The sequence below is a fragment of the Phyllostomus discolor genome, chromosome 5, assembly GCF_004126475.2.
Source record: "Phyllostomus discolor isolate MPI-MPIP mPhyDis1 chromosome 5, mPhyDis1.pri.v3, whole genome shotgun sequence".
Classification (NCBI taxonomy): Eukaryota; Metazoa; Chordata; class Mammalia; order Chiroptera; family Phyllostomidae; genus Phyllostomus; species Phyllostomus discolor.
The window spans coordinates 5,021,049-5,158,828 of NC_040907.2; the positions used below are offsets into that span (position 1 = coordinate 5,021,049).

The window sequence follows — 137,780 nt, forward strand, 5'->3', positions numbered from 1 at the left end:
CAAGGAGCTTCCCTGAGCCGCTTTGCCAGCTTCCCCCACTGGAAGCTGGACTCCCCCGGGAGAGTCTCTCCCCGGGAGGAGCTATGTGTCCCGGCCCCCGAAGACTTGCTTCGAGACGAGGGGACCCACTTGCTGAAGCCAAAAGCCCAGGCAGCACCCTTGACTCCTCCCCCTCCCTCCTCCTCCAGCCCATCAGCAAACCCGTCAGTTTGCTCCCCCAGCCGCTCTGCACGGAACACAGGCGCCTCCTGTGAATTAACCACGTGTTTCTGAGGCTTCGACATCTGGAGCCCCCCTGGTGGTGGAGGCAGCGCCCCTCTCCCGGAGGCCAGTTCCTAGAGATGGTAAAGGGTTCACCCTGGAGTGTGCATTCCCCATTCAAACCCACCCATCCAGGGCTTGCCCGTCCAACCTCCTCCACTAGGGGGCCTCACACTCAGGCCACCAGCCCCTGATCACCCAGCGTAGGTACTGGACAGCTCAGGGCAGCCCCTGCTCCCTAGAACCACAGAAAGTATTCAAACCAGCCAGTCCTGAGCCTGCTCACCCTGTCTTCCCTTTCCTTCACCTGGAAACCACAATAAAGGGTCTTGCCCACGTCCCCCCACCTTCCTCTGCCTTCTAACCAACACTGGCGATTCCCTGTGTGGCCGTGTGGATGGCGTGGCCTGCTCCTTCCTCTTGGGGGCTGTCACAGGCTATCTTTCCCGTGGAGGCCATCTCCTGATCCGTTGGCCTTGCCATGCCTGAAAAATGACACTTACATTTTCAGTCGCCCTGGAGTTGTGCCTCTTGCCAGCCCGGACCCTCTGGTGACCCTTACCCACTTAGGGCGCTTGTTCTTGAGGCCCAAGACTCCAGAGCCTTTCCAAAATGAAAATTGATTATGTACTCTCCCCCAGAGCCTCCCACTACACGTTAAAATAAAACCACATTCCTCGCAGGGCCTCCGAGGCCTGCGTGTCCAGCTCCTACCTCTTGCTCAATATCCCAGCCACGCTGGCTCCCTTTCAGCTCCCCAGAGGTGCCAAGTGCTGTCCTGCCTCAGGGCCTTTGCACGTGCCATCCTCTCTGCCCAGGACACCCTTCCCCCAGCTTTGCAAGACCAGCCTCTCACCCTCCAGTCTCAGTCAAATGTCACCTCTCGGAAAGGGCTTCCTTAGCTGGACAGTCATTTTCATATTCCGTTTCATTTTCCTGTTTTATTTTCTTCATCACACTTGTCACTCTGTCACCTTTCCTTGTTTATCCATCTCCCCACTCCCACCCCCACCTGGAGTCGAACATAAAAGCTCCTTGAGCACAGGGGCCTAGTTCACAGCTGTGTCTCCCCAGGTCTGCACAGCCTGGCACGTAGCACTGGAGGAACAAATGAATGAAAGGGACCTTACCTGTCTGGCCAGGACTGCAGAGGGGAGCAGTGGCAGGGGCCGCTGCGTGCAGAGCCGTCCCCTGCTGTGCACAGCCCTGCAGCCCCCTGGGAGCGGCTGGCTCACTAGAGGCTCCCGAACTCCTGGCCCCTGACCGGGCTACTGCAGTGCGGGGCTGGGAGAGGCAGATGGCACCTGCTTCCCGGACAAGCCGACGGGAAGCAGCCTCTGTCTTGTGAGGTCCTGCCGACCATCCCATTCCCCCTGCAAGGCTGCCCCGTCCTTCCCCAGACCCCAAGCTTGCCCGCCGCCTGCTCCCCAAGCTGGGCTGTCCCCGGGCTGCGTCTCCCCTTGGCCCGAAGGATGCGATGCGGCGTTTGCTGGTGCAGGGATGTCTGGGGAGGCTGCCAGCACTTTTATCTTCACATTTCATCTGCCAGCCAAGAGCTTTTCCCTGCTTTTGCCTCTTGGAGCTTAAAGCCAGAAACGTTGACCTTGAGTCCAGGTGCTTCTTGTTTTGCTACACAGGGTCCCCTGTCCTGGTTCACATCCAGGCCAGCTGCTCCTCAATCTTCTCTTTTTTTCCCTTGACCCCTTTATCCTACACCTCCCCCCTGCCCCCAGGCAGCCTTGGAACAATATGTGGGATTTTCCTTCTGAGCTCTGGCTCAGGCAGTAGTATAGTAGCCTTGCTAGTTCCCCCCCTTTCCCCAAGGGCATGATGCACCTTCTCAGGCTGTGGTCACATGACCACCTGCAGAAAACATCCTCAGAGTCCCAGCCGCGTGCAGAGCAAAGGGGACTCCGGCACCTGAACGTGGTGGCTGTGGCTCCTCACCCTGTATCAGATCCGCTGGACCAGCATTGTCTGAGGGTGTGTTACAGGCCAGACATCGGTCAGCCAGGGTCTGCCTCACTGCACCAGGTAGGGACTGTGGGCGCGTCCGAGTTGCACTGTTATCCAAGCCAATGCTTTGGGGACTTGTTACGTGGCAGTTCGACGAAGCGTCCTGGGACCACTGAATGTCCATGTGCAAGAGTGGACCCGCCACCTCTCACTTCGTCCACAAAAATTAACTAAAACTAAAGTGGAAGTCTAGCGCTGACCTGTGGGGCTCAGTTGTTTGGGTATCATCCTGCCAAGCTAACGGTTCCCAGTTCGATTCCCAGTCAGGGCACATGGCCAGGTTGTGAATTCGATCCCTGGTTGGGGTGCACATAAGAGGCAATTGATGGATGTTTCTCTCTCACATCAATGTTTCTCTTCCTCTCTTTCTTCTCCCCTTCCCCCTCTCTAAAAAAATATTTTAAAAATTAACTCTAAAAATAAGAACTAAAACTATTGAACTCTCAGAAGAAAATGCAAGCATACATTTTCTTGACATTGGTTTGACCTCCTTAGATACAGCACCAAAAGCACAAGCAACAAAAGAAAAAAATAGGCAAGTTGCACATCAACAGAATTAAAACTCTTGTGTCTCAAAGGACACCATCAGGACAGTAAAAAGCCAGCCCACAGCGTGGGAGAAAAATCTTTGCACGTCACACATCTGGGAAGGGGCTTGCATGCAGAATACACAGGAATTCTAACAACTCAGTAATGAAAAGACGACCCAGCTGAGAAATGGACAAAGAATCTGACCTGATTTCCCCAGAGAATATATACAAGGGCCAATGGGCACAGGAAAAGATGCTCAGCATCCCACGGCATCAGGAAAATGCCGATCAAAACCACAATTAGATGCCACTTCCCACCCACGAGGATGGTTTGAATCAAAAAGTCAGATCATAGCAAGTGCTGGCGACGGTGTGGAGAGGCAGAGCCCCTCGTGGGTTGCTGGTGGGGACGCAGAGTGGCGCGGCCACTGTGGAACAGTCTGGTGGTTTTTCAGAGAACTAATCACAGAGCGATCACAGGACCCAGCCACGCCAGTCCTCGGGAGGAAGACACGTGCCCGCACCTGTCCTTAGCCCCGGTACCCAGGACGGCTAGACAGTGGGGAAGTCCCGGAACTGGTGAGTGGACAAGTGAATGGATAAACGGAACGTGGCGTATCCATACAACCAAATATCATTTAGCAACAACAAGGAGTGGCGCGCTGGTACATGCTACAACACGGATGACCCTTGAAGACATTATGTAGATACACATGTGCATGTGGTTATAGAACATATATGTAGACAAAAGGCCACCTATTGTATGATCCCACTTACATGAAAAGCCCTGAATAGGCAAATCCACAGACAGCAAGCAGACCAGTGGCCTCGGGGGGAGGGGTGACCGCTGAGGGGGACGGCCGTATCGCTGGGGTGATGACAACGCACGGACTTGACCGTGCCGACCGCCACACAGCCCTGTGAGTACCATTCCAGAAGCCAGGGACTTGACCACTTTAAATGGGTGAATGGCGTAGTCTGCGAATTACATCTCAGTAAAGCTGTTACACACACACACACACACACACACACACAATCACGTGACAAGGGTCCCGGATCGCCCAGAGGGCTTGAGAATCTGCACACGTGCAATGTGTGGCGGGCAGAGTGACCACTCTGTGAGGCCGGCCAGTCTTCCACGGCTGGAACCATCTGTCCCCTCAGCAGGCAGACGGCACTGGGCTGATGTGACCAGAGGCGGAGACCCTGACCTGGGCAGATTATCCTCGATGATACAAGTGTGCCCATTGATCACCCGAGTCCTTAGAAAGCAGAGGCCCTTTCCCGGCTGGGCCTGAGACGTGGACCTGACGAAGAAGGAGAGCGTCCAAGCCCTTGACCTTCTGCGGCTGGCTTTGCAGACGGAGGCTGGAGCCCCACCCCCAGGGAATGTGGTGACTCCTGGAAGCTGGGAAACAGGGATCTCAGTCTCCAACCGTGAGGAGTGGAATTCTGCCGACCCCCGACAGAGCAGGAGGAGGGTTCTCCTGGGAAGGAAGGTGGTCCTGCGGCCCCTTGGGTCGAGCCTGAGACCCGTGTGGGGCTCCTGACCGACAGGCCTGTGAGATAACAGATTTGTGTTCTTTTTTTTTTTTAATTCACTTTTAGAGAGGGAAGGGAGGGGGAGAGAGAGAGAAAGAGGGAGAGAGAGAAACATCAATGTGCGGTTGCTGGGGGTTATGGCCTGCAACCCAGGAATGTACCCTGGCTGGGAATCGAACCTGCGACACTTTGGTTCGCAGCCCGTGCTCAATCCACTGAGCTACGCCAGCCAGGGCATATTTGTGTTCTTTAAATCACTCAATGGCGGCCCGTTGTTCTGGCAGCCAGAGAAAGCCAGCACACGGCGACTTCGTGGAGACTCTACGAATCCCATCTTCGAAAAAAAAGAAAAGAGCGCTGAGCTTTCTCACGTCTACGACACCTGTTCCCCCCTCCCCACCCCTGGGAAAAGCAAAGCGTGAGCAGGCAGAGCGGACTTAGTGAACGCTGCCTGAAAATGGAAGCTCCACAGACGTCTCCTGTGAGTCGTTCATCAGTCCGAGGCTCAGCTTTCCACATCTGCGAGGCGGGTGCGTACCCGGACCACTGCCCGCCCCGAGATCCGGGAAGGCACAGCAAACCTGCTCCCGGATGGCTGGCTGCAGGGCACTCCGGGGCAGGCCCAGCCCAGGTCCCGGGCCCCGGAGGGAGCTCACTCCTTCCTCTGGCTTCCTTCTGAGCGTCTGGGGCACAGCTGGCCCCCGGTGACGCGGCCTGGAGCGTCCGCTGTTGGCTCAGAACCGAGAAAAGCTTCAGGTCAGCTACGGGGCGGAAGCCAATGACCAGGCCCCGGATGGATGAGGATTCAGGACTTTTGGTTTTGGGGGCAGCACTCTCACTCCGGAACGCAGGCTGACTGCGTGATGGAGAGAAAGCGAAGCAATGGTCCGGGTTGGGGGAGAAGGCGCCGCATGGGGAGGAGACTGGGAGACCAGAGAAATAGAGACACCCTGGTGACACATGGGGGAACGGGTGTGACACCCTAGGCTCATTTCCACCCCTCCTCAGACCCCGCCCACCAACGGGTACACGAGCACACACGATTTTTTAATGAGCTGGCTACAGTGGACTGGCTTGGGGATATTTTCTTTTTTTTTTTTTAAGATTTTATTTATTTTATTTTTAGAGAGGGAAGGCAGGGAGAAAGAGAGAGAGAGATAGAGAAACATCAATGTGCGGTTGCTGGGGGCCATGGCCTACAACCCAGGCATGTGCCCTGACTGGGAATCAAACCTGCAATGCTTTGGTTCACAGCCTGTGCTCAATCCATTGAGCTACGCCAGCCAGGGCGGGATATTTTCAAAGACACCTTCAAGGTGCCCGAGCATCACCCTCGTGACGGCTGTGCGGACATCTGGGAAAGGGCCCCTCCGCTCGCCTCGGCCTCTGGGCACCTGCCTGCTCCCTGCTGTGCCTCCCTTGGCCTGGGTCCACATAGTTGTGTGGGTGCCTGGTGCGCCCAGGGTTACAGAGCATGGCAAGGCCTCTGGACCGAGAGTCCTGATGTTGCCCAGGCTGGTCTGGCTGGCCTGCACCCAGGCCTTCCTGCCACTTCCAGGTGTGGAGGCAGCCGGTGGGTAGGGGTTCCTCCATCCTCTGAATGCGCCCCACTCAGGATGGCTGAAACCCTTCCCCAGGTGCACAGCCCACTGCAGGCCCCCAGACAGCCGTGGCCTTGGTGGCAGGGGCGCCCAGCCCCCCTTGGTTCCCCAGCCTTCCCGGAACCTTCTTGCCCAACATCCTGTGTGGTCATCAAGCCTGTAGCCCTGATTAGTCCTGCTGGCCACTGCCCAGTCCCCTCTGCTGGTTCCTGACCCTCTGCCTCTGCAGGAACCGTCCGGAAATAAAACCTGCTACACGTTTCCGGGCTCTGGCCAGAACCCATCTTGGGGGCCCGGCATTCTTGGGCAGAGCTGGGCATGCATCCTCCTGTGTCTGGGCTGGGGAGAGGGTGAGTCTGGAGAAGGCACAGGGTGGGAACGGGGGATCTATGTCCAGGAGGTGGTCTGGCTGGCCAGGGTAGCGCTGCCCCCTGCCTTAATTAACCCAGGGTCACTGAGGCTCTGCTGAGAAACAGGAAGGAGCAGCTGCCTCCGTAACTGCTGGGGCCCCACTGTGTGCACTCCCAGCACAGTAGGGCTGGGAGAAAAGTGGGCACAGGGCTGCTGCCCAGGGGAGGGGGTGGGGGGGCGCTGGGGAGGCAGGTGCAGCGAGAGAATGGCCAGGGGTGGGGTGGAGGACCGGCACGCCACCCACTGGGTGCACTTATCCACCTCACCGTCACCCTGAAGAGAGGGCCCTCTTTCCCTTTGCTGTTCTGCTAATGAGACCACAGGAGTGCAGGCTCCCGCTTACTGAGCACTTATGCCAGGCCCGGTAACCCGCGGGGCGGGCACCCGCTCACTGCCCTCTGGTCCGGGCGAAGAAACTGAGCCTCAGGTCACCGGGTAAAAGCAGGGACTTAGAGCTGCCTGGCGAAGTCGTGGCAGTGGCGTGCTCTCCGACCCCTAGGTCAGTACTCCGGGTATTGCAAACAGGGTGAACCAAGCTGCTCCATCAGACCAGCCACCCAGACCGAGGAAAGCAAGGCCTGGGGAGGGCAGGTGACCTGCTCCCACAGATCATGCTGGATTCTGGGGAGAAGCCAGCAACCAGGCTCCCTGGCCTCCTCCTCGACACGACCACTTCCCTCGGCCACTCGTGTGTCTCACAAGGCAGCCCCTACGATGCACAGCAGCGCCCCGGGCGGGAGACCGGCTGCGGTTGGGAGGGAGGACCGGCCACTAGCCCGCCCCTGTTGCTCCAGAATGCAGCGGATCTGAAGGAACTAGGAACTCGTTCGGAGGCCCCGTCTGCTCCTCCGGGGACTGCCCGGAGCCAGGGGGCGTGGTCTCGTCTGCGTCTCCGCCTCCGCCTTGAGCTCCCGGCTCTGTCCCGCTGCTGTGCGCGCGCGTGCACCTTGCCTGGGGCCTCCCGCGCGCGCGCGCCCCGGACCAGGGGACCCCTGTGCGCGCGCGCGCGCGCGCAGAAGCCGCCTCGGTGTGAGGCCCTGGGAGCCGCGCTTCCGGGCAGGGGAAGGGCGGTGGGGCTGAACTTGGCCTCACGCCCCCCCCACCCCCCACCCCGCTCTCTGTGCCCGGTTCCGCTGGTGAAACCCGATCGCGCATCAGGCGCGGGGCCGCGTGACGCGCACCTGTCGGGTCAGCCCAGGCCCGCGGAAGACGATGCGCGGGGCCCCGGCCTGAGCCCGGGCAGCAGCGCCCCGCTCAACGCGCCGCCCCGACGTTCCGCGGAGCAGCGGCCGGCTCTGACGGCTAAGACGAAGTAAGCTGCCTCTCCCGCTTTCTCTCCGGCTCCTTTGGCCACATGGGTTCCTTCTGGCCGGATGGCGGCTGCGCGCGCGCGCGGGGCCGAACCAGAGGTCGGTGGGTCGGGCCGCGGGCCCGGGAGGCCGGCCACGCGCGGCTGTTAAACCCTTGGGCATTTTGTCGGGAAGAGTCACCTTCGCCACCACCCGCCAGCCTGCAGCCGCTGGGAACCAGGCCGGGCCAGAGCCTGCCCGAAACCTCCTCCCACCCTCTTTCTGCAAAATAAATTAATTGTTCACGTCCACCTCGGTCAGATCCCTGGGCACAGGTTCTGTGTGTCGGTGGTTCGGCGGCAGGCAGGCCCCTGTGAGGCGAGTCCAGAGGGACCAGTGGGGTGCCTTCCTAGGCTTTCTGGAATTCAGTTCACCGCGAGTAGGGACTCATTGCTTTTTCATGGGATCTGCTTCATCTTTGGCATTAACCCTCAGGTTTCAGTCGGAGATCCCAATACACCCGACGAGTGGTTTTCCAGAAGCAAACAGGCCCAGAGCTCTGAAAATCAGCTCACTCAAATTGGAAAGTTTTGCCAGAAATAAGAACTGGAAAAATCATAAGCCCAAATTCCTTGCCCCCCACAACCCTGTGCGGCTCCCACCCCACCCCCGCTAGGCCAGTGGCTCACCAAATGTAGCGGATGAGGGAAAACGGGTGTACAGCGGGCACATTCTAAATTGTTTTCTGCATTGTTTGCAGAGAGGGATGGCTGAAAGAATTTCTGAGCTTATAGGGCTAACCTTTTTTAAAAAAGATTTTATTTATTTATTTTTAGAGAGGGAAGGGAGGGAGAAAGAAAGAGAGAGAGAAACATCAATGTGCAGTTGCTGGGGGTCATGGCCTGCAACCCAGGCATGTGCCCTGACTGGGAATCGAACCTGCGACACTTTGGTTTGCAGCCCGCGCTCAATCCACTGAGCTACGCCAGCCAGGGCAGGGCTAATCTTTTGGTAAGTTTTAGGAGCACCTGAGAGAGAAAAATGCTCCGTGTTTGGCGTAAACAGAGTTGGCTTTTCCGAGAGCGTTTTGTGCAACTGTTTCTCTGACGTACATGACCGCTCAACAAATAACCACTTTAGGCAAACATTCAAGTCAGTTGTATCCCGCGTCCGGGGTTACTAAGTTACTCTTCCAGTCAGATGGGGTTGGGCCGGTTAGAAGGGAAATAAGTTACATCTGTGGGCAAGAGAAGGGAAACCAAGAGGCACTTTGGTCCTCTGTGGCCCGGCCACTTCTCACTTTATTGATGGCATTCAAGCAAGACAAATGTCATCGCAGGTTGGCAGACTTCCCCTGGAGTCTGTCAGGCCTTCCCCGGGGCACAGCAGGATGTCTGGTGCTGCTTTTTCCGCTGCCCAGCGTTGGGAGCCGGGTGGCCCTTTGTCTGGGAGAGCTCTCACCTCCGTTGCCTCCCAGAGTATTTCTGCAGCCGTGATCTGGGTGGTGTTTTTTTTTTCCAGCCAGGGGTTTCCAGGAGGTGATGACCCCTGTTTTACAGCTGGAGAAAAGGCTCTCAGTGGTGAAGCAAGAGAGAGCCTAGGGCTACAGCGTGAGAGGTTCGCCCTCGGGCTGTGTTCTTTGGGCCAGGTCATCCACCCCTCCAGGGCTGGCTGGGGACTTAACCGCCTCAGCATCACGTCCTGTGCGTTTTTCGTGGGTGTGGCTGGAAGGTCAGGAAGCCGTCGGTGAGCCGGCTGTTCCCTGGCACGTCCTGTCTTGTGAGGCGGCTGGTTGGCCTCGCAGCTGTTCCAAGAAGCCAGCGAGAGACGCCCCTTTGCTCACGATGCTACTGGTTTCATGATAGTCGGAGCTAATGTTTCTCGGGTGCCTGCGCCATGCCACGCGTCGTGCCAAGTGCTTTATGCGGAGCATCTCGTTTTGTTTTCATCGACTTGTTTTCCCGCTCTGTGGCTGAGGGAGGGACAGAGAGGTTAAATAGCCTGCGTAAGGTCCCACAGCTTGGCTCTCCCACGGCAGCTGTTCCCCAGAAACCCAGCGGCCCTTCCAGTTTTCACAAAGCAACTCAGGCTTGAACACGATGTTTTTGTGACGTCAAAAGGGAGAAGGGGAGTGAGTCACTGTTAGCCGTTTACAGCAGTCGGTGTTCCGGACACCTTGACCTCAGGGCGCCGAGCTGCCTCCCAGCTCCCGGAGCTTATGCAAGAGAAGGAGCCTGTTTGTTTAAACCACTGACGTTCCCGTGTGTTAGGGGAGCAGAAGGCGGGGCCGCACTGCTACAATGTTATGCATGTTGCCATAGGGGGGTGCAGTCAGGCATGGGCCGGTCGAGGGGCGGTTCGTGCTGGAGCCAGTCTGCCCATCTGTCTGTCCTCATCCTGTCGCCTGTCCCGCTGCAGTAAGTGATTCTGCCTCCTGCACCTTCGTTTCTCTGCTCCTTCTAAAAACAGGGACAGAAGTAATGCCTCCCTCACAGGTGGTCACGTGATTCATGTCGAGCTCTTAGACTAGCATTTCATGTGCAATGTAACACTGTAAGTTTCTCTTTTATGATTAATAGTATTGTTACAGGCAGCAAGCTGCTGCTCATATGTACAATGTCACGTATTTGTCTCCACCCGAGGTTCGTTCCTTTGCGCCGTGGTTCACGTGCAGAGAGCTCAGACACAGGCGACAGAGGTCTTGGGCAAATCGGTGTATTCGTTCGTTCAGCAGGTGTTTGGGTGCACGCACCATGTGCCGGGCCCCTGTTCTGTGTGCCGGAGAGATGTGCAGTGGACAAAGCACAAACACTTCTGTCCTCAGTGGCACTTACGCTCTGGAGGGGCCGGGTGGCAGACAATGAACAAAATCAACGTCCTTTTCTCACCCAGTGTGTTGGAACTACGGGGACAAATAAAGCAGGGGGTGGCGTGGGGGTGGGAGGGTTACAGTTTTACATAGTCGGCCAAGAAAGCCTCACTGAGAAGGTGACATTACAGCCGGGACTTGAAGCAGTGAGGGGCGGCCCGTGTGGACATGTGCGGGGAAAAGTGGGTCAGGCAGCGGGAGCAGCAAGTACGAAGGCCCTGAGGCAGGAGGGTGGGTGGCTGGAGCCTAGAGGGGGGTGGAGAAGCAGGAAAAAGACAGAGGTAGCAGGGGGAGGCCAGCCTGTGTAGGCCCTGCAGGCCACTGAGCAGAAGAAAGATGTGGGCTGACCCAGGCAGGGACCGCTGGGTTCAGGGAGGGAGAGAAATGGGAGGCCAGTGGGGTGGTTTCAACCGCAGGGCAGGCGGAGGTGATGGTGGCGGCCAGGACCTGAGTGCAGCGGGGGAAGGTGGAGAGAAGCGGGTGTTTTCCCCATCAGTTTCGAAGATAGAAGCTGTAGGGTTTGTGAGGGGCTGGGGACCCCAAGGTTTCTGGCCCGAGTGCTGGAAGGAGAGCTCTTCCTTGTACTGAGAATGGGGGAATCTGTGCTCGGAGCAGGTTGGAAAGCTGCAAACGTGCAACTAGTGGTGTCACAGTAGCAGTTGGTGGTCTGAGCGTGGAGCTGAGGGGGAGCAAGTCCAGACGGGAAGCGTGGACTTGGCAGACGGGCCAGTTGTGCTGGTAAATGTGTAACAACCCACTCTGCAGGGGGCGGGAGGTGGGGAGGGCTGGATTGGAGCATTTGCCAATGACTGCTGGTAAACACGGCTAGCCGGCCAACTTCAAGCACATGTTACAGAATATCTTCTTCTTACAGGTACAATAGATGAAAATAATGTCAAGAGCCTGGATCCTAGTGACATGTAGCAAAATAATTAGGAAGTCATGCGTTTGGAGTATTTATGACCTGTGCTGCAAATACAATGGGTGTAGTTATAAGTGTGTGTACTTCGGTTGTTAATACTGGCTGTGCTTAACAACTGGCTGGAAAATTTCCTGAAAATTTAGCAGCTGAATCTTGCAGACAGGTACAAGGCGGCTACAGCACACCTTCTGAGTCTTTGGGACCCAAGGTGGGGACTAAACAGGGGATGGGAATGAGGACCCTCTCTCGGGTTAGGAAGAAGGGCCCTAGAGCGCGATCTCACAGTGGTCCCTAGTCCAGCTCTGGGCGGTCGTTGATGAAGGTCTGTCCGGCTTGCATGTGCGGGGGGGAGGGGACGAGAGGGGGTGGCACAGAGGGGCCCCAACAGACAGGAAAGAGAGCAGGAGAAAGGAGAGAGCAAGAGAGCCAGCGAGTAGAGAAGAGACCCGGCCCAGTCCCTGGTCCTTTAGTTGAAAAGGACCTTCAGCTTCCTTTGTTTGACTCCTACACATTCTTTTAAAAATCCCAAACTCCTGGGCTGTGGTTTAAAGAAAACCTCCCTCCTCCCCACCTGGCAAACAGAAAGCAGAAGTCAAGGGAGCAGCGTGGCCACAGCCACTGACCTTTGCCTCCCAGCCCCTCTCCCGCCCCGTGGCTTCTGGGAACAGAGGCCCAGACCCTGGGCCGCGCCGGAAACCGCTGGCCCCGGCACAAGCTGGGTCTGCGCCGGGCCTGGGCAGGCACGGCTCTGCGGGTGCCCCCCCCCCATAGCTGCCCCTTTTGCCTGGGCAGAGACAAAGAGGGGAACCCTGATTCTGACCCAAATCCCCTGGCCGGGCAGTGCCCACAGCTTTGTGGGTGTTATCAGAGCCGAGCTGCAGAGGTGAGTCCCCGGGGTGCTGGGCAGGGCGCCCTCGGTCTGCAGGTGGGGGCAGCGGCGGGTGCCTGGACGGTGGGCATGTGCGCTGTCAGTCCCGAAGCCAAGAGCAACCCCGTCAGGGGGACGACCGCCACACCCCCGAGGATGCCCCCACGGCCCGCACTTTGCAGTGAGGTGTGTTTCTGGAAGTAAGTGTCTTTTTTTTTTTAAACATTTTTGTTTTGTTTTATTTTATTTTATTATTATTTATTTTTAGAGAGGGAAGGGAGGGAGAAAGAGAGAGAGAGAGAGAAACAGCAATGTGCGGTTGCTGGGTGTCATGGCCTGCAACCCAGGCATGTGCCCTGACTGGGAATCGAACCTGTGACACTTTGGTTCGCAGCCTGCGCTCAATCCACTGAGCTATGCCAGCCAGGGCCCCAAGAAGTAAGTGTCTTGAACCATCACTGCTGTGTGTGAATGAAACGGCATTCTCCCGAGCATGAGCCCGGAAGGTGCGGCTCCAAAGAGCTTTGTCTTCACTTCCGAAGGACTCGGTTACCACCAGCTCATTGCCTCCTGTGTGTCAGCCCTGCATTCCCCTGGCCCGCTGCCTTGGCCTGGGGCTGCAAGCGCTTAACTGCCCTTCCAGAAAGGGGGTGGGCGTCTCTCGGATAACAGTGATCTCCTTTCCTTGGGAAACACAGGGCTTAAGGGCAGGAGATGCTGGCAGCGGCCCTGTGGCTCAGCCTCTCCCAGGCGGCGGATGAGGCCTCAGGCGCGCAGCGGGGGTAAAAGACACAGTGTTTCAGGAGATGAGGTGGTTCCTCGGCAGGACCAGTGAGAACCACCTTGCATTCCGACTCACAGCCCAATGTGCTGCCTACCCTGTCCAGTAGCTTCTCAGACTTTCCACTAAGGGCCTCCTGTCTGTTTATGAAAACGAGAAGAGGTGTGTGTGTTTCAGGGTCAGCAGGGACAGCGCCCCTGCCGTGCCTTTGGCCGACTGCAAGTTGGTCACACTAGCAGACCCCCCCACCCCACAGCCCCATCCTTCTCGGGACCGGCCAGGAGGCGGGAGGGAGGGCTTCAGGAAACCCTTCCAAAGTGGAGCCTCGCAGGGGACGCGCTGCGGCCACCTGGCGTCCCCTTTTTTAGACGAGGAGACGTGGACCCAGCCCGACTAGGTGACTGAATTAGGTCATAGAGCTCGGAGGTGGCTTTGAGCCCAGGTCCTCCGCGCCAAATGCCACGCTGCATGGGCACGGGGACTCGGGCTTCGTGACTCAACAGTCGGCCTCGCCTGTGGTGTTCTCGTCTGTGTGCGACGGGCGTCCGTCCCCGCAGAGCCTCCTTCCCAGGGGCGGGGGGGGGGGGTCCGAGGAACGAGGGAGACCGCGTGTTTGCGTCCTCTGCACACGCTGCCTGCTGAACCGACCGTTAGGGATGGCCGTCGGGCTCTCCGTAGTTAGGGGCCAGTCTGCAGGGGACGGGCTGGTCGAAACCACGGCAGGCGGTTTCGAAAGATCCCCTGCTTGCCCCCGCCCGAGCCCGAAGCCCTTTGCCTCGGCGAAGGCAGCGGGAGGCAGGTGCGGGGTGATTCCCGCAAGAGCTGCCACTCTGGACTCCGTGCACAGCGCTCCTGCCTCTCGCTGTCCAAAGTGCAAGTGTGTTCTTCAGACGAGCTGCCAGCCTCTCAGGCCCCTCCCCGAACTCTCTGCGTCGGAATCTGTATTTCAAAACGATCCCCAAGAGATTCAGATACACATTAAAGTTTGAGAAACACTGTTAAGGTTAAAAACCTGGCAGTAAACCAAACACACGCGCACACACACCACCCACACGGGGTCAGGAAAGAGACGTGGTCCCTGGAGTTGAGCAACCGCAGAGAGTAAGCAACGTTGTTGCAATACCTGGCGGCTCTGATGTGCTTGTTCGAGGGAGTTCTGGGGACATGCGCAGGAGAAGACGAGGGGGGCTAGCCCGGGAGCCCGCAGCAAGACCTCCGCGTCAGAAGGGCATTACACAGAGGGCTTTCCGCTGTCTTTTGGCACGGGGGGGCTAGAGGTTCTGGTCCTTGGGGCTCTCTCCCCTGCCCGCCCAGGCCCCCCTGAAGCGCTTGAGCTCCTTCTGCTGCTTGTACCAGGCACGTCCAGAACCCTGCCTGCCACTCGCCAGCCAGGAGCCCCGAGGTGCAGCCTGCCAGCTGGCGGCGGCTCCCTCCCCAGGCTCTTCCCTGGGCCTCGCCGTTCTCGCTGCCTGTCTCCCGCACTGACCTTGCAGCTTTTCCTTCCCTCCAGACTGGGGTGGGTGCCAGTTAGGAATGACATGCTTGGAGGGACAGGGACAGGGCTTGGAAAGCAGGAGAAGAAAGCGGAAGGGTCCAGTGGTCGCTCCGGATAGGGGGGTGGGCGCAGAGAAAGGGAGAGGGCAGGAGGAGCGAGGGGTCCCTTGGTCCGCCAGGGAAAAGCTCCGTAAGGAGTGTGTTTGGTGTCTCGTGGAGCCCGGCGCCAACGCCATTGTTGGACTCTCCTCTTGGTTTGGCTACTGACTGGTGCCGTCTGGTGGGGGGGAGGGCGGGGGGTAGGTCTCAAGGGAGATGAGGACGAAGCGCAGGGAAAAGGGGTCAGAGTCAGGAGGCCGACCTGGGGCCTTGATGCAGGGGGTGAGGGAGGCCTGCAGCGCCCTTGTCAGTTCCTGTGATTTCTTTCTTCTTCTTCTTTTTTTAATAGAATATCTACTTTATTCTTTTTTTTAAAGATTTTATTTATTTTTAGAGTGGGGAGGGAGGGGGGGAGAGAGAGAGAAAGAGAGAGAAACATCATTGTGCGGTTGCAGGGGACCCGGCCCACAACCCAGGCATGTGCCCTGACTGGGAATCGAACCTGGGACACTTTGGTTCCCAGCCCACGCTCAATCCACTGAGCTACGCCAGCCAGGGCTCTTTCTTCTTTTTTATAAAATATTTTATTTTATTTTTTTATTTTTAGAGAGAGGGGAAGGGTGGGAGAAAGAGAGGGAAACATTCGTGTGTGGTTCCCTCTCATGCACCCCCCTACCGGGCACCTGGCCCGAAACCCAGGCCTGTGCCCCGACTGGGAGTTGAACCTGCAACCTTTCGGTTCTCAGACCCACACTTAGCCCACTGAGCCACAGCAGCCAGGGCGGTTTCTGTGATGCCTTTAAACCTGGATTCCGCTGTCTGTGTAACCCGATGATGGCCCCATTGTGGAGGGTGCTGTTCGTCCCTCCTGTGGGTGAACGCCTGTCAGGGACATAAACAGGCGCTAACCGGCCATCTCAGTCCTTCCTCGTGAGCCCCACCCCCCGGGCTGGGCCCCGCTCCCCCGTCCGTTCCTGAGACCCAGTTGCTGACCGTGGCTCCTTCCTTCCTCACTGGGTCTGCCCTCCCCTGGAAGCCCTGGCCCCGGTGGGCAGCTGGAGGAAGGGAGAACCGCGTTGTCCAATGGATCCCATTAAGCTTTACAGCCTCGGCCAGACCGGAAGGCCGCAGAGAGCAGATCCTCCGGTGCCTGTGGCAGGCCCAAGGCCTCTCGCCTTTCACCCCCATCGGCCGCTTCAGATTAGGCTGAAAACCAGCAGAGGTGCCAGGCCCCCCCGTGGGGAGGCCGAGGCGCACGGTCACTGTGTGGTCAGCTCAGGAGCCGGGGAGGCTGGTGCCCGGCCGGCTCCCCCACCTTCTCACCTGGGACCTTTGCCTGCCTGAGCCTCAGCTGTTCTACCCGCAGAAGGGCCACGAGGGTGGTGCCCACTCCACTGGGTCTTCTCAGGGCCCACGTTCGGTGAGACCTGACGCACGCACGCACCGAGTTTGCCGCTCTTGTTGCCATCCCGAAATAATCGCTGCCGCTCACGTGGGACTGAATGGGCGGTCGGCACTGTCCTAAGCACATTATAACAATGAACTCCTCGTAGCCTTATAACGGCCCTCTGATGTGGGGGCCTCTGTTACTCCCACTTCCGTCGAGGAAACTGAGGTACAGAGAGATTGTGTAACTGGGATTCAGGCTCAGCCATTCGGTTCCAGGGTCCGTGTTTCTAGTTCCCACACTGTAGCAACGGTCCGCAAGCAAGTTGTCTGAGAGCCCCGTGGCCGTGGGAGGAGCAAAGCGGTGTGAGGGGAGGTGGCCGGCGTCATCTGAGGGCCTGGCGCGTCCCTGAGCTGCCCTGGTGGCCCAGGCAGCCTGTGCGCAGGGCGACAGCCTGGCCCTGGTCACGAGCTGCGTGGCTCCAATCCCACGGCAGCCCCGTGGGCCTCCCCCGTGGCCGGTGCCGCCTTCCCGTGCTCCTGTAGAAAAATGTCCCACCTCTCGCGGTGGCCTGCCGCCTTCCAGGGCACAGTCCCTGTTTACATTGCAGGCTCTCTACCCACTGGCTTCCTGGCACAGAAGCAAGCTGCCGGGGAGGGAGGGGGAAGCCGTGAGCCTCTTAACGTTTTCCCAAGAAACACGAGGCTGTGTCTTGCCAGGCAGGAAGTGTTCAGTAGCCCAGGAGTGTGTTTGCCCCATGTCGCAGCCACCGGGGCCGTGTCTGACCCTTCCTTGTTCCTTGTGTGTCTTCCCAGGCACCCCGGGCACCCAGGCTTTCGGAAGATGCTCCCAGTGGCCGTGTGGGTGGCCCTGCTGGGCTGCCTGCAGGCCCAGGAGCTCCAGGGACACGTCTCCATAATCCTGCTGGGAGCAACTGGGGACCTGGCCAAGAAGTACCTGTGGCAGGGCCTGTTCCAGCTGTACCTGGACGAGGCAGGGAAGGGCCATCATTTTAGCTTCCACGGGGCTGCTCTGACAGCCCCCGAGCAGGGCCAAGGGGTCCTGGCCAAGGTCCTGGAGTCCCTCTCCTGCCCCAAGGATGTGGCGCCTGATCGCTGTGCTGAACTCAAGGGCCAGTTCCAGCGACTGAGCCAGTACCGCCAGCTGAAGACCCCTGAGGACTACCTGGCCCTGAGCAAGGACATTGAGGCGCTGGTCCAGCGGGAGGGCCTCCGGGAGGCCGGCCGGATTTTCTACTTCTCGGTGCCCCCCTTCGCCTACGCGGACATCGCCCGGAGCATCAACAGCAGCTGCCGGCCGGGCCCCGACGCCTGGCTGCGGGTCGTGCTGGAGAAACCCTTCGGCCATGACTACCTCTCAGCCCAGCAGCTGGCCGAGGAGCTCGGGAGCTTCTTCCAGGAGGAGGAGATGTACCGGGTGGACCATTACCTGGGCAAGCAGGTGAGCTTCAGCTCAGAGCCTGCCGGGGTCGGAGCAGGCTGGGCTAACCCCGTGGGTGGGGCCGCACCACTCACTGTGGAATGAGGCCCAGAGGCACGTGAAATCTGAGCTCCAGGGTCCTGGTGAAGGTCAGAGGACTAAGGAAAAGCGGTGAGCAGGTCTGGGCGGCCCTTGTGCACACGTGCCCCGCCCACTGCTGCCCAGCAGGGGCTGGGCCCTGCTCTCTGAGCGGTGCCCTGCGTCCCCCCGGGGGGGGGCCCCCAGTCCCCCTGGGAGCTGGAGCTGGCTTCCAGCAGGGGGTGCTGTGGGAATGACAGCGAGCCACCTCTTCCACACCTATCTGCCTGTGTTTCAGTATCGCTTTCTTCCCGAGTTCCGTTCCAGGCCAGAAGGCTGGTAACAAGGTGTTAACACTGAATAGGGACCCAAGGTCCAGGCTCCTCGGGCAGGCCCCTGTGGCAGAGCACAGGGGGCGGGGGGGGGGGGGGGGCCTGACCTGGGCGAGAGTACGTGTCAGCTGGCCAGGCCACTCTGAACGTGCCCTCGGAGCCCCTGTAGGACATCTGTCCCCCGATATGCGGGCAGGGAGTGTGCGCTGAGGAGGCTGGGAGCCCCGAGCCCCAGGGGGAACCCGCCTCCGGCCCCCTTTGGGGCCGCAGTGTGCCCAGAGTGGGCCACAGACCAGCACCTGTCCTGGTGCGATTTTCACTTGTTTATGGGGAAATGAAAAAAAAAATCACATGCTGAATGTTTTCAATGTGAAGCTTTTCTTACTCCAGTTTTAGTGTGACGATAGCTCTCTGGTGTTCAAGGTCAATGGTGACAGATACTAGATAACCTTGAATATTTTCTTTCCCGGCAAACTAGAAATCTGGGCACCCCGTGGAGGTCCCTTAAAAGTGCTTGAGCCCTCGCTGGCTGGGCCGGGAAGCCCTGGAGTCCAGGGACGCCACTCTGAGCGCCCTCCCGGGGCGGGGACCAGCGGGTGTGGGCCCCCCCCCCCCCCCCCGGGAGTCAGGACCGCGACTTCGTGCCGGGAGGAGCATGCCGCACAACCAGTGTCCTTCCCCGCCAGGCCGTGGCTCAGATCCTGCCCTTCCGGGACCAGAACCGCAAGGCCCTGGACGGCCTCTGGAATCGGCACCACGTGGAGCGGGTGGAGGTCGTGCTGAAAGAGACGCTGGACGCCGAAGGTGTGTGCGTGGGCCTCCTCGCCCTCCCTGTGCCCTGCGTTGGCGGACACGCTGCGCCAGCCGGCGCCTCTGCCACCGCTTGCTGGTGTGCGCGGACCTCGCTGAGCCCCGGGGCACCCACAGGCAGACCGGAGAGGGGTCCTGGCTGCCCTCGGGGAGCAGGGTCTGGTGAAGGACGCGTGGCCCCAGAGCTGCTGGCCGACAGGGAGTGCTGGCGGCTCACCCCGGTTCTCCGTGGTGGAGGCCCTCAGGCGGCAGGGAGCTTCCTGGCCCGGGTGACCAGCACACCCCCTCGCCCTCTGGTCCCTCCCGTTCTTAACCCTCCTCGCAGCTGTCACTTCCTCTAGGGGGCCTCTGAGGGGCGGCTAGGCAGGGTCCACTCCCGAGTGGCACTCCGCATGCTGTGCGCCTCCCTTCGCTGCCCCTCCCGCTCTTCTCCTCGTTGTCCCTGTCCAGGGCGTCTGTCCCAGCAGGCCGCAGGGCCCGGGCCAGCCCCGCTCGGGCACCGGGCTCACCCCTGCAGTGTCAGGCCCGGCTCTGCCTTCACCCGGGGGCCTGGGCATGTCACCTCCTCCTCCGTGAGATGAGCCGGGGAAGTTGTGTGGGTGGCCGCAGCTCAGGCCCCCGGGAGCTCTGGCGCTCTGGGGCGTCCTCAGATGTTCTGAGCATGGACTGTCCACACTCAAGGCAATCATGAAAACAAATTCCTCTTTTGTCCTAATCCCCCCCCAGTAGCCAAACGAGGTGGGTGTATTATTAGCCTCCACGGACAGATGAGGTTTGGTGACGTGCCCAAGGTCACCTGGTAGGAAGCGGTGGGGCCAGGTCCCAGGCCCGCGTTCTGGCTCCAGCCCCGGGCTCTGCATCCAACATGCAGCTCCCTGCAGACGCATCTGCAGCCTGGAAGGAGGGTCCCGGCCCACCGGCCCGCCCGTACCACGCAGTGTGCGCCTGGGTGGGGTGGGGCCCCAGACATCCCGAGGGCCTGGGTGCGGGGCTAGGAGGTCTGCCTCTTTCTCTGTGCCTTTTCCTCTTTTTTATTGTTTAAATTAAATAATTTAATGTAAATTATTCCTTTCTCTTGGTGTCTCTCCAGCTTTCTCTCCCTTCCTCTTTGGATGTATATTCAGAGCCACTTGCTCTCCAGAGATACAGAGAGCAGGGGGACCCCACTTCTGTGCCCCGATGCCTCACCAATTCGCTGGGGGGAGAATGTATGGGGACAAACTCCGTGGGGGCAGGGAAGGGGGGCAGGGTGGGCTGGGGCCGTCAGGCAGGACTCGGGGAGCCAGCCCGGAGGGCACTGCTGCCCTTGAGTGGAGCTGGGCTTCTCTAGTCTGGAACCCTTATCGAAAAAGAGGTCCCCACTGCAGTGAGCCTTTGGGGGTCTCGGGATGCCCCAGCCCTTCCAGATTTGTGCTGCTGTCCTCAGCAAGGGTTCAGGCCGTTGGTGGGTTCCCTCCTTGTGCCTATATATGTCTGATGTCCTGGCAGGAGTGAGTGCTGGGCCTTGACCTTGCTTTATCTGCAGGGAGATGAGCTGCAGACCCAGCGCTGAGAGAGCGTGAGGCGGAATGGGAGGAGCCCAGCCACACCCGCTGTGGGAGCCAGCACCTGGCTCTGCTTGGAACTTGAACTTGGCCTGGTTACTGGCAGGGCTAGGCCGCCAGGACCCCCCCCACCCCGCTATTTTTGGCAGCTCCTTCCCGTGCCTACTGCGGGTTGGAGAAGATCCATGATATCTGGAAATACCAGTAGGCACCGTTAGCTCTTATTGCTTCTTGGATCAGCTGCTGTTTGTAGGTCTCTTTGCAGGATCCCTGTGGAGCCAGGGGCTAGGGGACGTGTAGAAGTGGTACTTTTGGGTTTTGGAGAGAGGAAAACAGAAAGCAAGAAAGACAGGAGGACAGGCAGGGGCCTGGGCAAGTCTGGCTGTCAGGGCCAGCCTGGGGCAGGGAGAATCTCCTGGTGTATGTCAGCACCATGGGGGAGGGTGCTGTGGAGACCTTTGAGGCTCTGGCCAGGGCTCAGGCCCGGCTGCCTCACTGCGGTGCCCACGGTGCTCATGGTGCCTTCAGCCCAGCGGCCAAGAGACCCGGAGCAGGGCAGGCACAGGGGGGTCCCAGCAGCCCCCAGGGACTTGCAGCCAGTGAGGGTGCGGTTGAGGGGCTGGTTCTGCCCCTGCCCTTGTCAGAGGTGGCCAGGGGGACTGCAGCCGTCCTGGAGGCCGAGTCGCCCCAGCTGGCCTGTTGACCTGCCAGCTGCGTATTCAGGCCCAGAACGGTATGTAATGGGGGTGACTTCCCACTACCGTGCTCGGCGGGGCCTGGGACACCAGTTCTTTGGCGACAGAGTGAGTTCTCTGTCTGCCTGTCTGTCTGTCTGTCTTTCTGTCTCCGCCCCCCCCGCTTCTCTTCCTCCACCCCCTCGCCGCCACTGGGACCCGGAAGGACAGGCATTCTTCACATCCCGAGCAGGTGGCCTGGTGCAGCTCTGGTGCCCCAAGCGTTGGTCCTGGCTGCTCCCTCTGGGTCCTGCTTTGGAGCCTGGGCCGTGGCCAGTAGGCCCCGCGCGCAGCACATCGGGGCCTCAGCTTGCCTTCTCCCGGGGTTGGGGACCGGAAGCGGGCAGGAGGGAGGACTGGCCTCCTGCTGGAGGTCCTGGTGCCTGCTGCAGTAGGACTGGGCGTGGCCAGCAGGCAGGCTCTAGGCCCACATTCTGACCCACTAGCCAAAGGGCAAAGTGTGGCTGGTCTTCCCTCTGCAGCCATCACCCCCCCACCCCCACCCTGACCCTGGCAGCCAGCTCTGGCTTTCCCTTCCCTCCCGGTGGCCGTTGTGCAGCCCCCACTGGGTCCTGTGCGGGGAGGCACTGACCTGGTCCCGCTGGCAGCCTGGCTGGCCCCTGGAGCACTGGGAGGGGGTGGGGCTGTGAGCAAGGCCTGGAAGAGGAGCTCTTCCAGTCAGAGCTGCTGCCTCGAGCCCTGGGAAAGGGGCCTGCGAGTTGCGAGGTCCTTTGGGTGTCCCCACCCCCACGCACTCACATCCACGGGGTGGAGGCGGCCGCCCCGGCTCCCTCCCTCATGGCTGGGTGAGTGGTTTTTCCCCCCTTTCTGCCACAGCCTCTGGCCCAGGGGAGCGTGCTGCCGTGGCAGGTCTGCTGCACGGACAGACTGGCCCAGGGAGAGAGGGGGGAGGTGGACAGACAGACAGACGTGGGAGGGTGGGGAGGAAAGGAAAAAGGACTCTTCCTGCCAGTCCCCCAGTACGCAGCTCCCTCTGTCGCATCTGGGGCGCCCTCCTGGCCCGTCCCCGCACCCGGTGAGCCCCAGAGAGTCACAGACACCCCGGCACCCGGGTCTCCTGAAGCAGCACTAGGGAGTGACCTTGGCCAGGACACTTGGCTTCTGTGTGCAGATGGCCCCTGCTGGCCCCTGTCACAGCCCCTGGGAAAGGCTCTGCCGAGAGCAGGCTGGGTCCCCAACAGACCGAGGCTGGCTTGGGAGGGTCCCTGTCCTGACACTGCGGAAGGGGCGCGATGCACGTTCCCTTCTGAGGGCTGGCGTGACCGCTCCGTGCCTCTCGCTGAGGGACGAGGCCGCCAGGACCCTCCCAGGTGCACGCCAGCTGTCCTGCCTTCCAGCCTGGTGTCCGGAAGGGCTGGGGCGCACGCCCCAGGGCAGCCCCCTGCCGGCTGCGGGCTGTTGTGGGAGGAGCTCCGGGCGGCTGCCAGGCTTCCCCGCCAGCCCACAGCTCTCTGCTCAGCCCAGCTCCCTTCTTTTTATTTTTAGTGACCCCAGAAGATACCGGTGGGGATTGCAGCTAGTTTTCAGTTTATTGTGTTTTCAAATTACTGGGTTTTTTAAAGATTTTATTTATTTATTTTTTTTAGAGAGGGAAGGGAGGGAGGGAGGGAGAGAGAGAGAGAGAGAGAGAGAGAGAGGGAGAGAAACATCAATGTGCAGTTGCTGGGGGCCGTGGCCTGCAACCCAGGCACGTGCCCTGACTGGGAATTGAACCTGCGATGCTTTGGTTCGCAGCCTGTGCTCAATCCACTGAGCTGCGCCAGCCAGGGCTTAAATCCCTGTTTTTACTGGGAATTTTTGGATCTCTCGTAACTCGGAGGCAATAGCACAGGGTTTCTGGTCCCAGGTCCAAAGGCTGTGGTCCTTGGCACCGTCTCCGTTATCCGAGGTCTGTCCCGACCGCCTCCAGCCACGTGTCATGAAAAATAGAGACATTTATGGAAGAAGATACAAGAAACACTGCACACAGGACAATGACGCTTCAGTCCCCTTCAAAGCAGGCACCTTGGGGTCTCACACAGTTCTCCCAATCGCCATCAGCTGCCCCGTCACATTTTCCCGAATCTCATCAATGGTCTGAAATCTCTTCCCTTTTCAAAGCTGATTTTAGTTTTGGGAAAAGCCAGAAGTCGCAGGGCGCCAAATCTGGGTGGTGGGGGGCTGAGTCACCTGGGTGATTTGATGTTTTGCAAAAAAACTGCACGCGACCTGATACATGAGTAGCACGCATTGTTGTGATGAAGCTGCCCATCACCAGTTGCCCGTAGCTGCAGCCTTCTGAATCCTCCAAATAGTTTCCACGGAGGAATGTTCAGGCTGAACGCAAAATCTGATGCAGATTCATTGCTGTGCTCGCTCAGTCGTTTTGAATGCGACGGCCACACAGTACACATGCTCACTCAGTGGCAGCATCTAACGCCCCCACTGACCAGTACAGTGAAGTGGTCATGGTTCACATTTGAGCATTCCAGGCCGCTCCCCTGGGCTGCCAGGTTACATGGATGTCACACAAGCCATTCTTGATATAGTAACGATGGCTGGACTTCTTCCGGACAGGCCCCCTCGAGTGACCATGACCCATTGTGTCTCTTTTGGGTTGTCCCGGGGGTTAAATCAGACGATGTTCGTGGGAATGCTTTACAGATGGACTTGGAGTTCTCCCTGCAGGTTGGCAGGGCCGGAGGCAGCCGTGGACCCAGTCTCTCGGCCCCACGTGGTGCACCTGTGGCTGGCGAGGGGCTGTACAGGGTCCCCCACCCGGTCTGTGACAGCTCTACAGCCACTCTTCCCCGGATGCTCTCTCTCCCCCCAACGCGTACGGGCATTTACATTTTCATCAGTGACAGGCTGCACAGTCTGTGCCTCTCGGTCACCCCGTATTTCTGTTCCGTTCTGTTCATCCCACAGAGCAGTAGGAATTGTTCTGTGAGTCTGGGCATTCTGCTTGTTTCTGGTCTTTGCTGTTTGAAACAGCACTTTGTGAGCTTTCAAAAAAAAATAAGATAAGCCCTGGCTGGCGTAGCTCAGTGGATTGAGCGCGGGCTGCGAACCAAAGCGTCGCAGGTTCGATTCCCAGTCAGGGCACATGCCTGGGTTGCAGGCCATGACCCCCAGAAACCACACACTGATGTTTCTCTCTCTCTTTCTCCCTCCCTTCCCTCTCTAAAAATAAACAAATAAAATCTTTTAAAAATATATAAGATATAATTCACATGCCATAAAGTTGACCCTTTTAAAATATACAATTCAGGAGTTGTAAACATATTCAGGAACTCGGGCAACCTCGATCTAATTCTAGAACATTTGTGAGTCTTACACTTTTTCCCCTTAAAGTCAGGGCTGTCAAACTCATTTTCACGGGGGGCCACCCTAGCCTCGCGGTGGCCTTCAAAGGTCTGGAATAATTTTAGGACTGTATAAATGCAACTACTCCTAAACTGTTAGGGAGTTGAAATTACATTCAGCCACCGCGAGGCTGAGGTGGCCCCCCGTGAAAATGAGTTTGACAGTCCTGCTCTAAGTATGCTTCTGAGGTGGACTTCATAGGCCACGGGGTCAAGTCAACTCTGCAGCCGTTACTGCATCTCACCGGACCTCCCTCGCCGGCCGTGGGGTGCCACCCACGGAGGTCCGAGGGGCAGTGTCACTGAGGGCGGAAGCGGTGGGTCTCCCTGCTTGTGGTCTTGGACAAGTCCTGGACTCAAACGGGGGGAGACCCAGTGTCCAGGGGCCTTTCTGCCCGGCGTCCACCCTGGTTGTGCTTTGTCCCGTCCTTGTTCAGACATCGGTGGGTTTTAACTCTCACCTTTCAACCTAGAAAAGGACGCGAGGGGTCAATAGAGATCGTTTTCGGGGGAAAAAAACAATCAGTCCCCAGTAACTGGTGTTAACCAGAAAAAACCAGCTTGCAGGGCGTCTTTAAGAGGCCAAGCTGCCCGCCCCCACCCTCCCCCCATGCACCCCCCCCCACGATGCACCCCCCCCACCCCCACCAATCTTGTGCTTAGCTGCATGGCCTCCTCCTGAGAGGCACAGGCCTGTGGTTGTGGTCGCTGCACTTGAACTCTGAAAAGATACAGCTGGCCGGGAAAGGATCAAAATCCACCAATCCATGGGCCGTGCTAAACACGGGGGGGACCCCCCCCAAGCTTGAAATTAGGGATGAAAGAAGCTGCCTTTGTCACAGCGGGCAGCAGCCCCGTGAGGCATGCGAAGCTCTCTCCCCGCCACCCCGCGGGCTGAGGGAGGATAAAAATAGGAAAAGGGCCACTTAGGGATTTGCCCAACTAATGAATAGTAAGCAGATACTGGGGCTGTTAAGGACGCCACGGTGTTCTCTCCATCAAGAATTCATCTGTTCTCAAGGCTTCCTTCTCCACACTCTCGACTGCCGCGATGCATTGAGCCGAAGACCCCCTTCCCCCCAAATCTGAACATCTCCGAAGCCGGGTTCCCCACTGACGGGGGGACACAGTTGCACGGGCAGCCCGTTTTTTTTTCTTCGTGGTTATGAAATAAGGATTCTTTCACCGGCGATGGCACTTTTGATCCGATGACACCCGGTGTCTCTCCAGCATTCGTTGCCTGTGCTGGTCCCAGCTGACACCTCCAGCCACCTTTTAGGTGTTTTCACAAAACCGCTTCATCAGACCCAGCACATGCGGAACGGAAACTGTCCTTGCGTTTTTCTCCCGGGGGACCAGCTGCCCTTTCTCGCTTCTCATTTCCAAGCGGTGACCGCCCTCCGAGTTGCCTGGCTGCCGGCCCCTCTCCTGTAGCCCACCCCCGCCCCCAGCCCCCATAGCGATAAAAACACTAGCCAGTGCTGGCCAGTGCTGGTCAGTGCTGGTCAGTGCCAGGCGCTCTTCCGAGTATGCATACGTGTCCACCCATCACCCCACGGCAGCCCTGCTGGGAGGTGCCCTGGCGATTCCTCTCTCGTGGGGGAGACGGAGCCGCTCGCCCGGGGTCACGGGGCTGAGACGTGGCCGAGCGGGCAGCCTGGCTGGAGCCCCCCCACTCCGGGTCATGGCTCTGAACCGCTGTTCCCCGAGCCAGCCTGTCCCCGCACCCCGTTTTTACTCGGCCGTGGAGTCCTGGATGCCTGTCTCCATTGCTCTGCCTGGTCGGGCCCCGCTGGACGCCACCACCGCCAGCCCCTCTCTGATGTTTACCTTGCAGGTGCTAGACGGCTGGGTCTTCCCAGCGCCTGCTCTAACGTTAAAAAAGAAAAAACCCAACACAGTTTTATTGAGATGGAATTCATCCATCACACAAGTCACCCAATCCAAGCATGCAGTTCGGGGGGCTTTAGGGTGCTCCCAGAGCTGTGCCGCCGTCACCACCATCCACGTTAGAACATTCCCGCCACCCCTGAGAGCCCGGGGCCCCTGAGCTGCCGTCCTTGACCTTCCCGTTCTCCCCAGCCCCTCGCCACCCCTGGTCTACCTCCTGCCTCGGTGGCTTGGCCTGTCCTGGACGTTCCGTGTTGATGGAGTCCCATGGCGTGTGGCCTCTGTGTTTGGCTCGTGCACTTGGCATGATGTTTCCGAGGTGTGTCCACGCCGTTGCTCGGGCCAGAGCGTCACCGCTCTTCGCTGCTGACTGACACTCGGTTCTGCAGACGGACGGCCTTTTACTGACGTGCTCGTCCGTTGCTGGACGTTGAAGATGCGACTCTGTTTTGGCTGTGGTGGACGACATAGCTGTGAACATCTGTGTGCCGGTCTTTGCATGGACACCTGTGCTCTCTTCTCTTGGGCACATGTGGTAGTGGGGTCGCTGAATCCCACGGGAACTCTTTTTTAAAAAAGATTTTATTTATTTATTTATTTTTAGAGAGGGAAGGGAGGGAGGAAGAGAGAGAAAGAGAGAGAAACATCAATGTGTGGTTGCTGGGGGCCGTGGCCTGCAGCCCAGGCATGTGCCCTGACTGGGAATTGAACCTGCGACACTTCTGGTTCGCAGCCTGCACTCAATCCACTGAGCTATGCCAGCCACGGCACGGGAACTCTTTAACTGGCCGAGGCCGAGCACTTTGCACAGCTCCTCCGACTCCTCGGCCTCGTGTCCCAGGCCCTTGCCACCCTCCCTCGACTTCTGCTGCTCAGAGCTGCTGACAGGCTGCCTCTGCCGGACCGAGCTTGTCATCCGAACCGAATCCTTGCCCTCCGGCTGGCGCCGTTCACCCCAAGCGGGACGTGGCCCCGGGCCAGAGTCAGCCCACACGTGCATGTCTTTAGGACACAGACGTCTTCACGATGTGAATTGCTTGTGCACACTTAGCAACCACGCGAGCAGCCCTGGCTGGTGCGGCTCAGTGGGCTGGGGCATCGTCCCGTAACCGAAAGGTTGCAGGTTCAATTCCCGGTCAGGTTCCACACGGGAGGCAGAGGATCAATGCTTCTCTCTCGCATCGATGCATCTTTCTCCCCCTTCCTCTCTCCCTTTTTTTCTCTCTAAAAGGCAATGAAAAAAAATGTCCTCCGTGAGGATAAAAAAAAATGTATATATATTAAAAATCATGAGATTACCCTCAATGATCCAAATGTCTATGTCCTTCACCTCCTGGGAGGCACCAGCTGAGGGACATAAGCCCCGCCCCCTCCTCCTCACACTTTTACTGGCCACTGAGGCTTGGGGGCCCTGACCTTTGACCTAGTGCTCCCAAATCCCTGCCCGGCTTGCTTCTTTGGTGGTTGTGCTGCACTCTGCAAGCCCTGGTGCCGTGATACTCGGCACCACACCGAGCGTGGCCCTCTGCTGTGTGGTTGTCCGGTGGGCGTGGCAGGAAGTTCAACGGGAGCCGTTCTGGTGGCAGGGGTTGTGGGTGCTGGGGCCGACCTGACTGTCTGGGTCTGAACCTTGACCCACTGTGTGACCTCAGGCAAGTTACCTAACCTCTCGGAACCCCAGCTTCCTTGTATTTCAGAGAGGGGTTACGGCAGGACCTCCTTAGGTGTCGCTGTCGTGAGGAGGGGCGAGCAGACGGAGGTGCGCACACTGTTAGTTCCAGTCTCTTCTTTCTGATGTTTCCTCTGCGATGCTGCAAGAGCTCTGCAGACCAGAACCCTGCGAGGCTGGGGGGCTCAGCCGCCCTTCTCCCAGTTGGGGGGCAGAGTGGGGGCACCTTGAGCATTTGGGCTGGATGGTTGGGCTGGGTCGTCCTGCACTCTCGGGGGTGCGCCCTGGTTGGGGGGTGGTGTGGGGAGGTGGCGGGTGTGGAACTCTGGTTGGGAATGGAAGAGTCAGAATTCTACCCCAGGGCCAAGGGCACCTTCCTGCAAGAGGGCTCCTGGCCCCCTTTTGAGCCCCCACACCGGCACTGCCGTCAGATGTGGCATACCGGGCTGACCTCAGGGCAGGTCCTGCCTGCCATCCGGCCGGCTGAGTTGCGTGGGAGCCTGGTGGTCAGGGCAGGTGGCTCAGGACCGGCTGCCAGGACCCAGGGAGGCCGCTATAAAGCAGTGTGCTGGGCTAGGCAGGCTGGAACAAGGAGTTACTTCTTTCTGTTTGTTTGAATTAGTGACTAGATAAAGAGTGCTTCCAAAGTAAGTGTAAGCTCTACAGAACTAAGGCATAACAAATATCATGTACCTACAAACCCATCTTTTTTTAAAAAAGAATTTTAGCCCTGGCTGGTGTGGCTCAGTGGATGGAGTGCTGGCCTGCAGACCAGAGGGTCGCCAGTTCGATTCCCAGTCAGGGCACATGCCTGGGTTGCTGGGCTGCTCCCTGGTTGGGGGCATGTGAGAGGCAACTGATGGATGTACCTCTCGCACATCAATGTTTCTCTCCCTGTCTTTCTCCCTCTCTTCTTCTCTAAAAATAAATAAAAATATATTTTTTAAAGATTTCATTTATTTATTTTTAGAGAGGGAAGGGAGGGAGAAAGAGAGAGAGAGAGAGACAGAGAGAGAGAGAGAGAGAAACATCAATGTGTGGTTGCTGGAGGCCGTGGCCTGCAACCCAGGCATGTGCCCTGACTGGGAATTGAACCTGCGACACTTTGGTTTGCAGCCCGAGCTCAATCCACTGAGCTACGCCAGCCAGGGCTAATATAAATCTTTTTAAAAGAACTTTATTGTCTCCTGTGCCCCTCCCCAAATTCTATCCCGTCTCCTCATCCATTGTTCCAGATCTTGTGTAGCTTATTCTCTTCTCTCTGTCGTTTGCCCGTGTGTCTGATCCGCTAACACTATACTGTGAACTTCTGACGGGGAGTCACATCGGGTGTGCCCACGGGGGCTGTTTCGACCCCCCTTTATCCTGCATTCAGGATAATCTCTTTGGATCTGGCGTCTAATAACTGGCTCTTTTCAAGTGTTCTAACACATAAAACCCATCCATTGCATTTCCAATGTCCAGGGGTATTTTTTCCTTTGTCGAAGTCCTGTTTTTTCTGGTCATTTCCCATCCTATTTCCAGAATTCATTTTATGGAAGCATTTGTGTTTCTCCCTGTCGACCCAGTTTTGCACCTGGTCCACGGCATCGTGCACGCACCTGATCGCTGCAGGGCGTCTCGGGGTTGACCGGCACTCGGTCAGGGGCCCTGGACGCAGCGGCGAGCAGAGACACAGCCCCTGCTCCCCTGGAGCTTCGGGCGTGGTGGGGCAGAGACAAACAGGCACTGAGCCGTCTGGGGGGACCGGCAGAAGGCAGGGCCCCCAGGAGGGTGGGCCCCAGGTCAGTGGCGTCTCCTGGGCGCCGAGACCTGCAGGATGGCGGGGTGGCTGGGCGCAGGGCTGTGGGCGGAGCTAACGCTGAGCTCCGGGGTAGGGAGCAGAGCGAGGCGTGTGTCCAACCAGCCCCGGGCATCCGACCCTTCCCTCCCGTGCAGAGCAGGGACAGGCGTGGGTCTCGGGCCGCGCAGGGTCTGTGAGCGGGACCAGGAGGGGCGTGTGGAACGTCGCAGCCCCGTGCCGGGCCGCCGTAGGCGTCGGGGCGTCATTGCCGGGCTCTGTGCTCCCTTGGCCCTCGCAGCGAACTGGCCACTGGCCAGCTTGACACCTCCGCCTGCGTGTCCTAAGCTGACATGCACCTGAAACAGACAGAACTCACGGCCTCCCCTCAGTTCAGCTGTCCTGCAGGTGTCCCCCCTGCCTGTCCTTTGTGCGGGCCCCGATTCTAGGAGTCCCCTGGGGCTCCTCCGTGTTGCTCAGCAAGCCCGGTCAGCGCTGACTCCAGAATGAGTCCGTCGCCCACCCTCTGCAGCTCCTGCTCTGCCCCTGAAGCCTCCCCCTGGGTCTCCGTGCTTCTACAGCCGCTCCCCCCACAGCAGGCGGGGGGGGGGGGTCCACCCCGAATACATGTCAGAACTCGTCCTTTCCTGCGTGACACCCTCCGGTGGCTCCCCCTGAACCGAGAAGCACGTGCAGCCTCCGCACCTGGTCCCCTCCTGTCTCCTCCCTCTGGGTCCCCCTCCAGACCCCTGTCTGTGGAGAGCGCCCCCGCCCACCCGGCTCTTTGCAAGGCTGACTCTCCAGATCTCGACAAAGGGACCTTCCGGCTCCCCTCTGGCACCATCTCAGTTTCCCTCCTGACTTAACGTTCTCCTCTTTCCCCACCTCCCTCCCTGTAAGCTGAGGGCAAGGACCTACCTGGCTGTGTCCTGGGTGCCTGCAGGCTCCCTGGCGCATTTGTGCACTTGGTCACGGGTGGCACTTGTCTGTCAGCAGCAGGAGGCAGAAGTCACACTAGTCAGCGGCTGTCAGACCCCAGACCCAGGACGGTGCCCTGGGTCGGGCAGGGGGGAGCACCGGGGGGCAGGGCCAGAGGCCAGCCTCGTGCCGTGAGTGCAGCCTGGTCCTTGCTGGGGCCGGAGCCCTCCCCACGCTCTTCCCGGAGAAGCCCAAAGAGTCTGATTGTCTTCAGTGGCCCTCACTGAGGGGGTGCAGCCCAGAGACACCCCCTCCCTGCTCTCATTGAGGGTTTCTTGTAGGCTCTCTGGACTGGGGAATGTGGCGGGGCAGGATGGGGTCCTGGTGGCCCTCGGGACGTGGGGCCTGGTACCCACACCTGCCTCATGGCCTCCTCCCCTCTCCCCCGCCCCTCAGGCCGCACCAGCTTCTACGAGGAGTACGGGGTCATTCGCGACGTCCTGCAGAACCACCTGACCGAGATCCTGACGCTGGTGGCCATGGAGCTGCCGCGCGACGCCAGCAGCTCGACGGCCGTGCTGCAGCACAAGCTGCAGGCCTTCCGGGCGCTGCGGGGCCTGCGGAGGGGCAGCGCCGTCCTGGGCCAGTACCAGGCGTACAGCGAGCAGGTGCGCCGGGAGCTGCACAAGCCGGACGGCTTCCAGAGCCTGACGCCGACCTTCGCAGGTGGGCTGGGGGGCCGGCACGGGCTGCGGGCTGCGGGCTGCATCCCCTGGACCATCCCCCCTTCATGGAGCTTCCTGGGAGAGGGGGGGGCTCCCTGGGACTGCAGACAGGGACCCCAGAACAGGAGCAGCCGCCGTGGGCCGGGCACCTGCTCTGCGCCAGGCACTTCACAGGCATCATCTCATCTAGTCCTCGCGCATGCACACACCTACCGGGCAGGTAGGCTTGTTGTCCCCACTTAAAGGGAAGGAAAGAGAGGCCCGGTGATGGTGAAAAACTGCCCCAAGGTCCGGCAGGGACAGTACATGGGGACACAGGCTTGGAACTTGAGTCAGGAGGCCACTCGGTGCCTGGCCGTCAGCGCCCCCTGCAGGTGTCCTTGCCTGCGCACCACCCCTTCCCGTCTCCTGCACCTGACCTTGCTTCAGGTGTGTCCACCGTCCTCCCCTCCCCCCGCAGCGTGAGACTTTTCTTAGAGGCCCCCGGTCGGAGACTCAGCCAGCTCTCTTTTCTCAGAGGCCTGTGAGCCTAGGAGGGGGACACATGTGCCCTGGTCCCCGAGTGCTTGTCCGGCTCTGCTGGGGAGAGGGTGACAGGAGGGTGGATGGTGGGGGTGAGTCTAGCAAGGCTAGGGGTGTCGCGGTGCAATGGTGCCCGGAAGAGGGGCTTGGGGGGGTGGGCGGGGGACGAGCTGGCTGGCAGGAAGGTCGGAAGGGAAAATGGAGTGGGGGGCCGGGAAGCCCCCGCTGCCCTGTGCCAGAGCGTCACCCGGGCCGTCCCCTGTCACCACAGGCATCCTGGTTCACGTGGACAACCTGCGCTGGGAGGGCGTCCCCTTCATCCTGATGTCGGGCAAAGCCTTGGACGAGAGAGTGGGCTACGTCCGGGTCTTGTTCAAGAACCGGGCGTTCTGTGCCCAGAGCGAGAAGCAGTGGGTGGGGGACCGGAGCCGGTGCCTGCCCCAGCAGATCGTCTTCTACATCGGCCACGGCGAGCTGGGCAGCCCGGCCGTGCTGGTCAGCCGGACCCTGTTCCGGCCCACCCTGCCCGCCGGCAGCTGGAAGGAGCTGGAGGCCCGGCCGGGGCTCCAACTCTTTGGCCACCCTCTGTCGGATTTCTACGCCTACGGCCCCGTGCGGGAGCAGGACGCCTACTCCACCCTCATATCGCACATCTTCCGCGGCCGCAAGGACTCCTTCATCACCACGGAGAACCTGCTGGCCTCCTGGGTCTTCTGGACGCCCCTGCTGGAGGGCCTGGCCCACGAGGCCCCGCGCCTCTACCCGGGGGGCGCGGAGAACGGGCACCTGCTGGACTTCGAGTTCCGCGGCAGCGAGCTGGCCTTCTGCCTGCAGCAGCCCGAGCAGCTGGTGCCGGGGCCGGGCTCCGCGCCGCCGCGGCCCAGTGACTTCCAGGTCCTCCAGGCCACGTACCGGGACAGCCCCCTGGTCTCGGCCTGGCCCGAGGAGCTGATCGCGAAGCTGGCCGACGACATCGAGGCCGCGGCGGCGAAGGCGGTGCAGCGCTTCGGCCAGTTCCACCTGGCGCTGTCGGGCGGCTCCAGCCCTGTCGCCCTGTTCCAGCAGCTGGCCGCCGGGCACTACGGCTTCCCCTGGGCCCACACGCACCTGTGGCTGGTGGACGAGCGCTGCGTCCCGCCCTGGGACCCCGAGTCCAACTTCCAGGGCCTGCAGACGCACCTGCTGCGGCACGTCTGGGTGCCCCACTACAACGTCCACCCCATGCCCGTGCACCTGCGCCAGCGGCTGTGCGCCGAGGAGGACCGGGGTGCCCAGGCCTACGCCGAGGAGATCTCGGCCCTGGTCACCAACGGCAGCTTCGACCTGGTGCTGCTGGGCATGGGCACCGACGGGCACACGGCCTCCCTCTTCCCCCAGTCGCCCACCGGCCTGGACGGCGAGCAGCTGGTCGTGCTGACCGAGAGCCCCGTCAAGCCGCACCACCGCATGAGCCTCAGCCTGCCCCTCATCAACCGCGCCAGGAAGGTGGCGGTCCTGGTCATGGGCAAGCTGAAGCGTGACATCACCCTGCTGGTGAGCCGCGTGGGCCGCCAGCCCAAGAAGTGGCCCATCTCAGGCGTCCTGCCTGATTCTGGTCAGCTGGTGTGGTACATGGACTACGAGGCATTTCTGGGATGACCGTGCCTTCGTCTTCTGCTCCCTCCCGTGCCGTCTGCCACCCACCCTGTCCCCTCCCCTCTGAGTCCTGCCACCTGCCTGCCTGCCCCGACGCTTTGGAATCCGATGTCTCGGGGTCAGGCCCTGGGGGAGGCCCTGCCCCACCTGGTCCCTCAGATGGCCCCCACCTGGTTGTGGCGGGCAGACACAGAAACAAGGAAGCCACGGAGGCCCGAGCGGCGTTTCAGACCCACGACAGGAGAGAAACATCCGCCTGACGAGAAGACCTGCGGCAGCCACACCTGAACGTCACCAGCACAAAGCAGGACGGGGGCGTGGAAGCCCCCGGCCCCAGAAGCAGGCATGCGGTCGGCTTCAGGGAGCTGTTGGACGGTGGGGGGGGGCCTGTGGACTGGCCCAGTGGACAGGAGTGGACAGCAGAGAGAAAGGAGTGCCGGCCAAGTGGGTACCGGGCGCTGTCCGGCGCGCTCGGGCTGCTGCGGCCCTCGCTTCCTGTTGCCCCTTCTTCCCCAGCCTCTGACCTTTGGCCTCCTGTCCTGTCCACCAGCTCAGAGTGTCCAGTCCCTTCCTCCTCAGCCCCGACTGCGGGCACCCCCCACCCCCCCAATGCCAGCTCTGTGCCTTGGCTGTCCCCCAGACCCTCCATTCGCAGACAGGTGGAGGACGAAGGACAATGACAATGACACAGCCACCCATACCAGCTTGTGACCACAGTGCCAAAAACCTTGTGGCTTGTCGGGAGCCCTTGCTCGGCAGGCGCGCTCTCCGCGTGGGGGGGAGGGGGCACGGGTGCCCCGGCTGCTCAGGGAGGACCCCGTCCCCGCTGCCCGACACGCGGGGTGCAGGTGCTCAGGCCATTCCAGGGAGCCCTTCTCTAAGAGGGGCCTTTGCGTCTCAGGGGACTTCCTGGCAGGTATGCCCACTCTCAGTGCCATCTCTTGTTTACTGGGAGACCCGGTCCCCTCTTTCTTGGGGGGAGAGAGGTGTCGTCGAGCCACAGACCATCCAGACACTGATCTGATCAGACAGGGGCCAGGCCTTTTGGAGGGGGGCCGCCACGGTGCACGGTAGCGTTGGCTACCGCCCCACCTTTCTCACACTACCTCGAGGTGGCTTCCAGCCTGCCCACTTCCTGCCTGCCGGCCCCTCCTGCCACTTCCTGCATCACCATGGACGCCCTGCCGGGAGACCCGGGGCGCACGCTGGCAGCTTCTCCTGGAGAATAGGTTGGGTGCTCTGCCCTTGAGAAGTATGGGCCCGCGTTACCTGTTTTCCTGGGACCCCCAGGGGTATCTCTGAAATGCTTTTAAAAAGTCAAAATTGTCCGTTTTTATTTCAGCCTCCGACAGAGTCATGCCCCCAGAGTCATGGGACCGTGCCCCGTCCCCTGCCCACACTGTGTCCCAGGCGGAGGTGACACGCCTGTGTCAGGCTGAGGGCGCTCTGCCGGGAGGCGGGGCATCACGGAAGCTGCGTCTTCACTTTGGACGGTGAAGACCGTCTTCAGACCGTCTTCAGGGCTGTGGATGTACAGGAATCATTGCTCTGGTTTGCGATGGGAGCCTGTGGAAGGGGTGCCTGAACCAGGGCACTCTTTGTTAAAATTCCACCTCCTCTGGCCTCCAGCAGCCGGGTCCAGACAGGGCATCTCTCTGTACACCAGGAGAGCTGACCTTGGTGGAACAGAGCCGCAGTACCGCGGTCGGGAAGTCCCCTCCCTTGCTGGAGGTCAGCATCCCAGCTGTTTTGCTCTAGGGATACTGGTGGACCAAGGCGGTTGCAGTTCGGGTGCTACCTGTGGCCACACGGGGGCGCTCGTGCACCATCCCTGCCGACAGGCCAGGCCATCTGACTTCGGAGGAATTCCCCCTTTGCGCCCCCCTCCCCCCACTGTGTTGTACTTGTGTTTTCACAATCTGCCTCCCTGCGCCCTTGGCCCTGAGCACTCACTTCCCCAGCTGTTCTCAGGGAATTTCTTCCTCTGTGGTTGCAACACCAGAGAGAAAGCAGCCTCCACAGGCCCGAGGCTCAGTCCAGGAGAAAGGGTGAGCTGCCACCATTTCTGAATAATCGTGAGTCACTGCAGGCCGGAGCCTGGCACGTCCTGTTCTTAGAGTCTTGCCCGGCCTCAGAATGTACCCTCTGTCTGTGGAGAGCTTGCATCTGGGGGTAGGGATGGGGCAGAGGTGCCAAAGGGTTCCTTCCCAGCATCCACTGCTGTCTTAAAGTCACGTCTGAAAGGGCCACAGGAAGACATCATCCGCATTCGCTTCCACCCGCTCCCTTCCCCCGGCCCTCCCTCCGCCCTGCGCCGGGAAGGAGAGAGTCTCAGAACCCGGCCAGCCACACCGCTGCTTGCCACACTTTCTGGACCACAGTGCACAGCCAGGAACCCTGGACATCCTGAGTCCCGCAGAGATCTGCCCCAAGCACAAGGGGCGTGGCATGGGGTACCCTCTCTTTTCTATTTTTCATTAAAAAAAATGCTGTGTGTAATCTGCTAACTCGAGCTGATACTCAGCTTGGAAAGCACGGCCGGAATCCAGCTCTGCCCTGCTCCACGAGCCAAGGACCTGGGCTTACAGGGGCGGGGGGCGCGGGCCTGGCTCCCATGGGGACGCGGCTGAGCACCTGGGGACTGGGACCCAGGTCTGGCAGGCCCACGGCCCCATGCCTGTGGCTCGCCCAGCCCAGTGAGGCCACCCGGGCCCCAAACCAGTGCTGCTTCAGCCCCGGAGGTGGGGTGCTCAGGCCCCATGGAGAGGGGGGGTGGTGAAGAGGCTCTAATCAGAAGCCCGGGAGTGATGGTGACGTGGGGGTTAAGTACCAGGCTGCACACTGAGCATTCTGTCCAGCGTGGCCTTGCCTGAATCCTTCCAACTACCCTGCGAGGTAGGCAGTGGGGGGGGGGGGGGGGGGGGGCCTCATGCACTGATGATTCTGAAACCGAAACTGAAGTCTGAAGACAGCAGGCCCGTCTCTCTAAGCCAGGCACAGAAGCCGGGTCTCGAGGACTCTGGACGTGCCCTCCCAGCCGCCTCCCTCGGTGCCACCTCCTTCCCCGGAGGAGCCCTGGGGTGCTCGCTGCAAATGACCGCGACCCCGAGCCCTGCAGAGGCAGCAGGGCCCCTCCTGTGGGAGGCCTTGTCGAACGGGCACCTCCCGAGCAGGCAGCTGCGCCACGTGTTGTCGGGAAAGAGGCGAGGGACTTTCCGGGCCGCGGCGCGCTAGAATCTGATTGCGATCTGGGAACAGGGTTCTCTGCTAACCACAGGCCGACACGGTCGCGTCCTGTGGATCCTCCCCGCTCCCCGTCTTCTCCGCAGGCAGCGCCGTATTCCCATCCCGGTTTAGCAGCGTGATCCGGCTCTCCGCCTGTGGGCGAAGATTCCCGAAGACCCCTTCGGGGGGGGGGGGGGGGTTGTCATTCCGGAATGCGCACGCTGGTCTCCCCGGTCCCTCTGGGAGCTTTGCCTGTCCCCGAGGTGCAGCCAGCCCAGGCAGGGAGAGCTGGGGACAGTGTGACAGAAAGGAAGGCAGAAACGGCCATCCTCAAACCTTTCCTACTCTTTAGTTTTCAGAAACAAGTCCCGCCCCCCACCCTCGCCCCAGCAAAATTGCATGGAGCCTCCCACAAGCAGCGTCGGCCTCACCCTCCTTGCACGACTGCATTTTCATCTTAAGCAGACAGGGCCCTGCAGCCCTTGGTCCCCCAGCAGAGGAGCGGCCTGGCAGTGTGTGGGAGAACGAACAGGTCACAGGAAGGACCAGCGGTGAGGTGGCTGTGGTGTCCAGCCCACGCAACCTGCACCCGCTCACCCCACAAAAGACAGGGGCCTTCACGGGGTGGTCCCCTGTCCAGCCACTTGCTGCAGTGAAGGATGTGGGCTGTGGTGTACCACACCCCCACACGCACACGCACACACCCCCACACGCACACCCACACACACGCACACACACGCACACGCACATGCACACCCCTCCCCTACAGCCTCTCTGCTGGGCACCACCCTCCCTCTGCAGCTCCCGCAGCTCACTTGCGGTGCTACTGGCTTTTTTCAGGTGACATTTCCATGAGAAAGGGTGCTTCCTCCATCCCCCTGGTTCTGCTTTCGGAAGACCAGGGTGAGGGCAGACACCAGCAGGGCCTCCCCTGGGCCCCAGGGCTGTTGCCGCCCACCTGTGCCTTGTTCCCAGCCCAGGGGAAGGCCAAGTTGGCGCAGTGCTCAGGGGCAGTCGCCAGCAAGACACCTGGGTGGGAGAGGGGTGGTGTGGGTCCTGAAGGCAGGATGCCAGGGACCCGCCTCAGGTCCCTGCCTTCTCCATCCCTTGCTGGGAAACTCGGCGCTGGGCTTCGGTCAGGCGGGGACAGTGGGGTCGGGGAAACTCCCTGTGCGGTGGGGAGACAGCGGGCCGGAGAGCCCCCCTCTGCCAAGCCAGCGGTGAGCCCGTGCCTTCTTGCAGAGAGAGAGAGAGAGAGGGAAACTGCCCCCGGTTTTTTGTGGAAATACTGGGCACTTAAGGATGCCTCTCACAATGAGACACACTCAGAGTTTTTAAAACGACTTTTTCTATGTCCAGCGTAACATTTATTTTTTAAACAATAAACTTGTTTTGCCAAAGCCCGTGTTTTCCCTCTTTGTCTGGGAGACGGAGGGCGGTGGGCTGTGGGCCTTGGCGCGCTGCTGTGGGCGCTCGGAGGAGGGGGAGGTCGGGGGAGTCCTGGGGCGAGGCCCTGGTTCCGGATTCAGCGCAGATCCGGGCCCGGCTGAGCCAAGCGGCCGCACTCCACGCCCAAGCCCCCCCCACCCCGGGCCTCCTGGGAGGTGGCAGCGGCGGCCAGGGGGCGACCCCTCTCACAGATGCTCCCCGTCTTCCTGGCAGTCCATGGGGCGGGGAAGGACAGCACCCGAGGGTGTGCGCTGCGGCATCTCGAAGCAGCAGGCCCAGGTGCTGCAGCCGCTCCCGTCACGTGCTCTGCCTGTGTCTGGCTCCCTGGATGGCAGGGTGGTGGGGCAGCCCAGTGAAACGGCAGGACCACGGGGTGCGAGAGCCAGAGCAGCGCCAGGAGGGGCCTGTGAAGCCCTCTCCCTGCCCCCTCCCTCGCCGCCCGCCTCCCTGTCCCCCAGTTCTCAGCTGTGAACAGTTGAGATTTTCTTAGTCTTTGTCAAGTGCAGCTTCAAGGTGAGTACCCGGCTCCCCTGTCTAATCAGACTCCTGCCCCCAAAGCCCTTCCTTCTGGGGACAGGGACAGGGCCCGTCTCTGAACCAGTCTCTGGGGGTGGGGGTAGGGGGTGCTTGTCCATCCCCGGGGTGTCCCTCCCGAAAGAAGAGGATGCTGCCCCAGGCCCACAGGGCGCCGCCTCGCAAGCTGACGGGCATCAGAGCTCTGAACAGCTTGCTCAGTGCCCACTGGCCCTCAGAAGCTGGGGCATTCTTGTTCGTAGAAATGACAGTGTTGGCAGTTGTCACTTCGTGTTCCAGAGAAGGGAACATCCACCCAAAAGTTTTTCTAATCATCGCATTATCCCGGAAGCCCAGGTCTGGCCGGCCATCTGCTCCGACACCTATGGGGCTTCGAGAGCGAGGTCAGAAAAGCACTGGAGAGGAGGAGGTGCCCGCGCAGGGTGGCTGCGAGCTCAGAAATCCACGCGGACCCAGTGCTTTCCTTGGCCCCCCCGCAGCCAGCCGCTGGGGTCACCCCCAGCACCTCCCGCACTCCCGGCCACCCCAGCCTCTGTGTTCTTAGCCACGGTGCAATTCCCTGCAAACACTACCACCTAATGTGCTGCCCTGGAGGGTCTCCACGGGAAGTGCAGTATGAGGACCAGGGACGACGGAGGTCACAGTCACCCGGGTCTTGTTTGGAGAGACATTCCAAGCCGGCTGGACCGCCAGCGGGCTGGCCGGGAGCCGTGCAGGCGCTGTGCAGCGGTCACCGAGGTGTGACCTCCGGTGACACAGGGCAGCAGGGGGCCGAGGTCTGGCCGAGTCTGCCCCTGTCACAAACCATGGCCCTCTGCCCCCCACGCTGGGCGGCCCCTCGGTGGAGAGTGTCCTGAGGAGGAGTGCTCTGGCGTCTCCCAGACAGGCCCTGCGTTTCCTGGAAGAGAAGGGGCTCCTCTTGCTGTCTCCTCCCATCCCTCCCCACGGCGCACCCCAGGACTCACTCCGTGGCTCCCTTCCGGGGTGTCCCCAGCTAAGTGCAGCGGCTTCGTGGGCCTCCTCCCAGGGCCGGGTCTCTCCGGCGCCTTGCCCTGGAGAACAGCGTTTGGGGAGCGTGAGGGAGCACAGCGCCCCACGACAGGAGGGGACCCAGGGTGTGTCCCCCAGCTGTCCCCAGCGTCTAGAGCGGCTGAGCACCAGTCTCTGCCCAGGACCGGAACCCAACACCTGCTCGCTGCCCAGGAGGCAACCGAACACACCTGTGCCCAGGTGTGCCCTGTGCACCAGGCCCTATGGCACCTCCTCCGTCTGTCCGCCTCCACGCTGACTCACCCGTGTCCAAGCCTGGAGGAAGAGGAGGCCACCCCAGGCTCCGACCTCCGGGGCCCGGCACATGCCTGGAGGGTGTGGGGACTGTGGTGCTGGCCCTCCTTGGCACCCCATTGCTCCTTCTTTGGGGTACTGTTCCCGCCCCTCTCCAGGAGGAGGGCAGATGGCCTCCGGCCCCCCTCCCTGGACACGGGGAAGTCCAGGGAAAGAGGGGGACGCAGCAGGGCGTCTTCTGTTTGCCCATCCTCCATCGCCTTGCTCCCCGCCGCTCCATCCTGCTCCCCGCATCTGGGCTGCATCCCCAGCTCCCTTGGCCCCCGGCTCCTGTCGGATCCATCAGTGGGACCGCAGTGAGGTAGGGCCGGGGAGGGGGGGGGGGGCAATTCATCACCGCAGCTGGGAAGGGTCGCCTGCACTGGGCTCGTCCGGAAGGAAGTTTGTGCCGCCCAGCCTCCCTGTGCGTCTCTGCGCCCCGGGGCTCCGGCTCTGTCCCCTCCCCCCACTTCTCCCGCTGGCTCTGCTCCAGCTCCGCCCACACTGCCCGCTCCTCCGCCCTCCCAGGGGGGCCGATTTCCTTTCTGCCCTGAGGTCTGTCCCAACAGCCAGCGGAGCCTGTCCACTTGGCCCCCCAGTAGGACGTCAGGAACAAGGACTCGGGGTCCCCGCTGTCGTGGCCTTTGCAGGACAGCGTGTCGTGAGGCTAAGAGCTGGGCTGTGGATTCGAATCCCGGCCGTGCGGGTTGGCTGCGGGGCAGCGGGCCCAACTTGACCGCTGAGCTTTGTTACCGGGTCATGACCCCTGCTGTCTGGGAGGGGACTCAGCGTGGCCCCCGCTGTGGCGCCCTCGGCCGAGGGAGACACGGGCCACTGCAAAAGCAGGGACGTGGGGATACCCACCAGGTCTGTTCACCTCCCAGTTGCATGTCCCTCACAACCCGGGGGCTCTCTCTTATGCAAGGGTGACAGGCACTCGGCCCTGCACCCAGGAAATGGGAGTCTGGCAAGGGCACTGAGCACCTGACGAGGTGGGCTCCTGGGCACCCAATGCGGGTGGGGACAGCAGGGCTCCGGGCAAAGCTGGCTGGGGGCCGAAGACTATGTGCTCAGTAACTGCTGCCAACTGACTTCACACCACCCCACAGGATTTGTTGAGCACCTACTGTGTGCCAGGTACTGTGCTTGGTTTGGGGATTAACAGGGCCCAGGACAGAGGGGCTCCCTGCCCGGGGCCGCCAGTCTGGTGGGGAAAAAGACAAGGACCCAGGTGATCGCAGGCTGCCTGGGAGCTGTGGGGGCACCAGGGGGGGCACCGGGGGGGCACCTGCCCACCCTGGGGGGCGTCACAGGCACTTCGCCGTGAAGGGCGCTCCAGCTGGGAGCCGCTGACACAGGAAGCTTGGGTGCGGGACACAGGCCGGCCCCAGCCTGTCTCTGGGGCCTCCACTCCCCCACCAGCAGCTGGGGCCATGTGGGATGCAACCCCCAAGGCGCCCCCGGGCCCAGGGGGACCTGCTGCTACCTAGTGACCTGGAAGCCCTTTGGAGGCCCTGGCCTTCTCCCAGTGCCCTCTGGGCTGTCCAGGTGGTGGCTGCACAGGCAGCTCACCCATGGAGCTGTCCATCCAGCACCCTAGCGGGTGGGGGCCCCCTGCCCTGCACCTGCTTTGTCACGGGCCCCGGGCTCAGCCCATGTGCACACCCCACCTCCACCAGCCGCACCCAGAGCCCTGAGTCCCTGGGGGAGGCAGCGCTTCTTTCTGGGCTTTTGCTGCCACCCCTGTGTCCTTCCCAGCTGCCCCGGGAGACAAGGTGACCCCCACACAGGCTACTGGCAGGGTGACCTGGGCGCCTCCTCGCCACGGGCCCTGCTGGGCACGGAGAAACACAGGCTGACAGACGGCGCTGGCTTTAAGCATCTGCTACCGTGTGTCTCCGAGACGCAGCCTCCGGACAGGGCTCAGCCCCCTCCCGCTGAGTGCCAGCCGCCTGGGTGGTCCGGGACCGGGGTGGAATCAGAGGCCAGGGGGAGCCCGGGTTCAAATTGCCACCAATTTCCTGCAAGTTCCTTCTGGAGCTCCGGGCAAACCCACTGGCTGGACGGGGAAAGAAACACAGACCCCTCACTTAAAACCAGATGTCGGCGTCTGTCCCGAGCCGGCCCGGGGGCAAGCGCCGCCCGCCACACGGCAGACGCAGACCCTGTGCAGAGGAAGCCGCTTCTTAGCTGGCACCTAAAAATATTGACTTGTTTGTTCTCTTTAAATAGAAAGGACATTCGACTCGCTCCACCCCAGACCTCCTCCTTCTGGGTTCACGGCGGGCACTGTGGGGGCCTCACCCAGGCTCAGCTTCCCCGGCGCCGAGCGGCTGAGGGTCCGGGGGGCTTGGAGCAAGGATGGTGTGTCCGGGGGGCTTGGAGCAAGCACGGCGTGGAGGACAAGGAGGGAGGGGGCCCAAGGGGCATTCCCAGGGGAGGCTGGGAGGGACTGACTGGCACTGGGCCGGCCCAGTACCCCCGAGCACCATTCATCCAGAGAGACACTGGGCATCTCTGGGGCACTTAGGAATCAGAGGAAAAGGGTGACCCGATGACCCAAACCTGAGAAGGGCCCGGGAGGCTCTGATACCCAGAGCCACCTGGCTTACAACCTCACCTTCCCTGAGATCCTCCATGGGCCTGTGCCAACAGTGGGCAGTGGCCGGGGCGGGACCTGTCTCTCTGGGTCAGGTGCCGGAGCTCTGAGCTCTGCCTGGGACGAGAGGCCACTGGGCCTGGTGGCTGGCTCCACGGGGTCCTCAGACGCAGGGGGAAGAGCTCACCTAGAGCCCCGCAGCCGGGGGCCTGAGTTGGCCTGAGCCACAGCCGTGCGTGGAACACCAGCGAGAGACCGACCGCTGTGCCCTGGCGGGAGCCGTCCCCGAGACAGACTGTTAAGCGGAGAGAAGCAGGGGGAGGCCGTGTGTGGTGTGCAGCCCCGTGCTAGCGAGCACCCCCGGGTGTGGACCGCACACCGGGAGCTGGCCAGAGGCTTGCCTCGGGGAGGAGGGATGCCTTCTGAAGTTCTCTTCTTTCCTTTCTTTTTATCCTCACCTGAGGACATGCTTATTGATTTCAGAAAGAGGGGGAGGGAGGGAGGGAGGGAGAGTGAGAGAGAGAGAGAGAAACATTGATTAGCTGCCTCCCGCACACACCCGGAGTGGGGTCAAACCTGCAACCCAGGCATGTTCCTGGAACGGGAATCGAACCCACAACCTTTTGGTGTGTGGGAGGGGGGGCGACGCTTCAGCCAACTGAGCCACACCAGTAGGGGCTGAAATTCCTTTTCCTGACCTGATTTGCATTTAAATAAAAATAATGCATGCAAATAGTTTTTTTTTAAATAGAGGAAAACAACCCCTCCAGCAGTTTCCTGCCCTAGCCCTCCCCACGCCCTCCCGCCCTCCCGGGGGGTGCTGCACCCCAACAGGTGACCTTTCGATTCCTGATAGTCGTCCCTGCAGAGGTCTGCTGCTGTGCTCCTCCACGGCCTCCTCGTGCTACTGTTTCATAACTGCTTCCATTTTTGACGTTACCTAGCACCTAAAATCTAAGAAGCGACGTGGTTAGGCTGCTGACTTTTGAGCCAGGAACCCTGGGTTCGGATCCTGCCTCTATCACGTACTAGTGCTGCAACCCGCACAAGTTACTTGTAACTCTTTCTCGGTGTGGAAACCTTAATCCTTCACATCCCCTCCCCATGCCACTGCCTAAGGCCCGCACAGCACCTTTCCACACCCCATGATGATTGACAGGAAGTTCCTCCAATCAGGGCAGATGTCCCATGGGTCCTGATGGGTCTTACTTAGGGGTGAAAAGTGGCAAACATCGCGCTGGGTACGTGCTGTTGCAAATCCTTCCAAGGCAGAGTCAGCGAGGCAGCGCCTTTACCTTTGTCTGCTTTAGCCCAACCGGCTGAATTCGATACACTTGTTTAAAAAATTTTTTAAAGTTCTCACCCAAGGATATGTTTATTGGTTTCAGAGAGAGAGGAAGTAGGGAGAGAAGGAGAAACATCGATGTGAGGGACACACTGGTCAGTTGCCTCCCGAGTGCACCCCCACCGGGGATCGAACCCACGGTAGTTTGGTGTGTGGGATGATGCCCCCGCCAGCCGCGCGGCCGGGCCAGGGCTGAAGTGTATACACTCTTACCTGGGCTTGTGCTTCAGCCACGGGAGAAACTCCAAATGTTTACACCGAAAGCTGGCTTGCCGCTGGGGCAGCCCGTGACTTTGGGATACGATGGAAACAGTGAGGGTTCCTTGCTTCCAAAGGGGAAACGGTTTTCAGTGGCTCTGACACCCCAAATCCATTAGACTCCAGAGTCTTGCCAGCCACCTTGGCTGTTGTTAGGGTCTCCGGGCACACCCCACTCGACTCCCTAGAGGCTGAAGAAACCACCTCACTGACATTTCCACCCAAACGCCACCCACAAAGGACCCACTGGCCAGACAGCTGTCACGGTCCAAAGGAATGCTCCCCAAGGTGCCAGCCGAGAAAAATCAACTAGAAATGCCCCCCGATTGATCTCAGAAAGGAAAACCCAATATCGGAAGTCTAGGAGCTGTTGGTTCGATGAAAAAGAGAGAGAGAGGGAGAGAGAGAACTCTGATGTGGCCAAGTAACAAATGGGTCCTGCCAGAGAGTCTAAGATTCCCACCCCTCCCCGCCGTACCTGCCTTAAAATGCTGGTCTGCTGACACAATGACAGTGGTCGTGAGCCAGTGCCGGTGGGGACGTACTAATAACCCTACAAGAAGCCCCCGCCTTGCTGGTCCCATGGGTCTGAAACACAGTCCAGGGAGGCCTGTTCTCCCTGCTCCCCAAAATGTCAAGTGGCCTTGTGGGCCTCTGGGCTTCGGCACACGGGGTTTCCTGCCCTTCCCCCGTCTCACGCGTGGACGAGTTTCAGGCACCGAGTGTATGTTTCCTCACGGGGCTGACGCCTTCCCTCGCAGACGCCCACTGCCCCTTCTGTGATCCCCTCGTGGGGAACCCCTCTCCATCTCCACAGAGATCGGGGAGCCCACCTGACTGGTCGGGAGCTTCAACAACGGTGTGCTGGGCGGTGGGTCGTACATTCTCATTCTGCTTCCCGCCCTCAGCCCTCGGGCTCCGGGGAACGCCCTGCGGGCCTCGTTACAACCGGGTGGACAAAAGCGCTGTGGCTGGCTCTTCTGCATCTTAGGTCGCCGCTGCCCCATCACTGGTGGTACCCCATAGGAAGAGAGGCCCCTGGCATCGCCCCTCAGGACCCAGGAACCGACCTTTTGAGATAACTACAGGCGTCCCATGCCCTTGGCCACTGCTTCTTTCGATCCACAGTGGATCCAGGGGGACGCACTTCAAGGCTGTACAAGCCCGGTTGCTTCTGTTGAAAATGACCGTGATTTGGCGGTGCGCTTGGGGACACGACAGCCCCACAACCTCCGTGTCCCGGAAGTTGCTCTACTGGGAAAGGCGCCCCCAAAAGGACTCCCTTCAGCTTTGCACTGTGATGAGTTTACCATCCTTCAGATTCTTCTGTTGACAAGCCCCTGTGCCACCGAACTCCAGGGAGGGGCCCCTTGGGTGGCACACCTAAAGAAGGCACCAGACCCCGAATAGGTGTGACATCCGGTGGCTGGAAATTAAAGATGAGCAAGAGCTGAAGCAGGTGGCACCGGAGGGAAGACACTATTCCCCAAGGGGCCCCGGCGACACACCCTGCTCTTACCGTTGCTCCTCCCTCTAGTTTCCCGCCCTCTGTCTTGGAAGGACAATGCCCTGGACCACAGGATCTGTCACCGGGAAGCCTCGATCTGCCCAAGACAGTCACGACCCCTCAACTCATCCTGCAAGTAATCTTTCTAGAATTCCAAATGCCACCGTGCATTTCCATGGTCCCATGCGCCCATCTTGTACAGTTAGGGTACTAAGCCCACCTAACCTCGTCGCTTGACTCAATCTAATCCAACCTCGGCGTGGGGAAATGTGGTCTCTCGAAAATCTAGGCTGTGTACGAAACGCCGTGGGACAACCAAGGGGAATCAGGCCGTTCGTCGGCTTGCTGACGTTGCCGTGTATTCAGGCAGCCTTTCCACTGGTGAAATGCGCGCTGGCCGAGTGATGTTCGCACCTGTGGACCAGAGGACGGGTCCACAGACACTGTCCCTGAGTCTGGCGCCTTCTGCACACCCCCTGGCCGCACCTGTACACCAGGAGGTTTCGGTGATGGCCTCAATGCCTGGGGGACGTACTGCCTCGACAGCTGGGGAATCAGAGGACCACGTGCCCTGGCTCTCCTCGCTCTCCTCACTCTCCTATTCCTTCTTCTTAACCAAACTGCGGCCTCCCACTGGCTCGTCCCAGGAGACCTCCGACCCCGCCCTAACCGCGGACTCCCGGGAGGCAGGCGTGTGTGATTCTGGGTTTGCCTCCGCAGGGAGCACTTGCATGCCGACCGGAGTGAGTGCCAGTGAGCGAACCATCGGAGATCCGTTCCTCACGGTAGGAGAGCTGGCCAGTTGGCTTCAGCTCGGCAAGAGGACTTGACTCATTGGCAACAACCATCAGATCACAGTGTCGCCCTCGAGTAGGGAGGCGCCTGCCTGTGCCACAGCAAACGTCTCCCCCTGCACGTGGGCAACCACCTCTGGAGGAGGAGGAGCCTCGTCGCAGAAAACCAGGGAACAAGCGCGTTAGCTGGTGCCTCCAGGTCTGAGCTCCCGGTGCAGCGCATCGAACACGGGGACTGAGTTTGCAAAGCCGTTTCCCATGTCGCTCAGCCCACTTCCTGTGGAGCTGCGTACCTGCTGCTTGTTGAAAGTGGCCTCAAGCGATGTTTCTGGTCTGGGCACTTCCCCTCTGCGGTGGGGACACGGCGGCGACCCCCGGGAAAGTCTCTTCTGGCGCCAAGGGACGAGTGCTACCAAGTGTGGAAGACCCTTCTGTCCTAGGATACAAACAGTCCTCGTGCCCACCTCACGGGAGGGCTGTGTGAGCCGATGCGTGTAGAGGAACAGCGCCCGGCGCCCCGCACAGAGCCAGCCTTCGTGAAACGTTAGCGTACAGGTGCAGACCTCTCTCCGGCTACAGAAAGAGCGGGCCTCAGTGCACGTCTGTGCAAAACAATCCTTCATCATCCCTCGGGACCGTCTGACACGGCCCGGTTACTGGGTGTTGTCTGTCTCTCCAGCTCCACAGGAGGCTCTCCGGAGGCCGGGAGCCCAGTCTGTTCTGTCTACTGCTCGCTCTCCAGCGTGCACAGCAGCGCTGTTTCACATTTGCTCTCTCAGTGTTTAGTGAGGATACATAAACACTGGAGGACCGAAAGGCTGGATACTTGTGTGTGTGTTGGGGGTGGGGGGCGCGCTATTGCATTGTTTTAATGGAGCTTTGCTAGAATGTCGCAGGTGCCCTGGGGCAGGCGAAGGCCCCCGAGGGTCTGCTGGAACCGTCTCTCGGAGAGTTAAGACGGTCATTGAGATCACCGAAAGGGTTTCTTTCGCTGGAAGTGTTTTTGGAGAACTTCGCGATGATTATTGTCACAAGTCCAAAATCCCTCATTTATTAACTTCTTTTCGAAGTTATAGGGACTTTCCTCAAGCCTCGTTGTCACCCAGGGTCTCGTTTAGAGCCCCAGACGCATGGCATCGTCCCTTCCTTCTGAGGGGTGGTGATGGCTGATAGAGCTGCACTGCAATATCCCACTTGGCCAGCAGGTGTCACTGTCGAATACGGGATCTTGCATGGGACCCACAGAAGTTTCAAGGCCCAAAGAGCCTGTGAAATGAAGCCACGCGCGAATTCATTTCTGTAAGATAAGGGCCCCTCTGCTTCCGTTTCACTCCAGGAGATAAGAACACCTTATGTTAGAGATGCAGGCTGGGATTGCATTTTATTAATACTCTTCAGGGTTTTTTTCTGCCCTGGTGGATCCTGCCGCACTTCTGTGTTAACAGACCCCAATGCTTTTCCAGGAAACCTCTTGTTATGATTATTATCAGTAATAACATGTAAAACGTGCCTGTTACCTTGAAATTCTTCAAAACCCTCTGGTTTCATTCTAACACAATCCCCTGCCCATGGTGCACTCAATTAATCCTTGTGGAATGATTGCCCCCTTATTTAACCCCCCTCAAATTCTGGGGAACATGTACAGCTATTCTACAGATGAGGACACTGAGGCTCAGAGAGGTTAAGCAACTTGCCCAAGGTCACACAGCCGGTGAATGGCAGAGCCGGGGTTTGGGTGAGGTTTGTCTAGTTCCAAATCCTTTGATCATTCCCTCCAGTGGACAAAGGGACTCAGGGAAGATGGAGTCCCTCACGCTTGCGAAAGCAGCAGGGTTCTGCTCTGCGGGCCCAGAGGGTGCCCAGGACATCTCTGGACAGACCTTTCATCACCAGAAAAAGCAGCTGACATTCAGGTGCTATCTTCTCATGTCTCCCTGTCATTTTCTTGAGGCAGATTAGAGACATGAGCAAATTGTACTTGATGTAAGTGGTGAAATGTGTGTGGGGGTGGGAGGTGGAGTTGGGGGGGTTGCACCACCAGGAGCCAAGAGTCACCCCGCTTCCTCCTCACCCCTGTGCCACAGGGACACTGTACTTCGTTGAAGACTTGAGTCAGCTTGCACATTCCTGGATGGCGTTTATCAGCTGATGTCACCCTATCGTAAGATTATGTATCTCTTAGACAAACAATAGTATCAGCACTGATAGGATGAGCCTGCAGGGACGCAGTCTGGTCTGGGCCTCGCGATTGCTCAACGCTGCTCTGGGCCTCAGGGTCTCTCTGCTTGACAACCAGCTTCCTGCATCATCCCGCCCACCTGCCCGGTGCCCTGGAGCACAGGAAGGCTCGCTCCCCAGGGCTTCCTCTGGGAAATTTAGGTCGGAGGGACCTCATTACCTGAATGCATTAGAGCTGGGATTTCAGGATGAATGCTGCAGGGGGCTGGGGTGGAAGCGCTGAGGACCTCAAAGGGGGAACCGTCTGTCAGGGTTCCCACCAAAGGTGGGGTCTCTGGCCCCAAACAAACAGACCCTGCCCCTTGAATCACGTCTGTGCCGTCCGCTCCGGTCTGTCCCGGGATGAGAAGAGGAGCCACCTCGCTTGGGGACAGCACCTGGTGAGGGGTGCCCTCTCCATGCCTCACAACACAGGGCGCGTGGTTCCACCTTCCAGGGAGAGAGATGAAGCTCAGAGGCTGCAGCGCTTCTTCAAGCCTGGACTCTGGGATACAACTGGCAACCTGGAAGGAACCACCCCCAACCGCCACCCTGAGTTTTCTCAGTGCTCCCCCGTGCCCCAACGTCCTGGGATGAGGAACCCTTCTCAAACTGCAGAGTGACTAAAGGGAGGCACGTGCCCTTTTAAATTCCAAGCACCCCTGGGTTGCTGACAGTGGCTGCCCACCTGACTAGCCTAGAGCACCTGAACCAGGTGTGTCAGCTCGGCAGCCCGAGTGACTGCTCAGGCCCCTCTGCCCATGGCAGCCAGTTGAGCCACAATCTTTTAAAAAATATATTTTATTTATTTTTAGAGAGGGAAAGGGATGGAGAAAGAGAGGGAGAGAAACATCAATGTGTGGTTGCCTCTCCAGTGCCCCCTACTGGGGGCCTGGTCCACAACCCAGGCATGTACCCTGACTGGGAATCGAACTAGCCACCCTTTGGTTCACAGTCCAGCACTCCATCCACTGAGACACACCAGCCAGGGCATATTTTTTTTTAATGCACAACTGACTTACAGCACAGTGAGGTGAGAAGACATTGAACTTGGGGAACTAACAGGGTCCAGTTGGGTTCAGAGCTGTGCTAGGGCAGGGCCTCTGGCCATTTGCTGCTTCCTCCTCTTTACAGTGAGTTACACAGTCCCGCCCTTACCGGTGCTGGTGAAGATGAAACAATGAGAAACCACATTGTTCATAAGAACTTCTCCAATAATGCTAATTCCCGTTTCCTTTCAGTGGACCCTACACACAGCAAGGGGTGGAGGAATGTACGATTTTGGGCTTAAAACGGTAACGTCTTCAAAAGCTTTCCCGTTCTAGGGTATAAAGTGGCTGCTACGCAGGGGGTATGCGGAGGGAAATTCCTCTGGTGAGCTAGAGCCACAGCGCGCTGTATGAAAGAAGTCCTCAGGGATGGGGACCTGCACGCTGGCATTCATCCGCAGCCTGCTGTGCGCCTGGGGGCCTCAGGCGCTGGGCCCTGGGGTCCGGGAATCCGGAGACCCTCGCCCCTTGTGGGCACGGAAGAAGGGAAGTGGGGGTGGGGGTGCTTAGGCAGGGCGGGGGCGTCCCTGGCTTATCCGCCCGCACACTCCTCTCCGGTGCCCGAGAATTACGGAACTTTAAACTGCTGGGAATTTCAGATGAGGCAAGCAAGGCCTTGCTCCGGATTACTGAAACAACCCTCTCCCGAGAGACTTTAAAAATTATTATTAGTAAGCCCCTCACCCCCTTCTCCCGGGGCCTGGCACGGCCGCGGCGGCCCGGCGGGTGTTGCAACCCCGGCCTCTGGCCCAGCGCAGGCCGCCCGGCGTTTCCCAAAGACGCCTCCGGAGGACCGACGCCTCGGCGCCGCCCCGCGCGCCCGCTCCGCCGCGGCCTCCAGCGCCCCGGAGGCCTCCGGGTGGGGCGAAGTGGGGACGGCGGCGGGGGGCGGCCGAGCGGGCGCGGGACCCACGGGGCGCTGCGGGGTCAGGGCCGGGACCGCCCCACGCCCCGAGACCCCCGGGCGCGCCAGCAGTGCGCAGCTGCCCGCGCGCTCGGGCCCCGGGGCGGGGCGGGGCGGGGCTAGGGCGGGATCTCGTCCGGCCGGCCCGGCCCCCGGCGCTTTTCTCATTTTTCACTTTAAATCCTTGGGTTGCTTTTCTTCTTTGCACAGAAGTCGCGCTCGGGCAGCCCGCGCGCTCGTAGCAGGAACCAGGCTCCAGGCGCTGGCGCCGGGGCCGCGAGGAGGAGGCGACTTCGCTCCCTGCGGCGGGCGCCCCGAGCCTCTCGGCCCCGGAGAGCGGGCGGCGGCAGCGGCCTCCCCGGCGCGGTAGGCAGGGCCGGGCGCGGGAACCGGGTGGCTGCGGGACCGGGCGGGGTGGGCGCGGGGGTCGCGGCGCTTGGGGACCGAGTGGTTGGGAGCGGGGCTGGGCGCTGGGGACCGGTGGGGTCCCGGCTGAGGACCGTAGGGGGCGCGGGGAGCTTTCTCTCGCCGCGGGTCCCGGGAGATGGGGTCGGGCGCCGCCCAGCGCCGCCGCCGCCGCCGCTTCTGCCGTTGCATGTGCGGGCTGCTCGCGGCGTCCGCGGGTCCCACCTGCGGGGGCGGACGGGGCAGGGGTCCCAGCGCCGCGACAACCGTTGCGCCCGAGGTTGAGCTTCCGCAGCTGCAGATCGCGCGAAGGCGCCTGGGGCGCGCGGGGGCCGGCGCCGACCTCCAGGTGCCGGGGTGCCCCAGGGCCTCCGTTCCCGCGACAGTCCCCGCGGCAGAGGCGGGAGCGCCGGCCAGCCCCTCCCGCTCCGCGAAGTTAGTTTCGCTTTTCCCGCCAGTTGGGGCTCGCATTTGAAGCACGGCCGCACTGGCCCCCTCGGTGTTGCCCCTCCCGGCTGGTAGCGCCTCCCCTGGGGAGTCCGCCGGGCGACACCCGGGCGGCGCCACCCTGCCCGCCTCCCCGGAGCCGCCGCGGCTTCTCCGGGCAACCGAGGGAGAGCCGAGTGTTCCGTCAGGAAATCAATCAAAACGGAAAAACCAGAGCAGCCTGGTCGGCCGGTGGAACCGTGGGATCCCTGTGTCGCCGAGTGTGTGCAGGGACTTGGTAATGGTGCAGTTCACGTTCACGGCCAAGTCTCCTCGGAATGTGAACTAACGCCCCGCTTGGCCTGCCGTCCCGCTGCAAGGGGTGTACACGAGCGAGGTGGTGTGTGCCTGCGTGTGTGAGGTCTGTGTGAGTGTGTCTCTGTGCACCCACTGTGTGGGTGTGTGCGTAGGTATGTAAATGTGTGTGAGCGTGCATGTGTGTGTCTGAGGCATGCGTGTTTCTGTGCCTGAACGCATCTGTGTCTGTGTGTCTCCCAGTGCATCTGAGTGTGTCTCTGAGTGCATTTGTGTGCGTGTGTCTGTGTGCATCTCTGTGGGGTGACCGTGTGCCATCCACAGCCACCTGGCGGTGGCACCTCCGGTCCCTGACCCCGGGCTGTGCCAGACCCCACCACGCTCTGGGCCCGGGGAGCCCCGCTGGTGACAGCTGGGGAGGGTGCAGCCAGCTCTCCCCCCTCCCTCTCTCTTTCTCTGAAAATGAACTGAACTGTGCGGTTTGGGGGTGAGTTGGCACGGGCTGCTTCCTGAGTGAGTAATATTTAATTAAACCCTCCAGCCAGCAGCATCCGAAACTGGTCATGAGGGCGCTTTACAGGTGTTGATGGTGGAAGTGCCATCCCAGTGACTGGAGTCTGGTGTCCTGGGAAGAACACACTCTCCTGGGGTGGGGGAGGGGGCAGCAAGCTGGGAAGGGGGCGGCTGCCCCTCCCTTCCCTGCCCCTGCCCTTCCTGGCGCTCCCACTCTGGACGGTGGGGGCGTTGGATTCAGCTTCAAGGGCAGAGGCTGCTTGCTCCCCTGGGAGGAATCGAGGAGCTGGGGGAGCCCCATCTTACTTCCAGGGTATCTCTTTCCCAACAGAGGCCCAGAGAGGGGGGCCGACCTACCCGAAGTGCACAGCCGGGGCTCCGGAACACCAGCTGTTGTCGGTGGCTCCTGTCCCTGGCGCTGAGGTCACGGGCCAGGCACTCGGGCTGCCACAGCTGTAGAGCGATGGGCTGCATTAGATCCCTTTGAGCACATCTCTTGTTCTCCCAGTGCTTTTTCTTCGGCAGGGAGTGCTTTACCCAGTAGACGAAGAGAAGGGGGCAGAGAGAGAACCTGTGTGTGCACAGGTGGGGTGTGGAGTGGCCTCACGACACAGTAGCTTCCCTTCCTTTCCCAGGGGAGCAGAGACAAAAAGACACATCAATGGCAGTGGCTCTGACAGCCATGAGCAGGGACCCACGTGGCTTCAGGGAGGTTGGGGGTCAGGGGTCCCGGGGCCCTTAGGGAGGAGAGGGCCTGCCAGGGGCGCCTGGGGCTGTCCCCGTGGAGTTGGATAAGGCTGGGTTCCTCTGGCCGCTCCAGCAAGGCCGGAGCCACCCTGCCCTGGGCTCTCCAGGGCCGCCGCTTAACACCCGCACGCCCCCTGGGGAGTCAGCGCCGCTGCCCCCCCCCCCCCCCCCCCCCGATTTCTCCTGGGATCGGCGGCGGGAGGATCTCGGTCCGCGTGGTGGAGGCCAGTGCTGGCCCCTGCTCACTCTGGACAGTGGGTGCTCTCCTCCCTGCGTGGTGCCGGGTCCCTGGTGCCTGCCCCGGCTTCTGGGTGAGCAGAGACGTGCCTGCGGATCCGTTTTCACATGGAGCCAAACCCCCGATCCCTATGGTGTTCACAGGTTTAGTTTGGGAATCTCACACCAATCCTCCTCAAGGAATGGGTCGTGGTATGTAGGACTCAGTTTATCTTTTGTTCCCGAGAAGCTGGAGAATGAGCATCGTTATCGGACCGAAGTATGGGGCTAGGAGCAGGTGCGGCTCCGTCTGCCTCGGGCACTTACCGCGGTCCTTCCCCACAAGCCTGTCTTGGACTCTCAACCGCCCCAGTCACCTGAGAGCGTCCCTCCCACCTAAGGGTGAAAGTCCCGCTCCTAGCCAGGTGTCAGACGCTGTGGGCCAAGCGCTTCCTGGCCGTGACCTTGTTTGAGGATAAAGCTGCTGGTAGTGGTGGTGGTGGTGGTAATAACAACGGCAGGAGTAGTCACAGCGTGCACTAGGACCAGCTGTGAAACGAGTCCTTCACACGTTCAGTCTCGTTTTCTCCGAAGAGCCCCGGGCACCTGCCTCTGAGGCTGGGAGGGCGGTGACTCGGCCACAGCCCCGCCCCCACTCCCCGGGGAGGCAGCAGAGCTCTGGCTGCTCCGATTCAGGCGCCCCAGCGCTTGATGGACACCGTGAGTGCGCCACTGCCGTCCGCTTCGCCTTTTTTTAAAGAAGTACGTGATTTTTTACGTGAAAAATGTTATTATTATGGACAGTTTCAAGTTGAGAGAAGAATATATAAGGTTCTCTCGCCAGTTTCAAGTGTGTATACACACGCATGCGTGCACACCCAGGCACGCATGTGTGCAGGCACACACGTATACACAGACACGTGCACACACAGGTGCACATGTGTGTATGCACATGCATGCACACACCCAGATGCACATGCATGCACACTCAGGCACACACGTGTGTGCACACTCGGGCTATGTTCTTGGGAAGCCAGTCTCTCACTGATGTCTGGCCATCTGTAACCACCCCCTGAGAAGCATTTAAGGGGCACATTGAGTCTCGGGGGGGGGGGGGGGCCTGTGACTCCCCTGGGCACAGCCTGGCTCCGCCCCCCGCCGTGCTGATCTGAGTCAGGGCTGGGTGGTGGGGGATGTGAAAATGGTTTGTCACGGGCTCTGGGCCCAACTGACCTAAACTCCAGCTCAGCCGGCTTGAATTTGCCGTCGGGGTGATGGGTGGGGGAGCGTGGGAGCATCCGCGGCTCGTGGGCACTCGGGGAAAGCGAGGGAGACAGCGGGTGCTCTGGGCCAGCACCGAGGGCGTGTGGGAAGGAAACGCCACCCTGAGCGGCCTCTAGGGTCTGCCTGGGGACAGGTCTGCACAGCTGCGCCAGACAGGCCGCAGGTGGCCGCGTGCAGCTGCTGGGCCTGCGTTCGGGCCTCTGATGATTGACACGTTTCCTCGCGTTACTTCGCGTGTCTCCTGCCAGCTGGGACAGGCCGGCGGCGCTTGCAAGGTGGGGTCAGCAGGTGTGGTCACCAGCGGGACGTGGGTGTGAAGAAGGGTGAACAGGTGCGGGTGTCCTTATGTCCCCCGCTAGGGTGGGGGTCACAGCGGATGGTGACCCCCTAGAGACGGGTGGGACACGGGGCATGGAAGTGCCTTGATCCTGTCCAGGTGGAAATGGTTTATGTGATATGTCCGGACCACAGCCAGGCCTGGGGCTCAGGGACAGGGGCCTGGACCGGAGACAGGGACCTGCTTTCAAAGCCGCAGAGCCTTTGGCACTAGGTGAGGTGTGCCCAGGGGAGGGCCCCTCATTCCCAGCACCGTCCCGGGGAGACCTCTGCTCCGGTGTCCTCAGACCGAGTGCTGTGGCCGGGCCTACCTGTTCGGGGGCAGCACGCCTCTGACGAGAGGGGTGTGTGCAGGGGTCTCCACGGCGGGCACCAAGGTGCCCCAGAGCCACCACGGAAGGCTCTCTGGTTTAGGGGTTTTATACTCCCCTGTCTCTTTAAGATCGCAGGAACATCCACGCGACATTGTATTTACCATTGTAACCGTTTGTAAGCGTGCATGCGGGGGCATGAAGTACATTCACACGGCTGTGCTGTGCATCACCGCCTGTCTCCAGGACACCTCATCTTGAGAAACAGAGTCTCGGACCCCCACTCCGCGCCCCAGCCCCTGCACCCACCTCTGTCTCCTCTCTGTGTCTATGCATGTGACCACTCGAGGTCCCCGGGAGAAGTGGCATCACGTGGGCTTGCTTCTGTGACTGGCGCGGTCCCCTCCGCACGGCGCCGCCATCGGGTTGTAGCGGGCGTCAGGACGTCCTTCCATGTTAAGCCTGGGTGACATTCCACGGTGTGGGTGGACCACGTTGAGGTCCTCTGTTCCTCCACCTGTGGACAGGTGGTCTCTGGTTTTTTATCACGTTGCCTGAGTTATAGGCCCCGGGGAGGGGCCTCAGCGTGTGCTTCGGGGTGCTTGTGGGGCTGAAGGGGCTCTGATGGCGGACTTTGTGGGCCCCTGCCCTGCCCTGAGGCGACTGGCCCAGCCTCCCAGGCTGCTGCCCCTCCAGCTGTTCAGAGACGTGCTGAGGCTGCTGGGGGAGCTGGGGAGAGGGAGGGGGGACTGGGAGCCAGGGCTCAGGCGAGGAGACCCAGGGGTCTGGCTTCAAGGGGCCACTGAGCCCCTGGAGCTGCTGTCAGAATGGGAGGAGTGGCCCTGGGGCCGAACCCCAGTCTCATCCCCAGGGCAGGACACCAGGGGTCCACTCCCTCACTTCCTGGCGCCTCCAGGTCTCCCCGGCAGCCCCTGGAGGGCACCGTCGTAGCTGCCAGCATGCACGGCACTTTCGGCGGGCATCTGCTCGCCAGCTCTGCTGCCTTGGTGCCCTTGCCCCCACCCCACCCTCCCTCTTTCTGCTTAGAGAGCATTTGCGGCCCCGCCCCCCACACCCTCCGTCTCTGCTGAGCCTCCTGGCCCTTCCTGCTCGGCCTCCCAGCCCCTCCTTACCGCCCTCTCGGCCTGGCCGCCTCCTGTCCCCATCACCCCCTCCCAGCTGCGGTCCCCAGGGTCTAGATCCTGCAACCCACAACTCTGCCCCCTGCAGACTCCCTGCCCTGCACAGTTCGTGCCGAGCGGGCCCGCACATGTCTGTCTACGGCCTGCAAGCCCCCCTCACTTGACTTTTAAAACCCAAGCTCCTGTTCTGGCTGGGGTGGCTCAGTGGACTGAGTGTTGGCCTGCAGACTAAAGGGTTGCCGGTTCGATTCCCAGTCAGAGTACATGCCTGGGTTGCAGGCCAGGTCACCAGGAGGGGGTGCACGAGAGGCAACCACACACTGATGTTTTCCTCTCTCTTTTTTCTCCCTCCTTTCCCCCCTGTCTAAAAAGAAATAAAAATCTTTAAAAAAAAACCCCGAGCTCCTCACACCTGCCCTCTTCCCAGACCCGCCTGCTACTGTGACCCTGTCTCACGCCAACAGTCACCCAAGCCAGGCACACACTCACCCCCGCGAGGCCCCGTGGGCAGCTGGCTGTTGTCCCCCTGGACTGTGGGCCCCAGGAGAGCAGGACCTGGAGAGGCCTGGGGCCTGGCCTTGGAGGACGTGCCAGTGCTTTCCGGTTGGGCGGCCCGGTCACAGGCTTCCCTTCGTAGCCTCGGCCTGCTGGACCGTGCAGGGTGGGTGCCACCTCACGGGGTGGCGGTGAGGTCACGTGCATCGGCGCTGGCCACATGCACGGCCCACGGCGTGCTGGGGTGGTGGTGGGGCAGGGCGGGGGTGGGGTGGTAGGCAGCACCTCCCTCCCAGAACCTGACTGCCGGGTTCTCCTTTCCCAGACCAGAGTGCCCTGTGGCTCCGCGGGAGGTCAGGAGTGCCAAGGTGAGGTCCCTCTTGTGCACTAGTGTTGGGCCGCCTGTCATTTATTTTCACTCACATGTATTGAGCACCTACTGTGTGCAGCCAATCTGCTGGGGCTGAGGATACAAAGGATGGAGGGGCACCTTCCGTCTCCGTGTGGCTGGGGAGACACAGGCCCTGGGACGGCAGTGCTCAAGGCATTATGGCGACAGTGGCAGGTGAGGGATGGAGGCAGGTGGGCGTTCCTGGGGGAGGGGATGATGACGTGGGAAGTGAGCAGGGGCTGCGGTGGGGCTGGGGTGGGGTTGAGTGAGGGCAGAGAAGCAGGAGGATGGCAGCGGGTGGGCATGTGGAGAGGGGCCGGGACCCAGGGGTGCTGCTGGCGGGGTCCTCTGACCTGGACTTCTCAGGCACCGGCTAAGGGCTCCTGGGGCGCCTTCTCTTCCCCGTGGACTGTCTCGCCTCCTCGGCCTCGGGTGCCTGGGCCTCCCTCGTGGGGGATGCTGCTCCCTGCAGTGCTGGCTATAAATAGCCAGGTTCTGACCCGGGGCAGCATTCCGGGCCGAGTACAGTGGGGTTGGAGGCGTGGGGACAGCCCGTTCTCCTGCAGGGTTAATGGGGACACGTGGGACCGAGGACAGGCAGAAGCGGCCCCAGGTTTGTGAGGAAGGAGATGGTGGTGCCCCAGCTGAAGTGGGACCCGTGGCTCGAAGGAGACTGTCCAGTCCAGGAGGCCTCTTAGCACTCTTAGCGTGCTGGCGTGCTCTGTGACATTGGCTAATGGTGGTGTTTTTCGGTTGTGGTTTTTGTTTTTTACTGAGGTGAATGCCACATCACAGAAAAAGAGTTGTTTTAGAGCGAACAATTCGATGGCATCCGATACAGTCGGCCCTCTGTGTCCCCGGGTTCCACACCCTCGGAGTCAGCCAACCGCAGAGCGCCCGGGGCTGGAAAGCAGTCACGTGGTTGCCGGCTTGCACTGTGCTTCAGTCAGGCCTGGCTCTGGCTGCACACACACAGACTTTCGTCGTTATCCCCTGAACGATACAGTGTAACAGCTATGTGCTGAGCTCTTACATTGTATTAGGCAGGTCGAGTAACCTAGAGGAGATTTACGTAAGTGGGCGGGAGAATGTGCAGAGGTTACAAACAAGTATGTCGTCAGCTTGTACGAGGGACTGGAGCACCCGCGGACTTGGGTTTCCACGGGGGAACTGGAACCAGTCCTCTGCGGGTACGGAGGGACGGCTGGACATTCACCGTGTCCTGCAACCACTCCTGTCTCATTCCCAAACATTTGCATCACCCCAAGAGGGACCCTGTACCCGCCTAGCAGTCACTCCCCAGGCCCCCCTCCCCAGGCCCTGCAACCAGCAGTCTGCTTTCAGCCCGGGGGTTTGCCTGCCCCAACACATCCCGTGCATGGAACCACCTGCCCTGTGACCCCTGGTGCCTGGCTTCCAGCTGCAGCGTCTCCTGGAGGGAAGCTGCAGGGTCACCACTGCCAGGGCCGCACAGCTTGGTCTGAAGCTGGTGTGACACGGGCACCTTGAACTGCAGACACCGCCTTTCTGCCATTGTCCTCGCCGCCAAAGACTCAGCCCCTTGTCACTTGCAGTGAGCCATCCTTCTCATTGCTTTAAATTCTTCAGGCCAGTGGCCTTTTACAAATGAGCACTTGGCAAGGTCAAATGTCAACTCTCCTTCTTGGAGCTCCTCAGCAGCGACCACTGGTCCTTGGGTAAATGCTGGAACCCCTGACTTGACCTTCCAGGCACGACCTGGTCCCAAGCTCACTGGATGCAACATCCCCACCCACCATCTCCAGCGAGGATACCAGCCCTGAGCCTGGGGTCTGGGACCTGTGGGGCCCCTCCCCCAGGCTGTCCAGGGGTGGGGCTGTGTCCAGGGCTGCTCTCCGACGCCTGCGTCCTGCTGGCCCACCTGGGGCCACAGCTTCAGCACTGGCCGGTCATGGTCCCTTCTGTTTTTCTCCCGGTGTTTGGAGACCAGGCAGGCCCCAAAGGGTGTGGACCGTCTCTGTGCCATTTGAGGTGTGACCCAGAGCTTCCTGCCCCTCCAAGGCAGTGACGCCCTCACCAGTGTGAACCCAGCCCACAGTGGTGCCGTTTGCCCTCTGCCCGCCCCTGACGTCAGCAGCACTCAAGCGGTGAGGGGTGCTGGCCCCGGGGCCCCCAGAGTCGTGGAGCCGTGACTGTGGGTGGGGGGACAGCCTGTGTAAGGGAGAGGGCGGGGTAGTCCCAGGCATGGGGGCAGACCAGAGTGGCCACTGCCTGAGGAGCACTGGCCCCTTGGTGCTGGGGACCCCGATGTCCTTCTCCGGCCTTTCCCCTCCCCCTCTCGGCTGCACGTGGGGCTCGGGGTGGCTCGACGCCCAACCGCTCTGAGTGTGATTCTGCCAGAAATGGCCTTAACCTCATCCAATGAACACCCACCGCGCGCCGGGCCCAGCGCTCACGCCGCGGATGGGCTTCTCACCCTTCCGACCGCCCTGTGAGTCGGGGCTGACCTCGCCACTTGTGCACGAGACACGTGCCCTTCGGGGGCGTTTCCCGAGCTGCCGGAGGTGACACGGCTACCTGCATGACGTGTCGCTGGCTGGACCCCGCAGCCTGTGTTCTTTCTGCTGTGAGCGTGGAACACGGTGGCCTCGACTCCTGGGCATGCGCTGCCCTCCGGGCATGACTCTGGAGGTGTGCGAAGCAGCCTGGGCCCTGAGAGTCAGTGGTAGAGCAGGTGGAGGCGGCAGGTGTGCGTGGGATTCGCAAGCTCACTGCCAGGTGTGCTGGGTGCGCCCGGGGGAGGGGTGCTCATGTAACCCTTTGGGGGGGGTTGTTCTAGGTGGAGGGTCTTCACAGTGGCAGTGACCCCAGGGAGGAAGGACTGGCCACAGTGAGAAGGGTCACAGGAAGGCTGCTGTATGGTGGGGGGGCCTTGAATGCCGGGCCCAGGGGTTGTCAGTGGGTACAGGGTACCCTGGCACCCCTCTCCCACCCCAGTCTTTCACCCCCAAATTGCTCCTAGGAGGCATGGAGAAACTAGAAATCCTTGTCTCCCTCTGCCCCTGCCTCCTTGGTTCAACACTCCCGCGCCCTCCCTTTGCAGCCCCAGCTCAGCTCCCCGGGGCCTTTTCCCCAGACGCCCTGGGGGCCTTCCTGGCAGGTCAGGAAAGCTGCAGTGGGTCTGCCTGCGGCTGGGGTTTCTGGCTGGGGCGAGGCCGCCCTGTGGCTCCGGCTCTTTCCAGGGGCAGGGGGAGGTGGGGGGCTTCCCGGGACGGCCCTGTACCCACTTCGGGAAGGCCACGCTGGACGTGAGCCGTGCGGGTAGGTCTGCCTCTTAGGTGGGTCCCAGGGAGCCTCCTGCGACCCCACGGGTAAACAGGATTCCGAGCATGGCAGCCGTGTTCGTGCAAGGTGAGGTCAGGAGGGCACTGCCGTGGATTTCTGGGGGATGAGCCCCCGGGTAGATCAGGAAGGCCTGGGCATCGGGAAAAGTCGCTGCTTAATTACTTTGAAGATGGGGGTGACGGGGGGCCTGGGAGGGTTGTTGCTTCTCTGAGGTTGTTGCTTCTCCGTTTGAGGATTTTAAGACGCTACAATGAGAAAAGTGGCCCAGCATTTGTGAAGCTTGGAAAACCATCCCAAGGGGCGACACTAGTGTGAAATGTGTTCTGATTATGTTCAATTGCATGTAAATGTCAGTCCCTTTCACAGAACTTCCTGTCTGTGGAGAGCTGCGCTATGCAAAAGGCAGGGATTCCCCCTCCTTCCAGCTGTGTCCTGCCTCCCGGGCCGGTTTTGAACCGTTCGCAACAGCAGGTCCCTCGTCCCCCGCCTGCCCCCCTGGGGTCCCCGAAAGCCTGTCGCCCTGGCTGTCGAGTCACACTCGGGACGTCTAGACAGCTCAGGGTAGAGGTTTTTGGGGTTTTTTTTTTCATTCCTTCATCATCCAGCCAATATTCCGTGAATGCCCGCTCTGTCTGGGCCGTCTGGGTGCCCAAGCCGAGACGCCCAGACAGCGCCGGCCAGGGAGGCCACCGCGTCTGAGCCGCTGAGTCCTGAGCTGCGACTGGGGCTCCTCCCCCCGCGCCAGAGGGTGTCTCGCCACCACGGAGGTTTTGCTTTGCTGTAGTGTTTACGGGTGTTTTTCTTTAATGGAAAATTTTGAGCACGTGCAGGCGCTGGGACTGGTGTGGGGAGGCCCCCTTCTGCATCGCCCCCTTCTGCATCGCCCTGCGCCGCGGGTGCCAGTCCTCAGCCGGCTCGTCCAGGCGCGCGGACCGGACCATCTCCGTTCTGGGAAGGTCGGGCTTAGGGAAGGCACTGAAGTCCGAGAAACGGTCAGTGGGGGGGCTCTTGTGCTCTGGGGGTTTGAACCGGGCTCTGGTTTCCTGGACAGCTCCGACCAAGGGCAGCGAGCTCCATGGGAACCCCAGAAGTGGGTCTGGGCTCTGGGGTGAGCAGGTGTGTGGGTGCCACCTCCCCGGCCCGGCTGGAGTGGGGAGACAGGCCGTTGGAACCAGAGCAGTCTGACTTTGACCTTCCTATTTTTTTTTTTTAGGGGGTAGAATTCTGCATAAGGCTTCATTTAGGGGAGAAATTATTTGAACTGCTGAAAGCAAGTTTTGGGGGACCAGTCTCCTGGAGGCAGACTGGGGGTTGTCTTCTCCTGCCCCCCTCCTGGCTCTGCCTTCTCCCCAAAATGCTTCAGTCGCTGGCGGGAGTAGATACAGGTCAACAGCAGGGTAAACCGGCAGTGTCCACGGCGGGTCTGCGAGAGCCGCTGGATGTCGGGTGCCAGGTGGCTTCAGCCACCAGGTTTTGGGGTGCGGGATGTGATCTGTGTTTTCTGCCTGGGAAGGTGGGTTTGCAGCATCCGTGGGGCGGGGGCGTCTTCTGTTGCAGCTGGACCTCCCTTCAGTCCCTGCCAGATGGGCTAGCTGTGCTTAGACCACATAGAACCTCCTGAGGCCGGAGAGGGTTTGTCTCAGTGTCACTGTTTCACCGAACCTTCTAGAACAAAGCAGGTAGTACCCGGCCTTCCTGGATGGGGGAGCCGTGGTTTGCTCTGTTGGAGGTTCAGCGTAGAACCAGCAGGAGCGAAGGTAGGATGTATTTCTAGCAGAATAAGTCACCGGCCGCCCATGGCAGATGTCCGCTTGGATGATTTTTCGTCACTGTGCCCAGCCGGGCAGCCCGCCACGCCATCCTGGGCTGTGTGTCTCCTCGGCCCTGACGCCCGCTGTCTGTGCCATGGGGGCCCAGGGGCGGGGTGGGCAGCGGCCCTCGTCCCTAGTGTGGGAGCCGTGCAGGCAGGGGTGTCGTGGAGGTTTCTGGGGGAGCGCTCACGGGCTGCATTTCGTGAGGACTGCACTGTCTCGCCCCTGGTCCTTCTCACGCTGAGCAGGGCACTTTGGGGAAGCGCTTACTGTAGGCAGCACAGGTGGGGGGTGTCAAGTTAAGGTGGCCGGTGACCGTGCATGCCGATTGTCCCAAGCCGGGCCCAAGGCCGTGGTGTCCCCAAAGGACCTGTGCACACGGGCCACCTTTTCCTTCTGGGTTTAGACCTTTTTGCTTAAGATTCATCAAACCCTCTCTGCGTGCCGGGCCCCGTTCTCGGGACTTCCCACCCATTCGCTTGTGTATCCCTGCTGAGTGTCCTGCTGGGTGTGGCTCGGTGTGCCCATTTTACAGATGGGGAAGCCGAAGCACGGAGGGCAAAGAGCTGGCCTGGGGTCATCCAGCCGAGGGGTCAAGCTGGACGCAGACTCAGCCTGTGCTCCGAGTCACCACCCTGCGTGGCCCCTGAGCGTGGCGAGGCTCGTGATCTGGGGAGGGTGGGTCAGAAGGCAGCTGTCACCGGGCTACTGTGCAGGTCCGCTCTGTCCTACAGGTGTGACGGATGGCACTGGGTGGTCTGGGGGCACGTGCCCCTGCCATGTCTCAGCGGCCAGCCCCGAGCAGGCCTGGAGTGGAGGCTGGACGACCAAGGGTCATTGCAGAGGCAAGAGGCCTGGAGGTGCCGAATCCTGTGTTTTTCCCTTCAGGAGTGACCAGGACAGCTTGAACATGCTCTCCAGTGTCCACTTGACATTTTCTGTATCTCTGCTGGGCCGTGAACGGATCTGCCTGTGTCCTCCGGACCCTGCCGTCCCGGTCCCCCAGTAAACTAAGTGGAGGGCTGAGCTGCGGGAGCTGGGGGCGTCCGGTCCTGCAGGCAGCTGCCCTGGACCCTCCTGAAGGGGGCGTCTCAACGCCCCCTGCTCACCTTCCGTGTGTCCAGAGGGGGAGACCTGGGGAAGGTGGAGGAGGAAAGTTGGAGAAATGAAAGGCAGGACCCCCGATACCCTCTCTGCTCTTTGTCTAGTGAACCCCACGAAGAATATCAGAAAATTACTGCCTTATCACCACCGGGTTTCCCCCGGCCAGACTGGGGCGTAGGTCTTCGTACATTGCCTTGTTTTTCCGCAAGAAAAGTCAGTCTGAAGTGTCAGACTTGAATTACCTTCCCGAGGGACACTTCCTGTGAATATTTCGAGGGAAAAGTGGCTCATGTTAATGTTCCTACATGAAATTAGGGTTTTAAACTGGGTCACAAACTCATGTGCCTCGAGGGGTCCGGAAGAAGGCGCAAATCGGCAGCCCGTGGGAGGCTGTAGGGTGGGGGAGGGCTGTGCCAGAGTGGAACCCACTGTCCTGAGTGGCCCCTCCTACCTGGAGGAGTGGCGTCCGGCACACCGATAGCGTCCATGTCTTTCTCCCCCTAGGAGAAGCCGGGAATCCAGAGTTTTAAAAAACATGGATGAATACTTTTGTTGGTTTTTTTTCTTGTTTGTTTTAAAACAAACAACACATTATTAAATGTCTGTGCCCTCCGAGTACAGATGAGGAGGACAAGGTCAAGGAGCCCAGTGGGGTCACTTAGCCTGGGGCTCAGGGCACCGGAGACAGAGCTGGGCCTGCTGATGCCCAGCCGGGGCTGCTTCCCACCTCGCCTTGCCGTGTCCTGGGGACGCTGGGAACCAACTCAGCAGGTTCCACTCACTGTCGGCAGCAGCGAGCCCTGAGACAGCCCCACGTGCCTCGCTCCCCTGCAGATGTCGGCGTCCATGGCTGCCTGCCTGGTGGGTGCCGGGCGCCAAGTGCTTCATGTGGGTGTCTGGTGGCCCTGACGAGGCACCTGGTAGGTTCTGGTGTCCCCATCTTCCGGATGAGGAAACCGAGGCTCAGGGAGGATCTGCTGAGAGGATGGCGTCGATTTCTTTCAACGAGGGTCAGATTCCTGAGCCGGGACTTTTAAACCTGTTACCTGTGGTGACCTGGGCCCTTAGATGTGTGTATCACCCTTGACCTCATACAGGTGAACTTGCCCATGGGATGGGCGATACCTCCCCTTCCTATCCATGCCCGTGCACCCCCTGCCGTGTGGTGCACCCCCTGCTGTGTGGTACGCTCCCCTCCTGCACGGGAACCTCCAGAGCCCGGGCCGCTCCACCTCCCGGGGGGCCGCACCTCTGCTCACAATGTTGCTGACTAATTCTCTTTGCCAACGGTTCAGTTTCACATGCTCGAGTTTCCAGTAACTACGTGGGTGGATTTGTTTCATTTAAGGGGAAAGCAAAACAAAACAAAACATGGAGGGGGTTTTCTTTCCCAAGAAGAGGACTCACCAATTATGGGTTTTAGTGCGTGTGACTCCGGGCATCCCGGCGCACAGTTCCGCAGCCAGCGGGGCCTCTTGGCAGGCAGGCTCCGAGGTGGAAATCGCTTAGTCATTTATAAGTGGGGACCGGGTGCGGGAGGTTAGGGAGGTGCAGCGGCCACCGGGTCCTGCGGCGGGAACCACCGTGGCTCTGCGCTCCGCCCTACTCAACCCTGCCCAGCAGGGCAGGGGAGGGGGAGCCTGGGGAGGGGGAGAGGAAAGGTGGCAGGTGAGACCGCCAGCCTCGTCTTCCCTGGGCTCGCTCCCCTCCCACGGGAGCTGGGAAGGAGACAGACACTTCCCTCCCGCCCTGCCGGCCGGGCTGCCTGCTTGCGGTGAGTTGGAGACAGTGGTGCCCGCAGGCTCGTTCCATGCTGGGGGGCGGGGGGCGGTGAGAGGCAGCTTCCGGGGGACAATGGGGGCCGAGTGTGTGTGTGTACACACATGTGTCTCTGCACACAGGCTCGGCCAGGTGATGTGAGCATGCCGCTGGTGTGGGTGGGCACTGGCCCAGCCCAGCAGGGTCGGGTGTTGGCGTTGAGCAGGGTCCTGCGGCCTCCACGATGCCCCACATTGTGGGGGTGGGGGCGCCAGGGGCTTGGGGCAGTCGCTGGGCATAGGTGGGTATCTCAGAGCTCATGCTCCCTTCAGAGCACAGCAGGCGGTCTGTCATGTGCAGCTTCCGGTCCGTGGGGTTCTCCTCCGGAGGAGGCCACGGGGGAGCCGTGTGGGGTCTGGGTGTGGCGGCCGGAGCAGCTAGGGGCCCGGCCAGGGAGGCAGGTGGAGGTGGCAGGAGTGTCGCTCTGGTACTTCCTACCTCTGCAACCCGGGCCTTGGTTTCCCATCTATGAAATGGGGGTGGGTAAGGAGTACTTCGTGGATGGAGGGGGTGGATGTGGGTGAGCTGTCTGGGGGCAGTCCCTCCCGTGACTGGGATCCGGGGCCTCACCTTCCGTCTTCCTTCCTGCTCTGGGGTGGGAACAGGCCTTGGGATTGATAAACCTTAATCCTGGCCTTGGAGAACTTGCTTCCTGTGCTTTCTAGAAGGGAAGAGAGCACATAGCCCAGAAAATCACAAACAAGATCATTTGAGGCAGAGGGTAATAGAAGGAAAGATAATTGGAGTTCTGGAGGATTTTAATGAGGATAAGGGTTTGTGCTCATCGGGTGAATCCAGGAAGGCTTCCTGGAAGAGGTGACATTGAAGCTGGTCCTTCAGATACGAAAAAACTGGGGGTGGGGAGGAAGGGAAGAGCTCTGTCACTGGTGTCAGGGCATATGCGTACGCAGAACCACCAGGTGCTTAGATGGTACCTGGCGTGTAGTAAGCACTTAATAAACGTCATAAAAATCAGTATGACTCCAGGATTTTCAGGTATCTGAGAAAAGAGTGTGTGGCGGGGGGGGGGGGAGGGATTTTTAGGCCACCAGGTGGGAAAAGATCGTTTCAAAGTTCTGTGCAACAGATTTCCTGGGTCCAGGGAACCCATTTATTTTTCTTTTTTCGGAGCTCTGCCGTTCCTCGAGCTCCTTTGGGTGGCACTTTTCATTCTCTGACCGTCCATGCATTTCACATGTCTGCTAGAGCCTCTGTGTGCTGGGCTGTGTCCCGCACTGGGGGCCCCGTGGGGCACACAGACGGGGAACAAGGACATAGGCGAAGACCCGGGGGGAGGCCCGGTCCTATCGCTGTCTCGGGGGCGGGGGAGAGGGTTGAAAGACCAGGCTCTTCTGGAACTCCCCGGGGCCCGGGGCCTGCCCTGGAGGGGCCAGGTTCCCTGCAGGCTCTGACTCCGGTCCCCCGGGGGCCAGGGGAAGCGGCGGGACAGTCTGGGCTCCTTGGCGAGCCAGGTGGGGACTGCAGGAAACAGCTGTGCTCACTCTCCCTTTCCGGGCAGGTCGGGGAGGCACGGCGCTGGTTCTGGAAGCTCCAGTCTGGGAGGGACGGCGTTTCCTGTGGCCCGATGAGGGGGGCGGGGGGCGGGGTCTGGGCCGACAGCGGGCGAGGGGTGAGGGTGGACCTGGGCGCCCAGAGACCCAGAGGCACCCCTGGCTCCTCAGCTGGGGATACCTTCGTGCCTCAGCTGCCACCTCCGCTCTGGTCCCTCCCGGGTCTGCGCCGTCTCTGCCGTCTGTCCCCTCGGGCCTCTGCCCCTTTGCTTTTCCTCCTTGACCCCGTAGGCCCTGCCTGAGGCCCAGGGAGAGCAGGAGGGGAACCAAGGCAGCAGCCGTCACCTGTGGCCCATGGGGCCTCCCTGTCATGCTCTTCTCTGTCCCCCAAGGACCCCCCCCCACCACCACTGTCAGACTCCAGTGTCCTGGGAGGACATGAGTGTCGGTGAGCGCTTCTGACATGGACCCTGGACAGTTACTGGGTCTCTTTGAGCCTCAGTGTCCACATCCATAAAAATGGGTGTGAGGCTCATGTGGCAGGGCGGGAGGAGAAGCCAGGTCCTGGGGGCCTGGCCACTGCACCCCTCCTCAGGACGTGGGACCACTGCCGCTCCCCCCAGAAGCCCAGCTGAAGAGACGGGGGGGACACTGTGGGTCAGGGGCTGGGTGAGGCACGGCTGTTGTTGGGAGAGGAGGAGGCCGTGCCGTGGAGCAGCCCTGGGTGCCCCTCTGGCCCGGAGAGAGGTGGCTGCAGGGGCCAGGAAGGGGCAGGCGGGAGTTGGATTGGGGCGGCGGGGGCAAGGGATTCTAGCCCAGGTGTGGCCGGCGCGGTGCGGGCGGGGCGGTGTTGGTAAGGCTGCGTCTTGAAGGCTAGAGCTTCAGAGCACCGTCCAGTCTGGTGGCCAGAGCCGGGACCGCTGCTCTGAGTGAGCTCCCGAGTCCACCCCTGCCGGCCCCGGGGTGGGAAGCTGCTCCCTGCCTTTCCTGTCCGCAAGCAGCCAGCCACAGGCCTCCCGGGCGGACCCTGGCTGGGCCTGGCCCTGGGCCAGCCGGCCACCTGCCTTCCTGGCCCTGGGGTCAGCGGCAGGGCACTGTCCTCAGAAGGGAGGAAGGGGTCCATCCGTTCAAGCCCACTGAACACAGTGGCTTCGACTGTGGCAGCCAGATGTCCCCTGTTCCAGGCTAGAGTCTGTGTCCCACTGTTTCTGGTCCCCACTGTCCCCTGACTTGGGTTTCTCTCTGCCCCTCTCTTAAATGTCCCCCAGCAGAACTTCCTCCTGCACGTGCTTCCTGAGCACCTGCGAGGTGCCAGCGTTGTTCTGGGGTGGGGGGTTGCCGCGAGGACGAGACAGGCTGGGGCGAGACGGGCCGCTGTCATCTCCGGGCAGAACCTCCCTCCGTGCGCTGGCAGGTGTGTGTCTGCCTTCCTCCCCCCTGCGGTACCTGCCCCCCCGACCCCAGCCCGATGCTCGAACCTCCTCTAGACTTTCCTCCCCCGGCACTGCCTCAGGTGTATGCCCCTGTGGGGCGTCCCTGCCCTCCGTTTGGTTGGGGGTCCCAGAGCACGTAATTGCTGGGGTGATTTATCTGCAGTGGGTTTGCTCGGTGTTTTATCCTGGGTACTTGGGGGTGCACCCCCTGCCCCCTGTTCTGTTTGGCAAGCATTTCAGGCGGTGGAGCAGGAGAAAGGAATGCACCCTGCGGCACCAAGGGGGATGGAGACCCGGAGCTGGGGCTGGTCCCCGGGCTCAGTGCCTGCTGGGAGCTTGGAAGGGATCAGGGGCTCAGTGGAAGACCTGCAGCACGGGCCGGGGTTGCTGACACACCCTCCGGGGCAGAGACCTCCAGTGTCACCGTTGGGCCCTGGTGCCTGTGTGGCACAGTGGTGGGGACACGTGGGGCTCGGTGGGAACTTGTTAAATGAATGAATGGATGAATGAATGAATGAGGTAGCCAGCCTTTTCATGACAATGGAAAAGTTAGCATCTTTGACCCAGCTCATAGCTGGTCAAAGCCCGTAGCCCGTGGCTGTCTGTTGACTGTTGACTGTCTGTCTCCACGAGGCAGGAGCTCCATCTCCCTCGTCCAGCAGCCCCTGAGCCTGGGACAGCGCCTGGCCCCGGCCCACACAGGGGCTGAAGCAGCTGGGTGTTCCTCGGCCACCACTCTATTCCGGCTTTAGGGTCTGACCGTACTCCCGGGGGCTGCCCCCCAATGGAGGCTGACAGGGACCTTCCTTCTGAAGGTGACCTGGGGGCTGGGCTCTGTGTCTCTTGTTTCCTTGTGGGGGACTTTTCATTTTCATCCCTGCTGTTTTGGAGGCCACTTTTATACTGGGACGGGATTATGGGAAAAGTTGGTGTGACCAGGAGGGGTCTCCCCGAGGCTCTAGTGGAAGACCTCCCTCCCCCCCTTAAGATGCGGCATCTGGCTTCTCCGCTCTCTGATCCTGTCTCCCGACCCCTGAGGGTCTGAGCCACTGGCCAGGCCAAGGCCATGGACTGTGGCCGCGGACGGTGGCCGCAGAGATACAGTGCTGAAAACGGCCCTGCTTCCCCCTGCACCTCCTCCACCCAGGCCTCCCCCCTCCCACGAAGATGACAAAAGCTCTTAAACCTTCGTTTAGTCTGCAGGGCATCGCAGGCAGGGGCTGCAAGCATTTACATTCCTTGGGCTCAGCTGGTTCTTTTGTGTCGAGTTTCTGGGCTCATGGTGTGTGCAAGGGGGAGCCGGGACCCGTTACAACGCCTGCATGGCCTGCACAGCCCTGGTGGCCTGCGACCACGGGGCCTGTTCTTGGGAGAGGGTGGAGCCCGTGCTGCCTCATCTGCACGCGCCCTGACCTGTCCGTCATCACCGTGGATCGCACAGAGAGGTGTTTCCACCGTCCGCCTCCGCAGACCTTGAGCGAACACGTGCTGTGCAGCCGACAATGAGTGATGGAGCCGTTTGAGCGGCTGGTGAGCCGGGGAGGGACCCGGCCGCTGGTGGAGGCTGCATCTCGTCACATCTGAGCCCCGTCGAGGGGAAGGGTCACCGTGTTTCAGTGACTTGTCCCGATCGTCGCCGGAACGTGCGGCTGACTCCAGGAAGTGAGAACGTGACTCAGTGTGAGTCACGAGAGACCGGACGGGGGCTCGAGGCCGGCCCAGGCATCGCCGAGTTTGCAGGAGAAGCTCGTTCGGCTTCAGCGGGTGCCCGGGGGGCAGCGTTGGGGCAAAGTGGGGCTGGCGTGTGCAGCAGCAGCAAGGTCAGTGCCACTGGGCACCGTTGATCAAGGGCCGGCCATGTGCGGGCCCCTCTGGATTCTAGCCGTCCATTTACTCGCTATATAGCCTCTCGTCCTGGGGGGCGGGGAACGGCCGCCATGTGTCTGTTGTACGGATGGGCAGAGGCCGCCCCAGGTCCCTCACCTTGGGAACGGCACTGGGCAGGGGTTCAAGGCCAGCTCCCCCCAAGCCCCCACCCTGAAAGGGGATGGATGGGCTCTTCACTAAGGATCCAGGTCCCTGGGGCTGAGTCCCTGGGCCCCAGCGCCCTGTTCTCTGTCTCGGGCACATCTCTCTGTAGCTTCTCTCTAATGCACACTCGGCGTGAACCAGACACTGAGATGCGTGTGCACCGGCATCATCTCCCCTTAAAGCCACATGTGGATTCACCCCCGTGAGACAGATACGGTCATTGTCCTCGTTTTGCAGATGGGGAAACTGAGGCCTCCCCAGAAAATCTCAGGTCATAGCCAGGGGAGGGTCAGAGCTGGGATGGGAACCCAGGGTCGTCCACCTCAAAGCCCGTGCCTGCCTCCCACGCTCACGGGTTCTCAACGGAGTCTCGATGGCGAGTCCCCCCCGGTGTGTGTTATCAAGTAGGATTCAACAGCTCTGGCCTGCGGGCTGACGGGGTGGGGGTGGTCGGAGTGCGGCCCGGTGTGCCAAGGGTTCCTCAGAGCCGTATGAGAAACGGCACGTGTGCTGGGGAGACATCCTGGGCTTATGGGGTCCTGAGCTGGGAGGCTGGAAACAAATCTGGGTCCACCGGGCTGAAAGTTGGCAGAACATTCTGGAGGGTCAGGAGAGCCAGTGCAAGGTGGCGAGTGGTGGAGTACGCTCGGCCCTGCCGTGGCCACCCTGACGGTCCGCTGCGGGGGGCCGGGGTGCAGCGGCGGGCCCCGTGATGGAGGGGAGCGCCTGCCGGACATCCAGACACCTCGGCCCACCGGCTCCCCTTCCCTTTGTTGTCTGGCTGTGTCAGACGTCTGGGCTCGCAGGGAGGTTCCTGAACGGGCCCTGGAAAGAGGTCACTCCCTTCCCGTGCCGGCGGCACTGACCGACATGTGACCTTCCCCGTGGTGACAGTGTCTGGCCGTCACTCTTTGATGCTGACTGTGGCGGGGCGGTCGGTGTCTGGCGGCAGGGCAGCCGCCCCTCCCCGGCTCTGGCCCTGCAGCGACTGGTCCTGCCCACCGCCCCCCTTCCGCGTGCCATCTCGGAGCGGGGAAATCCACACTCCTGACCCTCCGTCTGAGCCTCCGACCTTTCCCCCTCCGTGGAGCGCCCTGGCTGGGCCGGCGGCGGCGTTGTCTGTCTGCATGGGACAGACGGGCCCAGCGCCGCGGAGGGGGGCTGGCGGCGGCTGGACTTGGCCCCGCTCCGGCACCCCTCCCCAGATGTTTCTTCCACAGAATTGCTGGGGTTTTCCGTTCCTTCCCTGACTGGTTTTGGGGACCTGTCCCTTCAGGGCCTGTTGGCAGAGAGCACAGTGGATCTTGCAAGACGCTGCGTAGCTCGGGCACCGAGGCTGGCCCCCAAGGCCCACGCCGCCACCTCGGCGGTACCCGGAATGCAGTACTGGGCTGTAATGCCCCTCACCCGTGCCTGGAGCCCTGTCCGCAGTGGCGGGCTTCACTGGGGGGGGCTTCATCGTCAGGCTTCACGGAATCCACAGGCGCACGAAGCAGAGGAGGGAGAAGGCCAGGCCTGTCTTCCTCCAAGGGGGTGGTTTCCGGCTGCCCCCGTGTCTCGGGCGCTGAGAGCCCAAGCTGGGCAGAACCTGGGGAAGCGGCCCTTGCAGATCTCGAAGGCCTCCTGGGCCGCAGCGAGACGGTGTCCTGTGCACCCCCACCGACACCCCGCAGCCCGGCTCCCGGGGAGCTGAGGAATCGGCCACGGCACCTCGGGCTCTCCCCTCCCTCCCTCCCTCTCAGGCCCTTGCCCTAGAGGCCGGTGGGAAATCGGGGGGACTTGTCTTGCAAGAAGAAGAGCCAGGAGACAGACCCCAAAGAGGGGGTCCCATGCAGGCTTGTCACTGTCTCCCCTGGGCCGCCTGGACTCGAGCTCCGAACCCTTTCTCAGGCATCCTGGTGGCTCCATTGGGTCCCAATCCCTGTTTGTTTTGGGGTTTTTTTTCCCCCATTTATTTTTTTTCCTAGTTTTTTTAGGCCATCTCTTTTTTTGTGTGCCCAAGTAAAGGGGCCCAAGTCACACGTGGATGCTTTCCCCCACGCGTGGACACGCGTCTGTCGCAGCTGCTACGGGCTGCAGGGGGCAGCGCTCGGTTCTTCCCCCCGAGGCAGGCAGGCGCGCAGTGGGGCTCCCAGTGACTCATCGCATTGGTGACTGGCACCCTGAGTCCCTCTCGTCACGTCGGTCACCCACCTCTACAGCAGGTCCCACTTCCATTTCACTGCTCAGCGCATAGTAGGTCCTCTGTGAGGTTTCGGTGGGGAACGTAGGCTGCATTCAGTGTGGGGTGCATGTCCCTTGCCGTCCTCCGTGGGGTCTCTCTGTGCCCAGCCTCGGAAGGGATGGCTGGAGGGGTTTGGGTCCTGGATACTGTGTGCCCCACAGGGAGCCCAGCCCAGACAGTGGGGACGGGCAGAGCCAAAACAAAGGCCCGGTTGTGCCCGGGGAAAAAACCCAAACCTGCTTTTCCCCGAGGCTGAAACTGCCTGTGCCCGGCCACCTCGTTCCCATAAAGGGAACCTTGTGTGGCTCCCTGCGGGGGGAGGGGAGGGGGCGCTCAGGCTCTCCCTGGGAACAGGCCTGACTGCCCAGAGCCACAGCTCACAGTGATGATAACTCCTGTGACCCTTGACCTCTCAGATAGAGCTGACACCCGGCCAGACGGTCATGTTTGGGACAAGTCTGTAGTGGGTGTCTCGGGGCCAGCATTGTCTGATCCAGACCAGACACATTGTTTCTTGGAAAACTGAGTGGGCGGGGCGTCAGGGAGGGGCTGTGAGGGGAGGGGCCTCCCGGGCAGGTCCGTGCCAGGCGGGACCCCAGCGCTCAGCTCCCAGCCGCTGGCGGAGCCACCTCTGCTCCCACTGCTGACTCGGGGTTTTCCAGGAACAAGCAGCCAGCTGGGGGGGGGAGGGGGGCGGAGGTGGGGAGGGAAGGGACTGGCCGTCCCCTGCTGTCTGGACGCTGGCCGGCCTGACACACTAGGGACAGCCTGGGGTGTGTAGGAGTGGGCTCTGGCCACACTCGAGGACTGAGTTTTCAAGGAATGAGGGGCCCCGCAGACCTGGGAAAGCACCCACGGGTGTTAAGAGCACACAACGTGGAGGCGTCTGAGGGCCACCGCGGAGAGGTCGGGACAGCTGCCCAGAGGGAGCCCGAGCCCAGGGTCAGAGTCTCCCTGGGAAGGCGCCTGCGAAGGGAGCCAGGAGCTCCACGTGGGAGAAGCCGCAGGAGCAGAACAGCGAAGTCTTTCAGAGCCTGGCTGTGAGTCAGGTAGGACTTTTCCAGTTGTCGGGGACAGAAAGCCCCATCCAGACGGGCCTTACCCGCGTGACTGGTATGCCGAGCTGCACGCCGCTGAAAAGGGGCTGCAGGCACAGCTGGATCCAGAGGCTCAAACCCTGGCATCGGCAGTGGCCTCTTTCTCTATTTGAGCATCTGCTTTCCTTGCTCTGGCCTCCTCAGAAGGCCAGCGAAGCGGGCATCCCAGGATGGCCTCTGACTGGCCAGCATTCTCACCATCACGGGGTAGGGGGGGGCACTGTGGACTGGGGTGCGTCCCCACTGCCCCGAGAGTCCGGAGACAATAGGGCCACAGCCCAGGGCCGGGAGCGGGAAGAAGGAGACCCCCACATCAGGATCGAGGCACGTCACCAGCACAGGAGGAGCCAGGTGCCGGGAGGGCAGCCGGATACCGGCCCCCGCTTGTCAGGGATGGCGCATGGCCTTCCCCCGAGTTTGCGTGTCGTGCCACGGAGGGCGGCGGGGGGTGGGGGGACGAGGCCAGAAAGGCAGTGGAAACCAGGCCATAAAACACTTTCCTATGTGAGGCGCGACCACCGTGTTCCCGGCCAGGGCCCGGCCCTGTGTGGGGCTGCACTTGACTCCGTGTTGGGAAGATCTCACAACATGAGTCCAGATGACTGTGAGGGCACATGTGTGAAAGCTGGGGACAGTGACACAAGGGGCGGGGGGGCTCAGCATCGAAGAAGCAACAGGACAGCCCAGGCTAGGCTGCCTTGGCTCACTGGGAAGGCGGAGAAAAGGCGGCTTTGGGGACAGGCTCAGGGGGTCAGCCTGGGACAAACTGCCAGCTGCCCATGGCCTTGGAGTTTAGGAGACTAGGAGATGAGTGCCTGTGAGGAAGAAGAGGGGGGAGGAGAGGGGGAAGGGGATTGTCCTGAGGCTTTCACCTCTCTCCTGCAGGAGGGAATCTCAGGGGAGGTCCCCGGGGAGGGTTCAGGAGGACATCCGTCTTCGGTTCTCCAGGTGCGCCCCTTCAGGGTCCTGGTCTCTGCTGACTGGTCAGCACCGGGCAGGGGGTCTTTAGTCATTGCAGCTGGTCCTGGCGCCTCCCACCTGCTTTTGCTGCTTCGCTAGGCCTGGGGCCAAAATGCTGCGGAGGCCTGGGTTTGGTCTCTGGGGAGGAAAGGCCGCCCTGGGGGTGACGTCCTTGTGTTCCGAGTTTTCCCTGGTGACCCCGCCCCTCCCCCCAGGACCGTCTGCTCCTGGCTGCTCGGCCAGTGCGTGCAGCCCTCCGCCTCAGTTTCCCTATTCCACTCACCCAGGAATAGTCCTAGCTTCTTACTGTCCTATCTCAGTTGTCCCTGAGGTGGCCCTGTGACACTGGCGCATAGTGGGCGCTCAGTAAGCCTGCTAGGGTCACCTGTGTGTTTCGTGATGGCCACCGGACAGTTTTAGGCAGCCACCGTTTGTGGGGGGGCTCTGGGTGGAGGCCGGTGGGGAGGGTGGGGACACTCGGGACCCCAGGACAGCTGGGCACAGAGCCTGGCACCTCCCCCCACCCCCGCCACTCCCTCCTGCAAGACCCTCGCACCTTCCACAAGGCCCCACTCCTTAGAGGGCCGTCTGGACACATTTGGGTGGCAGAGTCGTAGCCTGTCATTAGCTTGGCCCCGGCATCCTCTCGCTGGTCTTATCCAGAGAGCTGCTCCGTGCACTTCCTCCTTTTGCCGCCGCCGGCTAAGGTTTGCGGGTGTGTTTCTAAAAGCAGCCCGTCTGCAGTCTCCCGGGGAGCAGCCCCGTCTGCCTTTTCACTTGGGTGGCCCTGCTTCCCGGGCTGGCACCCGGCTCCCCGCGGTCCAAGTTGTTTTCTCCGTAAACATTCGCGGGGAGCTGTATTTGGGTCCTCCTGTCTGTGCCGACGCGTCTGGGGAAGCAGGGAAGACGCTAGGAGGAGTCTGGGGTCCGAGAGGTCACGGTCAGCCCCCGAGGGTGTGGCTGGGCGGGCTCTGGCCTGCGACGACGAGGGGTCAGAGGGGTCAGGCGGCATGCTGTCCTGCTCTCTGTGGGGCTGAGGTTACTCTTCCCTGCCTGCCTGGGCCGTGGGTGCGGATGAGGTGCCTTGGGCAATGAAGCACCTCCCTGTGGTTAGTCCCAGCACCGCTCACGTCACTTTTCGGAGCCTGTCCCTTGGGCCCCAGGCTGTGGGGCCACCAGACTTCACCTGTGGAGCACCCAGGGCCACCCGACGGGCCCACAGGAAGTCAGGGGGTGGTGCCCGAGCAGCTGCCCCAAACCACCCCTCGAACAGGGTAGCCACGGGCCACCGAATGGCTGGGAAGGCGAGATGGCCCCTTGATCCCCCCCCGGGTCACTGGCCGCCCGTGGCCCTGTGTTCTCCCGGGTGGGTGAGCTGCCTGGGAGGACTGGAGGGAGGGCCGGAGGGCCCGGTGTGGGAACTGGGGGGTGGCCTGAGAACCCCCGGACGGCACCCACTGGCCAGGGGCACCCTGCCCTCCTGTCCTCCCCCACCACCACCGGCTGGTCCTCAGCCCTCTTCCCTCCCCCTCTCCTGGCAGAAGCCATCGCCCCGCCCACCGTTTCCAAGGGGCTTTCCTCATGACTGCCCTGCAGCCTGTGCTGGTTTAATCTGAAAGACTATTGCTCTGACTCAAAACACAGAAATCCCCTGCATGGCTCTGATATCTGCTGCCGGGGAGGCAACTGGCGCCTTCTCTGGGGGGGCTGGGGGCGTCCCTAATCCTTCCCTTCCTGCTTGCTGCCCGGTGGGGGTGGCTCCTGGGTCCCGAGCCCCCAGCCTCCCCCCGGCCCCTGGAGTTTCCTGGGGCCTTGCTCAGGGCAGGGCACTGGGAGGGTTCCTGGCCTTTATTAGCTCCCCTGCCGGTCACCGGAGAAGAGACGGGCACGGTGCCCCTGTCTGGGGTATGTTTCCAAGATGGGGGGCCGCTGCACAATAGAGGACTTTTGGGGGTACCTGTTTGAAAGTTTGCTCACTGGGTGCGTAGTCAAAAAAGGCCAGCAGCGGCCGTCAATGAGGCTGTGGTTTGTGAAGGAAGGGGGCAACACGGGGGTCCAGGGAAGTCCGGGGGTGGGCAGGGTGCAGGTGTGGCGGAAGGTGGGCCTGGGTGTGGGTGGACCGACAGCAGGATCCTGACACCCCCTGTGCTTTGAGCACGACATGTCACCCAGTGCCCGTGGGCATGGGGGCCTGAGCCTGGTGAATGGGTTCTGGGGAGTTTGGGAGAGAGGTCTGGCCCTGTTTCTTCAGGGATTGACAAAACTTTCTAAGGTTTAGAACCAAGGTCAGCCAACTCCAAGGGCCAGAGAGCCCATGTTTAGGCTTCCCGGCCCATATGACCTCCGTGGCGACAACTTGACTGCTGGTAGAGCCAGCGAGTGAGAATGCCAGAGACGCTCATTGAACAACTGGGCAGGGCTGAGTGCCAATAAAACTTTATTGACAAAAACAGGCAGAGGGCCAGATTCGCACTTGGGTCGTTGATTGCCAACCCCTGGTCTAGATGCAGGGGATGGGCCCCACAGGGCTCAGAGCCGGCCAAGTTTATCCACCAAAAACCAAGCCCCTCACCTCAGGGGCTCATGAATGCATGTGCCAGTCAGACCTACTCTTGGGGGTCTCAGGGACACGGTGTGGCCCTCGCAGAGCGTTTGCGCAGCTGGAGCAGGTCAACAGCCCTGCATATCACAGTGTAGCGCATGCAGCTCCACCTCCTTAAGAACCCGGTGGGCGGGGCTGTGGGAAGAGGCGGGGCCCGGCCTAGAATCCAGAAGCAGCAGAGCTGTGAGAAAATTGGGGCCCTCCATACCCGTGTCCCCCGGGATGTGAGGCGATGGGCTGTGAGGAGCACAGCCCCCTCTCTCCTCGAGTGGGGACCACCAGCGTCAAACAGAACTTGCAGAGCCTGGTCCTGCAGGACTTCTCAGGGCCGTGGAGGTGCTGGTGGGTGCTGGGACTCTCTAGGAGGGGGGTTATTGTCCCAAATTTGGGGGCTTTCTGGTGCGTCAGAACCTGTCCGGACCTCTTTGGGGAAGAGCCCATCTCCTTCGGCCCTTTGTTTCCTGGACGTGGGAACCGAGGGCCCAGGGAGGCCGAGCGTCCTGCCCGGGGTGGGTGACCATGTTGGGACAGTCACTGAGTGCTTCCCGCCTAGCTGGGCAGACCCCTGGCATTGAGCTGCCCCTGCCCAGCCTGTCCTGATGCAGAGTCGCAGATACGGGTGCTCTGGGCTGCGCTCCTGGCCACACGGAGCTGATGTTGTCCCAGGGGTCACGGCCAACGCTGTGACCTTAGAAGCTCACTCTGCCTCAGAGTTTCTGGCTGACACTTGGCAGGAAACATTCTTGCCATGGGGGCTGTCCTTGTACTGCACGATGTTTAGTGGCATCCTGGCCTCCAGACGCCACCAGCACCCCCGCCCTCATTTCTGACCACCCGGACCTGGCCAAGTGTCCCCTGGGGGAGAAGCCACCCTGCCCAGAGCCCCTGGCCTGTCCTCAGATAGCGGGTGTGGAGCCGCATCTGCTGGGATTCTCTGGTAAACGGCAGAGGGATTTCTCTGAGCTCTGGCAGGGTCAGCAGCGTCCCCCAGGGGGCAGGGGCAGGGGGTGGCGGGGAAGGCATCCCCAGCAGGTCACTTGCAAGAGGCCTGGAGGTACGGAACCGTACCGGGGGCGGTGGCGGCTCAGCTCTGCATTAAGGCCAGGTGCCCTCAGTTGAGGGGTCAGGGCAGGGATCGCAATAGAGAGGAGGGTGAAGGCAAGATCCCAAATGGATAGAGGGTGCGTGTGCCCCAGTCAGAGGACCTCAGGCCAGGGCAGGAGGGGACCTTGCAGGGGGAAGTGATAGAATGTTCTGGAAAGGCGGTGTGAGGCAGTGGGTGAGACAGGTGCAGAGGGCAGTGAGGGTGGAGAGTGTTCCGGGAGTTGCACTTGACAGTCGGCCAGAAGTCAGGGCTGGAGTCCAGGAAACGTCCCACGTCTCGGCCTCGGACGGGTGGCCAGGAGCACCGTGGGCTTGGGTGTGGCCGTGTGCAGTGGCAGGGACCTGGGGGGGCCGTCTGTGGGCACTGTCCCTCTACGGACATTTCATCCTCCAGCCTTTGACGCAGGGAAGCTTTTGGAGTCTTTTCCGGGGTTCACTCCCCGAGTCTCTGAGAGAGGAATGTTCCCTGGGGTGACGGGCGGCTGGCCCCGCGGCCAGGAGCAGGTGGCCACACGTGTGTGCAGACAAAGAGGAAGCGGCCGGTCTGCACGGGGCCGCGCCACCGTGGTGGGGACCCAGGACGTCCGCTGTCACCGTGGGCCATCAGGAACCGCGGGGTCAGAGGGCAGCAGGCAGACACTGAGGTTTGGCGTCCCGGTCCAACATGAGGTCATGGGAAGCAGGGGCTGCGGCTGCTGAGTCAGCCAGCCCGCTGTGGTTTGCTGTGGGGCCGGTCTCACGGGGGTTCCGGAGGGTCTGCGTGGCTCTGGGCGACGGCCTCCAGGTGCGTACACAAGGCAAACCAGCGTGAGCATGTGGGGGGCGCCGAACGGGGGCATGGGGCGGGGGCGGGGGCCAGGAATAGCAGTTAGAGCAGGTGAAGGGTTCGAGAAAGCCTTTCTGGGGCCACGTGGGCCGACGCCAGTGTGAGAACAGCCTTTGGTGCCCGTCTTTGGACACGCCTGACAGCCAGGAGGAGGCCACCGATGGCATCAGAGCCCGGGCGTCCCCAGGGAGATTGCGCGGGCACAAAGCAGAACGAGGGCACGTTCTGGGGGCTTTTTCCACCCGATGCTCCCGGGAGACACACTCGGTCTGAGTCAGCAAGGTTCACAGTTGTCGGTGCGGCGTGGGAAACATCTGGGGTCGGTTGCTCTCTGCAGGTAACGTCTTCCACAGTGAAAAGAGCTGTGCTGCTCCCGATGCCATCACACGCCCGCCGTGAGGAGGCCGCACGAGGCACGTGCGTGCGTGTCGACGGGGAGGGGTCACCTGACATCCTCGGGTGCCCGCGCCGACATCCTGGCGCTGCCCTTGCCGTGCTGACGGGCCGCACACATCCGTGGCTTCACGTGTGCGCGGCTGGGGCATGGCTTCGTGTCCGCCAACCAGCCCTCCTGCCTTCTTCCCCTGCTGCCTCTCCCCCTCCCCACCCCGTCCCAAACTGATGTTAACCTGAAGCATGTCTTTCTGTTCCTTTTTAAAAAAAATTGTGGTGATACACGTAACAAGATTTATCATTCGTCTTAGTCATCCGGAGCCTCTGTGACAGAAGACCGTAGACACCAAGGTGGCTGCAACAGCAGGCACTTATTTCCCACAGGTCTGGAGGCTGGACAAGCCAAGGTCAAGGTGCCGGCGGACCTGCCGTCTGGGGAGGGCCCTGTCTGGTTCGCGCACAGCCATCTCATTGTCTGTCCCCTGCCGGGAGAGCCGCGGCCTCTCTGGCGTTTCCTCGGGCAGTCCTGTGCCTGAGGGCTCCGGCCACCTCCCACCGGCGCCCCAGGGGCCAGGACTGCAGTGCAGGATGCTCGGTGGGGCTGCAGGCGTCCAGGCCGGAACGCCATCGTAGATCGTAGCAGCGATGTTGAGTACAGTCACAGTGTCGTGCGGCCGCCGCCGCCACCCCCCACCCCCCACCCCGAACTTGTTTCATCTTGTAAAACTGAAACCGTCCCCATGAAACCCTAACTCTTCGTTTCCCTCTCCCCCTCAGCCCTCAGCAACCGCCTCTCTGCTCCCTGTCTCTGCACATCTGACTGCTCGCGGTGTCTCGTGCGAGCGGGACCCTGCCGCACGCGTCTTTCGGTGGCTGGCTCCTTGCGCTCGGCACAATGTCCTCCGGGTTCCTCCACCCCGTGGCGTGTGTCGGGCTGTCCTTCCTTTTCAAAGCCGGGTCACGTGCTGCTGCAGGAAGGGGCACGTGCTGTTCATCCGCTCACCCGTCACCGAGCACACGGGTTGCTTCTGGCTTTTGGGTGTTGGGAGCCAGCATGTGTCTGGGACCCTGCTTCCAACTCTTTTGGAAATATACCCAGCAGCGAGCGGCATTGCTGGGTCATATGGTAGTTCTGTTTTTTAGTTTTTGAGGACCCCAGCCACTGCCCCATTTTACTTTCCCACCAGTAGTGCGTGCACACGGGTTGGGTTTTCCTGCAGCCTCGCCAGCACCTAGAATTGTCTAGGTTTCTTTTGAACATCAACCTTTTATCAAAGAGCGAGACACCCCAATAGTTCTGTGCCTTCCGACCTGCCCAGGCGTGTAGATGTATGCTTCTTGGGAGACACCCTTATTTTGTGAAAACGGGCTCACCCTTTGTAGTCTTCCCCGCCCGCCTCAGCGAATGCATGTGGACGTGCCCCAGCTCAGCTCCACTGCGGTCCTGCCTTTGTGTTTTCACCTGCTGCGTGAGAGTTCACGGTGCAGAGAGACACGTCCCAGTTGTCCACCCGACGGGCTTCCGCCGATGGCCATGCACTGGACTTGGAGAGGCAGCACGTGGCAGCGACTCTGTAGTGAACACCCTGTCCTCAGTCCAGGTGGTTCCAGCGCTGAGGGCCCGAGCCCAGGAGTGGAATCGCCGGGTCGATTGCCGTGTGGGTCCCCAAACCTGCGTCAGCTCGGAGCCCTGTGGGCACATGCCACCTCCCCGCCCTGCCCGCAGCAGGCGCCATCTCTGCATTAACGGTGTAGGAATGCAGGGGTGCAAGGGACAGCTGATTGTCGCTGGGTTTTGAGTTTGTTTCCTGCGGAGGCTGGGCATCGTTTCGTTTGCGGGCTGTTCCTCCGAACTGCCCGTTTGAGTCCTCCGGCCGTTTGGCGACTGCGCACTACAAGGACCAGCGGCAAATGGAACACACTGTTGACAGCTGTTCATTTTAGGTGTTGAAAACAGGAGTCTCTTTCGTGCCTTTTTGAATTGCAGATTTTTAAAACGGAAAAGTGTGTCTTAGGGAGAGGGTTTTAGGGAGATTGGCTGAGGTCCGAGAGAGGCTCTGGGCCGCTCGGACCAGCTGGACACCTGCAGCACTAGCCTCGCGGGTGATGAAGACCGAACAGTGAGGATGGGGACAGATGTGGGCGATTATGCAGGAATTCCTACCTTTGGCTGGTACTGTGAGGAGCCAAGAGGAGCAGGAATCCAGGGAGATGAGGGGGTTGAGTCTGGGTGGCCGACCAGACATCGCAAAGGTGTAGAGGCTGGGAGGGGGCCGTGTTTGAACCCGCGGGGGAGTGCTCGGTGCACCTGGGGGGCAGAGCTGCCATAAGCGTGATGCTGGCTGCAGTGGCTCGATGGACCGAGCACCAGCCTGCAAACCGACAGGTTCCCAGTTCGATTCCCAGTCAGGGCACATGCCCAAGTTGTGGGCCAGGTCCCCGGTCGGGGGTGTGCGAGAGGTAACTGAACGATGTTTCTCTCGCACATGGATGTTTCTCTCTCTCTCAAAATAAATAAATAAAATCTTAAACTAAGAGTGCTGCTGCTGGGCTGCTCTGCAGAGTACAAGATTATCTAGCCACGGGGCCATGCATCTGACACTAATGCAGGATAATACCGCACGTAAGCTGTGGTTGGGAAGAAAGAGGACTGATGGTGGATGTGTCAAGTTCAAGAGGAAACGCTCCCCAGAGCCATGAGAGCAGAGGAACCCGTGCAGGGAGGGCCCCTCAAGAACATCTGTGTTTAGGGGCAGGAGGGAGAGCTGGCGAAGGAGCGGGGTGGGGAGCCTTGGAGAGCAGGGCGGGGAGCGCTCCGGGGACCAAGTTTCAAGGTCACAGAGAGAGAGAGGCCAGGAGCTTCAAGCGCGGTCGGGAAGTCGAGAAGATGCTTTTCTGTGCCGCCGTTCAATGTATCGATTAGGAGGAGGTCGGGACCTCGGAAGAGCACTTTCCCTGCAGTGGCTGGGACGTGGAGTCAGCTCGCTGCGTTCTGCAGCCCCAGTGCGTGCAAGGTGCTGGAGGCCCCAGGAAGTGTGGGCGGCTGCAGGAGAGGGTGCTGGGTACACGGGGCGGCCTGGGCACCCGGGGCTCTGCGGCGCTGCGCCCCGGTTCCTCGGCTCCTCGCCGGCCAGCGTGGCTCCAGCTGCCCTCGTGGGCCGTGCTGGGCACCGGCCACCCCAGGTGTCCAAAGCGGGGCCCGTCGGGTTCACGGGCTGCTGGGGGAATCCGCCAGACGCGGCCTTCCTCTTGAGAACTGCGGTCTCCCCGGTGCAGCAGCGCCTGTTCCCAGTGCAGCCCCAAGGGACCCGTGGAGACATGAGTCATTTCCTGGACAGCGACCTGTCCCAGCGCCTTAGCCATTTTGGGCTTGGCCTTTTCATAAACGTACCTTCTTTTTTTCAAGGCCGCTTCTATTTCCTGCCAGTCTCCTCGTCAGGTCTGCGAGGGCCCAGAGGCCTCGGGAGCCCGGGAGCCCAGTGAAGGGTGACGTCCTGCCTCTGCGTGGGCCGGCGTGCCGCTCCGTGTGTGGGCAAGCGCGGCCGCCTGCCGGCTGGAAGAGGCGGGTAGGTCCCATCCGGGGACGGCTGGCCAGGCCCCGGAGCACCGTTCCAGTGGCCCCAGGGAAGAGGGGGACCCCCTTTTCTCACGGGATTTTTCTGAGCCTCAGGTTTTTCTCTTTTCTTTTCATATGAAATAAAGCCTCTTTTAATTGTGGCAAGATCCACATAACGTGAAAATTTACCCCCTTTAAGTCTCTGCTTCAGGGGCCTAAGCAGTCACGGGGCTGTACAGCCACGCATGCCTCCCCCAACTGACCCTCTGTCCCCCCTGAAGCGCTAACTCGCCATCGCTGCTCCTGGCCCCCCACCGTGCACTCTCTGCCTCTGTGACTGTGACCCCCGCAGTGGCCTCCAGTGAGTGGACCCCTGCAGCGGCTGTCCTCTCGTGACGGGCACGCTCCCCTTCACACGCGTCCTCAGGGTTCACCCGTGTTGCAGCCCTCGTCAGAACGTCCTTCTTGTCTCAGACTGAACGACGCCGTTGTGCGGATCGGCTGCCCGCTGCTCGCCCGTTCGTCCACCCGTCAGCGGGCGCTCGGGCTGCCTCCACCTTCTGGTGATTACGGATCGTGCCGCCGCGCACACCTGTCTGTGCAAGACCCCGCTTCCAGTTCTTTCGGGTTCGCGTGCCCGGAAGTAGAAGGGCAGGAACCTATGGTAATTCTGCCTTTAATTGTTGGAGGGTTTGCCATACTGTGCACCCAGCAGCTGCCCCATTTCGCAAACAAAGCGTTTGTATTAGGTGACCTTGAAGGCGCCTCTGTGCTTTGAAAGAAAGCGGTGGTCCTTCGGCTCCGTAGTCGGTGGCCGGAAGGGGGTCATCACAGGGCACAGTGGGGATGATGGCCAGCACCTAATGCACTGACACAGGTGTCAAGGGCAAAGCGTCCTGAGTGCCCCAGCGTAGTCAGGGCTTTGTAAGCAGCCAGTGTCACTTAGGGCCTACTGTGTGCTGGGACCTGTCCGCCTCTTCGTGGACACTCATCGTTGCCTGGGATTCTCCCCGCACGTCTACAGAGTCAGGACTGACTATGGTTCTTGCCTCTGCAGGGGGGACTAGCTGTGTTCTCGGGCTGTCGGTTCCCAGTGGCGCTTCTTGTGTTGTGAGCACACTTCCCATTTTCTCCTTATCTAAAGGAAATTTTCTAGTTATTTCCTCTCTGTTCTTAACCCAACTCCCCCAAATGAAAGACCAGAGGGAGGGGGGAGCATCCAAGGAAGCGTTTGGGGCATGGGGACAGGAGGCCACCCCCTCGGCCACGGTCCCCTCCCCTCGAGACCATGAAGGGGCGTCTGCCGTGTGTTTGTGGAGCCATTGCCCCTCGTCCCTCCGGCACCTGCCATTAGGCCACGGGAGTGCAGCTGCTCTGTGGAAAGAGGGGGCATCGGCTCTTCATCCAGAGTGCTCCTGGCTCTGCAGGGAAACCCGGGGACAGGGCTGAGGGGCTTCCTGTCATGGCCCTTGAAGGCCTTGGCCATCTGGCTCCAGACTCCGTTCCCTGCCCCATCTCTCTCCCTAATTATTGACCACCCTCCACTGCCCCAGTACCCCTCCCCTGCGCTGACAGCCGGGCGTCTCTCCTGCCCCCGCCTCCTCCCTCCACGCATCTCTGCTTCTGAGATCTCAGCCCCTGGTAAGGGTCCCCGAGGGGCACGTCCTCCGCCCGCACCCTGCCCGGCCTGCGCCTCTCCCCTGTCCCCCACCCACCCAGCCTCTGCCGTGCTGGGCAGGCCATCACATTCGCCAAACAGGTTCCTGGTGGTTAAAAACGGGCAAGGCTGTGTTGGGAGCCTTTTTTTCTTTTTTTTTTTTTTTAATGGAAAACACCTCTGAGCAACTTCTTCCTAGCTGGGCTCTTGCTGGGTGAGTGGCAAGGGTTGCCCTGCTCAGGGGGTGGTCTTCAAAGGGAAGAAGGGGGAGGGGAGCTCTAAGGAGGGTCGTCGCGTGGTCTAGTGATTCTTGGCCCTTCCACTCCTCCTCCAAGGTCAAGGTCCACACCTGCAAGTCTGGAAGAAACATCTCCATTGAGTGAAATTTGAGGGGCGAGGGGGGCTTTCTGGCCGTTTCTGCCTGGTGGCTCTAAAAATACTTCATTCCATTCCCAGCACGGCAGAGGCAGGGTCTGAGACCACCTCTGGTTAGAACTCCCGCAGCTCAGCCCCCAGCCCCCGGGGAACAGCTGTGCGAGGCGTGGTGGGATGGGGTGTGGCCGTGCCCCCCGAGGCTCTCTGAGACAAGCGGGGGACTGGGACGTTGTTCCCTGATTCTCAGGTGAGCCAGACCTTTGCCCCTAATGGGCCTGATTTGTTTTTTAAAGAAGGAGGCCCCTTCAGGTGCCCACCTCACCCAACGGAGCTGCCACAGCTGCTTCTCCCCAGGCGGGTCCCTGGCACCACCAGCTGCTCACCAGCCGCTCTCCAGCCCTGGAGCCGATGGCCTGCCTGCCCAGGGAGGCTGTCGGCTTGTTTTATCATCAGACCTCCCTGTGTGGGAACGGGAAACCCCTTTTGAAGGGTGGGAGAGCAGGGCGAGGCCAGGGGCAGGCAGAGGGGCCCCCACCTCCTGCCCTGCACCCCGGCCCCAGCTGTGATCATGGGCCTTCTCAATGGGGAGGCTCCAGCCACCTGGGGCCCCAGCTGACACTTGTTGAGGCTGTGGGGCCTCCACCCTGCCGCCTCCCATCCCTGCTGTTTCCTTGCCGGCCTCACGCTGCGTTTCTCTGTCTCTGTCCCTTTCCCTCTCTCTGTCTCTCTGTGTCTCTCTCATCTCTGTGGGTTTTTTTCTCTCTCTCTCTCTGTCTCTTTGTATGTGTGTTTGCACCTCTCTCTGCCCCCTGGGAGGCCCTTGAAGCCAGGGCCGACTCTTCTAGCCTGGGGCCGGCCTTACTTCGTCAGGACTGGGGGGTCTCGAACCTGTGTGCCTTGTGGGGTGAGGTGGGGGTACCTCAAGAGGGTGAGACAGGTGTTCTGGTGGCTCCTCCTGGTAGTTGGGGGTTTGCACCTGCTGCCACGTTCCCCAGCCAAGGGCAGTAGCCTGTCCCCAGAAAAGGCCGATGAGGGGGAGGGGCACGTGCCCCACGGCCACCTGGGGAGCCGGGGTGGTGTCACCGGGCTCTTCCTCTGCCCTGTTCCGCTCAGGGCCCCTCTGTTCTCTGCTCATAGAGACCTGGGACCCAGCCGGGGTCCAGGCCATGGGCTTCCCCCGAGTGGGGGGCACCCTGTTCCCCGAGAAGAGGTGTGTCACTGTGTCGGGGTCTCTGCCAAGAGACAGTGGGGGTCAGTGGCCAGGCTGTGTCCCCAGGGGGTGGTCATGGTCCTGGCAGTCACCCACCAGCAGCATCTGGAACCCGGTGAGCAGGGCATCTTACGTTTGCTGGCGGGTTTTCTGTTCGTTTTGTGACAAGTGGCTTGGGGACGAGCAGGCTGGCTGTTGATGGAAAGGGGTCTTAAAGGAGGCTCAGGGCACAGCACACCCCTGGGTCCACCCTGCAGGCTGGACTGGGCTCCACGGGGATGGCCCCTGTCCACCTGTCCACCTGCCAGGGGCCCACCTGCCCTTTTGAAAATGTGACTTAGTGGCCGTGCCGATGGGTGCAGTGTGCTGCCCTGCTTCTGCATGGGCCCGGCCTCGCCTGTGACTTCCAGCCTCGCTCCTCTCGGCGTCCCTGAGTGGGGCAGAGGGAGGGCCCCTGGGTCCCTGGGTCCCGGGACTGCAGCAGCAGGAGGAAGGGCTCGGTCGCCGGAGGCCTCCCCTCGGCCCGCAGCCTGCCTGCTGGAGGGCTTTGCAGAACTGGCCGCTTACCTTGTCATTGTTCCCAGCAGCGAGGAGCCGGCCCGAGGAGCAGGAGCGGCTCCAGGGTTTGTTTGGCCTTCTGTGTTGTCCGGGCCGGTGGTAACCAAGGGCCGCTTCCCCTTGGTGACGGAGGAGCTGTGCAGGCCAGGGCTGAGCCGGCCCCAGTGAGGGAGGCCAGGGGACCCAGCGGGGCCCAGCAGCCCGCAGATTGGACGCCAGGTGCTGCCGTCCTCCTCTCAGACCCCCCCACCCCCATCCCCTGTCTGAGGACTTAGGGCTTCTCTCCTGGCACTTCCCCCAGCCACTGGCCCGGAACATTCCAGAACTCCAGATCCCCGGTAGGTGTCTGGGAGGCTGGGAGGCTCCTGGCCGGCGGGCCGTGGGGGTGGGTTTCAGGCGGGGCCGTGGACCTCAGCCAGGAGGTGACCTGCATGTAGCCACGAGTGACCTTCTAGATTCCGGTGAGACTCAGGGTGCTGGAGTAGTTCGGGGGAGCTCTGGTGGCAGAGGAGCTGAGCTGAGAAGGAGCCTCTGTCGTGGACCAGGGAAGGTGCTGTGGCCAAGAGGACCAGGACAGGTGCTGGATGGAGGGGGGGGCCGGTCGGATGGGGTCGCTGAAGTGAAGTGACAGGTGCGGCCACGAGAAAGCTTGAGGCTCCTGGGAACAGCAAGGCTGGCTCGGCTGGGTGGCAGGTCGGGAACCCCAGAGGAGCAGAGTGGGGGGGGGGCAGAGGGGAGCCCCTCCTGAACTGTGAGCCCAGGAGGGGCCCGGGCAGGGGGTTTGCCATAACCTTGGTCTTCCTGACCCCGAGCGCCAAAGGCCTTCTAACAAGGGAGGGAGTCCACAGCGTCCCCCACTCTCGGAGGTCCGGCAGAAGGACGGGGACCCGACAGGCTGTGCCGGCCACTCGTGTTCCATTTGTCAGCTTCTGGGTTTGGTTTGCTGCGAGTCCGTGATGTTTCAGGGCTGGCTTCCCGGAGAGGGAGGGACACTCCTCCGTGTCTTTCCTCCTGGTGTGCGTTCCTCGGGCCTGCACCTTGGCGAGGGCCCACGCCGCAGCCCCCAGCCAGGACCTGGGCACGCACGGCACCTGGGTGTCTGGCTACAGTGCCGTTCTGAGATCGTCGGCAGGGGGAGCAGGGGCTGAGACTCTGCACCTCCGATGCTTGAGCCGGGTCTGGGGGCCACCCCGGCTGCAACCAGATGTGGGGTCACTGGCGTTCCCATCCCTCGAGTGACTGCTTCTCAGGGAAGCGATCGGACGGCTCCGCGTGCAGGATCTCGGTCGTGTCTGGTTTTCCGTTTGGGGGCCTGGAGAGGGGGTGCTGTCCATCAAGAGAGGTGGGATGTCTGGGTGTGGGGGGGCTGGGACAGGGCGCGCGGGGACCGCCCAAGCTCCGCAGTCCGACTTTCACACGGATTCCTGCCATCAGCCCAGCTGCCGAAACTATTAAACCTCAGTGATTCATTGTAGCGCGTTTCAAGGGAAGGCGTTGTGTTACGAAAACGTGGGTCCCAGCGGCTTGTTTTGTTGGCAGGTCTTGCTGCCTCAGCAGAAAAGAGGCGCTTTTGATATGGGAACGGAAACTTGGGACAGTGTTAGAAGCACTCAGTGTGCTCGCCGGAGACGGCCTGTGGTCTTCCTCCAGCTATGGAAACCCACTGCCCCGGGCCAGCCGCGGCCAGGGGGGGATCGCTGGGAGGGGTCCCCACACCTGGGCCTGTGGTCTTAGCCGCCCTTGGCTGGGACGGAGCAGGCCTGCCTTCACATTGAGGAGTGCGGGTCGCAGCCTCTGCTCCCAGTTTCGCCTGTGAAGGTGGCATGGCTGTGTTTCACGGGAAAGTCCGGCTTGCAGAGGAAGCCCCTCTGCGGTAGGCACGGCCCGCCTGGTGTCACGGCGCAGCCCTGCAGAGGCGGGTGTGGGATGCATGCGTTTGTAGGCCCTGTGTGTCCCCAGGACCCGGCGGCGGGGGGACCCGGTCTGGCTCGAACGGCTGGTCCTGGGCAAGGAGGTGCCTTCTTCCGTGCTGCTTCTCCTCTCGGCCCTGGCGGCCACCCTGGACCGACCAGCCCGTTAAACAGAGACGAGTCCGGTTTCCTTATTTCCCACCTACCCTTTCTTCCTTTCGTGTTCTTCGAAGGGGCCAGTGGGACGGAACCACGCCAGATCCAAGCTGCTCTCCTGAGAAACTTCTCAGCCGTCTCGCCTCGGAGAGCACAGAGCCGTGGCAGCCCCCTGCCCGCCTGGGACCCACAGAACCACCGCCGCAGCCGCCACCCCTTCCTAGGGCAGGCGCAAGGGCGGGGGGCACTCGGGAGGCAAAACCGCTGCTGTGAAGGGCGTCCCGTGGGATGCCTCTGTCACCATTAACAAGCTTGAGCTGAGGAGCGCCAGGGACACACCTGTTCTTCTCGGAGGTTGCTGCGTGCGGGCTGGGGAACGGGTGTCTGGGTGTGCATGGCCGCAGTCCGCCGAGGAGGGGGCAGAGACCTCCTTCAGAAGGACCCGGCCCCTGCCCCCCCACTCCCTCCCCCTCAGACCACTGAACGGGGGCACGTCGCCCGCTCTGGCTCTCTGTGAAGGGCTGAGCTTTCCGTGGGCTTCTCCTTTAACCCTAAAGCCAACAGGCAAGGCAGGCAGCCATCACCCCCACGTCCCTGGAGAGCAGCCTGGGGCTCAGAGAATTTGGAGGACTTGCCCAAGGTCGCTCAGCTTGTGAAGGTCACGCCCAGGAGGCCCGACTCCAGAGTGCGCGTGTCTTCCCCAGCCTCGTAGGCCCTTAACGAGCCGCCCTCGATCAACCCTGTCCCGGTTCCGAGACGTCTTGGGCAGAGGCAGCGGGGCTGCTCAGATGAGGATCCCAAGGGGTGCGCTGGGCCCTGGGGGGTCAGGAGAGCTCGCCCACATTTTGCAGGCTCAGGAGCTGGATTTCCTCCCAGGGCACCCAGCGTTGATGCCGTGGAGAGATATCTGCCAGACCCGCCAGGGACGGGCGTGCAAACCTGGGGGCCCCGGTCGCGCTCAGTAAGGGGCAGGGCAGTCGGGCGTGCTGAAGGTGTGGGTCCGCCTCTTAAAGCAGCCAGTAGGAGGCGCCAAGACAGAGTCAGGGGACTGGCAAGTGGCGCTCGTGACTTGTGCTTCTAGCTCTGTGGCCCGATATCTCTGTTGTCACCACAGGGGCAGACCTAACGAGAGCTGGGGTCCTCGGGTCCACGGATCAGGCCCCCATCTTTCTGGATCCTGGCTTTCCGCCATCCCCCAATCCTAGGTGCACCCCAGCACTGACTCCCTAGCTGGTCACGCCTGTTCTCGACACAGCGACCTAGAGGGATTCTGTTGGCACAGAAGTCAGACTGCATCAGAGCCCTCCTGCTCAGAGCCCTCTGCTGGTTTCTCGTCGCACTGTAGACAAAATCCAACCCTTCCTGGCCCCTGGCACCTGGTGCGCCTGCCCTCATCCTGTCCCGTGCCCCCCCTGCCCTTCGCCCCACAGCCTCTCTGTCCTCCATGCGCCCACCTCAGGGCATTTGCACGTCCTATTCCTTCTGCCCAGGACGCTCCTCTCCTCGAACAGCCCCATGCTTTTCTCCCGCCCTTCATCCGGGTCTCTGTTCACACATCCCGGAATCAGAGAAGCCTCCCCTTGCCCTCCACCCCCCATCACTTGCTTTGCCTTCACTACGTGGCCTCCTTTTTCTTTGACACCTACTACCTGACCCTGTATTAGCCATTCGTTCATTCAGTGCTCGTTTACTGGGCCCTACTCTGTTCCAGGTACCGTTCCAGGCTCTGGGGCCGCCATAGTGGACTCACCAGATAAAAGCCTCTGCCCCGGAAGCTTGTGTTAATTGTTCGAATGGTTGTTATCTGTGTCCCACCAGCCCGCAGGCCCCAGGAGGGCAACACGTTCTACCTGGGGGTGTGTGATAGGCACCTGTCAGACGTCTGTGGACTGATTTTCCATCCCTGAGTTGCATTCAGACCCAGGTGTTTCTTAAGCGCTTATCAGACCACCTCACAGGTGGGATCACTTCTGCAGGTGACCCCCTTGCCGATTTTGTCAGTTCCTACCAGTTTCCGCCGGAGGAGGTGCCTTCTGCGAGTGCTGGCGGGGTGTGTGAGGCCCACAGTTCGGAGCTGTGGCTCTGTTGAGATATTCAGGGACTCAGGAACAAAGAAGGGGCCTTGGGAAGCCCGTGCTAGCCCCCTGGGGCCCCGCAGGTGCCTGTGGGATGGGTGAGCAGGCGCCTGGGATTTGTTGGGTGCCTGTTACAGACACGTCGGCCCTCAGCACGCACAACTCTGTTTCGCGGGAGGGAGTCTGCCGGAAGGGGCCTGTGGGAGTTGGTGGCACCAGGCATGAGAAGCGTGGGTCGCTCTGGGTCCGTGAAAAGCGATCTCAGTGAGAACGCAGAAACTCAACCCGTTAGACAGGTTTCCACGCGGCAACAGGTGCAGGCAAAACGTGCATTAGCCTGGCCCAAGCCCCACGCCGTGGCATCGCCGGTGACAGGAAGGCCCAGGTGTCGTGGGCAGAGGGACCAGCGGGACCTGAGGGCTCTGATGGCTTCCTGACAGCCCCAGGTGGGGCCTTTGCTCGTGGGGGTGGGTGGCCTTGGGGTGTTGACCTGCTCTGCGGACAGGTGGGGCCTGGGAATCCCAGCCCGTCTCTCTCCGTCCCTCCTCGTTCCCGGAGTGGGGAGCGTGCATACGCATGATGCACCGTGACAGCGGTTCTTCCGTGTCCTCACGCGCTGGCCCGTGGCCCTGGTGCGTGTCGGCCGGCCCCTCCTAGACCACATTTTGGGTGCAGGCTCGGAGATGCAGGCATGCATTCCGGATTCCTCCAGAGAAATGCGATCTACAGGTGCCGCCTCAAGGCCGCGGGGCTGCCAAACCACAGCTGTGCACTCTTCTCCTGGAGGAAGGGGAAGGGGGCGGGGGGCGGGGAGCTGACACAGCTCTGGAAGGCTTTCTCCGCACGCACATACGAACCTCGTTAGCCGGTCCCTGCATGTAACCCTGGTGACAGGCCCGTTGCCGCCGCCCACCCGGTCCTGGCGACCTTGGGGCCTCCCTCTGCATGGCGGCCCCTTCCCATCGCACCTCCTGCCAGGCGGGGTTTGCAAAGGCGGACATTTTTCACTTATTTGTGATTTTTTTACTGGTTGGGGTGAAATTCACAGAAGGCAGCACTAACCTTTTTTTTTTTTTTTAAAGGTTTTATTTATTTATTTTTAGAGAGGGAAGGGAGGGAGATAGAGAGAGAGAGAAACATCAATGTGCGGTTGCTGGGGGTTCTGGCCTGCAACCCAGGCATGTACCCTGGCTGGGAATCGAACCTGGGACACTTTGGTTCCCAGCCCACACTCAATCCACTGAGCTACGCCAGCCAGGGCAGCATTAACCTTTTTAAAGAGTGCAGTTCAGGGGCATTTAGAAGTCACGATGCTGTGTGGCCGCGGCCTCTATCGAGTTCCAGAACATTCCCCCCAGAAGAGGCCCAGACCCCATCAGCACTCACGTACCGTTTCGTGGCCCCTCCCCCACCCTTGATTCCTGGCAACCACTCAGCTGCTTCCTATCGCCATGGATTTCCCTATTCTGGTTATTTCATGCAAATAATACACCATGTGGCCTTTTCTATCTGGCCTTTTTTTTAATATAATAAAATTTTTTATAACTTTTAAAAAAGATTTTATTTGTTTATTTTTAGAGAGGGAAGAGAGGGAGAGAGGGGAAGAGAGGGAGAAAGAGAGAGAGAGAGAAACATCAATGTGCGGTTGCTGGGGGCCATGGCCTGCAACCCAGGCATGTGCCCTGACTGGGAATCGAACCTGCGATGCTTTGGTTTGCAGCCCGCGCTCAATCCACTGAGCTACGCCAGCCAGGGCTCTCTCTGGCCCTTTTCACTCGGCAGCAAGTTTCTGAGATGCGCCTGCACTGTAGCGTGTGTCAGCACTTCGCTCCTCTTCGTGGCTGAATCGTGTTCCCCCGTACGTGGGGGAACGTACCCCCCACGTACGTTTATCCATTCGTGCGTGCGTTGACGGACGTGTAAGTTCATCCATGTGTGTTTTCTGCAACAATAGTAACATGGTGGTAAGGAGATCTGAAGGAAAGGGAAACTCAAGCTCGTCACTCTAAACACAGACATTTTCATTTTTCTGGTTCCTTTCCATCTCTTTCCCCAAGTGTGCCTGTGTAAAGGTTCTCTAGATTTTACCCTGGGGGCAGATACGGTTGTGTCCTTCGTTTCGTTTGATGCAGCCAACCTGTTCGTCCCCAGTACAGGGACCCTTCTAGCCAGCCCCTTCAGGGGCCGTGTCCCAGTCCACAGATGTGCCAGCTGGGGAGGCCTCTCCCTGTGTCCTTGCCGTGCCCTCCCCCGTGGGACCAGCTGGTGCCACGGGAACCTGGCACCCAAACCCTTCTGCTTGCCTAGAAGTCCGGGATCATTTATTTGCTACCTTTGGACTCGCCGAGGCCACCCCCTGCCAAGCTGGCAGCCCAGGTGTGCAGGACGGCCCAGGTTGACTGGATGGCGGGGGAGGGGCGGCCGCATGGGAGAGGGGGCTCCTGCAGGCCAGGTGGCTTCCGGGTCCAAGTCCTCTCCGTGCCGGCTGGCCCCGGAGGCCCGGGGTTCACCTCGCCCTTGGCATCCCGTCCAGTTCTGAAAAACCCCGCAGGGAGTGGTGATCAGGTTGCACTAGGAGACATGCTGCCCAAGTCCTCTTAGAACCCTTTCCAAATTCCCTGGCTGCGGTCTGTTCCAGGCCCAGTGGACACACCTGCAGTCCAACTGGCCTTGCAGAAGCTCCCAAACGCTGTCAGCCCGCCACGGTCGGTTCAAAGACCAGGAAGCCTGCGGGTGGGTCGCCCGGACATGTGATTTCTTCTATTAAAAATGGACAGCGGGGTGCAGGAGCAGGGTGTTGCTGAGGTCCAAGACTTTAAGGGGGAGGAGAGGAGAGGTGGCCGTGAACTACATGAAAAGAAACTGCTCTAGGGCCATCTCGTTATGGAGAAGAACTTAATTCCATGCCATTACCGTCCAACCAGGTGTAAGGGAAAGTTCCAGAAACCCTGATGATGGGATGTTGTGCGTGGAACCGACCCAGGCGCTGAGGTGTTCCCCCCCTCCCCGGGGAAAGCAGACCGGGGAGTATTTTGTGGGGCGGGTCCTTTGCTGTATCTGCCGGTGTCCACGCACCAGAGCGGAAGTGCGGACACTTCAGTCTGTCTATACTTCGTCCGTTTCTGGATCGAGCTTTTATAGGAGCGTGTATAACTTGTGAAGTATTTCAAATCAAGATAGGACAAGAAAGTTGTAAACATCGTGGTTATCAATCCAAGTCTGACTGTTCTCGCTTAATGTGGATTCCAGATTCCACATGTTGAGCTGGAGTCCTTTCCTCCTTTCAACCAGCCACGCCCCCAGCCCCTGGAGGGCTCGCTGGGCTGCAGACCACTGGGCCCCCCCACCCAGAGTCTTTGATGGGGTCAGGGTAGGGCCGGGGCAACTGCCGCTCCAGCAGGGGTTGCTGAGCAGCTGGTCCCGGGGACCGCACTTTGAGAACCACTCCTGTGAACCTAACTACAGAATGTCCCTACAGCCTCTCCCTGCTGTAGAAAGTTTATGGGATTTCTGCCTCTGCTGTCGACCGAGGGGGGTATCTAAGTTGGGGCTCTGAAGTTGTGCACCCACAGGCAGCTTTGCTGGAGCTGTGGCCTCATGGAGGACTTCCTGCCTCCCCACCCTCTTCTCCAGCAGGTGCAAGGATGCCCGTAGGTCCCTCCCCTCCCAAAATGCCCCTCCAAGATGGGGCCCGGCTCCCTGGGCCGCCCTGAGAGGCCTTAATCCGGGCTTCCCTGGGCCTCCCCTGGCTGAGCACCTTCCTGCCCTTGGCATTCAAGATTGCATCCTCTCGGGCGTCCTCCAGGGTCAGAGAGAGGCAGGAGTGGGCAGGAGCTTCACGTAACAGGCACCTCACCTGGAGTGGGCTCGCTGAGGCCACCCAGTCCACCTGGGGAACCGAGGGCGTCTGTCCCCAGCCAGGAAGGGGCAAGGAGGGACCCTTGTCCCCGAGCCTTTCCCCTTGGGCTCCCGTGGAGGTGGCCATGGCACTGCCCCCTGCCCTGTCTTCCTGCCTCCTTTCTGTGGGGTGGACCACGCAGGCCCAGCGAGACAGACGCCCAACCCCAGGCTGGGTGATGTCAGGGGCCCGCAACCGAGACTCCCTTCCCCCTGCCACTCGCAGGCGTGTCTGCCTGCCACTGCCCGGGTGACCCCTCTGGAAGGTCTCTGTGGGGCATTGTGTGGCACTGAAGGCCTCGGGGCACAGGGCGGCTGGTCCGGAGGAGGCACAGACCGTGGCTGTCCCAAGCCTGGCCGGGCCGCAGCCGAGACTCTCTGCTTGAATTTTCAGTCTCTGTATGAATGTCAGGCTGGTTTCCCAGGGGCGCGGCTCAACCGATTCGAGCCCTTTCTGAAAGTGCCGAATGAGTAATCTGGGTCCTTCCGTAGGTGTTTACGGCAGGTGCGTTTTTGGTCTTTTGAGGTCAGAGGCTAGAGCTCTGGACCGGCCGTGTGGGATTTTTTTCTCTCCAGAATCACTTGCCAGAACTTTCCGGAAGGGTCCGATACTTTTTGTTGATTCTAGGGGCAGACGCTCTTGTGTCTGTGCTTGAGCAAGGACACAGCTCAGTGGACAGGGGGGCTGGGGCAGGGAGTTGTAAGCGCAGGGCACTCGGCCACTGTCTGTCGGTGGCACCTTTGCAGGGGGGCCCCACGGCCCGGCTGGCACGGAACACGCCCTGAGCGTGCTCCCACACTGAAGCGCGCTGGTGAGCCACGGCTCCCAGGAGGCCGGAACCCTCACCAGCAGGCAGAGCCAACAGCACCCAGGTTCTGCTCTAATCACAGATCGCTCGCCCGGGCAGCTTCTCTTGCAAAATCCTGGGCTGCCACCACCCGTGAGTGAGGCGGGGCGGGGCGGGGCGGTGGAGGGAGGGAGCGCGTTTGATCTTCAGGTGAAAGGCGGCTTTATAAATAGGTCACCTTGTTCCACATCCTGAATTTCATTCTTTCCCCGTCTTGAGTCAAAACAATGGTTTTACTGTTCTGGGGTCAGTCTCCCTGAGCGGGGGAACTGAGACCAAAAGGAGGTGACTGGGTGTCTGCCTCCTCCTCCTCCTCCGAGTGTCCCCCACCCCCACCCCTACGCCATCCCTCTGTCACACGTGCCCTGGGCTGGTCCCCCAGGCTGCGTGGTCGCCAGCCAGTCCCCACGCACAGTGCTGCTGGTTTGCTGAACTTTCTTCTCTTCAAGACAGAACAGAAGGATCGGTTTTAGGTGGGGCAGGGCCCCGGGGCGAATCGGTCTGAGGAGGTGTTTTTTGGAAGGCAGGCGCACTGCGGAGCTGGGGCTTCCGGCGAAGGGACGGTGCGGAGTTTCGGGCAGGTGCTGCTAAGCCTGCCGTCCTCTTGGAGCCCAGGGTGGGAATTCTTGTTCCTCCCTGGTCGCTGCCCTCCCCCGGCCCTCGGGCCCCCCTCCCACTCCTGGCCCTGCAGAGCGGAGCACAGGCTGCCGTGCAGCCCGTGCTACTGGGTTTCGGATTCCCCAGCGCGTCCTTTTCTCGTGTGGGGCTGACAGAGACGGACAGCCTCCCCATTGCTGTTGGGCAAATGGACACTTGTCCTTTAGAAAACAGTGTCCTTGGATGTCCCGGGAGAAATCACTGCGGAAAGAACCTCTCTCTCTCAGATGGCCTCGGAGCTCCAGCTGGGAATCCCGACCTTTACGTTTAAACGCCCCCTCGCCGACTCTGGACTCAGCGTGCACCCTGGTGGGTGAATGAAACCTGCGTCGTGTGCTTGGCCGAAAGGCACGAACAGCCGGGGCAGCCGGTAGGACTTGCGCCGGGGACAACTCGTTTCTGTGGAGGCGGGGTGTGCAATCGGTGTTTTTCAGCCTTTGCATTCCTTTTTGGGTGCTTAAAAATCGTCATTACCATGCACGTGATAGGTGCATTTTTGTAAAGTTTCTGTTCAAAAAGTATTTGAAGGTAACTGTCTTTCCCTCACCCTGCCGTGCAGGATTAACCGTCGTGAGAAGTTCGGGGTTTATGCTTCCAGCCCTCAGCCTGAGCCCACGAGAAGAAAAAAATCTCAGTTCTTACAGAAATGGGGTCATGCTGTGTGTATTGTTCTCCGAGTTGCTTTTTAGCATGTAGCAGCATCACGTTACGTTTTATGTTAATTCAGTGCATCTGAAGGGCTGCCTCCTTCTCTCTGAGTCCACTGGAGTTCGAGGTTCCACGCGTGTCTTTGTCCACATGTCCCCGGGCAGGGCTGTGAGGTTCCGTAGACCCCGGAAGGGCGGGTGGTGAGTGATGCCGGCTGTTTTATACCCGGATGGCACCTGCGAGCCGAGAAGCACGTCCCAGTTTGGGGGTGTGTCTGTGTGTCTCGGACACTCACCCCGCATCCTCTCGTGTCCCTCGACCTTTTGTAACCCAGTGGATCCCACACGGCTCGTCCCCTCTCACCGCTAGCTCTCAGCCAGCACCCCACTTCTCCGTGGCTTGTGCAGGAAAACAGTGGTTGCATCCACTAGGTGTCTCCGCCCCTGCGTGCCCAGGGGACATGGCTGTGGGTGTGCCCACAGCCCCCAAGAAGGGGGTGACAGGAGCTCCCGGGGTTGGGGCGCGTGCAGAAGGACAGATCACATTTAAGAAGAGATGGGAAGAGGAAGGCGGCTGGATGGCTTTAGGGGCCTCCCGGGGCTACGGCCGGGTGTGGACACCAGGAAGGCAGTGAGAAGGAAGTGGCGGCTCTGACCCCGGCTTGGACACAGGGTGGGGACCGGCAGGTGACAGGCGAGTCAAGAATGGCCCTCGGGTTGCCACAGCGATTGACCACCTAGGAGGTGACTCAGATAGCAAGATGACCCAGAAGTGGCAGATCCCACGTGGCTCCTGGCTGGGCCCTGAGCTGCCCTTGTGCGGAGGCACCCGGTGATGCTGCATCTGCCCTCCCGCCTCTTCCTCCCAGAGACTCCCTCCGCTCAAGGTTGTGCAGTCCAGGGGCAGGAAGGGGCCCTCCCTCCCGGATGGTTCCTAGCACGGGGGTCCGGGAGGGTAGGAGCTTACACGAGGACCGGTCACGTGGACTTGCTTGGCAGCCGGCCTTGCAGGCGGCAGGCTCTTATGGAGCTGACCTGGACAGACAGAGGGCCCGCCCCTGTGAGCTTACACTGTCTTTCCTCCTCACTTGTTCTGTGGTCGGACTGACGTTGCTGCTTTGAGATTCCTCCTCATATGTGTCTTATGCTTCCCTACTGCTGCCATTACGGCGGAGGTCATGTGCGGGGGCTGGCGGGGGTGCGGGGGGACACCTTCATCTAGCTCAGGGGTTGGCCGGCACTCCGCCTGTTCTTGTAAATAAAGTTTTATGGGAACTCAGCCATGCTCATTTTCTTACGCACTACCTGTGGCTGCCTTTGTGCTACCAGGCAGGGTTGGGTGGCTGCATGGAGACTGCCCCGTCCACACGGCCTGAGACAGTTGCTCTCGAGCGCTGCACAGGCAAAGCAGATCCCTGCTGCAGCCCAAGCAGGAGTCACAGGTGGGCCCGGGCCCAGGCCTAGGCCTGCCGGCCTGAGAGCTCCCTCCCCCTCGTTCTCTCTCACCCTGCACCCCATCGTCTCCTCCCTCTACCCACCTCTCGTCCTCCCCGTTACGGTCCTTCTCCGTGCCCACCCATTTCTCTACAAGTGCTTTAAATTAATGAGTTGGAAGGACTCTCCCCCGACCCTCACACAGAAGAGTAGTGTCACTGGCACCACCGCCCAGGCCAACGCGGTGGGATGTGGGACATCCTGGGGAGGTTGCTGCAGCCCCTGGGGCCTGCCGCCTGAGCCCCCTTGCCTCCCCTGAGTTGAACTTGCTGTCCACCCCAGGGTTCCCCTCCCTGGTGAGAGCCAGGGGCTGTGCTGCAAGAGAGGAAGAGCAGGGAGCTGGCATCCCAAAGAGCTTTTGCTGCCTCCTGGGGCTTTGCCTCTTCCCGAAGCAACAGGCACAGGAAGTAGGCTCCCCCTCGCTAGGACCAGGGGACGTGCCCACTGCGTGGGCTGACTCCCGGATCTGGACCAACGTGGCCTTCTGCCCTGAAGAGCCGCGGTTAGGTACATGGTGCACCTGACACAGTGGAGCGCAACGCCAGGCCCCACGCCTCCCTCCCTCCCTCCCTCCCTCCACAAGGACTGCCGGGCCGGCAGCCCCTCTCCCTTAGGACGACACAGCTGCAGGGACAGAGCAGGGTTTCCATGTGCCAAAGCTCCCGCCCCGTGTCAAGTGCGCTGAGAGCCCCGACCACTGGGGCGTGACAGCAGGCAGCCTGTTTGCATGGACCTTGCGTTCCTCGTTAACTCCCCCACCGTGTCCCCGCGCCCCTGCTCACCCCGCCTCCTGTTTTTCTGTCCACCCACTAGGCCGTCCTGACCGCTCCGCAACGCGCAGAGGCACCTGGCAGCCTTCGGGAGCAGAGACTGTGCGATTGATGAGTTTGCCTTGGGCGTCGGTGACCAGGTGAAGCGGGCCAGCATGGGTCAGAAGGTCACCGGAGGGATCAAGACTGTGGACATGAGGGACCCCACGTACCGGCCCTTGAAGCAGGCTCTGCAGGGCCTGGACTACTGCAAGCCCACCCGCCTGGACCTGCTGCTGGACATGCCGCCTGTGTCCTACGAGGTCCAGCTGCTCCACTCGTGGAACAACAATGACCGCTCGCTCAACGTCTTCGTGAAGGAGGACGACAAGCTGATCTTCCACCGGCATCCGGTGGCCCAGAGCACGGACGCCATCCGGGGCAAGGTCGGGTACACGCGGGGGCTGCACGTGTGGCAGATCACGTGGGCCATGAGGCAGCGGGGCACGCACGCCGTGGTGGGGGTGGCGACGGCCGACGCCCCCCTGCACTCCGTCGGGTACACGACGCTCGTGGGCAACAACCATGAGTCCTGGGGCTGGGACTTGGGGCGCAACCGGCTCTACCACGACGGCAAGAACCAACCGAGCAAAACGTACCCGGCCTTTCTGGAGCCGGACGAGACGTTCATTGTCCCCGACTCCTTCCTCGTGGCCCTGGACATGGACGACGGGACGCTGAGCTTCATTGTGGACGGGCAGTACATGGGAGTGGCTTTCCGGGGACTCAAGGGCAAAAAACTGTATCCTGTTGTGAGCGCCGTCTGGGGCCACTGTGAGATCCGCATGCGCTACTTGAACGGACTTGACCGTAAGTGTCTTCTACGCTGTCCCCAGGTTGCCTATGTCCCTGGGGTCCCGGAGGGGGGCTGGCCAGAAGTTTGTGCGGTCATTGGAATTAAAATGTCTTTGGGTAGACATGCCAGCACGTTCAGATCCTCAGAGGTGATTCTTGCCTGCCTCTGGTTAAGTGGAAAATTCGAGCTGGAGTCTGCCAGGTAACCTGGCAGCACCTCATGCGGGGCTGGACAGAGAGATGGGTGGAAGGTTTGGTGGGTGGACGGGTGGTTGGATGGATGAGTAGATGAATGAGTAGATGGGTGAATGGGTGGGTAGATGGGTGGGTAGGTAGGTAGATGGGTGGGTGTATGAATGAATGAACACACAAAAGACAGATGGGTGGGTGGATGGGTTGTTGGATGAACGAATAGATAAATGAACAGATGGGTGGGTGGATAGATGGACGGATGGTGAATAAAGCAATAAATAAATGATGGGTGGTCTTTGATAGATGTGGTTTGTTTCCACATGACCCATTGCTTCTCGGCCTTTCGGCCAAGGTCAGGTATTTCTGGCTGACCGGTCTTGAGGTCTGCTCCACAGCTGACTGACTCCCAGCCCAGCGGCTGGGGTATCGTGGAGCGGGGTGCAGCCTGGACAGTTCTCAGTCCTCCCACATAACTGTAGGCCAGCAGCTTTTTGCCCTCATTGGGCAGGTTTAGGGCCTTTCTCCCCCGGTAGAAGCTGGAGGCTTCTCCGTGGGCTCCCCCGGGGCACCGTTCCCTGAGACGGGCTTGTCCGGTCGTGGCGTCCGGAGGCCTTGGAGAGCAGAATGTGGGTTAGAAACAGGCCGCGTCGGCAGCACTTCCCCCCTGTTCCTTCGGAGAAGGGAGTGGCCTTTGTTAGGCCGTGTGCGAAAACAACTCGTGTGACAGTACTGTCCTCGTGTGGGGTGCGGAGGGCTCTGGGGCCACCTGGCTGGGAGCCCATGGTGGCAGGTGGTCCCGGAACTCCGCAGCCGTCCACCACTACGCTTGACCCCCCCACCCCCCGTGGGTCCCTCCTAGCGTCCGCAGACCTCGCTTTGCAGAGCGGGTGGGCTAGAAAGCTTTGCCCCCACGTGTACTGACTGTCGTTGAGCAGCAGGTTTGGCCTGGTACCCCAAGATCTAACCCCCGACACAGGACAGATGGTGGGGAGGCCCCTCCGGTGTCAGGAGCACAGATGCTTGCTCTGGGCTTGCAGTCCCCAGGCCTTCAGGTTTGAGGGGAAGGGGTGCGTCGGGAGGGGGCTGTCGAGCCTCCATTACGAGCTGGCCCCTGGGGGGATGCTGGGAGTGCCCGTGGCCTGGACCCACCTCCGGCTTTCGTGACCAGCGCTGAGGACTCCCTTCCCCGCACCAGAACCATAACGCTAGGCGTGGCTTCTCGCCTTCCCCAGTCCAGTCCAGGCCCCGCTCTGCACGGTGTGAGCTTTGGAGGATCCAGACGGGAAAACCCATGAGGTGTGGCAGCGTCCTCAGCCCACTGCGCTCGTGGGGGGTAGGATGAGGGGCTGTGTGTCAGAACTGCCAGCCTCGGCCTCTTCCTGACACCTCGGTTCTCTACTGAGAGGGCACCTCGTCTCCTGGAAGGGTCAGGCTGCTGTTTGGACATGGACGTTGGGGGAAGACTGGCCGCTGGTTGCCCAGGGAGGAGCTATGGCCACTGCCCAGGGGAGAGGTGACGGGGGCTGGTTCTCACTCGACATGTACAGACAGCCCTGTAAGTCTGCAGACACGGTCTGGGACAGTGTCAGTGGGGAGGCATCTATGGCCAGACAGTGTTTAGAGGTGTGACCGCCGGCTGAGATCCCCTAGGGGTGACGGGGGAGGGCTCAGGTGCCCTGGGGTATGTCAGTGCTTCAAGGTCAGAAGGACGGGGAGGAGGGGAGGCGGAGTGGCCGTGGGGCTGGAGGCGAGGTGGGTGCCCTGGACACCAAGTAAAGAAGGGCTTCAGGAAGGATAAGGTGACGCCAGGTGGGGTGAGTTGGTGCCTGAGAACTGTCCATGAACTCGGGGATGAGGCGGTCCCTGGAAACCTCCATGAGAGGGGCGTGGGCAGGGAGGGGTCCAATGCCCGGCCGAGCGGCGGTTTAGAGCAGAGCAGGAAGGGGGGAGAGCTCGTGTCGGGGGCTGTGGGAACGAAGGGCCACCGCCGGGGGGCTGGGAACGGCAGCAGTGCGTTCTCTCACCGTCCCGGAGGCCAGGAGTCTGAGGTCAGGGTGTTGGCAGGGTCGGCTCCTTCTGGGGGCTCCCGGGAGACTCCCCTTCATGCCTCCTCCTGGCTGCTGGCTGCCGGCAGTCCTTGGCTTGCAGGTGCATCGCACACCTCCGCCTCCTCAGTCACGTGGCCGTCCCCTCTGCGCCTTCCCCCAGCCTCTTCTAAGGACACCGGCCATTGGCTTCAGTGCCACCCTACTCTAGTGTCACTTCCTCTTACCCAGTGACACCTGCCAAGAGCCTATTTCTTTTTTTTTTTTTAAGGTTTTTAAAATTTATTTTTAGAGAGGGAAGGGAGGGAGATAGAGAGAGAGAGAGAAACATCAATGTGCGGTTGCTGGGGGTTATGGCCTGCAACCCAGGCATGTGCCCTGACTGGGAATCGAACCTGCAACACTTTGGTTCCCAGCCCGCGCTCAATCCACTGAGCTATGCCAGCCAGGGCTTCCAAGAACCTATTTCTAATGGGGTCACTTTCGGAGGTTCCAGGTGGTCCTGAATTTAGGTGAGGGGCGGGCAGTAGTCCACCCTCTACAGACGGGGAGACAGCAGATAGAGCCCATTCCCACGGGACCTGCCCCCCCCATGCCACTGCCCTGGGGGGAGACGAGACAGCCCAGCACTAGGATGGCGGGGTCTGGTCAGGTGAGGTCAAAGGGTGCCTAAGTCCTCTGCCCGGAAGGGTGTGCTTACCTTCCAAGGCAGGTGAGGAGGGAGGAATGTCACAGCTAGACTGGGTCTGGGGTCCGCCCAGGAAGCAGGGCATGACAGGTGGAAGCTCTGGCCAGGTTTTCCTGGAGTCAGGCCCGGGGTGGGCTTTGCTCTCAGAGCCTTGGAGGTAGTTTTGACCTGTTACTGCACCCTGGGACACCCAGGAACTCATCTGCACCCTCCTCCCCCACCCCACAGCACCCAACGCCGGCCACCAGGTCCTCACCTCGGCCGGGAGCAGCTGTCTGCGGAGCAGGCCAGCTACAGTCGCCCCTGGGTGCACCCTGCCTGGGACTGCAGTGAGCGCGTGGTTCCCCCAGCCCACCTCCCGCTGCTCGCCGGGCAGACGCTCCCGACAGAGTCACTGCCCCGTGCTGGGGACCCTCCCCCACCCCCCAGGCAGCTCTGACCACAGGCCGCTTGTTCTGACTCCGCCTCCGGGGCTTGAGACCTGTGGGGCTGAGACCGCCACCAGACAGCTTGCGATGTCATTTTGCTCTTTCCCGGGGAGAAGGGCCGGGGGTGGCCCTGGGGTGGGGAGACAGAGCCCAGCTGGGGCCCCAGGACCACCTGCCCCCCTCCCTGGAGATGCAGCGGGAAAAGGCCCATTTGCAAGCAGCAGACCACCGTCACCCAAGGGAGAGTCCCTGACCCGCGAGTCCCCCTGCCCGCCCCCACGGGGAGCAGGGAGCGGTTTCGCTGAGTTAGACATTCTCAAGTTCTCCCTTTCAGGCGCCCGGGTGAGTCTGGTGCGGTCTGTCGTGACCTCGGGCTCGGTCAAGGCTCAGCTCGTTTCCTCAGGAGTCTTTTGACTTGGTGACCTCCTCCTGGTGTCCTCCCGGGGCGCCTCACTCCATGCCAGCCCCTCCTTGCTGCACCCCCAGTCCAGCCGGGTCTAGGGGGGGATCCTGTCTGGGTGACCACCCCACCCTGCAGGGGCTTCCCCTTGGGGGAAAAGGCCGTGTGGGGGGACGGAGTTGTTCTAGACCCCGTGCCCCCCAAAAGGCTGGTCATACAGGGACAGTGGGCTCTCAGAGTTGAAGGCCAGGGACCAAGGGCGCCCACATTACCCGGCTGGGTGTCCGGCATTCTCCCCTAGTTGGCAAACGCAAGGGTTAGTGTTTTGTTTCACTGCTTTTTTTGTAAGAACTGCTTAATGGAAAGGGAAATGCCCACATACCCCGGGATGGCTGCCCCATAGGAACTTTCTAGAATCCGTCTCCGGGAGCATTTTCACTGCTGCTGCTTGCAGGAGTAAGCACAATGCCAGTGACCGGAGTGGAGAAGGTGAGGGCGGGGACATCGCCGAATTTGGGTCACTTCCTGATGTGAGACGTGGTCTTTGACCCCACCCACACAGCCCATTCATTTAGCCAAGAACTAGGCCAGGGTCGGGCTCTGGAGCTCAGGCTATGTTGTGGTCTCAGGGGACTCCGAGAGCCACGGGCTGCGGTACTGGGGCCACCAGGTAACCGTGTCTGCTAGACACGAGGAAGTCGGCACATGGACTGGCCAGTTCCTCAACCCTCCGCTCCCAGGAGTAGCCCCCCCACCCCCGACTTACTTCCTGGTGTCTGCTCTGGGCGCCCCCCCGCCCACTGCAGTGACTCCCTTGAACTATGCAAATGAGCCAGCCCCCCCGGGCTTCGGGAGATGGCAGAGCAGCCAGGATTCATGAGGTGAGCTCTGCCCTGTGTTTGGAAACCCTCAGGGGAATCTCAGTGGGCCCCCAGCCTTGAGGAGGGGGCTAGATACAGAGGCCGCAGCCCCCCCAGGCAGAAGGATTGAGGGGAGAGGGGGCACTTCTTGGGTCCCGTTAGTGACCCACCAAATCCCACGGGACAGACATGGTCCATGGCACGGTGCCTGGATCTGCTTCTGTGGCCGGAGCGTGCTCAGCCTGCCCGGCCTTTGAGAAGCAATCAGACCGTGGCCCGTGCATCACCGTTTGGCTCCTACAAGGTCGGCGGGGGGGGGGAGGGGGCCTCTTTATCCTTGAGGTCCCTGAGCATAGACCCACCCTGGGGATGTGTGGGTGATGGGTCATATTTTCCGCTCGTAACATCAGTGTGGCTGTCAGCTGCCACCCCTGTAGCCCATCTTGGAAGACCTGGCATGTCTGAAGGACACGCCCCTTCCACTTGCACAGACACCCCCCCCCCCGAACTGGCTATTCAGGGAGGCGCCAAGGTGGTCAGGCTGTGGAAGCCCCCCTCCCACCGCTGCTTTCAGAGGGGCAGCAGAGGGGTCCGCGCCCCTTTGGGTGAACTGCGAAGAGCTGCCTGGAGCTCCCTCTTCGTGTTGGCGTGGAAATAGCCGCACTTGAGAATTTCGGGGACTGGTGCCCCTCTTCTAGCCCTTGACTCTCAGGCCTTGGACCCTGAATCCCCCATCCCCGCACCTGTTTCCCCCTCTGCAGGTCGGGGACTGCGGTCCCCGACAGGCACACAGTAGGTGTTCCACAAGCCACAGCTGTCACTGGTGCTGCGATGCAAACCAGCTGGCGGGGGGGGGGGACGCCGGCCGGGGCGGCCTCTGCTGTTTGGAGGTGTCTCCGTAAGGCTGTGCTCGAGTTGACCAGCAACCCCTCCACCTGAGAGGCCGTGATGGGAACAACCCCTCAGCCCTCACTCCACAGCCTGGCAGGGTTCTCGGGCACGGTCAATGGCTCTCGACGCTTTCTCAAGTACCTTCGGCCACCAGGGAAAGCCCCTGTGCCTCCCCGTGGGGGCTGAGCTGCATCCTTGGGGAGGGCGGGGCTGGGGGAAGAGGGAAGCGAGCCCCTGAGTGGGAGGGGGGGCGGAGGACGCGCATCCAAATTCCCCCACGTGGTCCAGTGGGGGCGCCCTTCCTCAGCAGCAGGTCCAGTAGGTCCAGCGGCCAAGGGCCGCTGTTTCCCGCCTCCAGGATCTCAGCTGGATGGGACTTTAGAGACCAATTACACACCTTCACAGAGGGGGAGGCTGAGACCCAGGGGGAGGAGTCATCCTCTGTGTGGAGCGGAAGCGAGGAGCCGGATCTGGGGTCACCCGGCAAAGGATGCCCTGTGATGAGAGAGGCCCACGGCTCTGCAAGCAGGCACGGGGAGAACCCCGGCTCAGCTCATCACGAGTCTGTGGGACCCTGGCCTCGGAGGATGCAGGGTCATTTCGTTCATCTTCCTGCCTCCAGCCGAGGCCCGGTTCAGAGCTCTCCGTGAAAAACATTCACTCCTTCAGTGCCTTCCCGCGAGGGCCCACGAGAGATGAAAACCGGTGGTCTTCTTTTAAAGCCTGGAATCCAGCAAATACGCGATCAGTTCTAAGATTTTCAAGCTAGTGCATTTTAAATGACATCGCAAGACTGGTTGAGATGTAATTGGCTTGAGGTGTAATTGGCACACCGCACACTCGCCCACGTAACATGCCTGGCTCGGCGGCCCCCGGCATGTTCACGGTTGTGCAGCCGCCGCTACAATCAACTCTAGCACACGCTCATCCCCCCGGAGAAACCCAGACGCATTCACAGCCACTCCCCCGTTCCCCGCCACCCCGGCCGCGGGATTCGGTCTTCGATAATTTGGTCTTTAACAATGTTAAATGTTACTTTTAATACTCTGAGACACGGTGTGGATATTAAAGAGCTTCAATCCACTTTTTGTTGGTGGAATGGACTCTCTAGGGAAATGCTGGGGTTTTTCTCGTTGTGTGTGTGTGTGTGTGTGTGTGTGTGTGTGGTGGGGGGGTTGGTCTGATCTCTGCACATTCACAAAGGAGACTGAGGGTCCGGGGAGACCGTGGGTGGAGACACAGGTCCGTTCCTGTGGGCTCTCTGTCCTGAGCACCGTGGGGTGGCCCCAGGCAGCTCCGGCCACACTCACCTGCTCCAGGTGTCAGAGAAGAGGTCAGGGAAGAGTCAGCGGTGGGAGGAAGGGCGAGCAGAGCCTTGGGCCTCGCAGGGAACACCTCCCACGTTCTTCCTGCGGCGGAGAGCTAACCTGAGACCGGGCTGCCCAGAGCCCCAGGGACACAGGACGCTGGTGCCCTCGCAGGCTGCAGGTAGAAGCTTCTTTCAAATCCAGGCACCTGGTGTGCCGGGGCCGCTTTGCGCGTGAGTGCCCTCCGCTGTAAAATGAAGATGCGAACAGTGCCCGGCAGCCGTTGGGCTGACGCGAGAGGAGTCCCCACCCGAGAGCTGGCGTGGGGTCTGAAGGTGTGGGGTTCTGGGCGTCCTGAGCAGAAAAGCAGGGGTGGCCTGGGGTGGGTCCTGGCTTCATCGCCTCCTCCTCACAGTGCGACACTGGGCCTTATTTGGACCGTCTGCCCCTCCGTTCCCTCCTCTGCTGCATTCTGCAGCCATCATAAACCGCTGTGAGGACTAAATGAGTTACATTAGTGCTTGCTGGGAGCTGACGGAGGTGCCTGGTCCAGAGCGGGTTCTGTGTCGGCTGTTAATCGTTCCTTCACAATGAAAAGTATCGCGTGATCAGCTGTGCCTTGAAGCCGCCGTCGGTGGCGCTGCCCTGTTGTGAGTGTTGCTCGCAGACCCGTGCACAGCCGCGCTAACCGCCACCTCTCTCTCCCCTCCCCTCCGCAGCGGAGCCCGTGCCGCTCATGGATCTCTGCCGCCGCGCCGTGCGCCTGGCCCTGGGGAAGGAGCGGCTGGGGGACATCCCCGCGCTGCCGCTGCCCGCCTCCCTCAAGGCCTACCTCCTCTACCAGTGACCCTCCGCCCAGGATCGCACGCCGCACGACAGCCACCTGGCGCCGACGCACCCCGCGCCTTGGACGGGTGTCCGTCCGCTGCCGTGTGAGGAAGGCCCTGCTCCTCCTCTTCGTCATCCTTCGGGACACAGACACGGACAGCTCTGGACACAGGCGCCTCCGCCCCCCTGCCCTACCTTGGCGGAAGGTCCCTGCGTGCCGCGCCACCGCCCCTCCGTGGGGAAAGACACAGTGGACTCCGAGGAAGCCTGGTGCTGAGTGCCCATCTGCTCCCAGGAGGGGGCGCACGGGCAGCCGGTACCTGCCGGGTCCCAGGGCGGGCCGGCACGGTGCACAGACCCCAGGGGTGCTAAGAGGTGCTTCGACGAGGGGTCGTGTCCCGGCAGCCAAGCTCAGGACGTGAGAAAGGACAGAACACCAGGCGCAACCCGAAGTGGACCTTCCGCGGGCTGTGCTCTTGGCGTCAGCCCCCGCCGCCGCCGGCGCCCCCGGACCCCGTATTTATTCTTTTAACAATAAGAAAAGCCATTTATTTATTCCATTTAGAAAGGGGCCTCGTCGTGGTCACCTCTCTGGAGTGTTCTCTCGCTTTTCTTCCACCTGCTGCTCCCTCTACCCCGCATGTGTGTGCCTCACCTGTCCTTCTCGCCAGGCTGTGTGTCTATGGCGTGTCCCCACGTGGGCGCGGTGTCTCTGTTTGGGTCCCTTGACCTACAGGTCCCAGGGGGCTCTGCTCCGAGTTCCCGAGCGGGCCCCTCGGGGAGCGTTAGCCTCACGTGCAGTAGGAGCGCCTCCGGGGTCAGCTCCACCGCCAGGGCAGCTTCCGTGTCTCTGCCTGGTTACCCACACTTCGGCCCGTCCACCTTTGCACATGGTCTTGCATGGCTTTAAGGGCGGGGGGGGGGGGGGAGGTTTTGCTTCCCTGCTGAGATGTCCCACTTGCATCCCACAGAACCACCGAACCAAGAAGGGAAGTGGGGGTGTCTGTCTTCTGAGCAGCCAAGAGCAGGGCGAGGTGGGGGAGACCCCGGGGGAGGTGCACTTGCGCTCACGGGAGCCCACGCAGTCTCTGCTTAGCGCCCCTGACATCACACGCCGGAAAGGTGGACCAGGGACGGGAGGTCAGCAGGAGAGGGAGGCCCCCTCCCGGCCGCAGCCCCTCCACCCTCCATGTAGCAGACCCCAAGCCCCGGCCACCGTGTTTCTCTATCTCGAGGTCAACTCTGTCTGAGAGTCTGGCTTCAGCTCATTTCTGTACAGGTACAATAGATAACTTTATTTGTTTAAAATGTTTAATATATATATGCGTATATATTTGTCCGTAAGAATTATGTTTTAAACAGCTGCTGTAGGGTACCTTTAAAAAAAAAAAGTCTTCCAGTGGAATATATTTTTTAAAGCACAAAATTGGTGCCAAGACTGGGTGAGGAATGTAAATTACCCCCTTATTATTGTGAGGGTTTTGGCTTTTTTTTTTTTTTAATTTCCAGGCACGGGGACCTTACCTGTAAGACTTGTAAAGGTTTTCCTCGCTCCCGTTCTGGGGCGGGTCCTGTTCTGATGAATGTTGCACACGGGAGAGGCTCACTTAGCAGATCCAGCCTGCTGGCCCTGACCCAGCACCTCCCGCAGCCACCGGCCGCGTCATAGGGCGCTCGGTCGTCTCTCGGCACTCCCGCCGCCCCGGCACCCCCCCACCCCCAAGCCCACCCTTCTCCCCTCTCAGCCCAGAGCCCTGGGGCCTGTACAGTTTGGAAACTCCCATTCTATTTTATGATGGTTGATAATAGTAACCTAATAAAGGAAAGTTTGTTAAAATACAAAGCCACGTTTGAGTTTTCCTGTGTGCCTTGCGGGAAGGAAAGGAGGCATAGCCTGGGTCCAGCCAGCTCCGCTGCCCACGGTTTTTGACAGATAACAAGGCGATCACCTGCCCCCTGCCCCACCCCTTGGCAGAAGGAGGGATGCCAGCCAGAGTCACCCGGAGGACCAGGAAGATCCTGGAGAGGCGGATCCCAGAATGTCCCATCCCTTACCAGAAGTCTGTGAGCCGGCCCCCCAGACCAGGGGACTCGTGACCTCACAGAAAGGACGCCCCGTGTCCACAGGGGCCTCAGGCTTGTCCAGGTGTTAGAAACCTGGGTGGGCGTGTAGGAGCCGGCCCTGGGGCCTGTGGTGGAGCCCAGGCTGCGTGCGGGCAGTGGGCGGGAGGAGCCGGCCACACACCTTTGTGTCTGTCCCCGAGCACAGCGACGCTGAAGAGGTGCAGGGCCCCCACACGCACCCCTCAGCAGAGAAAGCAGGGAATTCTGGCTTATTTAGAGGACTGGTAAGTGATAAAGAGAATGGTCCAGAAATGCGCTGGATAGGATCACATGCCATGACTCGTGTCCAAAGAATTAAGAGTGCATCCAGCTCCCCGCGGGCATTTTTAATTCTAAAGGCATGTCAGGGTCTGCTGGTGCCGGGGGGGAGTGTCCTGGTTCCAGAGGCCAAGAGCCCTGGGACCAAAGTCCTGTGTCCCTCTCTCGAGGGCCGCCCGGCCAGCCTTCCCCAGGCCACCTGCACCAGCGCCACCTGGGAGGCGTCTGCTTCAATGCGTGTTTCTGGGCCCTGCCTCAGACAGACGCATCAATGTTCCTGGGGCCGGCCCAGGAATGTGCTGTTTTCTCGAACTCTCCGAGCGGCCTTGCCGGAGGCGGTCTGGAGACCCCTGGGACCGCGTCAGCTCTTTCTCCCGAAAAGTTGCTGGGTAAAGGGAAATTCCTTCGGCGTGGTGGTGGGTTGGCCGAGCGACAAGCACACGGCCTCCTGAGTCAGACCTGGGTTCGAACGCTGGCTCCGGCCCTCGTGAGCTGTTTGATCTCGGACGAGCCTCCCCGCACGGCTGTCAGAATGGGCCCGTCTCCCGGGCGGGTGGCGAGGGTGAGATGAGGTTTTAGACCCGGCCAGGCGTGCTAGCGAGTGTGCAAACAATGGCTTTCAAAGCTCCTGCACTGCTTTCTGTTCTGGAAAAATAGCAGTGCCTAGGCTGGCACTGGTCTGTGAGAACGGGCCAAACAACCCTAAACCCACTTTCGGATGCACGTTCTTCCTTCCCGGGTACCGTCTCCGAAGACCAAGGTGGGCATGGGGAGACGGACCCCCAGATGCCTTCCCCTAGACATGTTTGGAGGACAAGGGTGGTCTGAAATTATTTTTAGATTGGAGTTCATGTCTGGGTTGTAGTTGGAGCTCCGACTTGCTTTGAAGGGGGCCGCCGGGGCGGGGGAGGGGGAAGCGGGGGTCAGGCGGTGGGGGGAGGGAGGGTGTAGGAAGCACATGGAAAATGAGGGCCTTTGTGCAGCCTGGAGACTTCTGGGGGAGCAGGGTTTCGTGTTGAAGGGAGTGGTCTTCATAAAACCGTCTTGCATCCTGGCCCATGTGGATGCAATTAATGCTCTGCCTTCGAGCAGGTAGCAGCCTCTCAGGCCTGGCCATCGATGGGAAGAGCCCCCCGCACCCTGCCGTCCAGGTCCTGCACACGGCTGCCCTCCCGCCCTTCCTCCTGCCGCGCCCCCCCCCCCCCTCGGTGAGATGAGGAGTGTGGACTTTACTGAACCATAAAGTATGCCGGGGGAGCCGGGGAGAGGGCCGAAGACAGAGCAATTAGTTCATGCTCCAGTCCAGACACCCAGGCATGGTTGGAGTCCAGCTGCAAGGAATATTTGAAATAAATGAGCTGCCCGGGGCCAGGCGTTTGCTGTGTTTTCTGTACGGGGCCATGGCAACCGGGGAGGAAATCATGAGCTAGGGACTGGGCTCTAGAATCAACAAATGATGTCCTGGCCCGGCGAGCCCAGAGGAAGCCACTCACGGCCCCCCCGGGGCTCCTTGGGGCCCAGCTGCTGGCGGGGCGGGTGCTGGCCGGACTGTCCTCCCGTCCTCCCGTCCTCCCGGGGTCCTAGCGAAATCCTGTTCCAGCGTCGACCTCCCGAGTCCTCCTGCTCAGCAGGGCTCTGACTTTTACTTTTCTTTTTCTTTCTTTCTGTTTTTGGGTTTTTTTTTTAAAGAGAGCTAACACTTCTCGGAACCTTTCTTCCCAGGCTGGAGAGGCAGCTGCCGCCGCTGCCAGCCCGTCTGATAATGATTCTCCTGGGCAGAGGGCGCTCCCAGTGGGAAAGCCCAGACAGAGGGCAGCTGGCTGCATGGAAGGTGGCACTGACCTTGCCCCGGGTCCGTCTGTCCCCCCGGCCTGGCTGCACCCTCTTCCTGGTCTTCTTTACAGGCAGGAAGAGCAGAGAGGCCTCGTGTGTTCCTCCCCTGGCTCTCCCGAGGGTGGACCTTACAGCTGTCCCTAGGGAGGCGTCTTAGAGAAGCACGTCGGAGGGACAGGACCTACGCTGGGGCCTGAACTTGAACTTCACGAGTACCTCCTGCACTTGAATCACCAGGAGACCTTGGTGGGGGAGCCAAACCCCAGAAACTTTGATGCAGTGGTGGGGCCCGGGCCTCTGCATGGTGAAATGTCCGGAACGGATTCTGACGCTTTGCCCCGGGAGTCCCTGGGGCCCCGGAATTATATGCAGAGTTGTACCCACACAGACGCCCTGCAGGGCCCCACTTCCTTCAGAGGCCCGCGGGGGGCTGTAGCCCAGAGGAGCCTGGACCCCCCCCCCCGCCCTGGTGGCAGTCGGCTCTGTCTGCACCAGGTCTCAGAGCACAGGTGACAGCCCGGAGAGCTGGGGCTGCGCAGCCAGCATCTCCCCGGACACAGAAGGGCTTGTCGGAGAGATGAGCAAGGTGAATTTAAGGGGGGCTACTCGAGGGGGAGTAGGGACCCTCCGCTGTGGGCTCTTCCCCGGGCCCTCTGTTTCCCCAAGGAAGTGAGTCCTGGAAGGTGAACCCCAGAGCTCAGAGACGCCATGCAGGACCACTCAGAACCACTGCCCAGGGGCTGCTGGCAGGGCTGTCCACGGAGAAGCTGCTCAGCGCCCACCCAGGACCGTGTCTCCCTGCAACCGTCTCCTCACAGACGTTCCATCCTCCTTCCCACCTGCACCCCGGGGCCCCACCTCCTGAGAGATTTCTCAACCAGAGCACATTCGTGAAGGCCCTTCCCGATGGCCCGTTAAGCAAAGCGGCCGTCCCGGTTGCCAATGACCACAGGTAGAATGCATTTCGGCCAAAAAGCAAAGAACTTCTCCTTCTAGCTGGTCCCTGCATGGGGGCCGAGTGGTGGGGGAGGGGCCCGGGCTTCACACGCAGCCCCTCCTCACTGCCCTGTGCCTGGAGGCTGGGGGGCCGTGTGGCCTCTCGCGGGCCAGGCTCTCTGACCCCCGCTTTCCCCCTGGCGTTAGTGTCCGGTGGCTGCCGCCACCAGTTGCCAACACTGGGTGGCTTCATCAGACATGCGTGTCCAGTCCTGCAGTTCTGGGGGCCAGAAGTCCAAACTCAAGGTGTGGGCAGAGCCGTGCTCCCTGGGGAGGCTCCGGGGAAAACCCTTCCCACCCCTTCCAGCTGCTGGTGGCTCCCCCTCGGCTCACGGACGCGTCACTCCAACCTTGGCCGCGTGGCCTTCTCCCCTCTGGGTCTCCCTGTCTGTTGTAGAAGGACTGTTGTCCCTGGATCAGGGCCCCTCCTGGATCAACCAGGATGAAGTCTCCTTGAGATCCCTAACTCAGTGTCATTGGCTACCACCCTCTTCCAAAAGAGGTCACAGTCACGGGTACCGGGGTGAGCACCTAGACGTGCCCCTGCACACCTTTAGAACCAAGATCCAAACAGTCCCCACCACGGGGTGACCGAGAGGATGTATGAAACCACGAGGGTGGGAAGCAGCCCGCTGCCAGGCCTCCCCATCGGCATCACCTTCCTCCTGCCCCCCTCTCAATCAGCTGGGCCCACGGGAGCAGATCCGCTGTGGAAGCCACAGACTCTCCTCTCCGGGGCGGGCACCCCGGCTGTGCGCGGGACCCACAGGGTCAGTGTCCGGCCAGGGCGTGTGGTGAACGTGACACTCGTGAGCGGACAGAGGATGTGGCAGCCTTCTCTCTGGGTGTCCCTCTGAGCAGCTCCAGGGACTGGGAAGGCGCGGGCATGGCTCAGGAGTCATCAGAAAGAGGCTGAGCCGGGGACGTGATGTCCCACACTCCAAGTTCCCCGTGGAGGCTCGGTGCCCGTCTCCCCCCCACCCCCATCTTTCTCTGGGACGGAGGGCGGCAGCCCGCACCCCTGCAGCTGCCCCAGGCGGGCCCACTCGGAACTGATCGTACAAGGAAATGGAATGTGGACCCCGGGCTATTTAAAGAGCCGGGGAGACTGGAGGCAGGGCTGGGCCCCGGCCGAGCGGGGTGCCTCGGGTCGGCCCGGGGCTCCTCTCTGCACATGGTTTGATTTACTGGAGGGCCGCGAGCGGCTCCAGCTTCAGACAGAGAAGTATTTGAAGCAGCTGCCAGATGTTGTGTCTGAGCTGGGTTTTTACAACTTGCTTACTGGTTAGCAGCCTGCCTCCCACCGGAGTTCAGCTTGCCCCGGCGGGTTCAGGGCCCTGGCACTGGCCCACGGGCCCTTTGCTCAGCGTCCTTGCCGCTCCCTCCCCCACCGCCCAACCCTGTTCTGCCCGCGTGGAGCCGAGGGTGGGAGCTGCATTTCCAAGGCCTCCAACCTTCCTGGGGAGGCAGCTGGCCCGGCTTCAGGGAGTCTTGCGAGCACCCTGAGTCTGTGGAATGTTCCGACTGCTGGACCTTCCGGGACAGGCAGGGTCACAAACAAGCCGTGAGACCCCACAGGCCACTTTGCGATGAGGCACCTGTCGGAGTGGGCCCTCCACGCCAGCGCCGCCCGCTGGGAGGCGGTCCCACCCACTTCTTCCACTTTGGCCACCTGGCGCGGCCTCTTTAAATGGGGCATGGGAGGCCACAGGGGACCAGGGCTGAGACCAGTTCATCCAGTGGGTTCTGGAAGGTTCCCAAACCTCTGGAAATCCCAGTGAACCAGGGAGTTTCCAGAGGCACCAGTAGGTCCGATCTTCGGATGGAGGCCATCGTATCAGGCCAGAGAGGCCCCCAAAGTGAGACTGCTGGGGTTCGCAGGACGCGGGGATAGGGGTGTGTCCCGGCCCCTCCCCCCACCGAGCAGGCCTGTGACAAGAGGCATATGACTCAAGTGTCCACTTCCTGAGGCCACTTGGAACGGCCTTCTCAGATGTTTGCTCTGGAGCGAGCGGGTGACAAGGGAAAAGGGGTGGGGACGAGGGTGGGGCGGGCGGGGCGCCGGTGTAATTAGCCTCGCTGCCTGGGAAAGCACACTTGTATCCGTCCAGGAATCCTGAACGCCGCCCAGTGGACACAGTGTTCAGTCCCCTCCTGAAAGCACCAGCACTGTTTTGTCCACTGGGCAGGAAAACATCCTCCACTAACGTGCTGGCGCTTGGCTCCCCCTCGGATGGGACACGCTGCAGGGCCTGGAGGCTGCGGAGCGGGGGGGGGGGGGGGGGGTCCACGCCGGTCCCTGGGGACCCGCCTCCCCGACTCCTCTGCACTGCCTGCCCAGGCCCCGCCCCCTCTTCCCCTGCGGAACCCTCTGGAGAACCAGAAAGAGAAAGCAGGGCAGGGCACCCTCTCCCAGGAGCTGAGGGTTCCCAGCAACGGTGGCGGGGTTTAGGGAGCTCCAGGCCGGCCCATTGCAGGCTGAGGCCCACAGCACCTTGCGGACGTACAAGGAGACCCAGGCAAGGGGACAGGGCGTGCTCGGGTTTGGACTCAGAATGAGAGTCGCCGACCCTGTGGCTCAGGACACTGCCTTTGGACCCCTCGGTTTCCCCTTCCATAAAACGGGAATAACCATACTTCCGGCCCAGCCGGTGGTGTCGCTGAGATCCAACGGGGCCTGGGTATGGGGCAATGCCTTAAAAAGCTGCAGGGCCCACACATGCCCGAGGTTTTATTGTTATAATATCTGTTTATGGGAAAGGCGGGAGATAAGCACTGAGACGGGCCAGAGAGCGCCCTCCCTCCGGGCCTGTGTCTGGTCCTTGTGCACCCTGCAGCCACCCCTGGAGGCTGGGGCTCCCTCTGAGTATGCCCCGCCCCTAGCTTCCTGGAAGGGTGCGCTGGGGAGGAGCTGAGGCAGCAGGCCAGGCTAGACTCCCCTCGGGGGCCCCCGACTGTCCCTGAGCCGCCCTAGCCACCGGCAAGGGAGACAGGTCACCTCCTGCAGGAGGCCCCGTGGGAATAATAAGGGGAAAAGGTGCCACAGTGTCCATTGCACCATTTGGCAAACACGTCTCGGCCCCTTGTCCCTGCCAGACACACGGGGACACCAGGGATTCAGACTCAGAAAAAGCAAGCTTTTGAGCAAAGGCCTCAGGGGTGGGCACGGATCAACAGACGTGGGAGGTGGGACTCGAGGGATGTGGGGGGATGCAATGGGCTCTACCGGGTGATGAGGACGGGATGCCCTCGCAGGGTTTTGAAGGGTGGATAGGAGTTTTCCAGGCGGAGGGAACTGAGCCCGTCGGTGCAGGTTCCTCTATAAAACAGGGACGGCTATAGACCTGCCTCACTGGGCGGCCCTGTGCCGGGGGCTGGGAACCGTGTCCGGCGCCCAGCGAGAGCCCGTGCCATGGGGGTGCACTCGGCAACACTGCCTCCGATAGAAACAACAGTTCCGTCTGCGCACGCAGCCTCCCTGCCTCCCACGGGCGGCCCCTCAAAGGAGCCTTATACTCAGAACTTCTGGGACTTTCGTTCTGCTTCCATACAGTGCTCCCACCTGCGGGCAGCTCCTGGTGCAGGGCCCGGCTCTGAATTCCCCTGGGCGCTCCAGTCTCGAAACCAAGCAGCACTCTCCGCTCCCGAGACCAGCCTGGGCCTATCTGCGTGGCCCCCGGGCCCCACTTCCTTCTGGGAGAGCAGTCACAGTGGCCGCTCGGAGCCCCCTCGGCACAGCGCGGTGTCCCGGGAAGGGGGTCTGTGCTCCCAGACCTCTCTGTGCACGGTGACCCGCTGCCTCCCCAGGTGCTCTGGGGGTGTCGGTGGGCCAGCCCAGTGGTGCTGCTGTGGTGCCATAGGGAGCAGGGGCAGGGACAGGGCCCCGACACCCCTAGGTAGGTTGAAGCTACAGACAAGCAGGCCAGCGGCTGGGACTGGCAAGAGATGAGGCCGGCAGCGAGGAAGTCTGGGCTGGGGTGCCAGCCTGTCCCTCACAGGCCCCGGTACCCCTTTAACTAAGGGATCGATAAGGTCGGATCATTTGCGAGTCCCTAGCATGTCACTCCAGGACCTGAGTCTGTTTTTTCACATCTGTCTCCCCCCATGGCCCTCTGAAAATGTGTTGAAGACAAGACCTGAGTCATGAGTCACCGCCTGGATGTTGTAAATGCTCAATACATATTTGTGGGTTAACTGAGGGGATAAACAAAGGAACCAATGAATGAGTGAGTGAGTGAATGAATGAATTAATGAATGAATGGATGAGTGAGTGAATGACGCAGTAAATGTGCGCCCAGAACACATCACCTTGACCCATCCCCAGAGCCTGGCTCTCCCTCGACGCCTGGATACCAGGGCTGACCAGCAATGGCCACTGTGCTGGTCTCTGCAGACGGTCTCAGCTGCTCCCCAAGGCCTGTCCCCGGCGAGGTGGCACCCCCTTCCCCTCTCCCTGCCACCCCATGAGCGAGGGAGGGAGGGACTCCAGAGCTCCCACACGCATCTCCACGGAGGAATACCGGCAGGACGTGCTGGCTTCCCCGGGGCCACGTCACTCCTTGTTTTCTCTGAAAACACCGCCCCCCCCACATCCAAGACAGCTGACCCAGCCGGGTTACCTTGGGCTCCCCGGCCCAGCGTTGTTCCCAGCTTATTTTTATGAGCTGCTTAATCTGCACACTGTCTTCTGTTCTCAATAAATGGGGCTGCGCATTCCAGGATGGCCTCGAATGATAACACCAGCTGTCTAGACAGAGGCCAGCCCACTGACACTATCATAAATAAAAATAGCTTTGTGTTCCAGTCTCCCGCCAGGGCCTGGGGAGGGGCGAGCAGACTCCCCGCAGGCTCACTGGGGCAGGGCTGCTCGTCTCCCTGCCCCCGAGGCCCCAGCCCCGAACCTGGGGGGCCCCCGACCAGCCCACACAGCCTGTGGGAGGAAGGAGGTCAGGCGTCCCTGGAGGGGCTGACTGGGACCCTAGTAAAGCACCCACCGCCCGCTCCTTGGCACCTCCCCCTCCACGTGGTTGGTGGTGGCTGCCGTGGCGGCTGCTGTGGCAGCGGACACCCAGGTGGCCAGCGGGGCTTTAACTTTGAACTCCAAAGTCAGCGTGCCACCCACGGGCCTCTGGGCTGGGAAGCCTGCAGACGCCAGACCAGAACCCCTTGGGTTAAAGGGAGAAACAAGGGTGCTCCCTGCACCCAGCACAGACCCAGAGCTAGCCAGAGCCCCGGGCTCTGCTCAGCCCAGGAAGTCAAGGCAGACTTTCAGCCGCTCATCTGCTCCTTCCGTCATCCATTTGCCCCCCGTGTCACTTGCCCCACCGTCATCCATTCACTCATTTGGCCTCTGCTTGTTCCCAAAGCCCTGCCCGGTGACAGTGGAGATTGGGCCTGAGAACAGCAGGCTGACAGAGGGACCTCAGGGTGTCCCCAAGCACAGCTGTGCACGTGGGAGCCGGGAATGTGCAGGCCCCCCGATCCAGTGTGTCCATGCCACAGGAAGCAGGCTCGCTGCAGCGCCCAACGCTCAGGCCCGAAAGCTCACATTCACCCACACGTCCACGCTGAGGACCGTGCCTTCACAGGAGAAGCTACTCTGTGCCGTGCGCAACCCGGACACCTGGACAAGGCAGCCCTCTGCCGCTCCCTCTCCTCCTCCAGGCCTTGCCCGACTAAGTTTCTGGAACAGAAAACTGGCTCTTTCTCGGGCAGGGGTCTTCATTTCGGCCTCTGGTGCAGGCTCGGGGAGCCCCAGGGGCCGCTGGCTGAGCAGGAGAAGGAGATTTGCACAGAACCAAGAGGTGGGCACTTTGAGATGGACCCTGGCCACGGGGGAGCCGTGGGCTGGATTCGCCGAGGACACGAGAGTAAGTGGGGACTGGGGACTCCTGATCCAGTGCCCCAGCCCCCCAGGGAGGGCAGGCCTTCCCAGGAGGAATCACTCGCTTCTCCATCCACAGAAGGCAGGGCCCCTGGGAGCCGAGACAGAGGCGGGACGGCGGGATGGGTGAACTCAGTGTGCCCGGGCCCTCCCCCGGAGTGACAGCCAGGGGCGTGCCTGCGTCTTCTCTAGGGGCCCCTGCTGACCTATGGCATCTTGAGGCCAGACGTTCGGTGAGGAACTCCCCAGACCACAAGCAGCCCGTGCTGGGGGCAGGGGAGCTCTCCCACGGGGGCCTCTACCCCAGACCAGCCCCGGCCGGGACCACCTCCACCCGGCCGGGCCTTCGGGGAAGAGACTGGTGCACTTCTGGGATTTTTTCCCCCCTCTTTTCCCCTTCCCTTCCCGCTCCCGCCGACAGCAGCAAAAAGAGGATTTATCCCAAGCCCTCGATAGTAATGACAATGTGACAAGGGGAGAGTGAGCAAGACGCTTCCTACGCCCCAAATGATTCCCATCTCAGTGACACAGAGACACTCTGGGGGCCACTGTCCCTCTCCTTACCAGGAGGCCACCCCCCCCCCCCGGGCATCTCCCTCCCCTGACCTCAAGGAAAGGGGTCGTGGAAGTGCTGAGGAGGAACAAGAGGCCGCCTGTCCCCCGGGAAGATCCTCACACCTCCCACCTGTCCATGCCTGAGGCAGAGGCAGGAGGGGCGTCGGGGAGATGGCGGCAGGGGGGCAAACCAAAGCTGCGGGAGGCAACGGGCTGTCCTTCCTGTCCTGCACCCAGGGAGGAGCGAGGGTGCGGGCGGGCCTTGCCCGGGTCAGCGGCTGTGGAGAAAGGGAGGCCACTGCCCTTCCACCGGCCCCAGGCAGGACAGCAAGGACTGGGGCAGATGAGGCCACACACGTCCTGTCTTGCCCCCTCCCCCTCCCCCAGTCCAGCTCGCCGGAGGAGCTGAACCGGAGCAGCTGAACCGGAGCAGAGGGGAAACGCGTAAGAGACGCCGTCTCCGCCTTTTAAAATAAAAGTGATTGAAGACCCGTGAGTCCACAGTCAGCAAGGAGCAGCTTGACCGAGCACAGCAGGGGGCAGCGACCCACGGAGTCGGGCCCCTGGGAGCGGCTGCATAAACCACCCACCAAGCCCACAACTTAGCGGCGAGGCCCAGGGCAGGGCACGGGAAGGTCGGCCTCGGCTAGCCCTGGAGCACACCCAGGAGGTCGGCTGTCCCTCCTCGTTTTACAGAGAAGGAAACTGAGACACAGCCGGGGGCGGGTCTGTCCAAAGGGCTACTCACGGGGCGGAGGCGGGGCCTGAGTCCGCAGAGAGCCCGCTCTGAGTCCGAGCTGCTCTGGCCCCTCCTCCGCCTCTCCGAGCCCCGGGCCGCCTGGCACCGCGTTGGCACAAAATATGTTTATTCAACGCATGGCCGGGAGAGAACTGAGCCCTCCCTGCTTTGCTCCCGAGTCTCTAGCATTTATTGAGGATGCTGAGGGAGGCAATGACAGCACAGGACCGGTGGCCCGGACTTCACGGTGACCAGAGAGGACACAAAGGAGACAGGGAGACACAGGGCCCACTGCGGTGTGGCCCGGGCACCAGGCCTGGGGCTGAGACTCGGAGGCTGGGACCTTAGATTTGGGCCGGGTGCTGTTCCTTGTCTGCTGGGACCCGGGCCACCGGCTCACACCCAAACTCCCATGTGGTCCTTTCCACAAAGGACAGCGAAGGACCCTGAGGTCCAAAGGGTGGAGGGAGGGGCTGGTCCAAGGTCACATGGGAGGATGCAGCAGCCAGGCCCCCGGACTGCCCACTCAGTACGCTGGAGCCTTTGTGGGGAGCAGCTGGGCCGGCTGCAGGGCAGCCCCAGACCTCAGGAGGTGTACGGTGTCGAAGCCCTGGGACCAGGTCGGGCGTCCGTCCGCACACCGCGTCCAAGTGCCGGATCCCCTGCCAGACAGGCCGCCCGCCGCCTTCCTCCCAGCCCTCTGCACAGAGGCCCTCGCGCCAAGGAGGCAGAAGCCCCAGTTGCACACCTGCCCGTCCCCTCCCCAGCCATGGCTTCAGCCGACTGACACAACCTCCGCCCACTCTCCCCCACCGAACCCGAGCCTGCCCTCCCTGCTTTGTCCCGAAGTCTCTGACACACCCTGACTCCTTCGTGGGGGCCACCGGCCTGGCAGGGGGCCCCACCCAGTGTCTTCCCCGGAATTTTGCAGCCCCTGTTGGGAAAGACGGTCTCTTTCCGCGGGGCACACAGCACTGAGGACGGGAGCCCGCCTGATGGCCACCGGAGCAGGGAGCCAGCCCAGGCTGTCGCGGAGCTGAGAGACCAGAGGGCGCGGGACTGCCTCGGGTCATCGTTGGCACCCCTGAGTCCAGAGGCACCTCAGGCCAGGTGGCCCCAGGGCTCTTCAGGCCCAGGAGCCAATACATGTTATCCTTTGTGGAAGCCAGTGGGGCTGGGTTTCTGTCCCCTGCAGGGACTAGCGTCCGGCACCGTCCACGCAGTCAGGCCTCAGTCTTCCCGAGTCCCCGCACCCTGGAGGACTCCTCTCAGAGGCCAGTGAGGTTTTCTGAGAGAAGGAGGGCCCTGACCGTGGCCGGGAAGCCCAAAGGTCAGGAGCAGGGGCCCAAAGGTCAGGAGCAGGGGTCTGGAGTGCCTCGGGGTACCACTGCAGGGCTGCGGGCCGCCGACACGGCCTCACGGAGCCTGCTCCTGCCTGCAAGTGGGGGTGGCGAGAGCCATGCGGATGGAAGGAGGCAGAGGAAGGGCTCCGGTGGGTCCCTGAGTCCGCCTGCCTTCCAACAGGCGGCCCCTCCAGGATCCCTCACATGGTGGGGGGAACCTCGGGAGAGAAAAGGAGAGAGTGTGGGGGCCCAGGGAAGGCTCCCCGAAGCAAGAAAGGACCACAATGGGAGCAATACCCCAAGCCCAGAAGGAAAGATAAGCCAGACAGAGCAGGACAGCTCGAGGGGCACAGTGACCTTTGGTCCAGGGACATGACAGTCCACGAGGACTCGGTATCCTGTTGGACAGTATCCCCCAGAACTCGGGTCCACCTGGAAGCTCAGAATGCAGCCTGACATGATTAGTTAGGGATCTCGAGAAAAGGTGGTCCTGGATTCAGGGTGGGTCCCGATCTGGGACAGGTGACGGTGCAAGAAGAGGAGAGGACACAGGGACAGACGGGCAGAGGAGAAGGCTGTGTGAAGGCAGAGGCAGAGATTAGGGTGATGCTGCCATCAGCCAAGACACACCTGGAGCCGCGCAGCTGGAGCCCCCGCAGCTGGCAGAGGATGGGAGAACCCCCACCCACCCACCCACCCAGAGCCTCAGCGAGTCTGAGTCCCTGCTGACACCTCGATTTCAGTCTCAGTGTTCCCCTGGACTGTAAGAGAATACATGTCTGATATTTTATTTATTTTTAGGGACAGGGGAAGGGAGGGAGAGAAACATCAATGTGATGTTGCCTCTCATGTGCCCCCAACCAGGGACCTGGCCCGCAACCCAGCCATGTGCCCTGACTGGGAATCGAACCAGCGACCCTTTGGATCACAGGCCAGCATTCAATCCACTGAGCTGCACCAGCCAGGGCACATTTCTGTTATTTTAAGCCACCCAGTCTATGGTACCGTGTTACAGCAGCTCCAGGGAACGAACCAAGGCCTTGAGGGGAGGGAGCCAGGGGAACAAAGACCCTGTCCTCAGTCCTCTCCCTCCCTCCCTCCCTCTGGCCTGCTGAGCGGCGGCTCCCCAACCAGACGATGGACGGCAAGGAGTTCCCCGAGGTCAGCGCACACAGCGCAGCCTCCGAGGCGGGGAGCAGGGGAAGGTGGGGGCAGGGTCTGGAGAGGCAAGTGGAAGACACGAGATAATCGTTAGTACAGTGACATCCCGCCCAGGTCCCAAAGGGAGAACTGTGGCCCTTCTGTCCCCAAGAATACAAAACCAAAGCTCTGGAGACCTTGACCGACCCCAGGCTGCATCCAGTTTCCGGGCTGACGACGATAACGGTGACACTGGCATCAGGGCACACCTATTCTCTGCCCGCCATCACGTGGGCATCCATGCGACTTCCCAGGGAGTCACCACGCGCTTTCTTCCCCGGGCCCTCTGTCCCAGGCCGTTAGGGGAGAGAACATCGCAACACAGGGTCTCCATTTGCAGAAGAGGGTCGAGAGGAAGGGAGGGAGGGGCTCCCTGGGGAGGGCTGTCCTTCCTTTCCTTCCAGAAATACAGCGATGGGAGCAAGAGGTTCAAGCAGGGAGCAATCCCAGGTTCCCATGGAAGGTCCCAAGTCAAACTTGGGAGGATTCGTGCAATACTTCATAATCACCCCCAGCAAACGCTCTCAAGAAGCTGCAGTCAAAATAAGACAGGCCGGGGGTTACAGGCGATTCCCTGCTGTTGGCTGTAACTTTGGCCTTTTCTTCCCCACCGGAGAACACAGACCTCAGGACAAATGGCAGGAGGGACATTAGCAGAGGACTCGGAGTTGCAAGAGACACATCTTGGACTGGGTTAAGCTAAATGGGGGATCTACTGGTTCGAGTGTCAGAAAGTTCAGGACGGGGTGGCTCAGGACTTGACCCGTGGTCGGGAGGCCCCCGGGACCACTCCCAGTTCTGGGTTCCTGATTCCCTGCTTGGCTCCGCCTCCAGGCAGGTCCTCACTCCGCAGTGGCCAGATGGCCGCCAGCCGCTCCGGGCTCACGCTCATCCTCAGCCACCTCAGTGGAAAGAGTGATTCTCTCCTCCCCAGCTTCAGGAAGAGTCCCAGAAGGAAGCCTGGTGGACTCCAGGCCACCTGCCTGTGGCCGCCGGGGAGATGCACTCTTCTGACGTTTCTACTTTCTGGTCACCTGCTCCGCCCCGGGCCTGGGTACCTGGATGGGAGGTTCACGGAGGAAGGTCCAGGAGCTGCCACCAGGGACAGGGGAAGACAGGCCAGACGGGGCCAGCAGACCTCGTGTGGCTGCTGCCACACACTGCCAAAAAAAATGGCTTAAAACAACACACACTTATTATCTTACAGTTCGGAGCCCAGAAGTCCTAAAATCAAGGTGCCAGGGCTGCGTTCCTTCTGGAAGCTCGAGGGAAGAAGCCCTTTCCTTGCATTTCCCAGCTCTCGAGACAGCAGCCTGCATCCCCTGGCTCGTGGCCCCCTCCTCCGTCTCTCCATCCTCCCTCCACTCTCTCTCCCTCCCTCCCTCTCTCCCCATCTCTGCTCAGGTTGCCATGCAAAATCCCATTGGCTGGAAGACTCAAACCATAGGTTTATTTTTCACAGTTCTGGAAGCTGGGAAGTCCAAGATCAAGTTGCTGGTGGATTCGGTTTCTGGTAAAACCCTCCTTCTGGCTCACAGATGGCCACCTTCTCACTTGTCCTCACATGGCCTTTCCTCCGGGCACGCACGCAGGGAGGGGGGAGAGAGAAAGAGAGGCTTTGTGCACGCACGTGACTCCTGTAACGTCTCTTCTTATAATGACACCAATCCTATCGGATCAGGGCCCCACACTGATAACCTCTAAATTGGGTTCCTGTGCCCAGTTCCACCGCAGGGGTGGGGCTGGGGGAGGTTGTCCCCCACCCACGAACAGTGCTCAGACAGCAGCAGGGTGTCTGAGAATTCAACCCAATTTCAGTGCTACCTGCCCGGAAAATGCATCCGATTCCACAGATGAGGACTCGTTCCTACAAGACTACTCCCTCCCCCCACCCCTGCACAAACACACACGCACACGCACTTCAGGTGCGAGGCACGAGCCCAGGTTACCTGTGCCTCTGAGCCCCTGGCTAAAGGCTGGAGGTGCCAATGACCAACTTCCAACTCAGAATGCCTATCACAGGTACAGGTCGTCACCTGTACCTCTGACCTGCTGGCTGTGAATCAGAGGTTCCCATGACCCCTTCCTTGGGTTCAACTAATTTCCTAGAGCGGCTCACAGGACTCAGAGGAGGATGCTCCTTTCTGGACCACTGGCTGACTGTAGAAAGAGCGAGCTCAGGAGCAGCCAGATGGAAGAGACACACAGGGCGAGGCGTGCAGGGAAGGACACTGCACTCTGTCCCCTCTCCAGACCGCCACCCTCCCTGCACCGCCCCGAGTTCACCAGCCTGGAAGCTCTCCGAACTTTCTCCCCTTCAGGGTTTATGGAGACTCCATGACACAGGTGTCGTTGATTACATCAATGGCCATTGGTAGCCCGTCCCTTCCCCAGGAGTCAGGGGCGGGACTGAAACTCCTAACCCCCGAACGACATGGCCGGTCCATGGCCTCCACCCTCAGCACTTCCCAAAAGTCACCTCCTTAAACAACAAAAGACACATTTTTTTTTTCATTCTCATCACTTAGAAAATTCCAAGAATGCCCAAAGCGGTGAGCCAGGGGCTGGGAAGGAAAACAAATATATTACAGGACAAACACGTACTTGGTCATCTGAATGACCACATGTACATGTCTCGTATACACCACACCACCGTCCCTCATTTAACCTTATTTATTTCCTTGGAGGCTCTGTCCCTGAACTTGGCCACACGAGGTGCGGGAGGGGGTTACCCAGGCTCCAATGTAGGGATTTGGGGGCTGCGAACACCAGGCCATGAGTCTCTCTCTCTCTCTCCCTGACCCTCCCGCCTCTCTGCCGCAGAGACCCCTCTGCTGATGTCGGGCGCCCCTGGGTAACCCAGAATGACCTCCCATCTCCAGGGTCTTAACTTAGTCCCACCTGTGAAACCCCTCTGGCCTGCCGTGCCAGGTAGCAGAGACAGAGGCTCCGGCTAACAGGACGCAGCCGGCTCTGGCCAGCTGCTACCCTGCCCGGCACAGCCCCACTCGGACTTGCCTCGTATCCACCCTCATGCACTGACGTTCAAGACCTACCTCTTCCCGGTGGTCAGGTACTGGACCCTCCCTCAGAGAACCCTCTGGCCTGTTAGATCCTGCCCTCCAGAACGCTGCCCCTGCCCTCTGACCTGTGCAAACGGGGCCCACCCTCAGCCCAGTGGCAGACAGAGAATCCTCTCTAAGAAGCCCCCGGGGGAAGAGGAGCAGAGGCCTGGTGGGCGGAGAAAGCCCAGGGGACTCTGTGCCCCGGCGTGGAACTGTCCCCGCTCTCCGGGAAGTCACGGGAAGGTGACACCGGGGGGAAGGATCCCCTGAAGAGACAGAAAGGGCTCTCTCAGATCCACCTGTGTGGACTCCCAGGGAAGCGTTCCAGACACAATAAAGAGCCTTAAGATTTTTTTTTAGAAAAGGGGAAGTGATTTACGAGAGGAGAGGAGGGCTGGGCTCCGACAGTCACCCTTCCCTGAGTTGGCACCTTCGGGACTGTTCACACATTCAGCAGATTCCTGGCAGCCTCCCCTGGCCTGGCGGGGGGGCGGGGGGGGACCCACAGTGCGGTGTGCGGACCAGGGACTGGGCCCTGCTGAGCGTGTCCTGGGGTGGTCTCTGCGGTCCCCAGGAGGAAGGGCAGGACAGCACTGCCCAGGGAGGGTCCGGCAGAGGTGGGTGCTGGGGCCCGCTGCCGTTGCCAGGGGCGACTCCACAAAAGGCCAGGGCCTCCCTGAGTCCCACCGACCTCGCCCCCAGGGGCCTGAGGCCCCATGAGCTTAGTCACCAGGCTCGGGCTGGACCCTGGCCGTTTCTTTCCTGGAAGAGGAGTAGGTCCTGTGGGACTGGGGGTGGAGGCCACCTCCTGCTCCCTGTGGATGGGTCCCCAGAGATGGATTCCAGAGCCCGGAATCCTCTGTCCCGGCCTCAGTGACCCAGCAACCGGAGAGACTGAAAATGATTCTCCGGCGAAGTCGGCGAGGCTGCGAGGTGGCCCTCGCGTGGGCCCCGCAAGCCCAGGCACGGCGGTGGCGGCTCCGTCGGCACGGGGCCCCCGGCCAAGGCCCGCTGGCCACACCCTTGGGCAGGCCAGGTTTTTCCTGAGTGAGACGTACCAGGTTTTTCCTGAGTGGAAGCAGGGTTCAAATCCCATGTGCCCTACGGGACCCAGCAAGCTGGCAGGCCATCCGGGCCCCATAGGAAAGGTGGGGAGCCCTGGCCCACAGCCAGGGAGGTTAGGGGGGAGGAGGCCGAGACGCATCCAGGCTGCTTCTCTGCCCTCCTGAGTCACGCGGGAACCTACGAGGCCGGCAGGCAGGTGGCTGGGGGAGGGCTGGGGCCTTTTCAAAGCCTCTGCTGGGATCGCATTGGGGACAGAGGCAAGGGGGCCTGGAGGCAGCGCTGGGAAGCTGGAAAGAGGCTGGGAGGAGGGCCCAGCTGCAGGCTCCGCCCAGGTTGCACCTCTTCTCCCCACCCCTCTCCTTTCCAGGGATGAGGCCCACAGAAGACCTCACTCTCCGGACACACTGTTGGGCCCCACCCACAGAGCCAGGGCAGTGGGTGGGGCCAGGGGGCATGACCTGGACTCCCAGCCCCCTCACTCTCTCCCGCCCTCGGGGAGCTGCTCTCCTGCATCGGTCCCCAACACGCAGTGCCAAGCCAGGCATGCAGTTGGTGCTTGAAAAGTGCAAATTTCCCTGCATCCTTCGCATCCTGACACAGAGGCCACCTAATCCCCACTTTCTCCCTGGAGGAGCTCTCACAAATTAGTAACTAAATAACCAGCAAGCGCCGGGTTGCCCGTCCCTGGAACGGGTGGCTGTGAATGAGCCAGGGCCAGCTATACTGAGGGTCGGGAGGGAGTCCCCGCCCCACCCTGCCCACAGGAGACGCTGACACAGACCTGCCTATGCCGGCAACCTGCGGCCACCCCGGGAGCACCCCACCGTCCCGCCGATGTGCAGGCTGCTTTGGGCACCGTCCTTGTTTGCTGTTCAGAGCTTCAAGCAAGCACAGCATGTTTTGCCAGCTGCCAGGCTGGCGGCTCAGCCCCTCCCGCAGCCGGAGGCCCGAGTGGGGAGCCCAGAGGAGCCCTCTGAAGCCTGGTCTCGCTGACAGCCCTCCCCTGCGGCCTCCCACCAGGGACTCCCGCTGCTTCCTAAGTGGACAAACACCTCCGGAGCTCGGGAACGAGCAGCCTTCTTCCTAAGAAATACGCAGCTGGGCTCGGCCCTGCTGGAGGCCACTGCCCGCTGTTGCTGGGGGCTGGGGCCCTGGCGCTCTGCACACTGGCATGGGCTTTGGAGTGCAAAGGTAGACCAGGAGAGCCCGGGGTGCCGGGCCAGACCGGGTCCTGGCCACCCGGCCTCCTCGCACCCAGGCGGAGCCGAGGAGAACCTGGGGGAGGCCACTGAGTGCCAGCCACTGCTCTGCACGGGGGACGGGAGGTCGGACAGCTGGGATCAGTCAGAGATTCCGAGCTGGGTCCTCGGCCAGTCCAGCCACGGGGACATTCTCCAAGTGGAAACCTCGGCCTGGGCTTGAACAGAGGTTGGCTTAGGAGCTGGAATCAGTCTGGTCCACCTGGCTGGAGACACCGATGGCCAGGCCACCCCAGCCTCTGGGATGTGCAGGGAGAGGGATTTTTGCCTTTGATATCTCCAGCCTTGGGGTGGGGGGGGGGGAGAGGGAGGAGAGAGGTGAGCGCTTCCTGCCTAAACCAGGGGACCCAAGAGGGGCTTTGACACCATCACCCGAGCCTCCCGTTCAGCCAATCAACAAGCGTCCCTGCATCCCACTCTGTGCCAGACCCCGGGGTGGGTGCTGGGGTGCAGAGACAGATCTCAGTCCCTGCCCTGGACGAATTCCAGGCCAGACCTGTCTGCACAGATGCCCGGAAGCCCTGAGAAGCAGGGAGCACCGGGGACGTGCCCCCCGGCTCGGCCTTGCAGGATGGGGAGTCAGCTGGGGCAGGCTGGGTCAACAGGAAGGGGTGAGGATGCAGGAGAGAGGCATGGGGTGGGGGGTGGCTCTCTGGTTCAGCAGTCCCTTCCCAGCGCCCAGAGCATGCCAGGCCCCGGGGGGCATGAGCAAGAGCGCCAGCCCCGCAGCCAGGGGAAGTGACTCGCCTCCGAGGCTCCTGCAGGCTGCATCCCTGGAGAGCACACAGGAAAGACTTTGCAAGTTTTATGGCCACTGAAGTCAGCTCAGGCCTGGGGAGGGCGCGGGCCAAGCCGGCCGGTTCTAATTAGGGGATTGGGCTCCTTGCAGTGGCCCTTGGGGCCAGGGGCGAAGCCAGGTCTGCAGAACGACCAGCGCTGTTTTGCACGGCGTCTCCCAGCAACGGGGCCACTCTGATGGGGTGGGGGGGTACCCTGGATTAGGTGAGAGCCACAGCCAGCCTGGCTGAACGGCTTGTGAGTGGCCGGGCCTGGACACCCAGCCTGGGCTGGAACTTGATCACCCAGTCTTGCCCCCCTGAGGGGCTGCCCCTCCACCGAGCTAACCTCAGGACCCCAGGGGAGTAGGGGCAGGGCCCGGCTCTGGGATTCACCGTACTGCCCAGGGTTGCCCTGGCTGAGCATTCTACCACCCTGCCTGGCACACACACACACACACACACACACACACAGTGCATGCTAAAAAAAATGAAGGACAGATAACTGGAACCCAGTATCTAGACAAAGCCTAGCACATAGTAGGTGTCCAAAAAAAAACCGTAGACCAAACAATCACATTCAGTGCTGAGAACTCTGCTCAGCACACAGTAGGCACTCGATACACTCGTATGTGTTGAACGCGTGGAGAAACGGACTCGTCTTCGGCAGGGTGCACTCGGCTATAGGAGCAGGTGCCCTGCCGGGCAGAGGTGACGGAGGGACACCGGCAGGCTGCTGGTCAGACAGTGTGAGTCTGGCCTTTGAGTTCTATTCCTGGCAGTTCCTCTGATTCACAGCTGTCCCAGGAACAGTCATGGCTGTGTCAGTAAATATCGGTGACTCGGAATGACCTCTCCCTCTCCCAAGGCCGTTTGGGCCTTCCTGCCTTCCAGAGACCGCTCCCGGGCCATTGTTACTCCAGCCAGTGCGCCAACCCCTCGCCGGCACGGGGGACCTCGGAGAAGGAAGGGCCCCGGGAGTGGATAATCCCGGGAAGGCTTGTCGGCTGCGTCCTGGCTTTGCATTCTCACCTCGAACCGCTCAGGCCTCCTGGGAGCCCAGCCGAGAGCCTGGACCCAGAGGGACGGGCAACAGTGGGAGCTGAGACCCGGGAAAAGCTGGAAACGTGCTCCCCTGGGACCCTGCCCTTCCTCCCACCCCCCTGTCTGGGCGGCCCTTGGCCTCTGTCCGTGTTATAGAAGGACAGTCTCAAGTCTCCGGTGGGCAGGACAGGTGGAGGCAAGCTGCCCTCGCGCTTGCTATGACTGTCACTTTCTAGGTTCAGGCTGAGTGAGAGTCCAAGGGATGTCCTCAGCCGTGTCCCATGCACGAGGTGACAGGTTTCCTTGAGGAAGGAAAGGACAGTTGCGAGCACACGAGCCTGTGTTGTCTCCTCAATTCAAGTTCAAAAAATGTGCCGGGAACTCTGGGGAATTGGGGGATACAACCAAGCCCAAGGAGGGCTTGGCCCTGCCTCCGCAGAGCAGGACCAGGGCTGCGGAGGGCAAGTTCAAGGGCTGCAGAGGGGTGGTGAAGACAAAGGGGACGTGCCACCAGACGCCACGTGTCATTCTCAGTTGGATTCCGAATTAAAGCAAAATAAGGACAGTCCCCAACTTTGGGGACTATCAGAGAATTAAATTGTGCATTGCCTGTTACATAACGCTTCTGTATCACCGTTAAATTCCTGGGAATAAACGTGGAATTTGTTCATACAGGAGACTGCCCTTGAGCTTAGAAGACCCTTGTGTCAACACTCAGGAGTGAAATGTCGTTGTGTGTGCAAGGGACGCGGACACTCGGCTGTTCCCGAGGAGCAGGCACCTGCAGGCTGCTGAGCAGGGAGGAGCTGAGAGGAGCGGGAAGATGGCACAGTGGGTGGAGGGCCACCTGGCCCAGGCCCGCACGCGGGGAGGGCTGGGAGGCCTTCGGGGGCTCAGACAGTCAGCACTGGGCGGGACCAGGAAGGGGGCAGGTGGTGGAGGGACTCGGGACCGACTTGGGCGACAGGATTCACAAGCCTCGGTGCTGGCTTGTGCCTGGGGAGAGAGGGTGCTGGAGGGTCCAGAGAACTCCTGGGTCGTGACACGACCTCCAGGTGCACAGAGGTGCCACTGTCAGAGGCAGAGGCCTGGGGAGAAGCAGGTCCCCGGTGAGAGATGGTCAGGGCCTCGTTGCAGACTCCCGGGTTTGGGGCTCATGGGGCGTCTCAGTGCGAGTCCCAGCGATTCGAAAGTGCCTTTGCCTAAATGACCACGACCCCAGCACTCTGGCCTCAGTGATGCCACCCAGGCCCGCTGGGTGCCACAGAGGTGCGGCCTGGGCAGGACAGAGGGGGACGTCTGGAGCGGACACTGTGGCCGCCCATCCTGCATCATCTCCCGGGGTCCTCTCCATCCATCCGGAGGGATGGGCAGGGCTGGGGTCCCGACCTCCTCACCCCCACGGGGCCCTCAACCGGGGCCAGGGTTCCGAGATGCCACCCTCCTCCTGTCACGGGTCGGAAGGAGTCTGATTCCCCAGAACTCGGTGGAAACACACTCCAGCCTGCGTTGTCCACGCCCCCGTGTGTCACATTTACCTCCCACCGCGGCCATGCCGGCTGGCCCAGTCAGGTGGGAGTGGGCTGGGCCAACCTCCAGCACGCTGGGTGCCTGGTCCCTTCCCAGCTCCCGGCAGGCGAACCCTCATTTTCCCCATCGTTTAGTCACTCGGCACAGGACGGCTGAGCCCCCACCAGGCTCCAGGCTCCGGTCAAGATGCTGGTGAGCAAAACCGAAGCCCAGTCTGTCATGATAACTTATCATTGTGCTAAGTGATTCTTGTGTAACAAGACAGTAAACTATCATGTATAATGTATATAATAGTGGTACCTGTGTGGCCATGGCTGCATTCACTGAGCACTCCGGACATGCCAGGCACTGTGCCGAGAACTTTCTGTCCGCTGTGACCTTCACAGCCAGCCCTGTGCAGCATAGTGACCCCGCTGGGCAGCTGGGACAATGAGGACTGAGAGAAGCTAGGTGTCTGCCCAAGGTCACAGCGCTTTTAAATGTCAGTGTTGAGGTTCAAGCCCAGACCTGGAGCCCGGGCTCCAACCTCTAGGCCTGTGGCTTCTTGGGGACCCCAGCTCATTCCTCGGCGGGTGGAAGTTAAGGGGTTTGAGGACGGATCTTGGTTCCATTCCAGTGCTGCCCTCAGAGGGCCCGGCTGATTTCCTGTGTCCTGCAGCTCCCGGCTCCTCCTTCGTCCCGACCTGACCTGGGGTTCAGGCGGTCCAGGTGGTCCGGGCATCAGTGCTGGCTCAGGCCGGCTTGCTCAGCAGCTAGCCCGCCCGCAGGGTGACGGGAGAGAGCGGGTGCTGGCCCAGGGACCAGGGCGTCGGCACAAGTGCCACAGAGTTGCAAATGCTAGGGAAGAGACATGCTTGGGCGAAGAAGCACTTTCCTGTTCACCTGGAACACAACCGTAACTCGGCGTCCTGTTGCTACTCGCCAAATCTGGCCACCTTCAGGGTGCGCCTGCAGGTCAGCGTGGGGGTTCCTAGCAGAGGATGTTCTAGCTCGTGCCTGGTGTGGGGGGAGGGGGGAGCCTTGCAGGCTTTGAAACCCGCACCTGGCTTATCCTCGTAGGGATCACGCGCGTGCAGATTTTCAGACATCGGAGAACCTTTCCCTCTTCATCCCTCTAGAAGTTCAAGTGTCAGCTGCCTGTCTCCTGGGGGTTTTACCCAACCCAAGGTTGCTTCTGAGCTTCACGAGGAGGAGTCATGTGTGAACCGGGCTTGGAGCTCAGCGAGTGCTTGCGGCGACACTTCCTCCTGATCGGGCCCTGCACGCCGTCTCCACCCCGGCCCACGCCCCAACGGCTCCAACCACGCTCTCGCTCCCTCCACCCTTGCCCTCCCCCAGCCCTTCCCGACCCCCCAGGCCCACCCCCTGGCACCCTGTCCTTCCTCTGCTGTGACGCTTATTCTCTGATTGCAACGTGCTTGGGCTTTGAGGGACCCTGGCCGGAGACCCCGCTCCTGAAACACACACACACACACACACACACACACGCACAGAGTCCCCATTTCAGAGAATGCACACACCCTCCCACCCCATCCACAGACCCCCCAGGTCGATCCCGTGTTCCCCGGTCACTTCACTGTCCCCCACTAGCATGTAAGTGCCCTGAGGTCCTGTTCCCCACAGAGCAGTGCTCCGAACACTGTATTTATCAGTAAGTCACCAGTAAAGATAAAAATAATCAACATTTATCAAGAAAGATAAAGCTGTATGATAAAGCTGTTCAAATGCTGTTTGAATGCATGATCCAGCACAAGCGACCCGATGCCCAAATGTTGCCCTCTCAGTTGGGGTCACTCTGAATGCACCCCTCGAGGTCCCCTCTGCTGCCACCCAGAACAGGCTTCCTGGGCCCACAGCCTGCCACTCCGACCTGCTCAACCCAGGTCAAACTTGGGGTTTTCTGGGCCGTCTTCCAGTACGGGTGGATGTGTCCACCCCGGGAAGGGTCTCATCTTGGGCTCTCAAATGCCTCCCCCACACCCGGGACACAGCCTGTGTGCCAGGAGCCCCCAGGGTGCCCGCCCCAGGTGTCCTCAGGGCAGGGGGGCTGCACCACCAGGCCTCACCTCACCCCGGACACACGTCAGCTTCCCACAGGGCCCTGGCTGCAGGGCCATCGGCTGGCTGACGCTCTGAGCGCCCTCTGCATTCAGAAACCTCACATCCATGTTCACATGTTGCGCTGCGCTGGTCAGCGTTGAACAGCCAACGCCCCGGCGGGGAATGTACCCGTCATTACACGTCCATGCGTTTACTGCAAATCAAGGCGTGGGTGCTACCCAACTCGGCCAAAAATGGCAGCTCTTGTCCGTGGAGAGTGAGCGCAGTTCCCACGCTCACGCTTACTGACGGCTGCATCTACAGTAACCGACAGGGGAAGTGAGACAATTTTGTTCGAACTTTATTTTTCTTGCTGTATTGGATAACGGTATTTGAATACTGGAAGAATATTTTCTTACATTTTTTGGTGTGTGATTCGCAATGTAATGACTAGAAACACAACTCACTTTCGAGTTTCATCTGCCTTAACAGTTCCTCCATCACACTCTTAAATCTCAGAAATCAACAGAAGGACACAGCCAGCCCTGACTAAGAGCATTTTGCCCGTTTCCATGGTGTGAACACCTCTGTGGCTGACTTCCAGCTGCCAGTGTGACCTCCCTGTCACACGGCATTTCCACCAGAGAAGACCCCACAGACGCGAGCCACCTCAGGAGTACAGGTAACAGCCAAGGGCAGAAAAATAATTAGGACGTGGTAAGGTCTGAGTGTTGATTAGCGTTGTATCTAATATCATTTATTTAATTATAAGTTTGTTGAATTTAATTACTAACGATGGCTGTTGATCAACTGGTTCGCAAAATTCCCAAGCGCTGAACCTTCAGCTCTCGCGAGCTGGTCCCAGCTGCCTCCAACTTTCCAGGGAACGCACCTCCCATCCCCCCCAGGCCCCTGGAGGACTTGCGGGTCTTAAGTCCCCGTCTCACAGATCTGGACGCTGAGGCTCAGCAGCCAAGGGGCAGGGCCTGAGAACAGGCGGCTCTAGCGCCACCCGGAGGTTTCAGACCCGCACCAGTTGCTTGAGCTGGGCAGAGGTGAGCGGGGACCAAACCGCAGGTATGTTGGGGGGTTTGTCGTTGCGCCAGGAATCAGCGCACACACTGCTCTCCGTCTGGGACGGCCTCCAGACCTCGAGCCCCGGCGTGTAGAATCCACCAGAACAAAGTTACAAGAGGAGGCCTTCCCAAGATAACGCGGTGGCAGGTAGTCCTTGGCCAGGACGCCACCCTAGCGCAAAACGGACCTATTTCTAAAGGAGGGGTCGCGTCTCCATAACCAAACACTAGCCTTGAGACTCAAAGTCAGGGCTTCTCCCAGCGCGCGAGCCGTGGGGATTTGTGCGAGGAGGACCTGGAGCTGGAGTCCTTTCAGACCGGCACCCACTCCTCCTTTCACTCACGGTGCCTCTCACTGGCTGAGCGGCTGTGGCGTCTGCCAGGAGCCTGGCGCTGCCGGGCACTGGGGACCCACGGGAGAGAGAGGTGGGGATGCCGCCCTCTGTCCCCACGCCTGTCTCCCCTGCCGGGACAAAGCTCCCAGACAGCAAGAGTGTTGGTTCTTGCACGGCCCACAGTAGGTGCCCGATACATGCCTGTCCGTGGTGAAACCAGTGGGAGACGAGAGTTTCCAGCCCGGCTGGGGGCAGGGGAACGGATATATGAATGGGTAGTTATACTGGGCCAAGGAAAACTTCACGGACACCTGAGCTGGGCGCCAAAGGACCGGCAGGAGCTGGACCGCTGAGAGAGCCAGGCAGAAGGCACAGCCTGGGGCAGCCGTGCAGGCGAGAGAGGGAGTGTTGCTGGGTGAGTGTATTAGCTTCTCATCGCTGCTGTAACAAATCACCACAAAGTCAGTGGCTTCCAACAATGCACCTTTACTCTCTTCTACTTCTGGAGGTCAGAAGTCTAAAATCAGTGGCCCAGGGTATTTCGGACTGAATTGTGTCCCCCGAGAACGTCATACATGAAAGCCCTAATCTCCATTGTGACTGTATGTGGAGAAAGGCCTTGAAGGAGGTAACTAAGGTTAAGTGAGGTCACGAGTGTGGGGCACTGATCCAACAGGACTGTTGTGCTTATAAGAGGAGGAGACACCAAAGGGGAACACACACACACACACACACACACACACACACGTGTGCGCGTGCACAGAGAAAATGTCACGTGCGGACACAGCGAAAAGGCTGCTGCTGCCGTCTGCAAGCTAGGAAGAGAGACCGCATCAAAAACTGGATTTTCTGGTATCTTGGCCTTGACCTTCCAGCCTCCAGGCTCATGAGAAATATATTTCTGCTATTTGAGTCTCCCAGTCTGTGGTTCTGGCGGGCCAGGCAGACCAACACTCGGGGCTAAAGTCAGGGTGTCAGGATGGCTGTGTTGCTTTGGGGGCTCCGTGGGAGAACCCGTGGCCTTGCCTTTGGCAGCTGCTGGAGCCCACCTGCCCTCCTGGGCTCCGGCTCTTGTTCCAGCCACCCCGGCCACCGTGCCCGCCGTCATGGCTCCATCTCTGACCGGGGCCCTCCTGCTTCCCTCTCCCAAGGATGCTTGACGTCGCACGCGATAATCCCACATCTTCGACTCCGATCACCTCTGCAAAATCCTTTTTGCCACGTAAGGCCGACAGCAGCAGGCTCTGGAAGTGTGGACGTCTTCAGGGGGCCGTTATTCTGCCCACCACACGGAGCCCAGCCGAAGAGAAGCTCGTGTGCGTGGCTGTGGACGTGTGGTGGCACTTGGGGGGCCAGGGGGATGCAGAAGGATCTGGGGCCAAGACCTGGTGTACTGGGCCTCGTCTTTTTTTACTTTATTTTAATCATTGTTCAAGCACAGTCATCTCCTTTTTACTCCCAATCCAGCCCCCTCCCCACCCTCTCCACTTCCCTCCCATTACCACCCTCCCCCTAGTTTTTGTCCATGTGTCCTTTAAATTTGTTCCTGTAAACCCTTCCCATTGTCCCCTGAAATTCCCTCTCCTCTCCCCTGCGGTCACTGTCAGCCTGTCCTCTATTTCAGTGTCTTGGGTTATATTTTGCTTGTTTCTTTGTTTTGTTGTTTAGGTTCCTGTTAAAGGTGAGATCATATGGTATTTGTCTTTCACTGCCTGGCTTGTTTCACTTAGCATAATGCTTTCCAGCTTCATCCAAGCTGTTGCAAAGGGTAGGAGCTCCTTCTTTCTTTCTGCTGCATAGGATTCCATTGTGTAAATGTACCATAGTTTTTTGATCCATTCATTTACTGATGGGCATCTAGGTTACTTCCAGCACTTGGCTATTGTAAATTGTGCTGCTATGAACATCGGGGTGCAAAGGTTCTTTTGGATTGGTGTTTCAGGATCCTTAGGGTATAATCCTAGCAGTGCAACTGCTGGGTCAGAAGGCAGATCCATTTTTAGTTCCCTGAGGAAGTTCCGTACTGCTTTCCATAGTGGTTGTACCCGTCTGCAGTCCCACCAACAGTGCACTAGGGTCCCCTTTTCCCCACAACCTCTCCAGCACTTGTTGTTTGTTGCTTTGTTTATGACGGCCATTCTGACTGGTGTGAAGTGGTAGGCCTCGTCTTTAGAAATCAGCTTGACCTGGTTCCTCCGGAGGGTGCCCAAGCCGTCCCCAGCAGGGCAGGGCAGAGTAGCAGCAGCAGTAACCCCTGCAAGCTGTCTTTTACTCGGTGCCAGGAACCCAGCTCCTACTAGTGTAAGGGAACGGGGGAAACAGATTCGTTTTTATCTGAACACTTCACACAGGAGCTAGCTTCAGCTTCACGTACATCAAGACCCAGCAGTTCAAATGGCATCCTCAGGCCGCCATCTCTCTCACATCTCTGAGACAGTTTTCTCTACGAGCAGGGAATGAGGGTCATTGGACACTCAAAGCCCTCCAACCTCCCAGCTCGGCAGCCCCCAGAAAAGGGAGCAGTGCCCAACATCTCTGGCCAAAAAAAAAAAAAAAAAAAAAAAGCATCTGGAGTACCTGGGAGGGCTCTAATGGGCCAGCCGGGGGCGTGTGCTTGTTCCTAAGCCAATCGCTGCACGAGACATGGGTGTGTACCCTGATTGGCAGGTTCTGAGTCACGGCCCCACCCCAAGGACAGAAGCCCTGGGTCCTGGAAATGCTGGGGACACAGGAGTGCTGCTACTAGAGGAGGCCGGGGTGCTGGGCCTACAAAAACAGCATGGCCCCTGGTCGGGGTGGCCTGGTTGGGGCCCCACCCAGCTTCAGCTGCACCATTAACC

At 61.0% G+C, this 137,780-nt stretch overlaps 2 protein-coding genes and 1 long non-coding RNA gene across 6 annotated transcripts; 2 read left to right on the plus strand and 1 right to left on the minus strand.

Moving 5' to 3' along the window:
- The first annotated feature begins 6,957 nt into the window (after window positions 1-6,957).
- On the plus strand, window positions 6,958-36,039 carry H6PD (hexose-6-phosphate dehydrogenase/glucose 1-dehydrogenase). Of its 3 annotated transcripts, none has more exons than XM_036025267.1 (5): window positions 6,958-7,673; window positions 16,886-17,531; window positions 18,607-18,724; window positions 31,087-31,356; window positions 32,149-36,039. In XM_036025267.1, exons 1-5 carry the CDS (start codon window positions 6,973-6,975, stop codon window positions 33,513-33,515), a joined length of 3,102 nt encoding a protein of 1,033 aa, XP_035881160.1. In that variant the 5' UTR covers window positions 6,958-6,972; the 3' UTR covers window positions 33,516-36,039. The 3 variants fall into 3 exon arrangements, with proteins under 3 accessions (XP_035881160.1, XP_028369744.1, XP_035881161.1); XM_028513943.2 differs by lacking the exon at window positions 6,958-7,673 and adding an exon at window positions 11,323-11,664 and having other exon boundaries at window positions 32,149-36,016; XM_036025268.1 differs by lacking the exon at window positions 6,958-7,673 and adding an exon at window positions 11,983-12,324 and having other exon boundaries at window positions 32,149-36,016.
- Window positions 36,040-50,887: 14,848 nt separating this feature from the next.
- Window positions 50,888-108,223, plus strand: SPSB1 (splA/ryanodine receptor domain and SOCS box containing 1). Of its 2 annotated transcripts, none has more exons than XM_028512486.2 (3): window positions 50,888-51,082; window positions 99,389-100,194; window positions 107,710-108,223. In XM_028512486.2, exons 2-3 carry the CDS (start codon window positions 99,501-99,503, stop codon window positions 107,835-107,837), a joined length of 822 nt encoding a protein of 273 aa, XP_028368287.1. In that variant the 5' UTR covers window positions 50,888-51,082; window positions 99,389-99,500; the 3' UTR covers window positions 107,838-108,223. The 2 variants fall into 2 exon arrangements, with proteins under 2 accessions (XP_028368287.1, XP_035881162.1); XM_036025269.1 differs by lacking the exon at window positions 50,888-51,082 and adding an exon at window positions 87,144-87,229.
- Window positions 90,169-108,257, minus strand: LOC118500502. The gene is made up of 3 exons (XR_004903051.1): window positions 108,173-108,257; window positions 106,244-106,247; window positions 90,169-90,179 (listed from the first exon to the last, which is right to left on the minus strand). It is a non-coding gene; the product is annotated as an uncharacterized LOC118500502 (long non-coding RNA).
- Between the last annotated feature and the right edge of the window lie 29,523 nt (window positions 108,258-137,780).

Coding starts and splice junctions, on each gene's coding strand:
- H6PD (XM_036025267.1), top strand. CDS start 6,973: ATGCTGGATTCTGGGGAGAAGCCAGCAACCAGGCTCCCTGGCCTCCTC. Junction 17,532..18,606: donor ACCATTACCTGGGCAAGCAG/GTGAGCTTCAGC, acceptor CTTCCCCGCCAG/GCCGTGGCTCAGATCCTGCC. Junction 18,725..31,086: donor AGAGACGCTGGACGCCGAAG/GTGTGTGCGTGG, acceptor CCCGCCCCTCAG/GCCGCACCAGCTTCTACGAG.
- SPSB1 (XM_028512486.2), top strand. CDS start 99,501: ATGGGTCAGAAGGTCACCGGAGGGATCAAGACTGTGGACATGAGGGAC. Junction 100,195..107,709: donor CTACTTGAACGGACTTGACC/GTAAGTGTCTTC, acceptor TCCCCTCCGCAG/CGGAGCCCGTGCCGCTCATG.